Genomic DNA, 114,244 nt, shown 5'->3' with positions numbered 1-114,244 from the left:
GGTACCCAGATGATGAGAAATTTTCACTACAGTGTCACCGTAGGGGGATTTCCAATTGGGGTTCAGGTGGTCTTTTAGGGACCCCTTTACAATCCCGTTGGTCTCTTCTCCTGGAGCCTACGGTCTCCCTCAGTGATTGACTATCATTAAGGGAGACCGTAAGCTCAAGGAGAAGAGACCTACAGGATTGTAAAGGGTCCCTAAAAGACCACCTGGACCCCAATTGGGAATCCCCCTATGGTGACACTGTGACCGTGACACTGTAGTGAAAATCCCATCAATTGAGGGCCCCCTGTAGGTGTAACAAACACCAATTATGCCCACAATATCCATACCCCCACCTATAGATTTGTTTCACAACCCACCCCATCCAAACAATTATCAGTTTGAATCAGAACTTATTTTTTAATCCTACTTTCATTTCTTGACTGTACTTCTATGTACACTTACATTTTTTTCACGATTTATTGAGTAAATTCTACACTTTGTAACATGGCAATTCTTTTTCTCAGTCTTATTCTTCAACTTCTTACACTCAAACCTTATCGATGCACCCATTGATGATTGTGATGGCTGGATCAGTGGATTGGCCCGGCGGGTGTAGGGAAGAATTTGGCATATTGCACCCATTCCCAGTGGTGCATTACAGTGGTGCGGGTAGCGTGCTTCGCGTCATGACATCATGCGGCCAGGCCCGCGGACCTGCTCACACACTCAGGGGCTGCCCCACTGTTTGGTAGAGATGCCCGGTGCAAGTGCTTTACAGATCCCCAGACCTCAGAGACTGCTGCAGGCAGGTTCGGTGAGGGGAGTGGCAGTGGCAGGGAGCAGTGAATTTTTAATTAATTATGGCGCGGTAAGTAACGCCCACCCGGTCCCCACGCACTCAGTTCCTGTTATTACACACCCTAGAAACTGTACCATTGAAAGTATAGAAATGGAGGTGTGGCCACGTCCCTTTCTAATTTTGTACCGATTTCTGACCCTCAGATGTTGGAGGATATGTCATACAGTAGGTGCTAAATCTCAGGAGTGGATGTGGAATTCATCAACACATACAAGTTATCAACTCAGGAGCGTTGTGTTTCAAACAACAACACCACACCTCATTGCCGTCATTGAGTATCAATGCAAACACATTCTAACATTATGGTGGAATCTATAACAAATTACAATCTTAGGTCTTTGGCACAGCATACTGTAAGATGACATTTTTCAGCAATTTTGGAAATAAAGAAACCCCAAGGTTTTCCCGGGCAACACCGGGTGGGTCAGCTAGTATGGAAATATAACAATTGTGATTCATGCTGATCAATTACATTGGATGCAATAAAACCCGGATTGGATTTTATAACAAGTCTGATTCCTTTGTTATAAAGGCGAGTGCCTAACATCCCCGACCCAAAGCGTGGAGGATACTCCTGGACTATAATTGGGGTTGTGTGTCAAAACACATTCCCCTTGTATGGCACCCCAGATCATTGACCTATATGGAGTGTGAGTGCGGTCTTGCTCTGGAACTATATATATATACATATATACACTTAACATCGGCACCCACCTTTCCTAGTTTTGGGGTGCCCTATGGCTTGTGACCACATTGTTTAAACAGACATTGTAGGGGCTCTGCACACACTAAATTAACTGATAATAAATAGTGGAGATTTGGTTCATGAATTGATCAATGCAAAAATATATACATACATACATACATACATACATACATACATACATACACACCACTGTCCCTCTCATTTACTGTCCCTTCATAGATATATTGTACATAGTGCATACTATGTAATGGGCAACACAGTATGTTGCATTAGATGTAATGGTCATCACGGTGTGTCGCATAATGTATAATGGGCATTACAGTGTGTGTGATGTAATGGACATCATGTGAGGAGTAACGTGTAACGTGTAATGGGTATCACAGTGTGTGGCGTAATGTGCAGTGGGCATTACGGTGTTTGGGATAACGTGTAATAGGCATTATGGTGTGTGGCATGTGGTATACTTTGTAATGGTTGTGTGACGTGTAATAGGTATTACGGTGCAAATTGTTTTGATGCATGCCATCGGCGCGCACTGTCCCTGTTGTCCCTATTTGTAAAAATAAATTGTCAAGTCCTGGCATAATGTGTAATGGACATTATAGCAAGTGGTATAATATGTAATGGGTGTGTGACGTGTAATAGGCATTACCTAGTCCCTGTTTAAGGAAAAATTGTTTCATAGCATAATGTGTAATGGGCATCATGGAGTATGGCATAATGTGTAATGGGCATCACAGGGTATGGCGTAACTTGTAATGGGCATCGGGTTGGTTGGCGTAATATGTAATGGGTATCACATGTGTGGCATAACGTGTAATGGGCATTACAATGTGTGACAAAATGTGTAAGTGTCATTACGGTGTACAAAATCAAGAATAGAATTGAAGCAAAGGTTTAAAAAAAAGCCATGATAAGGTGGATCAAGGGGCGGGGCTAGGGTGGGTCAATGGGTGGGCTGGAGGTGTGTCAAGGGGTGGGGCAATGCCCGGGAATCTCACAACTCAAAGGTGGTAACCCTACACCACAGGCTGCCCCCCTGTATTATACGAGGACACCACAGGCTGCTCCCTTTGTATAAAAATAACAATAACAGGACACCACAGGCTGCTTTCCCTATATAATAATAACAGGACACCCCAGGCTGCTCCCATGTATAATAACAGGACACCACAGACTGCTCCCCCTGTACATTAACAGGACACCAAAGGCTGATCCCCCTGTATATTAACAGGACACCACAGGCTGCTCCCCCTGTATATTACCAGGACACCACAGGCTGCTCCCCCTGTATATTACCAGGACACCACAGGCTGTTCCCCCTTTATATTACCAGGACACCACAGGCAGCTCCCCCTGTATATTAACACGACACCACAGGCTGCTCCCCCTGTATATTAACAGGACACCACAGGATGCTCCTCCTGTATATTAACAGGACACCACAGACTGCTTCCCCTGTATATTAACAGGACACCACAGACTGCTCCCCCTGTATATTAACAGGACACCACAGACTGCTCCCCATGTACGGATGCTATTACCTGATCTGCTCCCCTACACTATTACACCGGACCCCGAGGCGGGCTGCAGCACTCATTCGTGAGAAGCAGGTAGAACATACAGGCTGGAAGTAAGGTGGAAGGCACACACCACACAGCATGTGATCGGCATAGGCTACTACTTCCTGCTACCTGGCTCCTACATCGGGCCCACAACCCCGCCCGCACCCTCTGTTGCGCTGCGGCCTCCTGTACTAGATATGTCCTCAGTGCAGGAAGCCGGTGGCCATGTTTTTATAGCCCAGCAGTAAGAGACACAATACAGTAGTCACTGGACCACCAGGTATTTAAGGTGGCCCCGCCTTCGGCACACTAATCGATAAAGTGGCCCGGGAGGCACATGGGACCCTGCGCCCCCGGGCCAGCCCGGCACTGGGCAACATCCCATCTTCAATAAAACTCCCATCTTCCCCTTAGTTGCAGTTAAAAACCCAGCCAAAGTGAACTGAGTACTGTAAAGGGCCATTAAATGAAATTCTCCAATTATGTATATAAATAAAAAATGTTTTATCAGAGCAATTTTAACAACCTGCCATGTCATCGCCCCCCCATCTCCCCAAATTAGCCAGTCCTCAGTCAGAGTTTTTGGCACCACCTGCAAACTATGAAATGTGTGCCCTGCCTCACATTCTTGTGGTCTCACAATAGTACCTCATATTCAAATTACGCCACCCAGTAGCACAATCTTATTCACATTACACTGCACGTAGTGACCCTGATTTATATTACACCATATAGTAGTGCCCTTTATTCAAATTATGACACACAGTAGTGCCAGTGGCAAACGCAGGATTTTCAGAAGGGGGTTTCCAGAGGGGCAGAGCAAAGCACGGAGATGGACACTTAGGTGACCCAGTATATGCCGGGTCAGTTAAAGTACTATAGATAGACCAAATGTATATAAATAATAATAATAATAATATATATATATATATATATATATATATACATACAGGGGCATCAACAGCAGTGTAGACCCCTGGGCAATGTATTGGGGCCTCTACCGATCCTCCAGCGGTAGGGGTGGGGGAAGCTTTGATGTCCCACGGGTGGTAGGGGGTATTATATCAACCGCTCAGCATGTAGGGCCTGGCTCAGTAATTTCCACTAATTACCCCTTTACTGTACAGATGGTGGGAGATGGGGTGGGAGAAGGGGGCACTGGGCTGAATAAAGGGGCTCTGATACATAACTTCCAGGGTGGTAGAGGATGTTTAATACGCAGAGGAGCGGTGTATAGTGGAGTGGGCTTATTATTCATAATTTTCTGGAGGGAGGACAACTTGCTTGACTGCAGATATCTCCAGTTCCCGGAAATAGATTTCTTAGATTTTAATTGAATTAAAAACTAGAGAATCCCACCTACCAAATGGTAATGGAAACTAGGGGATCAGAGTTCAGGAGGCAGAGAAATCTGCCAACGAGAATATAAAACTACATACAGTACCAGGTGTGTGGAGCTGGAGCAGTAAACCAGCTGCTGGAAGGCTGATATCTCTGGTTCTGGGAATAGTAGAGACAAGATAGTAGTGTCCATCAGAGAGGGAGAGTCTCAGCTTTTGGAATGTACCCTCAGAAAAACCCTAAGTCAGACAGAACCTGAAATATCTGACTGGGAATAGCAATTAACAGGGTTGGATGGGGACCACTGCTTTGAAGTCAGATATCTCCGGTTCCCAATGGCCGATTTTTTTAATTCTTGTACCCATGGAAAGAGGGGACCCTCAGCTTTCAGACTATGGCCCTTAGACTTCAGGGGGTGTTTCTGGGTACTCAGAAACCCCCCCCTGTGTGCGCTACTGAGTGCCCCTTATTCAAGTTACCCTACACAGTACTGCTCCTTGTACATGTATGCCACACAGTAGTGTCGCCTGTACATAATTCTCACAGTAGTATTGTTTATTCACATTATGCCTACAACAGTAATACCCCTTACACAAAATTTCCACAGTAAATGCCCTTTATACACTTACCTATCTCTGTCCCTCCAGCAGCATTCTCTCCTCTCTTCACTTCAGTGGCAATGCCAGCATGACGTTGCATATGCGTGCAATAAGCCGCTGGGACAGGCTTTTCTGTGGGAAGTTCTCTGCGAGGATGTGGTGGAGGTAGAACTGAGTTGCCCCTCCTATTTCAGGTGGTGGAACTCAGTTCCACCCCGTCCCCCCCACCACTTTACCCCCTGCACATGTGCCACAGGTCAGCAAGGTCCAGGCCCATAAGCACAGTGTTATCTATCATTATCACTGTCTACTTGGATAGACCTACTGTACTTCAGGGCAACAGCAGATTGATAAATAGCCCTGAATGTGAATTATTTATTTATTTTTCGGAGCACCACTGCCACCAATGGTACATAATAGTGGCCATACACTAGTGTGATTTGGGCCCTTTGGATCTAATTCCGCAGCACCGGGCTGAGAAATTGGATGAAAAGTGTAAAATCGCATGTGTTTTACCTCAGATTCCGATGTGATGCACGATCCCGTGTACATCGGATTACAGCCGGAGATAGCAAGGGCTGGCTTATAGATTTTCAGCATCGTATGCTAAAGGACTGTATACTGTGTATGTGATCCGCCGCCCGGGAAGCTGCTGGGCAGTTCTAGGTAGATTGTATGCCACTTCTTCCCTCAGAGAAGTCACATAAGTGTATGAGGGCCTTAAGTCCTATGATATTCATTTAAGAGTGATCCACTCTGTCACTTTATGACTTGTGTTCCACATACTCAGAATAGTTTAGCGGTAATCTGTGCTATCATCACATTCAGGCAATGTTTGTCATAACACTCAATTTGTCTCTCTGCGAATAAGATGTATAAATTATATAAATCCTTAGAGAGAGATGAAGTGGGGACATTGAACATAGCAACCACTGAGCTTCTAAAATGTTCATTTATACTGTAGATCTGCTAGATCGAATTCAGTGTCATGCTACTCAATGCAACATCCCCCGCGCACCATCCCTCCATTTTTAGTTTAGAGAATCGCCCCCATAGTGTGTTTTATGAATGAAGTGGGCCTGTGTCCAGAGCAATTCCTGACCTTGTGGAGGCTGTGAAGTAGTAAGAGAATTGTCTAGTGGCAAGGAATAGAGCAAGAGGAGAGGGGAGAAATACAGTAGGACAGTGAATGGATCAAGACCAACAAAGCAGAGACAACTGAGTAAGAGAAAACGTAGAGGTGGCTGCAAAGTACAGAAATAAGATAGAGATACAGCTGCAAAGAAAGAGAGACATATAAATACATGATAATTCTCAGCAGTGAAACCAATAGCTGCAGCTCTCCACTAATCTGTTTACTGTACCATGATTAAGGTCCTTGAGGTGTATGCCAATGGTAGCGACTGCAACACTCCAATCTAACAAAACACCCCTTACGTAAGGTACAGCCTGCACCGTGATGGCTTACCGCCCCTTCTAAGGTATGGCGCGGAAACCTCCAGGAAGTGTCCACCGTCCCCCCGCCGATTCGTGACTCGTCTACCGTCCTGGCAAAGGGGGGCAATACCGCACGGTGACCGTCTGACACCTCACCCGACTGCTGGTCGAGAGCGCCTTCTCGCCAATTTATAATTAAAATTATTGAATAAATTGGTTTGACAGCCCGTAGGCTAGGTAGCACAAGATTGAAAAGAAAAAGGGGGAGGGAGGGTGTGGATCCAAACTCCAAGAGGAAGTACTTCCTCTCAACTTGCCCTTATATACCCTCTCCAAGCTGACTCCCACAAGCTACCTGATTGGCCCATACCCATGCCCCTGACTGCCTGAACTTTATTTACAACCTACAAATTCCCAGGCTCTTAAATACACTTGAGCCTATGCAGCCCTCGTTCTATATAAACGCATTGATTTTATTGTGAACTGTTCTTATTGTGATACTCATGTTTATATAGAAGGCTTGTAAGAGCTGGGACTATATCGCCCCCTAATGGGTCATTTTGATAATTCACACACATACACACACACACAAACACACGCACACACACACACACGCACACAAACACACGCACACAAAAAAAATAATAAGAAAACATTTTAATTCCTGGATATTCTCCTTGTCCCCTGGATTTGGCAGCACAGTATACCTGTATTTCTCCCATAGAACAAGTGTTGGTAGAGTGTGTTACATACAAGTATCTATTACACAGTCTGTTTTGTTTAGTCACAGTTGACAGGCATGTCATTGGCAAACTGCGGAATGCAGTACTAGAAGAGCAATCACTTTTGTTTTATCTTATGGTGGGTGGCTGCCATGCAATCACTAGATATTATGTTCTAGTATTAAAATAATTGATTTTGGGTAATTTAAAGGATATGTCTGTTACGTTCCCTTGTAAATAAAATGCAGTGGCCAAGACACACAGAAATATTTTGGTTACCAATATTGGGGAATTGTATTCGGGTTTAAGGGGCCGCCCATTTATCGCATTTATAATGCGATCTGGGCAGAATGTTACTGCCCAGGATCGCATTGTAAAATTAAATCCTAGTACTGGGATTTATCATCCCACAAGCGCAGGGACAGGGCTCCGAAAGGAGCCGTCCCTGCAATGCACTCAGCCAGAAGCCAGGGGGTCTGAGCATGCATGGTTAGCACTGCCCTGGCAGCAGTGCGTGGTGTAGCCCATAGGCTACAATGGGTTATCACCATCTCAGAATGGCGATAGCCCAGGGATGCGAATCTCTGCTGCCCGATGTTGATACATCGGCCAGCTTCGCATCTGCCATAGAAATCTATAGGGGATGCGGCCATCGGCGATACAGTGAGGATCGCAGCAGGGATCGGAGATTCCTGCTGCAATCCCCCTTTGGTACAGTCGTGGGGATACTTAATATTTGCAGCTAACCCCCAAAAATGGGTGTTTTGGGGGATTTAGCCGCAAATATTGTTTGATAGATGCGGACCTACATCTCTCTCTCCCCTTATAGTCTTCATTTGCAAAGTTGCTATTTGCATAATCACAGTAATCAATGTGATAAATTCCTGAGCTTGGTATATACTGCGTGTTCACAGTGGTGTAAGTTCAACCCGCAGGCAAGATAAATGCCCCCCATATAAGTATGTGTGTGTGTGTGTGTGTGTGTGTGAGATACACAAACATTATGTTTAGAATAAAAAGTGTGAGACGTCTATGGTCCTGCTAGGAGGGGGAGTCAGCCACAGAAGCGATATCAACGGCTTTTAATTAACGGATTCAAACTTGCAGGGGAGGAGAGGTGCCCCTTGGGAGCAGGAGCCTGGCGGCAGATGACTCTATTGCCTCTTATGCCCCTTTCAGACCGCACTTTTAAAACGGTAAATTGCCGTTTTTTTACCGTTTTAAAACGGTAATGTGTGCGGTCTGAAAGGTCCAGTCCCACTTAACCGGTTAGAAAATGCCGTTTTTTCTAACCGGTTAAAATGCAGGGTCCTACCCGTTTCTGAACCGGTATTTTAGCGCAAAAATCGGCTCAGAAACGGTATTTAGGACCCAGCCAATGAGCTGGGTCCTAAATTCAGCACAGTGAATACTTAATGAGCGCTCATTAAGTATTCACAGCACTGGAGCCCCCCCCGCGCGTGTCGACACCCCCCGCGCGCGTGTCGACGCCCCCCGCGCCTGTCGACGGCCCCCCCGCGTGTCGACCCCCCCCCGCGCGTGTCGGCGCCCCCCCCCCCCCCCCCCGTGTCGACTTACCCCGTGCCGGTATCTCCGTTGTGGTTCCCGGCACTGCAGCTCAGTATGCTCGGAAAGCACTTATGAAAAAAGTGTCTTTCAGAAAATGGCTGCCCCCCATACGGAAGACAGTTTTTTTAAACAGGGTTTCCTATGGGGCAGCCATTTTCTGGAAGACACTTTTTTCATAAGTGCTTTCCGAGCATACTGAGCTGCAGTCCACAACGGAGGTACCGGCACAGGGTAAGTCGACACGGGGGGGGGGGGGGGGCGCCGACACGTGGGGTGGGGGCGTCGACACGCGCGGGGGCGTCGACATGCACGGGGGGCGTCGACATGCGCGGGGGGCGTCGACATGCTCTCGGTCGACACGCGAGGGGGGGGGGGGGAGCTGCACGGAGGGGAGGGCTGAAGGCTGCACTTGCTTTGACCCTGTATTTGGAAAGTTTCCAAAAACGGGTCTGCCAGTGTCAAAAAATCGGCACTTAAACGGTAATATACCGTTTAAGTGCTGCGGTGTGAAAGGGGTTTTATCTGGCAGACCCGTTTTTGGAAACGTTTCCAAATACAGGGTCAAAGCCAGTTATGCGGTCTGAAAGCAGCATTAGAGTTCTGCCTCTGTATGTTCATGTGGCCAAAACATATTGCCCTTAAAATGTAGCCGTCTTGTTAAGGCCCCCATACATTAGGCCGACTTGTCCTAGGGACAAGTCGGACCCAATTTACCTGCGAGCCGCCCGGCAGCTCCCCGGGAGGCTCACATACAATTTGGCGCTTGATGTGCCATTTTTACATGGGATAAATCGCATGCGATTTATCCCATGTAAAAAAAAAACAGGGAGCTGCAGGGCGGTGAGCAGTAGTGGGGGCGGGCAGCGGCAGTAGTGGGGACGGGCAGCGGTGGTGGGGGCGGCCAGCGGCGGTAGTGGGGGCGGGCAGCGGCGGCGGGCGGCGTTTGCGGTGAGCGCAGTGTACTTACACATAGCAGCAGCGGCGGGGACGGGACGCGAAGTGGCGGCTATTATATTTTTAAAATACTTGTCAAATGACCGGCCGCTCTCTGATTGGCTGAGAGCTCTCCGGCCAATCAGAGAGCGGCCGGTCATTTGACAAGTATTTTAAAAATATAATAGCCGCCACTGCGCGTCCCGTCCCCGCCGCTGCTGCTATATGTAAGTACACTGCGCTCACCGCACACGCCGCCCGTCCCCACCGCCGCTGCTGCCGCTGGCCGCCCCCACCACCGCTGCCGCTGGCCGCCCCCACTACTCCCCCGGTGTCTGTATGCATATGCCTGTCAGGTGGCAGGCATATGCATACAGGGAGGTCGGACGTGATCGTATGTACAGACCGTCCGACCTCCCTGATCCGGTCCGATGCGCACGGGACCGCGCATCGGATCGGATCAAATGTCACATACCTACGATTTTGGGCCGATTTCATCCGATTATCGGCACAAAGTGCCAAAATCGGATGAAATCGTCCCAAAATCGCATAGTGTATGGGGGCCTTTAGTCGTTCTCTCCTATCAGCACTATCCCGGTCACCAATGCATTTGCATTGCAGAGCTTGATTAATCCCCCACAGCTCTGCTGTGATATTCTTATTGCAATGATGTCGGTATATAATATATATTGAGGCAGAGTACAACGTTTCTTGGTTTAATTTTTTTTTCTAAATTCCAGCATTTGTGTTATACGCAGCCTGTAATACAAACCATCTGGGTGCATCGTGATGCAATCCGCCTGTTATTACCACATAGCTAATACATACCAGGGATTTCTGGTTTTATTTATTTGCGCCAACTCTTCCTACGGATGAAAGCTTTAGGAGCATAGAACACACACGGTAAGTACAACACTTACAGTCTATGCTTAGTGAGAAGCCCTTTCCCTGCTATGCCTCAGGAACTGTTTATAAGGTGTTTGTTTTTGATTTTAGATTTTTCTTTGCGGATATGTAGAATAATACCCAGTACATAACTCTCCTCTTATACAGAGTAACAGAAAACGTTACATGGTGCTTGGTAAGATAACAGCTTGAAGCCCTATACTGGGGGCAGTGACTGTGGGGCAGATGTATGAAGCAGTGATAAGGAAGGAGAAGTGAGCCAGAGGAGAAGTTACCCATGGCAACCAATCAGTACTGAAGTAACATCTATAATTTGCTAAATATAGAATTATACAGAGCAGCTGATTGGTTGCCATGGGCCAATTCTCCTCTGGCTCACTTCTCCCTTATCACTGCTTCATACATCTACCCCATGTCAATTGCACTGGCCAAATGTTGGGCTCAGCTCTGGATTCTGTAATGTTGTTCTAGCTTCAGCGATGACACAGCATCCAGCATATTAGAAGGGAACGATACTCATAGCAGCCAGTAACTTTACAACGGTGATCACTGGAGCTTCAATGGTTTACAGGTGTGTTTGTTTTTTAAACACACTTTTTTATTAAGAAAGGTTCGAAAATTGATTAGTAATTACTAATTAGCAAAAACATACAAGTATCCTAAGTGCCTTTTAATTCACCATGTCAGTTTAGTAGTATAAGAGGTGAATAGTGCTTTCCTTCAGTGCTATAGGAAAATGTATATTTATGTAAAGTTGGAGCCCAATAAGGACCCCCCCCCCCTTTCCCAATGTGACAAAGGAAAGCCTTGCTCATGCCTACTACAGGCTGTATGCAGGTCTGAATGAGGCCCATAAAGCGGAGAACTTGCCCAAAGAAATCAGTTAGCTTCTGAAGTGTTATTTATCTTACACAGTCTTTGAAATAATAGAAGCTGATTGGTTGCATTGAGCAACTACCCCACTTTAGATCTTTCTAAGGCATGACACATCTCCCCACAAATAAAGATCTGATCTTTAGGGACCGTTACATGGAGATACTGGTCATCCACATTGTAGCATCTATAAAAGCCAGGCAAGACAGCAGCGGATGCAGGTAAGATCTTGAGACTGGGGTAGAGACCTTTTTTCTCTCCCGTGCCCCTTGATTAGGCTTTTCATTTATGAAAAGCCTTTGAAATATCCACAATACTACAGTGGAAGAGAGCAGTATGCATGTATACTTATGCTTGTCTTTATGTTAAGGAATAGCGGAAGAGTAGTGTGCGGTCAGGAATCGTGTCCCTCTGTGTCTGGCCGCTCTGTCTCTGGGGTTCCCACTAAGCCTATCTGATTAATGCTGCTGCTTCCTCCACCTGTGTCAGCACGGATCAGATGATCGCTGATGTCTGAGGGCAGTGCGAATAGCTCCCAGTGGATTGCAGGTCAGGCAAAAACTAGAGAAGGCGCTGATAATGCTACAGATGGAGCGGAAAATGACGCAATGGGGTTTATCTCCATGGTAACGGGAGACTTTTTCCATCATCGGGAGACTTCTTCTTCCACCTTTACCGATATTACTTTCAAGTACCCCCAACCGGTCTGCAGAGTACCCCCAGGGGTACAAGTACCCCAGGTTGGGAACCACTGCACTAGACCAACTTTCATCCAACTAGTTGGTTGGATGGAAGAAAAATCTGGTACTGTATAGGAGAAAATGTAATTTGTCATTTTAGTAATTTTCTCACAAAATCTGGAAACGGACAAAATCGTTGAATCTGATTTAAACATTTGACAGAATGTTTTGTCCATTTTTTTCTAGGTTTGTGACCAAATTGTTGATCGTCATTTGGTCCTGTAGAGTACCAGATTATCAGTCCAACCAGCCAACTAGTTGGATGGTTGGATGGTTGAATGAAAGTTGGTCTAGTATATGGCCAGCATTAGTTAGAGACAGGCCTAAGGTCAGGGCAAACAGGTTAGGATTGATTTCAGATTACAAGCCAAAGCATACAAGGCTCGAAATTTTTTTAGACGTGCGATTTTTGGTCAAAAACTTCAGAATTTGCACGCTTTCCAAAAATCGCACATTTAATACGGTGCGAATTACAGTAAAAATCACACTTCTTGCAAATTACGGTAAGAATCACACTTCAGATCATTGAGATCTGTGCATCGTTCTGTCTTAAACAATGTGTACAAGTACATCTGCACAGGGCTCATTGGTTCCAAAACAATTGGGGGTCAAAAAGCGTAGGGGTCCCCCGTATTCCGGAAACCAGCCCCAGACCTGTCCTGGTTCCAAAAATACGGGGGTCAAAAAACTGGGGATCCCCACGTATTTTGGAACCAACACTGGGCTCCAACAGCCTGCGATGTCATGTCACAGCCAGGGGACACTTTTTACGTAAAGGCTGTACCACGCGCACCAAGGCTGTACCACGCGTCCCTAGGCGGGGGACTCTGGACTGATACGTGTAAAATAAAATTTAAAAAAAACAGCCAGCTCCCCTTGCACTGACTGCGGGATGAGACGACTCCCCTCACACTGACTGCGAGGTGAGGTGGCTTCCTCCACACTCATGAAAGCTATAGAAGCACTCAGCACTGATTGGCTGTAGGCGTCTCCATGGAGATGCTTTCAGACAATCAGGGTAAGCCACTCAGCCCTGACTGGCTGAAAGCGTCTCCATGGAGACACATAGAGCCAATCAGGGCTGAGTGCTTCTATAGCGCTATGACAGTGTCCCCCAGCTGTGGCTTGACACCGCAGGCTGTTGGGAGCCCCAGTGCTGGTTCCAAAATACGGGGGACCCACAGTTTTTTTTGTCCCCCGTATTTTGGATCCAGGACCGGTCCAAGAGTCCGGGGCTGGTTTCAGAAATACTGGGACCCCTATGCTTTTTGTCCCCTGCGATTTTTCAATGTTTTTTTAAATGTGCAATTTTTTTCCATATGCAATTTAGTGCGATTTTAAAACATGACTAAAAATCGCACCCTATTACATCTCGTCCAAGGTATCCAATAGCAGGGGGAGATTTAACAAAGTCTGGAGATAGATAAAATTGAGAGATTTAAAGTACCAACCAATCAATTCCTGTCATTTTGAAACACAGCCTGTAAACTGCCAGAAGCGGATTGGATTGTACTTTATCACTTTACAAGCTTTGATAAATCTCCTCTGAAGTTGGTAATAGGAAGTCAAAACAGCAATCAGGCAGCTAGAACAATAACGGTAAGGAACAAGCCAGGACATTAAAGAGAAGTTAATAATGCACAACTAATAAGCAAACAAAACTCGAGGACCAGTTGCTTAAGCAGTGGACTGTGCTCTGATCTGCCCTTTCCAGCACCTGCTAGCAGCGGACATGGCCTTAATGCTCAATCACACATCCAAGGATGGAGGAGACATTAGGGCCCTTATTCTGATCGGTGCGGTGTTTTCCGCTTGCGGTCGTACCGCCGATGTTTGTCGTCTGCGCATGTGCAGAGGTCACTCTGCGCATGTGCAAGCGGTTTCGCCGTACGTTTTTTTTAGACGCCGCACAGGGGGCGGAGAGGGGCGTGAAGGGCTACTTAGCCTCATTACCCTATGCATACGCCCCGCGTTTCATGGGCGTTCCCATGCAAACGCTGGGCGTATGCATGGTAATGAAGCCGTGACGCATGTGTAGGGGGCTGGCATCTGACATCGCCGGATGTCAGCTGCCCGCCCCCATACATGATTTCATACGGACAAGTGTCCGTGTGGTCTAGGGTGGCGGGAGCTGGTGGAGCGTGCGGCCCTGCATTCGATGGTCGGCGACCATCGAATGCAGGGGCTGTTCCCAAGATGGAGGAGGCGTATCCCCGTCCACTTTCATGCGGACCGCCACATATCCGCGTACGGACGGAGGTGGCGATCTGTATGGAAGGCGGGGATTCGCCTGCACGGTCCTGGCCGCATATTCTGATCTGGCCGCACAGATCAGAATAAGGGCCTAGGTCCGAAGGAGAATTTGTGCATCTATACAGAAGCTGACATGGGGAGAAAGGTTGGCCCTGAAAATGACAGAGATGTTAGTTAGAGTTAATCCTATCCTTAAGTTTACCTGGTTTACTGTATATGTCAAAACCAATTAAAATTCAGACAAAACAGTAATAAAACAGACATACAGGGTGACATTTAATAGGATGCGATTTTTCTGCACTTTCCGAAATCACACATTATCGCACTTTTGAAAATCACATTTTTTTGCAGTGAATTCACATATTTGATAAAATGCAAATTCAGAGCAAAAACGTGCGATAAAGTGCTATTTTTAGTCATTAAAATGTGCGAATTTGAGGACATGTGCGATTTTGTGTAATTCACCTGTAAAAAAAATGTTAAAATAAAACACACACAGAGAACAGTAAAAGTTTATTAAACACACCTTAATTTTACACCTATACTTACAGCACCAGGCTCCAGCTCTCTCCTCTCCCCTGCAGCAGCTCACCCTGCGCTGACTGCAGGGTGAGCCGGCTGCCTCCGATGTATTGACAGCGGAGGATCACGCTGTCACTGCTTTAGAAGCACTCATGCCTGATTGGCTGTAGGTGCCTCCATGGACACGCCTACAGCCAAACAGGGCTGAGTACTTTTGTAGCACTCTGACAGCGTGATCCTCCGCTGTCAGTACATTGGAGGCAGCTTGCGTTGACTGCGGGGTGAGCTGCTGCAGGGGACAGGAGAGAGACAGCACTGGAGTCTGGTGTTGTAAGTATACTGGTGTAAAATTAAGGTGTGTTTAACCCCTTCCCGACATTTGACGTATATATACGTCATGGCCGGGATGTACTTCCCGACACATGACGTATATATACGTCATGACTTTAAACTGTCCCCGCGTCTATAGACGCGGTGACAGTTTAAACATGTCTGCTGTCCCTTACAGCAGACATGTCCCTGCATGCCCAGGGGGGGTGGCGATGCCTCCCCCCGTCGGCGATCGCTGTGATTGGCTGTTTAATGTGAACAGCCAGTCGCAGCGTTTTCCTGTGTTACCGGCGAATCAGACGCTCGGTAACACAGGTGTCAATCACCGCCGGGTGTGAGGGGGCATGAGGGGGTCACCGGTGATGACCACACCTCACCCCACCTCACCCCACCTGCCCCCAAGGCTGTGATTGGTCCGTCGGACCGACGGACCAATCACAGCCAAGGCGCGTCATTTAAACTAACGGTGACTGCGCTGCAGACGCCATTCCGGTCTGGAATTGCGTGCAGAGCGGTCACCGGCCACTCTGTCGTGCTATACATACCTGAACCTTGCCTGATACTTACCTGATCACCGCTGATAGCGTGCTGCCAGCAGCTGGATGCTTCCTGGATCTTGTGACTTCCTGTGTCCTGCTGCTGCAGTGTCATAGAGTCACAGATCGTGAGAGATAGTGACAGATAGTGACAGAGAGTGATAGAGAGTGCTATATTTTGTGTCTGCTGCACCCCTTTTGTGCTGATCAGCAACTTTTTTTTTTTTTTTATATATATATATATATACCTGTCAGTTGCACCAAAGGTTGTGCTGCCTGTGCAACTGACTGCTGCCCCCCCTTTTGTGCTGATCAGTTTAAATTAATTAACTGATCAGCAACTTTTTGGGGGTCCAGGTTTTTTTTTTTATATATACCCTGTCAGGTTGCACCCACAGTTGTCTGCCTGCTGCCCCTCACTGCTAATCAGTGTCGCATCACTGATCTGCAGTTTTTGTTTTTTTTGGGGATTGCAGTGGGGTTTTGTTTTTACACCCACGTTGCTTTTGTGGGTGCTTTTGTGGGTGTCCTGTGGCCGCTGATCAGTGACGTACATCACTGAACAGCATTTTTGGCACAGGGTTGATATCATTTTTTTTCTGCAGTTTTTTTAAATTGTTTTTTTTTTTTGGAGAGTGCTGTGGTTTATTACACCCACGTTGCTTTTGTGGGTGTCCTGTGGCCGCTGATCAGTGACGTACATCACTGAACAGCATTTTTGGCACAGGGTTGATATAATTTTTTTTCTGCAGTTTTTTTTATTTTTTATTTTTTTTGGAGAGTGCTGTGGTTTATTACACCCACGTTGCTTTTGTGGGTGTCCTGTGGCCGCTGATCAGTGACGTACATCACTGAACAGCATTTTTGGCACAGGGTTGATATAATTTTTTTTCTGCAGTTTTTTTAAATTGTTTTTTTTTGGGAGAGTGCTGTGGTATTTTTTTTTTTTAAATTGTTTTTACACCCACGTTGCTTTTGTGGGTGACCTGTTGCCTTTGAGCGCTGTTCAGTGACGGACGTTACTGACCAACATCTGTGCTCAATTTTTGGCGCAGGACCTTTTTTTTTTTTTTTTTTAAACCCCTTCATTTTTTATTTTTTTTTATTGGGATCAAATTCCTGTATAAAGTATTTTTTTTCTGCACTACATACACACTACACACTACATACCCCCCGTGTTGAAATAAAGTTTGTACCCCCCCTACACTATACACGTGTTGAAACATTACACTTACAGAAACACAAAAATAAAAATGGCATCCCAAATGTCATCCCAATTGTCATCCCAGTTATCCAGAAGAATGTATTCATTCTTCTGGATAACTGGGATGACAATTGGGATGACATTTGGGATGCCATTTTTATTTTTGTGTTTCTGTAAGTGTAATGTTTCAACACGTGTATAGTGTAGGGGGGGTACAAACTTTATTTCAACACGGGGGGTATGTAGTGTGTAGTGTGTATGTAGTGCAGAAAAAAAATACTTTATACAGGAATTTGATCCCAATAAAAAAAAAAAAAAAATGAAGGGGTTTAAAAAAAAAAAAAAAAAAAGGTCCTGCGCCAAAAATTGAGCACAGATGTTGGTCAGTAACGTCCGTCACTATGCCATGCTTGCCTCTGACTCTGACACAGCCAGTGATGCAAGCGGGGAATTTGAAGGATTCGTCTTAAGCTCCTCTTCCTCCTCTAGTGATGAGGGAACCCCTCAAAGACGCCCCCGTAGAGCAGCTGAGACCCCCCCCCCCCCCAAATGATTGATCCCGTATGGACCCCACCACCAGACAATTTTGAGCCCCAGGTTCCTGAGTTTTTGGCCATCCCAGGAATCCAATTTGATTCAACAGGTCTCAGAGAAATTGACTTTTTCAAATTATTTTTCTCTGATGATTTTATAAATTTAATGGTGGACCAAAGTAATTTATATGCCCAGCAGTTTATTGCTCAAAACCCCACGTCATCCTTTGCTAGGTGGACCCCTGTAGATGCAGTAGAGATGATGACGTTTTGGGGTCTGGTGTTACATATGGGCATAGTAAAAAAGCCAGAAATTAGGCAATATTGGAGTACAGATGTTCTGTACAGCACCCCATTTTACCGTATGGCCATGACTCAGACTCGTTTTGAGACAATCCTTAAATTTTTACATTACACCGATAATGCACAGTGCCCACCCAGAGATGATCCCACCTTTGACCGGCTATTCAAAGTCAGGCCGGTCATTGATCATTTCAGTGCCAAATTTGCAGAGATGTACATCCCTGAAAAATTTATTTGTATCGACGAGTCCCTTATACATTTTAAAGGAAGGGTTAAATTCCGACAGTACCTTCCCAGTAAGAGGGCAAGGTATGGCATAAAAATGTATAAACTGTGTGAAAGCACCTCAGGGTACACCCACAGGTTTAGGGTATATGAAGGGAAGGATTCAAGAATTGAACCGCCAGAATGCCCCCCTCCCTCGTAGGTGTTAGTGGAAAAATTGTCTGGGATTTAGTGCACCCCTTCCTGGATAAAGGTTATCACCTCTATGTGGATAACTTTTACACTAGCATCCCCCTGTTTAAGGCCCTTGGTTCATGAGGTACAGCAGCTTGCGGTACTGTGCGCAAGAACCAAAGAGGCCTCCCAAAAACGCACGTTGCCCAATTACTGAGAAGGGGTGAAAACAGGGGAATATGCACCGAAAATATGTTGTTGGTCAAATATAAGGACAAGAGGGATGTCCTTACACTGACAACAATTCATGGAGACAGTACCACCTCCATCCCTGTACGAGGTACCAGTACCCACACCTCAAAACCTAATTGTATCCTAGATTACAATAAGTACATGGGCGGAGTGGATCTTTCAGATCAGGTACTGAAGCCGTACAGTCCCCTGCGGAAAACAAAAATCTGGTACAAGAAGCTGGCCGTGTATATCATCCAGATGGCACTGTATAACGCTTACGTGCTATTCCGTTCTACCAGCCAGAGGGGGACATTTATGCACTTTCAAGAGGAAGTCATAAAGGGCCTAATATTTGGGAACCAGCAGGCAGAGGGCCCCAGTACTTCTAGTACTGGCCCCCGTATTGTACCAGGGCAGCATTTTCCTAACGAAATCCCCTCCACTGCAAGAAAGGGCAGGACACAAAAAAGGTGCAAAGTTTGCTATAAAAAGGGAATAAGAAAGGATACTATTTTCCACTGTGAAACTTGCCCCGACAAACCCGGCCTATGTATAAAGGAGTGTTTTAAAATATACCACACATCTATGGATTATTAGGTTCATCATTTCACCGTGCTTCGGGGGTCTTGCTAATGCCACATACTGTAGCAACCACCATTCATTCCACCAGAATCTGAGCTGCAAAATCCAAAAATCACTCCTTCCCTTCTGAGTCCTGCCATGCACCCAACTGGTATTTTTTGGTCACATATGAGGCATTGCCATACTCGGGAGAAATTGGGGCACAGATTTTGGGGTGCTTTGTCTCCTTCATTCCTTGTGAAAATGAAAAATTTTGAGCCAGAACTGCATTTTTGTGTAAAAAATTTAATTTTTCATTTGCACAGCCCAGTTGTATCAAAATTGGTGAAACCCCTGGGGGTTTGAAATGTACACTATACCCCTAGATGAATTCCCTGAGGGGTGTAGTTTGCAAAATGGGGTCACTTGTGGGGGGGTTCCACTGTATTGGTGCTTCGGGGGTCTTGCTAATGCGACATAGCACCCACCAACATTCCACCAGAATCTGTGCTGCAAAATCCAAATATCACTCCTTCCCTTCTGAGTCCTGACATTTTTTGGTCACACATGAGGCATTGTCGTACTCGGGAGAAATTGGGGCACAGATTTTGGGGTGCTTTGTCTCCTTCATTCCTTGTGAAAATGAAAAATTTTGAGCCAGAACTGCATTTTTGTGTAAAAAATTTAATTTTTCATTTGCACAGCCCAGTTGTATCAAAATTGGTGAAACCCTTGGGGGTTTGAAATGTACACTATACCCCTAGATGAATTCCCTGAGGGGTGTAGTTTGCAAAATGGGGTCACTTGTGGGGGGGTTCCACTGTATTGGTGCTTCGGGGGTCTTGCTAATGCGACATACAGGGATGCCAATCCCGGGGCATTTTTTCAATCCCGGATTTCGGGATTGAAAAATGCTCAATCCCGGGATTCTCGGGATCCCGGGATTGGCATCCCTAAAAGAAAAACATGCCCTGTCCACCCGTTTAATCGACAGGGGGGGGGGGTGGACATGGGCGGGCATCGACAAGGGGTGGGCGAGCGGGCGGGCATCGACAAGGGGTGGGCGAGCGGGCGGGCATCGACATGGGGTGGGCGAGCGGGCGGGCATCGACATGGGGTGGGCGAGCGGGCGGGCATCGACATGGGCGGGCATCGACATGGGCGGACGGGCGGGCATCGACATGGGCGGGCATCGACATGGGCGGGCGGGCGGACAGAGCAGCGCTGCAGCCCCGCAGATTACAGTACCTTACATAGGCGGGCTGGAGAACATAGCGCTGCGGACGGTGAGGGGAGGAGGTCAGTGCGGCCGGAAGCAGTCACCTGTGATAGGCTGCTGTGGCCTGCGCAGCGTGACAGTCAGAGGTCACGCTGCGCAGGCCGCACGCCGGGGTCGGGAACAGCCGGGCAGCTTCTGAGCGGGTGCTCAGAAGCTGCTCGGCATTAGACTGCGCGTGCGTAGTCTAATCCCGAAATCCCGGGATTGGATACTCCAATCCCGGGATTGAAATCCCGGACATTTTGGGGCCAAATCCCGGGATCCCGCCGATCCCGATCCCGGGATTGGCCACACTAGCGACATAGCACCCACCAACATTCCACCAGAATCTGAGCTGCAAAATCCAAAAATCACTCCTTCCCTTCTGAGTCCTGCCATGCACCCAAATGGTATTTTTTGGTCACATGTGAGGCATTGCCGTACTCGGGAGAAATTGGGGCACAGATTTTGGGGTGCTTTGTCTCCTTCATTCCTTGTGAAAATGAAAAATTTGGAGCCAGAACTGCATTTTTGTGTAAAAAATGTAATTTTTCATTTGCACAGCCCAGTTGTATCAAAATTGGTGAAACCCCTGGGGGTTTGAAATGTACACTATACCCCTAGATGAATTCCCTGAGGGGTGTAGTTTGCAAAATGGGGTCACTTGTGGGGGGGTTCCACTGTATTGGTGCTTCGGGGGTCTTGCTAATGCGACATAGCACCCACCAACATTCCACCAGAATCTGAGCTGCAAAATCCAAAAATCACTCCTTCCCTTCTGAGTCCTGCCATGCACCCAAATGGTATTTTTTGGTCACATGTGAGGCATTGCCGTACTCGGGAGAAATTGGGGCACAGATTTTAGGGTGCTTTGTCTCCTTCATTCCTTGTGAATATGACAAATTTGGAGCCAGAACTGCATTTTTGTGTAAAAAATGTAATTTTTCATTTGCACAGCCCAGTTGTATCAAAATTGGTGAAACCCCTGGGGGTTTGAAATGTACACTATACCCCTAGATGAATTCCCTGAGGGGTGTAGTTTGCAAAATGGGGTCACTTGTGGGGGGGGTTCCACTGTATTGGTGCTTCGGGGGTCTTGCTAATGCGACATAGCACCCACCAACATTCCACCAGAATCTGAGCTGCAAAATCCAAAAATCACTCCTTCCCTTCTGAGTCCTGCCATGCACCCAAATGGTATTTTTTGGTCACATGTGAGGCATTGCCGTACTCGGGAGAAATTGGGGCACAGATTTTGGGGTGCTTTGTCTCCTTCATTCCTTGTGAAAATGACAAATTTGGAGCCAGAACTGCATTTTTGTGTAAAAAAATTAATTTTTCATTTTCACTGCCCAGTTGTACCACAATTGGTGAAACCCCTGGGGGTTTGAAATGTACACTATACCCCTAGATGAATTCCCTGAGGGGTGTAGTTTGCAAAATGGGGTCACTTGTGGGGGGGGTTCCTAACTTTTAGCATCTTATGGTGCCTAGAAACCTACATGGTGCCTAAAAAATAATCTCATAAAAAGGAGGCTCCAAAATCAAGTAGGTGCTCCTTCTATTATGAAGCCTGTGGTTTGGTCAACGTGCACACTAGGGCCACATATAGGATATTTATGAAAACAAAAGAATTGGGGGAATCAATTTTTAGTCACATTTCTCTAGTAAAATCTACTGTGTTCCTTAGAAAAATGTATTAAAATTGCAAATCTGCAAAAAAAAATGAAATTTTGAAATTTCACCTACACTTTGTTTTAATTCCTGTGAAACACCTAAAGGGTTAACAAACTTCCAAAATGCTGTTTTGAATACTGTGAGGGGTGCAGTTTTTGAAATGGCATCATTTATGGGGGTGTCTCACATACAAGTCCCTCAAAGTCACATCAGAACTGAACTGGTCCCTAAAAAAATCAGTGTTTGAAATTTTTTTGAAAATTTGAGAATTTGCTATTCATATTTTAAGCCTCCTAGGGGGAAATTTACCAATATGAAAAACCTAGTTTTTCGTATTGGTAGTTTCCCTACGACTGCATACGACTGTTTAAGTCGTATGCAAAGTCGTGTTCCGGAGGATCAGTTACAAAGCAGTCATATACGACTGCTTTGTAACCCTCCGATGGTGTAATGATTCGTATTAGCGGCCGTATATACGGCCGCTAATACGAATTATTTCTAGCAGTCTGCACGGATCAGTCAGATCCGTGCAGGCTGCAAGGTGTAAAAAAAAATAGAAAAAATAAATAAATAAAAAAAAAACCGGCGTGGGGTCCCCCCCACAGCCGAAACCAGCACCAGGCTGAAGGAGCCGGGGCCGGTAATTAAAAATCAGGGAACCCGACAAATAGGGGTTCCCCGATTTTTAACAACCAGCCCCAGGCTCCAGGTCCGGGGCTGGTTCCCAAAATACGGGGGACAAAATGAGTAGGGGTCCCCCGTATTTTAAGAACCAGCCCCAGGCACAACCAGCCGGCAGGGTAATGTCACAGCCGGGGGACACTTATAATATAAGGTCCCGCGGCCAAAACATTCTCCCTACCGACCAGTCAGCCTGGCCAGGGGCCCTGGGGGAGTGGGGACCCCCCCAATGAAGGGGTCCCCCCCCTCCAGGACTTACCTGACCAGGCTGAAGCCTGGTGCTGTCCTCGATGCCCCTGGGCGGTGGGCATCGAGCTGATAAATGTAGTAAAAAAAAGATGAACCTATTGTTTTTTACTGTGGCACTACAAGTGCCAGCAAGCCTCCCCAGCAAGCTGGGACTTGGAGAACCACAAGTCCCAGCCTGCTGGGCATTAAAGAGCCCGCTGGCACTTGCAGTTCTACAGTTAAAAAAATAGTGCACAAAACACACTGACACACTTTTAAAATAAAACTTTATTACACACAAAGCCCACACATACTAATACTTACCTATCTTCTTCCCATAGGTCGCCCTGGTCCTGTGTCGGCGTCTTCCTCCATGTCGACGTCGCTGTCGGCGATGGTGTCCCCGTCCGGATCCGACGAAATCCATTTGGGAAGCTGTGGAAGGAAACCATACTCACCTGTCCCAGCGCGACGTAGTCCAGGTAAGGGTCTTTGCTAAAAAATAAACCGAACACCCCGAAACCAAACCGGACTGACGGAGACGCACGTGTGTTTACATCGTGCGGCTCCGGCTCCTGATTGGCCGCTAGGCCGCAAGGCGGCCAATAGCGGCATTCGGGAGGCGGAGCCGCACGATGTAAACAAACACACGTGCGTCTCCGTCAGTCCGGTTTGGTTTCGGGGTGTTCGGTTTATTTTTTTGCAAAGACCCTTACCTGGACTACGTCGTGCTGGGACAGGTGAGTATGGTTTCCTTCCACAGCTTCCCAAATGGATTTCGTCGGATCCGGACGGGGACACCATCGCCGACAGCGACGTCGACATGGAGGAAGATGCCGACACAGGACCAGGGCGACCTATGGGAAGAAGATAGGTAAGTATTAGTATGTGTGGGCTTTGTGTGTAATAAAGTTTTATTTTAAAAGTGTGTCAGTGTGTTTTGTGCACTATTTTTTTAACTGTAGAACTGCAAGTGCCAGCGGGCCCTTTAATGCCCAGCAGGCTGGGACTTGTGGTTCTCCAAGTCCCAGCTTGCTGGGGAGGCTTGCTGGCACTTGTAGTGCCACAGTAAAAAACAATAGGTTCATCTTTTTTTTACTACATTTATCAGCTCGATGCCCACCGCCCAGGGGCATCGAGGACAGCACCAGGCTTCAGCCTGGTCAGGTAAGTCCTGGAGGGGGGGGACCCCTTCATTGGGGGGGTCCCCACTCCCCCAGGGCCCCTGGCCAGGCTGACTGGTCGGTAGGGAGAATGTTTTGGCCGCGGGACCTTATATTATAAGTGTCCCCCGGCTGTGACATTACCCTGCCGGCTGGTTGTGCCTGGGGCTGGTTCTTAAAATACGGGGGACCCCTACTCATTTTGTCCCCCGTATTTTGGGAACCAGCCCCGGACCTGGAGCCTGGGGCTGGTTGTTAAAAATCGGGGAACCCCTATTTGTCGGGTTCCCTGATTTTTAATTACCGGCCCCGGCTCCTTCAGCCTGGTGCTGGTTTCGGCTGTGGGGGGGACCCCACGCCGTTTTTTTTTTAAATTTATTTATTTTTCTATTTTTTTTACACTGTAGCCTGCACGGATCTGACTGATCCGTGCAGGCTAAAACGCAAATAGAACAGGAAAATGGTGTTCTATTTTCCTGTCGTATTTGCGTGGGTGTTTCACACCACTAAGCAGCCGTATTGTCAGTACGGCTGCTTAGTAAATCAGAAACCACCATTCTTTTGAATGGTGATTTCTGTCGTATCCTATCGATGGTGTAGGGCATTCGTATTTGTAACTACAAATACGAATGTTCCATCTTTAGGACTACGAATTGTTGTATTTTTGGGATTGTAAATCCCGAAAATACAAATTCGTAAAAAAAAAGGTGTATTTCTCCCTACGAATACACCTTTTTTCTACGAATCCATTTTGGTAAATGTCCCCCCTAGTGTCCAAAAAAATTAAAAGGATGTTGAAATAATGATGGAAACATAAAGTAGACATATGGTCTATGTTAGTTATTAACTATTTTGAGTGGTATGATTATTTGTCTCACAAGCAGAAAAATTTAACATTTTGAAAATTGCTAAATTTTCCATTTTTTTACGACATTTTGGTATTTTTCACAAAAAAACACAGACTGTATCGACCCAAATTTACCACTAACTTGAAGTACAATGTGTCACGAGAAAACAATCTCAAAATCACTGGGATAAGTAAAAGCAAAAAAAAGTTATCCCCACTTAAGTGATACATGTCAGATTTGAAAAAAAGGGCTCTGTCAGGAAGGCAAAAACATGCTGCGTCAGGAAGGGGTTAATAAACTTTTACTTTTCTCTGTGTTTTTTTTTAACATTCTTTTTACAGGTAGACTACAAGTCCGAGGGGGCCCATTACTGCCCTGCATGCTGGGACTTGTGGTTCACCAAGTCCCAGCATGCGGGGGGGGGGGGGGGCTGCTGGGACTTTTGGATCACCTGTAAAAAAGCAATGTTTTGGGGGGTGATTTAACCATATCAGGCCGGCGTCCACAGCCCACAGACGCCGGTGACATCACCGGGCTTCAGCCCTGGATGGGTAAAGCCTGGGGGGGCACCTCTTTATTGGGGGGTCCCCACTCCCCCAGGTACCCTGTCTAGGGCTGACCAGCAACAGTGAACATGATACGGCCGGGTGACCTTATGTAAAAAGTGTCCCCCGGCTGTTGGAGTCCGGTGCTGGTTCCAAATTACGAGGGACCCCTAGTTTTATTTGTCCCCTGTATTTTTGGAACCAGGACCAGTCCAAGAGTCCGGGGCATGTTTCAGCAATACGGTGGACCCCTAATGCTTTTTGTCCCCCGTATTTTTTGGAACCAGGTCCGGCTCAATGAGCCTGGGGCTGGTTATGCTCCAGAGGGGGGGAACCCCATGCCAATTTTTGTTTTAATTTAACTTTTACACATATTTCAACATAGAACCATGCAGAGATCTCAATGGTCTGTGCATCGTTCTGTCAAATTCGCCTGTCAGAACCTGGTCTATTTTTTTTTTGCGATTTTTAGTAACGTTTTCGCATCTCAATAAATATGCGATTTGTATACTTTATAATGGGAAAACATCTGGATGCGAGTTCCGGCATTAATAAATATCGCCACTTCAGAATGTGCGAATTCACGGGAAAATGAATGGTTTTTGCCGCATTTTGCATATCATTAACTATGCGATTTCGGAAAAAGGGGGACAATTGCCTTTTTTTGTGAAAATACCGCCAAAATTCTTTTTTTTGCATCCTATTAAATGTCACCCACAGTATTCACATTTTACTCTGACATGTGATTATTTACTATTGTCTCCTTTAAGGTCATCATGGAAATTGCTACAATGCTTTGGCTGATTGTTCCTATGTTTCTCGCACACCCTGCTCTGTCTGCGCCAAGAGCAAATGTGAGTCATGGATTTACCCAATGCTTTGTGAGATGCCAAGGCTAATATTATATCTCTGTATGCATAATGATGACTAGGAGACTGTGGGCCTGATTCAGGGTGAGTAGTCGTAGAGCGAGGATTCGCTAAACAAACTCCTCCCAGGATTAGCCTGTAGGGGAGCCGCCCAGCACAGGTCAAGTCCGCCCCGCTGGCAGGGTCCTGCCCTGCGATGTGCCATCAATACTTTGAGGGCACAAAGCTAAAGTGCATCATGGTCTACCCACAGCCTAACCCTTTGTCCCCCCACTAGTTCCTAAACGTAACCCTCTCTCTACCCCGGCATAATACTAACTGTCCCTGCATATTTACATTCGGGATGCCACCAGTTGGGATTCCGGCACCCGTATCCTTATCAATGTCCGGCGCCAGTCTTCTGCCTACAGTTGAGATGCCGCCGTCGTTATTCAGACAGCATTGACCCCATCTGCTGGGATGTTAATTGCATCCCATTCGTTACTTATCAGTCACATTAAATAATTGTATGCTTTCATTTGTTTCTTGGTGAAGGACATAGAGATCTGTCAGCAGGACAATGCTAAACTTCTTCACAGGATCCAAATCCTGGAGAACTTACTCGAGTTGGGGAAGCTGCAACTGAGAGACCTCCGAGGGAACAAGTATCACTCTGTCAAGAGTAAGGTCTTTAAAAGCAATTTGGCGAAAAGTCGAGTGGCAGATGTACAAATCCCTCCAACTAGTGGGAATCTCATGGTTTATGATGAAGGTGGGTAAAACAATGATGATGATTAATGTATGCATGTAGTTTTATTAATTCTATGGGGGAGATTTATCAAAGCCTGGAGAGAGAGATAGAGTGACAACCACAAAGCTCCTGTCAATGTTCAAACACTCTGGTCTATGAGGTCGATTCAGACCCAATAACACGGATGTGTTTTCGCAGCAGGGGCAAGTATCGAATGATAAGCAGTAGGCATACGTGAGCCGTTCATGCAACGATTGACACCCTGTGTGCGTTTGGGGATGGTAACGCAGTGTTCCCCAGCCGTTGGGAGGAAGGGCCAATGACAAAATCTGCGGCCTCCTTCTCCCCACGGCCATCACAGTGCTGAGTAAGTCAAGATTTACACTGGGATGAGAGGGGAAAACCACTCAATGTTGATTGGAAGCCGTGCACATTGGCGGGGCATTAGAAGCCGTGCCCATGGGCGGGGGGAATGCAGCGGCAGCAGGTGGCATTTACCTGATCGCTGGGCTCCAAAATCTTGCAGCCTAGCGATCAGGTCTGAATCGGGCCCTGGGTACTGCTAAGCCTCAAAAAGAGATAAAATAAACCAAGTGAAACTACCAACCAGTGCCTAAATGCCATTTTTCAAACACAGCCTGTAGCATGGGAGTTAGGAGATGATTGTACTTTATCTCCTTCCACTGCTCTCTAAGCCTTGTCTGAGAATGCCCACAGTCTGTGTTATAATCTGATTGATTATTTTGCTCGATCTCCAAGAGTATTTTTAGAATGGGTGGAGAATGCGTGGTGCCCACACTACACACCCTGCACCCATTTTTTTTTCATTTCTTTCCCCCTGGGACTCTCTGAGGAAGCTGCTGATTTGTGTGGAGGCGGACAAACGTGTAAGTGTCTTTTTTTGTTACCAAACACCCCATTGCATCCGGCGGCGACCAGCACATGGGCTAATTACATCAAGGCTATAGAGTGTGAATAGAATCAAGAACATTGAATACTGCCCTAAGAGTGAATTGGTGCAGAGAGTAGTGCCCAGCAGTGACAGGAAGAGTGCGGAGGCCTCAGGCTGGTACAGTGAGTAGTGCCCAGCAGTGACAGGAAGAGTGCGGAGGCCTCAGGCTGCTACAGAGAGTAGTGCCCAGCAGTGACAGGAAGAGTGCAGAGACCTCAGGCTGGTACAGAGAGTAGTGCCCAGCAGTGACAGGAAGAGTGCGGAGGCCTCAGGCTGCTACAGAGAGTAGTGCCCAGCAGTGACAGGAAGAGTGCGGAGGCCTCAGGCTGGTACAGAGAGTAGTGCCCAGCAGTGTCAGGAAGAGTGCGGAGGCCTCAGGCTGCTACAGAGAGTAGTGCCCAGCAGTGACAGGAAGAGTGCAGAAACCTCAGGCTGGTACAGAGAGTAGTGCCCAGCAGTGACAGGAAGAGTGCGGAGGCCTCAGGCTGCTACAGAGAGTAGTGCCCAGCAGTGACAGGAAGAGTGCGGAGGCATCAGGCTGGTACAGAGAGTAGTGCCCAGCAGTGACAGGAAGAGTGCGGAGGCCTCAGGTTGGTACAGAGAGTAGTGCCCAGCAGTGACCGGAAGAGTGCAGAGACCTCATGCTGGTACAGAGAGTAGTGCCCAGCAGTGACAGGAAAAGTGCGGCGGCCTCAGGTTGGTACAGAGAGCAGTGTCCAGCAGTGACAGGGAAAGTGCAGAGGCCTCAGGCTGGTACAGAGAGTAGTGCCCAGCAATGACAGGAAGAGTGCGGAGGCATCAGGCTGGTACAGAGAGTAGTGCCCAGCAGTGACAGGAAGAGTGCGGAGGCCTCAGGTTGGTACAGAGAGCCATGTCCAGCAGTGACAGGAAGAGTGTAGAGGCCTCAGGCTGGTACAGAGAGTAGTGCCCAGCAGTGACAGGAAGAGTGCGGAGGCCTCAGGCTGGTACAGAGAGCAGTGCCCAGCAGTGACAGGGAAAAGTGCGGAGGCCTCAGGTTGGTACAGGGAGTAGTGCCCAGCAGTGACAGGAAGAGTGCAGAGACCTCAGGCTGGTACAGAGAGTAGTGCCCAGCAGTGACAGGAAGAGTGCAGAGACCTCAGGCTGGTACAGAGAGTAGTGCCCAGCAGTGACAGGAAGAGTGCGGAGGCCTCAGGTTGGTACAGAGAGTAGTGCCCAGCAGTGACAGGAAGAGTGCAGAGACCTCATGCTGGTACAGAGAGTAGTGCCCAGCAGTGACAGGAAGAGTGCGGAGGCCTCAGGTTGGTACAGAGAGTAGTGCCCAGCAGTGACAGGAAGAGTGCGGAGGCCTCAGGTTGGTACAGAGAGTAGTGCCCAGCAGTGACAGGAAGAGTGCAGAGACCTCATGCTGGAACAGAGAGTAGTGCCCAGCAGTGACAGGAAAAGTGCGGAGGCCTCAGGTTGGTACAGAGAGCAGTGTCCAGCAGTGACAGGAAGAGTGCAGAGGCCTCAGGCTGGTACAGAGAGTAGTGCCCAGCAATGACAGGAAGAGTGCGGAGGCATCAGGCTGGTACAGAGAGTAGTGCCCAGCAGTGACAGGAAGAGTGCGGAGGCCTCAGGTTGGTACAGAGAGCCGTGTCCAGCAGTGACAGGAAGAGTGCAGAGGCCTCAGGCTGGTACAGAGAGTAGTGCCCAGCAGTGACAGACCTCAGGCTGGTACAGAGAGCAGTGCCCAGCAGTGACAGGAAGAGTGCGGAGGCCTCAGGCTGGTACAGAGAGTAGTGCCCAGCAGTGACAGGAAGAGTGCGGAGGCCTCAGGTTGGTACAGAGAGCAGTGCCCAGCAGTGACAGGAAGAGTGCGGAGGCCTCAGGCTTGTACAGTATAGTAGTGCCCAGCAGTGACAGAGGCCTGTTTCAAAGACAATAAATAATATCCTCCTCCAGTATCATCTTCAGCCCTCTATGAATATTATGTTATACAGGTTCGGAGAGATATTCTATTGCATTACATGAAGTGTTATTAACATTTCCCCCAGATTGCGCAGCCGTGTTTGAAAGGAAAACAAAGGAGAGCGGCTACTATCGCATACAGCCACGGCCTCAGATCGAGCCATTCACAGTGTACTGTGACATGTCAGATGGAGGAGGCTGGACGGTAATTCAGCGTCGCAGCAATGGCAAAGTCAGTTTCAACAGGTAAAATAAAAAGTTCTCTTATTCTATTACAAGAGTTGATGTTAAAAAGTGTGGCGAGCGCACACGTCAAGTAATCCGTGCCCCTTCGCTGCGCTCGCCACACTTTATAAGATCAACTCCACGCCGACATGGATAGTGGGGGTGTGAACAGGTCGGGAGGACACGTACCGTGTTCATTCGCCACACTTCGGGCAGACATGGATAGTGGGGGTGTTTCAGGAACACATTCACACCTGTCATGTCAGGCAGATTAAAATGGTCAATGGTTCCCACACAATGTAATAAGCACTGACCGACTACACTAACTGTCTACGCTGACTGCGGGAACATGACGCCGATACTGACAGGGACGCTGTCTACGCTGGCCGTGGGAACACAATGTGCTGATTCCAGCAAGAACACTACACTAACTATGTAACGGGCGCCGTAATACTACACAAGTACCATATGTAATAATACACAAGTACCATCTCTTATATATTTAGCCAGATCTGTCACTCAACCCCTGTGGAGAACGTTCCTGTGTAGAACAGTTTCACTTTCATGTGTCTGACGTTCCACCCCCTTGACATCACCTCCCCCCGCCCAGCCAGGGCTACAGTACACGCCCACCATCCACCATTACTCCTGCACATCCCTACCCTCTGCCAGGACTAGGGTGACCAACTCATCCCTTTAATCCGGGACACATGTTAATTACACAGGTTCTGTGGCTGGCTTTCACCTGGTTTTAAACTGCCACACCTCAAGACTCCATTTCACCTGGTTTTAAACTGCCACAGAACCTGTGTAATTAATATGTGTCCCGGATTAAAGGGATGAGTTGGTCACCCTAGCCAGGACCCCCGCGACCCCCCTCCCGCGATTCGCGGGACCCCCCGCGACCCCCCTCCCGCGATTCGCGGGACCCCCCGCGACCCCCCCTCCCGCGATTCGCGGGACCCCCCGCGACCCCCCCTCCCGCGATTCGCGGGACCCCCGCAACCACCCCCCCCACCCGTGATTCGCGGGCCCCCCGCGACCCCCCCCCCCGCGATTCGCGGGACCCCCGCGCCCCCCCCTCCCGCGATTCGCGGGACCCCCGCGACCCCCCCTCCCGCGATTCGCGGGACCCCGCTTTCCCCCCTCCCGCGAGTCGCGGGGGTCCCGCAACCCCCCCTCCGGGTGATTTGCGGTATCCCCGCGACCCCCCCGCGATTCGTGGGACCCCCGCGACCACCCCCTCCCGCGAATCGCGGGACCCCAGCGACCCCTCCCTCCCGCGAGCCCCCTCACGCGATTCGCAGGACCCCTGCATCCTCCCCTCTCGCGATTCGCGGGACCCCCGCAACCCCCCCTTCCGGCATTAAAAGGCCCCCCCGCGACCCCCCCTCCCGCGATTCACGGCACCCCCCCACTGCGATTTGCGACCCCCCCTCCCGCAATTCGCCCCGCCCCCTCCCGCGATTCACGGAACCCCCCGTAGCGCCCCCCTCCCGCAATTTGCGGGCCCCCTCGGCACCTTTTGCGACCGCTCCGTAATTCACACATTCGGGGACCCCCCCTCCTGCGATTCATGCCCCCCTCATGCAATTCACAGCACCCCCCACACCCCCCTTCCTGCGATTCGCAGCCCCCCACGACCCCCCCTCCCGTATTCATGCCCCCTCCTGCGATACACGGACCCCCGCACCACCCCCCTGCGCCCATCCTCCCTTGATTCACTCCCCCCTCATGCAATTCACGGCAACCCCCCACACCCCCCCTCCTGCGATTCGCAGCCCCCCCATGACCCCCCTCCTAAGATTCATGACCCCTCCCGTGATTCATGGACCCCCTCACCACCCCCCCTTGACTCACGGCACCCCATGCGCCCCTCCCGTAATTCACGGACCTCCGCAACCCCCCTCCCGCAATTCACTAACCCCGACAACCCCCCTCCCGCAATTTGCGGACCCCCCTTCCCACGATTCAAGCCCCCGCGCGCCCCCGCCCACGATTTGCGGACCCCCACCCCCTCCCGCTAATCGCGGATCCCCCGCACACCACCCCCCCTCCCGCAATTTGCAGACCCCCCTGACCCCCTTCCGGCAATTCCACCCCCCAGCGGACCACCGCAACCCCGCACCCGCATTTCACGTACCCCCCGTGACAATGGGGGATCCTGTACCACCACAAGCAGGTACCGCCCCTAGGTGGGAAATCCGGCCCTGGCTGCCACACTGCAGGTTTCCCCACTGCCCTCTGCACCAGCGCCACAACTTTTATCAATGTCTTGCCCACATACCACTATTATACAGCCTCCTGCTCTCATGCACGCTCACTCCCTCCCAGTGGGAGGAGACGCTCACCCACTGTCGGGAGCTGCACACTGTCCCCCACCCTCCTCCAGTACTAGGGATGCCCATCGACCATCAATGATTTCAAATAATCGATGGTTTATGGCCGATGTTGAATACTTTTGCCATCAATGTGGGACGACAAGATGGTTTCCCTACAACGATGGCAAAGGAGAACCGATCAAGTTTCAAATTTTTTTAGGCCACCAAGTTCTGATTGACCCACGGCCTATTCAGTCAGATATAATGGATGACCATCGATAGCTACAACAATCGATGGTTATCCAAGTAATATGTTACTACTATCGATGGCAGGGTGCAAAATCGCCATCAATGCCAACCATCGATGGGGTCTGCACCAATGCCTATCCCTACTCCGCAACAGCCAAAAAACTTTAATACCCCTCATGCCCACACACCTCTATCACTGCCCTGCCTCCTGTTCTCCTGCCCCGTAACTTCCGCCAGTGGAGACCCGCTCACCCTGTGTTGCCCACATTCCCCTATCATGCTTTACCGCCCAGCCTCCTGCTCTCATGCACCCTAACTCCCACCCAGTCGGAGGAGACACTGACTCCTGTACTTCTGTGCTGCCACGCTGGACCCTCACCCACTGGCAGAAGCTGCACAGTGTCCACCACCCTCTTTAGTCCCCCGTATGCCCACACACCCCTATCACTACCCAGCTTCCTGCTCTCCTGAACCGTAACTTCCACCACTGGGTAATCGCTGACGCTGTGTTGCCCACATACCCCTATTATGCCTCATATCCCAGCCTCCTGCTCTCATGCACCCTAACTCCCACCCAGTCGGAGGAGACACTGACTCAGGGCCACCGTCCTGTACTTCTGTGCTGCCACGCTGGACCCTCACCCACTGGCAGAAGCTGCACAGTGTCCACCACCCTCTTTAGTCCCCCGTATGCCCACACACCCCTATCACTACCCAGCTTCCTGCTCTCCTGAACCGTAACTTCCACCACTGGGGAGTCGCTGACGCTGTTTTGCCCACATGCCCCTATCATGCCTCATAGCCCAGCCTCCTGCTCTCATGCACCCTAACTCCCACCCAGTAGGAGGAGACACTGACTCAGGACCACCGTCCGGTACTCCTGTGCTGCCACGCTGGACCCTTACCCACTGCCAGAAGCTGCAATACAGGGCATCTTTCATACAATTCTAACCATATTTCTCACAATACAAATGTTCACAAATTAAGGGGCGTAGCCCCTTACGCCGGTGTGAAGAGCGCCCGTAGGGCGCGATGAACCACCTAGTATGTAATAATACACAAGTACCATATGTAATAATACACAAGTACCATATGTAATAATACACAAGTACCATATGTAATAATACACAAGTACCATATGTAATAATGCACAAGTACCATATGTAATAATGGGGCAGATGTATTAATCTGTCCCTAACGTTTTTAAAATAACTAGTCCTGCTTCTTCTGCATAATGTGGAGAAGCGGGCACCCGTAGCGGCCACATGTATTATTTTCCCCCCTGCCGATAAGGAGAGCTGTTATGTCCAGCGTTAACGGCTCTTCTTATCTACATCCCTGTGCATGCGCAAACCCCAGCTGGCTGTAATGAGCATGTGCGAGATCTCGAGCGCACGCTGGAGCCACCGGCAGGGCTAGCGTTGTCCCTGCAGTAGTGATAGGACAACGCTATCCCTGAGCTGGCGTTGCGGCCAGGGCGATTTAACACCTGGGCGGATGTTAATACATCGCCACGACCGCTAAATACTGGGGGGGGGGGGTGGTGTTTAAATAGTGGGGGGGGATTACAGGGGACAGCCCCGGCACATTAGGTGAACTGATAATACATCTGCCTACAATGCACGCTGGTTAATACATCTGCCCCAATGAAACCTAAATCGACTGATGCCAACACTGCAGCTAGGTGCTCATACTACAGAAATTATAGCGAAAAGCACATTAACATTTTATTTAAAGATAAAATAACTATTTAACTAGAAAGTACTTTCATACAGTACATATAAGTAACAAAGACAGTGATGCCTCACACTTAAATAACCATAGTTCATATTATTCATCAGTAACCCCTAAGTGTATGTACGCAAGACATACAGATGACTGGCCGTTGGGATGCTGACAGGGGTCAGGTAAGTATACTCGCCTTCCCTCTGCCCCCCCTAACCATAACCACCCCACCCTGACCCTAACCCCCGTACCCTGCAGCTACAGCCTAACAGATACCTCGATGCAGCCCAACCCCCCTGCAGCCTAACCTTAAGTCCCCTACTAGTGCCTAAAGCTAACCCCCCTTCCCTGGCCTGACCCCATCCTGTCCGGGCATACAGTACTTATTTCAGGGTCCTGGTAGTCGTCAATATAGCGAACCCCTGAATGCATCCCACATGTACAACACGTAGTATTCACCAATGAATGTCACTAAAGGGGTTCTTGGGAAAAACCTACAGTACCATGACTTATGCCAGTACTATGGGGCAGATGTATTAAAGCCTTAACAAGAGATAAATCCAAGTGTGATAAGGAGAGATAAGCGTCCAGCCAATCACCTGCTAACTGCCATGTTACAGGCTGTGTTCGAAAAAAGTCAGTAAGGAGCTGATTGGCTGGACGTTTATCTCTCCTTATCACCCTTGCATTTATCTCTTGTTAAGGCTTAATACATCTGCACCTGTAACTGGTTTCTGTCCTGGTCTATGGCTGTGATTTAGAGCCTGATTCAGCTTTGTTAGCAAAGCAAAAAAAGAGCACACATATGGGCAAAACCATGTTGCATGTGGAGCTGATGTAATATTTAACGGGTGGGTAATATTATGTTTCTGTGCAGGTTAAATACTGGCTGCTTTATTTTTACACTGCAATTTAGATTTCGCTTTGAACACCCCCCACCGAAATCTAAATCTCTCTGCACATGTTACATCTGCCCCAGCTGCAGTGCACATGGATTTGACCAGTTGTGTGCTTTTTTTTGCTTGCCTACCACACCTGAATCAGGCCCTTAGTTCTTAATTGAAATAATTATCTCCACCTGTGGATCTTTTCAAATGTGTCAATGAGTCATAAATGCACCTGTGCACTTGTCGGGTGACCTGGAAAACATTAACCGTGTGAGGTTCTGAGGACCGAGTTTGAGAACCCCTGGAATGGACGTATTGTCGAAGGACACTTTGTAATCAACGGATGGACCACAGGCCTGTCCTATCTCTAACGTCAATCTCCCCATTGCTACTTAGGAACTGGCAAGAGTATAAAGAAGGTTTTGGCCTCTTCAAACACAGGAATGATGAACAGTGGTTAGGGAATGATCACATTTACCACTTGTTGGACAAAAGTAAGTATATGGTTAATATCTTCGTTCTAGTTCTCACACAGCATGGGCTGATGACCATTGGGCTGATTAGGACTCCCTTTGTGACTCTGCAGGGGAAATGGCATTACAGATAGATCTCATGGACTGGCATGGGAAAAGGAGATATGCAATCTATGATACTTTCAGGATTACAAATGAAGAGGTAAGACATGGCGGTATATTCAGCCCAACCTACAGAATAACATTATACCAAATCTATACATGCACGGAAATGTTACCATTGCTTAAACCAGTCAGTGTTCACTTATGTTTTATACAATGGGAAAATGACAAATGGTATAAAACAAGGTTGGATTCATTGAATATAAAGGGATAATAGGTCTACAGCAGAAGTTATCTCAGTATGGGAAAGGCAATCTGCAACATTTGTATATGGTAGAGTTCACCTACACCAGGCATGTCCAAACCGTGGCCCTCCAGCTGTTGTGAAACTACACATCCCAGCATACCTTGTCAAAGTTTAAGCATTTCCTAATAGAAAAACTGTGGCAAGGCATGATGGGATTTTCACAACAGCTGGACACACTATAATGAGTCTGACGCTGTAGTTAAGTATTCTGTGTAAATAATTATTTCCAAGACAGACAGGCTATCCAGCAAAAATATTAGCACTTGTTAAAAACTTTTACATACACCATATATACATATACTAGTAAGCCCACCATAGCTGTGCACCATTCTGCAGGAGACTCCGTGAAATAGCAGCAATCTCCCTCTCTCCCTCATTAGTCTAGCAATCTCCCTCATTTCACCTAGATTTCACCTAGGTTTAAATGACGCAATCACGTAATTTGACCCACGGACACCCCCGCCGAGGGGCGGTCCACTGGAGATGCAGGACAATGTGGGAGGGTTGCCGTCCTTTTCGGGGGGCCGGGAGGGGTACCCGATTTCTGGGACCCTCCCGGCCATTCCGGGGGGGTAGGCAACCCTGCTGGGTACTTGTGTATTTGCAGGGCGCCCAATTTACATACGTACGGCACCGTAGTAAAATCACATCGCATGCAATTTTGCGGTGCTATGCAATGCGATTTTCCTTAGTTAATTTTTAGTGCACCCCTGCCCGCGGATCGCATCGCATGCCATTTGCGGTGTGATGCGATGCGATTTTTCATTGTATAAGCACCCATGTGATGATGTGATTGTACTTCTTTTTAAAAGCACCATGCACACCCCCACTATCCACGCACCCCGAAGTGTGGCGAGCATCGCATAGCACCGCAAAATTGCATGCGATGCGATTTCACTACGCAAAATAACCCACTAAGCAAATAACTTAGTGGGTGCCCTGCAAATACAAGTACCCCCTGCTGTACTGTATATTCATCATTTTTGGAAGGCATTTGCAATCGCAAAGTTTGTAGCGGGTGCCAGACGTCTCACCGACAGTCGGGATTCCGACAGTCATTACTCCGACGTCGGAATCCTGACTGCTCCCTCGTGGGGGTCCACGACCCCCATAGAGGGAGAATAAAATAGGTGGCGAGCACGCAAGGGGCTTCATTGCGCTCCCCCCGCTGTGCAGTCGGGATTCCGATGTCACGCTAATGACTGTCTGTCGGTGTGTGTATACCACACCCGTTTGTAGCTTCCAGTTGATCCTGCTGCTCAACCGTTTTCCCTTCTGTGGCCATTTTAAAATGAATGAAAATGGTCAGCATTATGGGGGTATTCAATCCAGGATCACGGCTGTCGATCCCTCCTGACAGCCGTGATCCCGGCCCGTTTGCGGTCTGATCGGGTGGGATTCCATGTACTACCTGCCAATTGACGCAAAGGGGGCGTGGCTGTGAGAATGGCTGTGTATTTTCGATCTGCGGCCGGGATCGCGACTATCCATGGCTGTTAATGCAGAATAGGTGCGACAGCTTCTAAAGTCGGCCCTGTTCTGCTGTGATCCCACATCAATGCTGTCGCTAAAGACAGCATTGAATAGGGAGCTGTCACTATTTCCCCCAGTCGGGAATAGGCACATTGCATAGCCCCTATAGCTGGAACATTAAATGATTGTTCTAATGATATTAAACACGGATATTGTAAAAAAATTTAATGATATCCATATTAATCCAGTGGGTACATTGTACAAATGTACAATATGGCAGTATTTTGCTATTATTTTACTAAGTCCTAGTGGGGTATTCAATGTTGTCCTGATTTTTCGGCTAGCCCAAAAATCCGGACATGCCTATTCAATGCGGCCATTTGTGGACGGCTTCTATGCTGATGCAGGTACGACTTTGTTTAACGTAGAATCTGCATACGTGGAAAATAGACAAAATGGCTGTGTTTTTAACTAAAACACGTGGATCAGCGAGTAATTTGCTAAACCATGCATCTTCCGACCATGACAAAAAAAATTCCGACAGTCGGAAATTTAGCACTGATTGAATACCCCCTAAAATTTAATTGATACATATCTTTTGATTAACACTTTATATGGGTAGTTTCAAAATGACAATGCTGTGTACATGTACTTTTATATGCCTCTACTACATATAGTATACACAAAGCTATTTGTAACCTACATCCTTTTCTACAGGACAAATACAAGCTGTGGGTAGGATATTACTCAGGTAATGCTGGTGATGCTCTGGCTGGTGGCAGCAACTTTGCGGACCAGTGGTCGGCATCACTGAAGGGAATGCCGTTCAGTACCCCGGATATGGACAATGACCGGTTCACTACGGGCAACTGTGCAAAAGAAAATAAATGTGGCTGGTGGTTTAACAGGTATGTATACTGAAGAAGAATAACAATGTATTCAATTTTTTTTTATAGGTATTATTATTGTAAGAAATATTCCTATATAAGGTTTATGTTTCTGAATGCATTTGCCATTGTTACAGTACTGCCCCTGTAAATACTTAGAGGGATCAAAGGAATTATTGTACCCCTCATGCCAGTCATTTCATTAGATGAATCTGGGATTTAAAACCTCCAATAGGCTACTTCTCACATAAAACTTCTCTGGAACATTACTACTAATGCTTATATACTTATATACTGTTTATACTGGCGAATTACAGAGAGGGAAGAGGAAGCCATTTATCTCTCAATAAAAGTAAATATATTTTTTTGAAGTTTAAAAATGTGCACAATATATTTGTATTATTTCATGGTTCTCTGCTTTTATTACCATTGTGATCTCTTAATAGTAAAGATACAGCTAACCGTATAGTATGCAAGTAAAACTGTCACAATTACAATTTTATTTATATTGCAGGTGTCATACCGGCAACTTAAATGGGGTTTATTATAAAAATGGCAACTACACAGGTGAATATGACAACGGTGTTATATGGTCCACTTGGCATGGGTTATGGTACTCTCTAAAATTTACCACCATGAAGATCAGACACCCATCGTTCCTCACTGCTGGCAGCGGGGATGGCGTGAATGGGTAATGGCTTGGGACTGTTATCACAGCAACACAATTGAGTTCATTCATTCAACTGAAAGGATCAAAGCAGGCATGTTCAAATCACCTGTTAGTATATTTTATATGCCCCTGGAACATCAAATAAAGGACTCTACAGCAACATCGTCCATGTTAAGTTACCAGAGACACTGACAAAACAACTTGCTTTTTTTAATGACCTTAATAGAAATTTAACAACTTAAGAAACGTTATAATCTCTCACCACATTTTTCATATATTGTTTGTTATTCATATTTTGTTACCTGCTGTTACGCATGAGATATGGGGGGTGTATCTAGCTTTGGAGAGTGATAAAAAAAAAAAAAAGAAAGTACTAGCCAATTAACTCCTACAGTAACTGCTAACATTTTTTGGAATTAAAACACCTTTCAGAAAACACTTACATATTTGTATTTTTTGGACAATTTTCAAAACTTTTGATTTAGGTTTCGTGAAGAAAGAACTGTATTTGAGTAGAACATTGCCAAAATGGCCGAAGTAGTGAGTATTCTGGATTAGAATTTACCCTGGAGAATTCTTACTTGTGATGCCAAAAAAGGGCCAGAGATTAGTCATTGGGGGCATTTCCTGGGGTGAATGTAAGCATGACTGGTTATTTCCAGACACAAGCAGTGCACAAAGCTGAAATATATTGTACAACAACTACTGTTCTTAGTCCGTCACAAGCACTGCGATCAACATATAAATTATTTAAAAATACCTAAATCACAGTCATGCTTGATTGTTTAGATGACTAATCTTTCTATGCTTAGAGTACTTGTTTCATCTTCTTCATTAGAAGCAAAATATCCGGGTAAGTCAATCATCTGCTGCTCAGCTTCAGTGAGTCCAAATGTGGTATTATCATAAAAAGAATATTCATTGGCCCAGGGAAAACTCTGGCATTTTTCTCTTCGGTAATGAGCAGGACTGTGAGGGCTGCTCCTCTTGTAGTTATCTTTTGGTAAAGGTGAGCCATCTTGGACCTTGTTCCAAGTTCTGTCATCTGGGGAAGGACCTTTGCGTACTCTGATCTGCTCAAGTCTCTCTGGTTTTGCTGACTTACCCGCAATATATCGGCTACAGATTAAATCAGGTTTACTCTCCTCTGGTTGAAGATATAGATTTTTTGATGGATGTCTAGTTGCACTGAGTGGGAAAGAGACCCCTCTACTGAGATGTTCAGGGCTTCTTTCTAGCCGAATTGGTTTATGCTTCAACCTATCTACTGTGGCATACTCCCACATTTTGGTCCTTGGGTTGTATACCGTTGTGTGTCTAGGAGAGGGAGATGTCAGACTTCTTTCTCTGTAGGGTCTAGTGTGCTTTGTTTCATGAAAACTAGATGTTCTCCGGAAGTTGTTGCTTTTGTGATAGTTTTTATCATATCTTGCTTTGACGTCTGTATTCTTAAGATGGGATACTTTAGGCAATGTTTGACTTGGACTAAATCCTTGCATTGGTGGACAGACACATTTTGAGTTTGGCCTTTCACCTATATTTCGGTTTTGGCTATTCTTTGGCTCTAGAAATGGAGACTGTATCCGAAACTTGTTTGTTGAAGCTTCCTCTGAGTTTTCTGATACCTGGGGTGGAGATGGGGAGACATCAAGTGCAGTGTCTGTCATAGGGTTCTGGGAGACGTGATAGACCTTTGTGGCCTCAGTGAGGCCCTTTTGTTTCATCTCTTTTAGCTGTTGTTGGGCAAGCCGATAACTGAAAATCGGTGGTATCATCTTTTGATTGTTGGCCTGTGAGCAGTCGTTTTCTGTGACGTCTTGCTCTTCAGTAACATGTTCACTCTGCCTGTATTTTAAAGGTATATGGACAACCTCTTCCAAGCTTTCCTGATGACCATCCCCTACATCGGAGAAGCTTTCCCTCATTTGAAAGATTTTTTCCTCATCTGAGTTCTTACGACAGTTGGCTGAATGAGCTGAGCTGTGTCTGGCTGTTGGGCTGCACTTGCCGGTTTTGGTGAATTTCCTCCAGACGGTGACTACAATAGTAATGAAGATGATGACGAGGCACAGCGAAATTCCAGTGATCGTAACTGTATTGCTTGTTTTAGAATCATCCTTAGTATTCGTGGCAGATTTGCTTGAAGGCTTTACAGCTAGAACAAAAAATATAAAAAGAGTAAATTGAAATAGAATTATTATTATCATTTATTTATATGGTGCCACAAAGGTTCCGCAGCGCCTAACAATACACAAATGAGCAAAAACAGATAATGAACTACAGTACAAGACAATTTACGACAAGTACATGGTAAATATAGACAGGTGCATCAGGGGACAGGACACTGAAGCAATCATCAGGGTGGCAGAGGTTTATATATTTTAAGAAAGGCACATGAGGAGAGAGGTCCCTGCTCCTGAGAGCTTACATTCTCAGGAGCAGGGCCCTTAGACAGACAGGGGTGACACAGAAGGGGAAGAAGTGAGCATAAACAGAAGGTTAGGATGAGAGATAGTCAGGTGTTATGCAGGTGGGTGGGCAGAGGTCAGCTTAGTCTTTGATATTTTAAGTCTAAAAAAGCGCTGGGTCATCTAAGAGTAGACAGCAGAGAGACAGTTGAAGATACGAGTAAGGATAGAGGGAGAGAGATCAGGGAAGGAGCGGTAGATTTCAGTGTTATCAGCATAGATGTGATAGTGGAAGTCGAGTGAGCAAATGAGCTCACCCAGAGAGGACATATAGAGATAGAGAAGAAGAGGACCAAGAATAAAATCTTGGGGGACATCTATATCACTATATATAATATATACATAGTAGATTGGATATCATACACAATTTATTTTTAAGAAGTAAAAATTTACATAAAAAAACCTGCCAAACCCAGTAAGATGAGGGCAGTTCAGACCTTGATAAGTATTGCTGGATTGTCTCTTATTAAAGAAGAGAAAGCACAGTCAGATTGTCAGTCTGACTGTGCTAAACTACTTACTCATTTCCCTGGGAGCTGACAACTATTTGGGCTGCCCCTTGAAATTTTGACTCACATAAAGATATAAAACACACATGGTTAATTCTGGACGTAAGCCTGCCGGGTGTATGACTAACAATATATTTATACCTAAAGCCGTTACCTCAGCTGTAGTACACGCGCCATAATATCAGTGGGTGAAGTGGAACCCAGAGGGATCTGTAAATAACACTCATATAAGTCCGCGATTATATTTAGCAGCTTTATCTGTCTAATTCATATTTTCCCTAGTGTGGGGTAATATATACACATTGAGAAATTAGCCTTCAGTTGCATTTAAACATCAGTGGTACACTGGTAACAACTTAATACACCCACCTAAAACTGATACCCTTTAAATCCAGCACTTGCAGCAAATTGTTGCAATTTTTCCCTCTGCAGTAAAATAGGATACCTAATGTTCTTACAAGTTGCAAATAACTCGCAGGCTATTTAGCCATCACTAAGGGGAGTATGTTTGAACACAACAATTCATACACCACAGTTAAAGCAATTTCACAATAAATAAAAAATAGTCATTGTGGCTATACAAATTAAAAAAGTTTATTACAATGCGCCACCTGCTCGCCACCTTCTTTTAAACACTCAATTGTCTTTGTTGCGTCCTCTTATCACTTTGCGTTAAATGTGTTTTTTTATATTTTGCAGTCATTTTAACAATTACTTAATAAAAGTTAAATTTTAAACAATTAGGTGCACCACATCAAGGACATACTTTTCTCTCCTTTTCTCTGTACCTACTCTTTGTCCAGTGGTCGCACACCTTCATAAAATATAGACAAATAGTATTTGTCATATTCAAATAGAGGGTCCTGTTCGTCTCAAATTCCTTGTCCTGTGCGATTGGCACACCACTTTTTTGTTTTGTCTTATCTCTGTGGGTTAAGATAGGGAAAGTCCCCCTCTCACCATCGGGTGCGCTCCTAACGAGCCTCCAATTATGGAGTGTAAACATTATATTGGTCTCACATTTTCTATATATATATATATATATATATATATATATATATATATATATATATTTTTTATAATTTAAATTGGTTTTATTTATTTGCATTTTTATTTATCTTTCCAATTTTGATCTACTTGATTGTTGATCTATTCTATTCTTGTACCGTTTCATGGGAGTGCCAAGAAACAGCTGAGCCTGCCAAAAAATATGCTGGGAGTTTAAGGGAAAATGCAGGTGTGCCAAAGCCTGTTAGGGGAGGGTGTGTGACGTAGCAGCCCGAATGTGCCTATATTCATTGCAGTGTCCGAGTAAGTCCTGGGCTACGCGGCTACTGCGATGACTAGTGTCAAGTGTAAAATGATTAGATGCATGAATGGATGTGCAGCTGTACAGCGAGCGCATTCATTTTCAATGTGGGATTGTACTGTAGCAGAGGCTAAACTGATCGCTGCTTTGCGAAATGGTGGCTGTGCGATCAGGTCTGAATTATGCCCTATGGTCTCAGGTCTTGAGGAGAAGAAGCTAAGAGACAAATATTGGGACTTTAGGAACATGAATTAACCCCTTGGGTGGTATGCCCGGAAATTTTCCAGGCTCAGCTGTGCTCCCGCAGCGGGCTGTCCCGGAAAAACTCCAGGCATACCACTAATGTGTAATAGGTGCGCGCCAGTGGTGTCCAGGTGTGCACCACTGGCGCACCACCTCTAAAGCCCGCCCCCCCCCCCCCATTACCTTTGCTCCGGCGATCGTACGCTGGAGCTCCCCTGACCCTCTCTTCCCCAGCCGCCATGCAGTTTCCTGCAGTGACACAGGCTCATGGATGTTTGGGGTGGCTCAGGGGGGACTCAGGAGAGTTCAGGCACCCGAGTCCTCCCGAGCCACCGCGAAACATCCCCGAGCCTGCCGCCTGTGTGGTCAGTGATGACTGACATGCGGCAGGGAAGCACCGGCAGCAGGGAAGCTCCGGCGTACTAACGCTGGAGCAGAGGTGGGGGGGGGGGGGGGGGTTGGCTCCTGTGATCTGTGGTGGGTTTTGCTGGGGCAGGACAAACCTTCCCTGGTAGAGGTGTAGCTATTTGAGTAGGTTGATCTAGTTTAATTGCTGTCACTTCTCTACCACCTCTATTAATAAGCGTTATGATTATTTGTAGATAACTCCTATTTAGTTTTATATTCCATGCAAAATGCAAAAATGTGCAACACTGAAAAGGAAACTTTTCCTGGGAAATTTTTCCCACCGATCCCAGGATTGGCCACCCTACTCACAGGCAGGGGCACAATACTGAAATGCTTGGCTGCATAGTACAATCTGGATGGAGAGTAGAAAAACCATGGTCATTGTGGGGGCTAGAGGACTGGGCCTAGCTGCATTCCCTTGTGGTTCTTATTGGTGCGCACACCACTGCAAAAATGGCATCCTTTAGAGGCCCAGGTACTTTTTCCCATATCCTGCCCCCCTGGTCAATTCATGCAGTGGGGGATTGCTTCCAATGGTCCATGCTGGCCACTCTATGGACATTGGCAGGTGGGGAGAATTGACTTGGGTGATACACCCGACAAACCGTAATGCAGGTGTCCTAAGGATAACTCAGGAAGGACAGAAATCTACTGTCTATCTACACCATCCGTACTATGGGCAGCACGGACGGTGCAATGGTTAGCATTACTGCCTCACAGCACTGAGGTCATGGGTTCGATGGCTCTAACTGTGCGGAGTTTGTATGTTCTCCCTGTGCTTGCGTGTGTTTTCTCCGGGTGCTCCGGTTTCCTCCCACAATCCAAAAATATACTGGTAGTTATTTGGCTCCTAACAAAATTAACCCTAGAATGACTGTGTGTGCGTGTACATGTGGTAGGGAATATAGATTGTAAGCTCCACTGGGGCAGGGACTGATGTGAATGTTCAAATATTCTCTGTAAAGCGCTGCGGAATATGTGTGCGCTATATAAGAAACTGTTAATAAATAAATAAATAATCCTGTGGCGCAGAAGGGTAAAGTAAGGACCGTGGATTAGCTTTTATATAATAAATCTATAGTTAAAGTGAGACATTTAGTTAGTAAAGGTGGCAGTACAGTAGTGCTGTTCTCAGTACAATATTTACAACAACATAGCGCCACCTGCTGGAGAAGAGCTTATAGCTGGGGATCAGGGGAACAGAATGGTATGAGCCTAGGGGCTCGATTAACAGGCTGTGAATATGATAAGAGACAAGCTGACAATTTGGTAAGACGCACTGTAGTGTGTAATGTAAAGAATGTTCTTACATAACACTGACGCTTTATGCTGGCTGCTAATTATCTGAATGCTACACATAATCTCACTCTATAGAGGAACACTTTTTTATAATGAATGGGATTATCTGTAATTGGTACAAACCATTCAAATATATATATATTTTTTTTACAACAAATGAAGCCACTATTTTACATTAATATTTTAAAAGATGAAAGAACATGCGTGAAGTATCCGGGTTCTTTACGCTTAAGGAAATAATCCCACCATGCTCTGCGTAACTCCGGCAGCAAAGTCCTATGTGTGATGAGAAGCTTCTCCAGCATCACAAACGGATTCAGTACGAAATCCCGGCGGTCGAAATACCGACGTCAGAATCCCGACCGCTGAAATACCAGCAAGGGGGGGCCGTGGATTGCCCCCGAGGGAGAAATTGCCGGCATTGCGGCGGTCAGGATTCCGGCGTCGGTATTTAGACCGGCAGGATTCCGACCCCCGGGATTCTGACTCCATCCGCCACAAACACAGAGTGGCTGACAGCTGGGCGGACAGGCACTGGGTGAATTACTGTAGGTGATAAACTTCCAGTTTAATTAGCTAATAGGTTAAGTGTAAATCCTAATGGGCTAAAGGACCCCCGACAACACACGGGGAGGAGCAGGGTTCCAACATGGCAGCCCAAATGTACCCTCGCCACGCTTTGGCTGGTTAATAAAGGCAATAGATGGTGACCTGGATAGTGACAGTGCTAAGCCAACAACCTTTCTCTCCCCCTTGTGTCCATTTGTTATGTGACTGGTCGGCAGAGGTCCTTTAGCCCAGTGGTTCTCAAAAGTGGTCCCCAAGGCACACCAACAGTCCAGGTTTATGGCTATCATAGGTGACTTAATTTGTACCTCAGTCAGCTTGATTGTACCATCTGTGCATATCCAGGGATAACCATAAACCTGGACTGTTGGTGTGCCTTGAGGACCGCGGTTGAGGGCTACTGCTTTAGCCACTTTTCATCCAGCAACTGCCTTAGCTAATACTGTTCAGTGAATTGTACATTCATTATTTCTTTTCAATTTGATATAGGGTATGGGTTGTTAGGTCAACAGTGTCTAGGTCGACAGTCAAACGGTCAACATATCAAATAAGTTGACATGCATTAGGTCCACTTTGTTAAAAGGTGGACACAAGCAAAAGGTTGACATGAGTTTCTAACATTTTTTGTGCATGTGTCGGTTAACGTGGACAACGTATAGGTGTAACATGTCCCCTCGCATGGCTCTGGGTTGTTGTTTTTTTAATTAATGAATCATGCATGTCAACCTTAGTGCTTGTGTCAACCAAATGCATGTCAAACTTTTCAGGTGTCGACCAATAGTGATCAACCTAGACACTGTTCACCTAATGATCACATCCCTTTAGATATTGGTGATCTTTAACATCTCCCCATTATTAAACATCCCCACTTTATCAGGGACGTGCGGTGAGGTAAATGGCTGAGGAGTCCCTGGCAAGTACCAGAGCCAGATTTGCACACGATATATGAGCCATGGGGTACATGACGGCATTATACACATATACAGCAGTATATACTGTTGGAGATTCGCTGCGTTTTGATAAGAGATTTGCAGAAAAGGTAGCCAGGTGAGGCACTGCCTCACCTGCCATAGACTTGTTACTCCACAGTTTTGACTATAAAAATTATTAGAATATTAAAAATAAGATTTTTTTTAAATATATATTCTTTGCATTTTTGACATACTTTATAAACTCCAAACTCCAGTGTATACATTAGTATGACAGGAAAGACTGTGCCTCAACTGCCTCACCCCACTGCACTTTATCTGCATTTGCTGGATTTCCCAAATCAAACAGAACAATCCATTATCTGGTAGGATTTGTTTTTTTGTTGTTGTTTTTTTAAATGTGATCTTCACCCATCCACCAGCTTACATGAGTAATTTTTACATAACACCTCCCAGCATCAAACAACAACGGAAAGCAAGCAGCTCTAAACTGCCAAATGGAAGACCAATAAGATAAAAAAATCTAATTTTTATTATTTAAATACATAAAACATCTATGTTTGGTTCTTAACCTATGGGTCTAGGACCTGTGATCGGCCATGGATAGCTTTAAACCAACTTCCTACCTTACTTGTATCATGAAGTGGTTCCATCCTTACTGTTCAATGCCATTTTCCCAGTGATCTAAGATGATGTTGGCCACTAGAGAACAAAGACTCTGGGACAGTGCCAGAGTCTTTGCCTCCAGTATGCGGCCCCATCTTCCCGAAGATATCACCTGGAAGATGGCTACAGCTATACTCTGGAGGAGGAGCCCGGGTAATCTTCTAGCATGCCAAGCAATATTGTGTCTCCTACTACCTTGAAACCTGAAAACCCATCACTCATATGCCTTTGTTATATGAACCATATACTGGTCTCAGAAATATACAATGAGCAGAATGGAGATGACCTACTTGAGCAGTCCTCCAGGGAGCAGGATGATGTCTCCTTACTACTGTCACTGCAGAGAGGGCTTACAGGTGATGCAGATAGGCATGTTCTGTATCGTTCTCTATGGCCATCACCACACGTGGCACTGCAAGGACTCCATGGCTGCCACAGGCTCCACATCTCTAACAAAAATAATTTACACCGTTTTCATAACAGTTCACATAAAAGTCACTGCAGTTACAATTTACATCCTTCAGGTTTTTTTTTTAATTATGGTTCCATTTAGAGAATAAAATAGGTACTTATGTAGTATCTGGGCGTCCGATTTAGAAATCGGATCGCATCGCATGCGACCAAATCGAATGCGATGGTCATGATTTTTCCATAGGATTCAATGTTAAAATGGTCTGAGTCCATTTTAACATAGAATTCAATGGGAAAATGGAGTCCTTTTCCTTTCCCCACTATCCAAGTGGGCATGGAGTTGGATATAAACCTGTGGCGAGCGTAGGGTAAGGCATACAATCACAAAATCGGCAGCCCAGATACTACATAAGTACCATAAAATAAAGGGCCAAATGTAATAGGGTGAGAGTTTCAGAAAGTGAGAGATTTTGGGAGAGTTTTCCCCTTTTTTTAAAGCAGCAATCAATTACATGGCAAAACCAGGTTGATTTTGCCATGTAATTGATTGCTGCTTTAAAAAACATGGGAAAACTCTCCCAAAATCTCACACTTTCTGAAACGCTCACCCATCTACTACATTTGGCCCAAAGTGTAGTAGATGAGGGGATGTCATTTTTACTTTCCTTTAAATGTAAATGGAGTGTTTTAATGCCTGGGTACAAATATGGCTTTGATGAATATGGATCGCTTCTGTCTCATCTACTTCTGTGTAGGGTGATTTACCATTTTGTGCAATTAATGCAATAATAAATAATAAATCAATCAATATGGAATAAGCGAGACTTATTCAGGAGAATAGACTTCTGGGAAATTCAGTTCAGAATGTGGCCTTACTCTGTTTGGGCCTTATTCTAGTTCATTCTTTCTGTCAAAATCCTTCTTAGATGGACAAAACCATGTGCACCGCAGGGGGGCAGATGTAAAATGTGCAGAGAGAATTAGATTTGGGTGAGTCATTTTGTTTCTGTGCAGGGTAAATACTGACTGCTTTATTTTTACACTGAAATATAGATCTCACTTTGAAGTAAAACCCCACCCAAATCTAATTCTCTCTGCACAAGTTACATCTGCCCCACCTGCAGTGCACATGGTTTTGTCCATCTAAGAATGATTTGGTCAGAAAGAATGAACTAGAATAAGGCCCTTTGTTTCTGTCATGCCCTTATTACAGCTCATCAGTGTAGGAGAGGAGGTTGTGAACTGTTACAGAGACAGCTGTGGTAAAGCAATGGGGGCTATTCAGAACTGTTTGGTCAGGTCCAAATTTGCACATGTGCAATCCCCCGGAGCGAAAGCCTTTGGCGAGTTTCACACTCGCCGGGCGTCCGCCTCAGGGAAGGCGGGCAGGAGGCAGATGCAGGGCATCGCCCAGCATTTCATGGTCCTTCTCACAAAAACAGTGGGCACGCCGATAGAAATGCTGGGTGTTCTCCTGCGAATGCAGGTGCGTCGATGCCTGGTTGGGGCAGACGGCTGACTTCACATGTCAGCGCCCGCCCCAAATTCACCCCTTTCTGGCCAGAATTTTAAAAAAGTCAGTCTAGACTGACTTTAATTAGCAAAGGGAAAACCATTGAATGATTTCCGCATGAGAGCAGATGTGTATGCGAATGCATCCCCTCGCATGCTAGTGAGTGGATTTGGGTGGCGGGGGCACTGCGGGCATTCAGCGTTTACCTGCTCGCTAGGCAGCGAGTATAAGTAGCCTAGCGAGCAGGACTGAATGAGGCCCTATGAAAAGAGTCAAGGTCAGATGCACTAAGCTTCAAAAGTGATAAAATGGAGAGTGATAAATAGCCAGCCAATCAGCTCCTACCTGCCATGTCACAGACTGTGTTTGAAAAATGTCAGACAGGAGCTGATTGGCTGGCTGTTTATCACTCTCCATTTTATCTGCCCCGGGAGTTTACCTCTATTTTTATTACAGCAGTGTACATTCCCCCAGATTCTACAGCAAATGTGGCTATGGAGGGTTTGTATAAATCCATCAATAAACATATGTCTGCCAATCCAGAGGCGGCGTTCATAGCTGCTGGTGATTTTAATCATACAAATTTAAAATCTGTTCTGCCAAAGTATTATCAGCATGTCTCTTGTAAAACAAGAGGTGACAGAACCCTGGATCATGTATACACTAATATCCGTGATGCATATAAAGTGGCCGCCCTCCCCCATTTGGGGCAATCGGACCATGTTTCTTTATTTCTCTCCCCGAAGTATATTACATTACGGCAAAAGACGGAACCTACCGTTAAGAACATCAAAGTTTGGCCTGCGGGAGCTGATGCATTATTGCAGGAGAAGTTTGGACTTACTAACTGGGGTTCATTTAGACCACACGAATCTTGGGGGTCTGATGTAATTACTAATTTAAACCTGTATGCTTCCTCTGTGCTTGATTATATTAGCGTTACCACTGATAGTGTTACTACCTGGAAAAAGATCACGGTATACCCGAACGACAAGCCGTTAATGAATAGGGAGGTTTGGCTTCTGTTACGGGCACGGAATGTTGCCTTTAGGAGAGAGGATGCTGAAGCTTATGGCATAGCTAGAGCAAACTTGAAGAAAGGCATCATCCAGGCTAAACGTTGTTATAAATTAAAGCTGGAGGATAACCTGGAAAAAGCTGATACCCGCCGTCTATGGCAGGGCATCCGGGGTATTAGTAATTACAAAGCTGACAAAGCTAGTTCATCCCTTCATCTAGATGTCTCCTCACTAAATGAGTTGAACCAATTCTACGCCCGGTTCGATAGAGACAATAGTGAAAGGGTAACTAGAATGCCTCCTTCTGGTCAATCTCTTGTGTTAACATCAGCAGAGGTTCTCGCTGGTCTCGGTCAAATCAATGCGAACAAATCGGCGGGACCTGATGGCATACCGGGACGAGTGCTGAGAGCTTGTGCTGAACAGCTGACGGGGTCTTTACAGACATTTTTAATATGTACTTGTCCGCGTCAGCTGTTCCTGCTTGCTTTAAAAGTACTGCTATCATCCCGGTGCCAAAAAATTCCAGGCCGATGAGTTTGAATGATTACCGTCCAGTGGCTCTTACACCGATAGTCATGAAGTGCTTTGAGCGGTTGGTGTTAGTTCATCTAAAGGCTGGTCTCCCCCCGTCTTTAGATCCATTTCAGTTTGCATAGCGCAGCAATAGAAGTATTGATGACGCAGTTTCTCTGTTAATTCATACTGTGCTTTCACATCTGGAGAACAACAATACCTACGCCCGACTGTTGTTTGTCGACTTCAGTTCGGCGTTTAATACGGTATTACCAACTAGACTAGTTTAAAAACTGGTGGATCTGGGGATTAACGGTCCATTATGTAACTGGATAGGGGATTTCCTAAGCGATAGGCCCCAAGTAGTTAGGATAGGTACAGTGAGCTCTGAATCGATTAGTCTGAACACTGGAGTGCCGCAAGGCTGTGTATTTAGCCCGTTTCTCTAGTCTATCTTCACATCTGACTGCATGTCGGTCTACAATTCTAACACCATCATTAAATTTGCAGACGATACGACATTGATTGGGCTAATTAATAATAATAATGAAATAGCATATAGGAATGAGATTCAGCATCTGGTGGACTGGTGCGGAGTAAATAATCTCTTCCTCAATGCTAGCAAGACTAAAGAGATTGTGGTGGATTTTCGCAAGAAAAAATCTACCCCAATCATGCCAATACAAATTAATGGAGCATGGGTGGAACGTGTTTCCAGTTTCAAATTCTTAGGAACTCAGATCTCTGAGGACCTAACCTGGTCAACTAATATTAAATGCTTGGTGAAAAAGGCTCATCAACGCCTTTTTTTCCTTAGATTGTTGAAAAAACATCAACTGTCACATCGTATATTGTTAAATTTCTACCGATGTGCAGTTGAGAGCATATTGACCAGCTGCATTTCTGTTTGGTATGGAAATTGTACCACTGCAGAAAATAAACGTATACAGAGGGTGATTAAAACGGCCCAACGTATAATGAGCACTACACTCCCATCTGCTGAGGAGATTCAGAGTAAACGTTGCTTACGTAGAGCACACAACATTTTAAAAGACATAACTCATCCAGCAAATGGATTATTTGTACTACTACCGTCAGGTAGGCGGTTTAGGTGCCTTCGGAATAGGACGTCTAGGATGAAGAATAGCTTTTTCCCCAAGGGCTATTGTTAAATTATATAGGGAATGTAGCTTGGGTGGGGGGTTAATGGGTTTTTAGTATTCATTGTATAAATTGTAAATTGTATGGACTTTTGGTTTTTATGATATGGATGTATACGGATAGATGCTAAATTGAATTTTGTTGTCCTAAATTAGGATAATGACAATAAAGTTGTATCTAATCTAATCTATCTAATCACTTTTGAAGCTTAGTGCATCTGGCCCACAGGGAGTGTGTTTTGGTGTCCTTGCAGTTTATATACACACCTATCTCTCTCCGGATCTCCACACACTGCTTGGCTCTCGGAACTGAATAACTAGTGCTGCCACTCGAAGCCAATAAGAACTCGAAACAGTACTTGTTCTTCCCAATCTCAAATAAGCTGCAATTAAACCGAGAGTTCTTCTCTCCTTTTTGTATAATATTTTCTGCTAACATTGTGACACTTTCACCTGGGCTTCTGGGTGACTCTTTGTAGACTATCATTTTCCCCTCAATGTAATTACATGGAGGGGCTGTAATATGAACGGCCATTGAGGCATCACACTTTTTCTCTGTGACTGTAACCAGCTTATATTTAAAGGTCTTTACAAGGTCCACAGGTCCCGTGCAAGCAATCACTGACTCAGACAGCATGGGCTTCAGAAACACGGTGATAAAGGCTTCAGGTCGCACAGATGCACATTCAAACTCTACCCACTGGGATGCGGACAAGGAGACTTCCTTGTATGTTTTATACAGCATATATCTATCAGTGCTTGGTTCCTCCACATCTTGAAAGCTGTGAGTGTGTTCCACCTCCAGTGAGAACCTGGGTTCCGGATCGGGAAAGCCAGAGCACAGCTGCTCGGTGGTGAAGACCCCAACCTGGAAGGATCTCAGCATATCTTTTGACGTCCTGTTCAGATCAAGGTGGAACATTGGCCAGGTGACGTTTAACTTGCTGCTTCTAATGTGGACCACACTCTCATTTACAGTCTCAATTTGCATTTGAAATTGGTAGACCCCAGCTGAGAGAAAGTGGAAACATTCAAATTCTAGGTCCCCTTGGTTTGCAGGAAGCTCTTTACTTGTAATAGTTTGGTTTCTTTTAACGTCCAGTAGAATTACAGACACATTTGTTGATATACTGGCATTGCCCAGGGTGTAATAATCCACATACACAGGGGCTTTGCTTAAGGCTGTATGATGAGATTTCCTCAGGTGGAGATAGCTGGACTCACTAAACACTGTGGGGGGAAAAATTAGAGATATTATGTTTGGAAAAAAACCCTACATCACAGATGGGACAGTGGTGATACTAGCAAGCTGGCCACCGGTGATCTAGGGTCAGATCTACAGCTTGCCAGTACCACCATTGTCCGGCCTGTGGTGTGCTAGGTTCAGATGTACAGCTTACCAGTATCACCACTGTCCCATCTGTGATGTGCTAGGGTCGGATATACGTCTTGACAGTACCTCCACCGTCTGGCTGGTGACGATCTAGGGCAGGCATGTCCAACGTTGTCCCTCCAGATGTTTTGAAACTACACATCCCAGCATGCTTTGCAATAGTTTTAGCATTCTCAAAAAAAAACTGTGGCAAAGCATGCTGGGATGTGTAGTTTCACAACATCTGGAGAGCCAACGTTGGATATGCCTGATCTAGGGCCTAGACCAGTGGTTCCCAACCCTGGTCCTCAAGTACCCCCAACAGTACACGTTTTCCAGGTCACACGGCAGGTGCACTCATTATTCAGGCACATTTGAAAACATCACAGGTGGAGCTAATTATCTCACCTGTGATTCTGTGTGGAGACCTGCAAAACGTGCACTGTTGGGGGTACTTGAAGACCAGGGTTGGGAACCACTGGCCTAGACAGTTGTGGTACTGTCAAGACGTATATCTGATGCAAGCATATCAGAAGTGGGACAGTGATTGTACTGGCAAGCTGTACATCTGAACCTAGCACATCACAGGAGGAAGAGTGGTGATACTGGCAAGCTGTACATAGGACCCTAGATCATTACTGGCCAGACAGTGGTGGTACTGACAAGAAGTTTATCTGAACCAAGCATATCATAAATAGGACAGTGGTTTTGCTGGCAATACATACATTTGACTCTAAGCACATCACAGGTGGGACAGTGGTGGTACTGGTAAGCTGTACATCTGACCCTAGCACATCACCGGCCGGTCAGCGGTGGTACTGGTAAGCTGTACATCTGACCCCAGCACATCACCGGCCGGTTAGTGGTGGTACTGGCAAGCTGTATATCTGACCCTAGCACATCACCGGCCGGTCAGTGGTGGTACTGGCAAGCTGTACATCTGACCCTAGCACATCACCGGCCGGTTAGTGGTGGTACTGGCAAGCTGTATATCTGACCCTAGCACATCACCGGCCGGTCAGCGGTGGTACTGGAAAGCTGTATATCTGACCCTAGCACATCACCGGCCGGTCAGCGGTGGTACTGGCAAGCTGTATATCTGACCCTAGCACATCACCGGCCGGTCAGCGGTGGTACTGGAAAGCTGTACATCTGATAATAGCACATCACAGGCCGGACAGTGGTGGTATTGGTCCACATCACACCATAAAGCAATAAGAACTATCCTACAGCACCATTACACATGGAGTCCTCCTGCTGTCTGCATAAAATACTATCATTCTAGACTGGGTTGCATAATAAACAGTGTGACATACACTGGAATATACATAATGCACAGTTGATATCTATAGCAAATATACACGGTAGGATGGTATAGATCCTTGACGGCTAACCTTGACACTCCAGATGTTGTTGAACTACACATCCCAGCATGCCTTTAATCAGTTTTATCATTGCCAAATAGTAAAATTGTTTCAGGGCATGCTGGGATGTGTAGTTCAACAACAGCTGGAGTGTCAAGGCTAGCCATCACTGGTATAGATAAATGATAAAGTGGGAAAATCAGGGAGCACACCGATACCTTATTACGTGTATCATACAGTAATCCGTACGTTCCAATGTCAGCTCTCTTACTACATACTGCAGCATCCTGGACTAGAAGAAACCAATGCAAGTGTAGATTTGTACCAACAGACACATTGGTGAGGTTGCTGGCATTACTACGTCGTTCACAGCAAGTTGCCCCCTTCGCAGCTCAGAAATACTCACTGCCAGGTATCCAAACACTTGACAAGTGTCACAATGTCAATATTGTGAGAGTCCACCTCCTGTCCATATCGACATTCAGAATGTCAAAAAAAATTGTGCCAGCACCCTTACAAACAGTTCATAATTTGTGTAAACAATCCATTTTGCTCTTTTCTATGGCTTCAATTAGGGGGCAGATTTATTAAGCTCGGTGAAGTGATAAACTGTCTGTTTTTTATCACTGGCCAATCAGCTCCTAACTGTGAAGTTACAGGCTTGGTTTGAAAAATGACAGGTAGGAGCTGAGGGATGCGGTCAATTTGCCGGCGGTCGGGATCCCGGCGTTCAGAATCCCGACCCTGGAATCCCGACCGCCGAAATCAAGAAACTTTCTCCCTCCGTGGGTGTCCACGACACCCATAGAGGGAGAATAAAATAGCGTGCCGAGCGTAGCGAGGCACTGGGCCCGCAAGGGGGGGCGATCCACGTCCCCCCCATGTCGGGATTTCGGCGGTCGGGATTCCAGTGTCGGGATTCCGACCGCCGGGATTACGTATCGGATCCGGAGCTGATTGTCCGGTGATAAAAAACAGACTCTTTATCACTTCATCGAGCTTAATAAATCTGCCCCAGAGTCTGTTACAGCTCTATAGTGCCCATCTCCCAACAGCCAGATTACCATTGCGTAAGTCAAGGGTACAAGGGCCATTACCTTGTTTAAAGGGTTATTGCTTTAAGGATAAATGGTTGTAGCATGGGTGAGTCAGGTGTGACTTAATCTGTCAGCAGGGAATCTTGCAAATTATGTTAGTATTGTGTGACTGCATGACATTACAGACTCTATAGTACCATTTCAAAGTCATACATAGAGAGAACTCGGTGGGTATGACACAGGTACGGTATGTGTAAATGCTCTAAGACAGTGGTTCCCAAACTGTGTGCAGTGGCTCCCTGGGGCGCATCAGGAAACTGGCAGGGGTGTCACAGGTGGGTGCTCCGGGACCAATTCAAATTATTTATATATTCTGATACTTTAAGGTGCCGTGATTCAAGAGAGATTGGGAACACCTGCTGTAAGGCATTGGTTCCCAACCCTGGTCCTCAAGTGCCCCCCCACAGTTTACATCTTCCAAGTCACCCGGCAGGTGCACAGGTGCACAGGTGCACTCATTACACACCGACACATTTAAGAAGATCCACAGGTGGAGCATATTATTTCACTTGTGATTCCGTATGGAGACCTGGGAAAACATGCACTGTTGGGGGTCCTTGAGGACCAGGGTTGGGAACCACTGGTAAGACAGTATAGGATGTTTTTGAAACAATTTACCTTAACAGCTTAGCACTTACCACAATCCCAGAGAACAAGCAGCGATACGTAGGTGTAGCCGCTCAGTGGTCGGCTCATTCTGCTGACAGCCGTGTGCGTCACCCCAGGATCAGTCGAACATCTTGCCCCCAGCAGGGCTTTCGCTCTCACAGGCTGGTTACCTGGGCATATACAAATGTAAATATGAATAAGATATTCCTCCAGTCATGCATCATTTCTAGGCAGGACAGATTTTCCACACACTGTAGAAACATTTTAGGAGGCATCTCGAGATTTACATGAGAGACTGCAAAACAAAAAAAAATGGCTGCGGCACAACTTCTGTGTAAAGAGACACATATCTATAGTTTAATTTGGGAGAGTGATCTACATTCTAGTGTCCGTGTGTTCTTGGTATCTAAATAAGCGCTTTCCAAATGCATACTTCAAGGCACCCAAACAGTTCAGGGTTTATGGATATCCCTGATTGAGCACAAATGGAATATTCAAACTGCCTGAGGTACTGATTAGGGGCCAGATGCACTAAGCTTCAAAAGTGATAAAATGGAGAGTGGTAAACAGCCAGCCAATCCTGACTGACATTTTTCAAACACAGCCTGTGACATGGCAGGTAGGAGCTGATTGGCTGGCTGTTTATCACTCTCCATTTTATCACTTTTGAAGCTTAGTGCATCTGGCCAACAGAATTAGGGATAGCGCCCCCCCCCCCCCCACCAAACACACACATATGAGCATCAAATACACCCCTTGGAACCCTAACTCCCCACCTAGTTGCAGCCTAGCTGTGACTATTAACAGTCTATCTTTTACAAGTTACTGTAGTTCTTTTCTGTCATCAAATGTAGAATTGTTTATCATTCTGACCTCTTAACAAAGGAAGTGGCAGTCTGGTAGTGTACTACCGCATACCTAGAACACAGGCAGGAAGGAAAATCTAAAAAAACAGCACAAAATATTTTGTTCATTAACAGGGTCTAATCTAAGGGGGGGGTACACACCAGAACGATTAGGGCTCAATTCCTTCAATCTGGATCCAATTCCGACCGATTGGATGCAGATTGTATGTAGATTGGGCATGTTTACATCCAATTCAGATTCCAATCCAATGCGCGTCCCCACTGTCGTTTGGTCGTTTTACAGATCCTACCTGCTGCAGATAGGATCTGTAAAAGATCCATTCAACTGGATACAGACTCAGATCGGATTGGGATCAGATTGGATGCAGATCGTTAGCAGATTGTTAGCAGATCGTGTGCTCCAACAGATCGTGCGACCATCACACAATCTGCTAACAAATCTACTAACAATCAGGATCGTTCTGGTGTGTACGGGGCCTTAGTATAATACCGTAACAGTAAATCAAGTAAATCAGTAAATGTAGATTTCTGGGAGCTTAGACCATTCCATAGTGTGTCAGTTTTATTTAATTTGTTTAATAAATGAACAGTAGCATAATTCTTCCTTAATATTAATGCATTCAAAGAATATTAAATTCCAGAAGCTGCAACAATATCTGGATTATTTTCAAAGATGAAGGTAGAATTCTCTCCTCAGAGGAAACCCATATAAATACCAGGAGAATTTACTACTCCATACGGCTAGCATCCTACATACATGAAACCAAACTGTAGGCACCAGAACTAAGCCAACAGTGCCATCCACTTTGCTACCGTACCAACTAATAACAAGTATGTATCCTGGGGACAGACTTGTGTTTATAAGGAATCAGGGAAGAGGACAATACACAGAAGACACCCTAAAAATCACATGCCACATCAAATATATAACAGCTCTGTTGTGGGAATGCACAAATTCACTGTCATACTTCATGTACCCTGTAGCTGTACTTGTGACTATAAAATAATAATACAAAAAATAATAATGAATACACAAAGCAATTACTGCTATATCTTACATTTACATGTTGTCACAGATTGTAGATCATTGGTTCGACCCCAGGTGGTCAATAGGTCGAAATGTAAAAGGTAAACACTCTAACAGGTACAAAATGTTCACATAGTCAAAAGTCTGATAAAAATTTAATTTTCGATGTTAAACCATGTTTGCGGTCCATGTGGATGAAAATAGGGAAAAAGTAAAATACCGGTTTTGACCATGTGTGTGATGACCACTGTCATGTGATCCATTTGTACCAATCAACCTTAAGCACCCTTTTACAAGCGTCGAAGTAATACATATTGTCCATCTGGAACTCTTGTCACATGTACAGGTATGACCATTAACCCTATGACTTCGGTCAAGGTACTATAAGCACCAGTTAAAGTCCACAAACAATAAAAAAAACTGAAAAAGTGCAGCAATATAGCAAGCGTAATATATTACAAAGTCTTGCAGATTTTGCAAAAATAAAAAAAAGTGATTCCAAAAATCAGCGGTGTAGGAACACGTTCCTCTAGTATGTACAAAAAATGGATTTACATTTAAATAATCCAAAACAGTACGGCCAATAAAATCACATTTAGGTGGAATACTTTCATTGAAGCAGGACAACTAACCAGCAGTTCGCTACTGACGGTCTAGTAGACTTAACACAGATAAAACAATTGGGCACATTTTGATATTAAAGACTATTAGTAAATTATTATTTTTGCTATCTTAAAGGGAAGAAAATCTACAGATCACCTTCTGACTGGATTTGAGATTTTACTGATTGGAAATCAGTATTGCAAAGTACAACTACTAGCAGTGACGGACGAGCAAGTTTTTACTCGTCAAACCTGTATGAAGAGCAAGAAATGAATCTTACCTCCACACGATCAGCCAATGAGAAGGTCTTGCTGCATCGCACGCTCTCTGCAGTCTGTTCGTACAGCAGGGTGCAGGCAGCCTTTACTCTTCATAGTCACCTGCCATACTACTGCAATGTCCAAGGTGCACGTCAGATCTATAGGCATCTCCCTGGCACTAGACTGACTGCGGCTCTGCTTGTGTAGATAGAAAGATTTGGTTTGCCAGTCTCCCCAGTCACGCTGCAGCTAATACAATCCCCTCCCTGAAGGAAGGGTGGAGAGGGAAAAGGATGGACAACTCCCCTCTCGGCTTCTTTCACAAACTAAGGCAAAAGGGAAACAGAGACAGATATTTCAGCAGATCCATACATTGTGCGCTGGGGTATAGTCCCAGCAACACTGCAATCCCATCAGGAAACTTAGGAAGGAAACACATGGAAACAACAGCTTGGAACTTTTGTAAATCAATGTTTGCATTAGGTATGAATAGTCCTACATGCATTGAAGAAAGTGGCTTCCACACACACATATTATATAAAATAACATATAGAATCCCTAGGGAGCGCCAACAGTTCTGAAGAGATGGACATTCAGTAACAGTTCTGGTGGTCACCAAGTAAAGTGTTCCGGTACTGGCTGGATATTTCAATTTGTGTAGTACACCCACTGTTCTTATAAACTGTACTCCATCTTAGTTGGGCCAGAGGATGGTCGGATGGAAAGATGTCTTCTTCTTGCACCAGAGACACCTGACCAATCAGCTTCTTTGAGGAGACCATTTATCATGGTTTGCATATTCAAGGCGATCTCGGCGGGATCTTACTACCTGTGACATGTATTGCAAAATGCGTTTCCATTGGCAGGATGTAGGATTGTGACTGCGCAGGGATAGGGCGATGTGCTCTGACAGCATGCATGGTCACTTCATGGTAAGGAAGTAGAACGTGGCAGACAGATCTTTACCTCATCTCCCCTATGGCACAGATCCGTACCTAGGTCCAAATGACAGGCAGACCCGTACCTAGGCCTCCTGTGGCAGGCATACGCGTATCTAGGCCACCTGTGGCAGGCATACCCGTACCTAGGCCACCTGTGGCAGGCAGACCCGTATCTAGGCCACCTGTGGCAGGCATAACCGTAACTAGGCCACCTGTGGCAGGCATACCCGTATCTAGGACACCTGTGGCAGGCATACCCGTATCTAGGACACCTGTGGCAGGCACACCCATACCTAGGCCCCTCGTTGTAGCCAGACCTGTAACTAAGTGCTCCAGTGGCCGGGAGACTCCTTACCGCAACCCAAGTGAATGAAAACAATCCACATGTTGATCATTCCAAAGCACAATAGAATCACTTAACACCTCTGTTACACATATTCTCAATATAGGGCCTGATTCAGCATGGATTGCAAAAGTAAAATCTTTCTCTAATGGACAAAACCATGTGCACTGCAGGTGGGGCAGATGTAGCGTGCAGAGAGAGTTAAGGCCCCCATACACTATGCGATTTTCGGCCGATTTCGGCCCTTTGGACCGATAAATCGGGTGAATTCGGCCCAAAATCGCATGTGTTTGACATCTGATCTGATGCGTGGTCCCGCGCGCATCGGATCACGGCGTCGGACCTACAGAACATAAGATATATCGGAATCTAAGCCATTATGGGTGCTTTTTTAGCACCCACAATGTTCAGATCCGATATATCTTTATATACAGCCCCCGTCTTACTAGCAGCGCCCCCCCCCCCCCCCCGAATTTACGGCTCCCGGCGGAGGTAGTGCAGAGACCGTCGGCGCGGCGGGAGAATAGGAAGAAATCCTATTCAAAAGACCGGGCGGCCGCTGATTGGCTGAGCTCTCAGCCAATCAGCGGCAGCCCAGTCTTTTGAATAAGATTTCTTTCTATTCTCCCGCCGCGCCGACAGTCTCTGCTCTGCAAGCCTGCGGTCCCCGCCTGCACTACCTCCGCAGGGAGCCGTCAATGCGGGGGGTGCTGCTTGTAAGACAGGGGGACGCTGCGGGGGACACAGAGTTGGCAGTAACAGAGCCGGGCAGGAAAAGCTGACAGCGCTGGGAAAAAAAACTCCATACAATGAATGGGCAGCCTGTGCTTGGCTGAGTGCTCTCTCAGCCAGTCAGCAATTGGCTGAGAGAGCGCTCAGCCAATCACAGGCTGCCCATTCATTGTACAGGCTTTTTTTCCAGCACTGACAGCTCCCGCCTCCCCCTGCCCGGCTCGGTCACTGTCCCCCACAGCGTCCCCTGCACGCTGCCTTAGCAGCGCCCCCCACCAGCAGCCCTGTTCTGCAGCCCCCCCCCCCTGCCTCCCCGGGTTTACATGTGATAAATCGAGTGCCAAACTTATCAAGCTCCCCCGGGGAGCTGCCGGGGAAGCTCAGGGGGAAGTCGGGGGCGACTTGTCCTCAGGACAAGTCGCCCTAGTGTATGGGGGCCTTTAGACTTGGGTGGGTTGTGTTCAAACTGAAATCTAAATTGCAGTGTAAAAAGTAAGCAGACAGTATTTATCCTGCACAGAAACAAAATAACTCACCCAAATCTAACTCTCTGCACAAGTTACATCTGCCCCACCTGCAATGCACATGATTTTGCCTAATTTTACTTTCGTGAACCATGCTGAATCAGGCCCATAATCCATCATTCAATAAAAATAACGATTTGATAGTTTTAAGACACATGCTGCGATTCATCTTCCATTGAATATATATCTGGTTTAACCAGACTCCAACTAGTTGGAGACTCTTGACAAGAGTACACGTCAATCTGTCCTTAAGAATCAATATGTTCTAGTGTTTTATTGATTTTGTAACGATTAAGCAATAGTGGCTTAATAGGTGCTTATGTATATTGATGAGAACAGATCAGTACTTAAGAATAAATATTTATTAGTGTTGTATTGATGTTGTAATGGTTAAGCACTAGCAGCTTAATAAGAAGACAAATTCTAAAAGGTCCAAGGGGTTTCTGTACAACTCCATGAATTAAATGCTGCATTGAGGACCTTCTTCTGGTTTTATCGCACGGGCGCTTTCGTTCACACGGGGCTGATGTTTCATGTTTGCCCATGCTCATTTCTGTGCATATGCTGGGTGCTTGTGGCCACGGCAAACAAACTGTTCGCTGGGTACGCGCACCCATCCTTGCGAGCGGAGGGCGGGGGGGCTTTCCATTAGCATATGGGAACAACCAGCATTTCTTGGGCGTTCTCTTGCTAATGGGCAGACGATGCGGGTGTGGGGGGCTGCCAGCTGACATCACCGGATGTCAGCTGCCAGCCCTGTTCACTCAAAATGTGCACGCAGATCGAAGGTTGCTCTGAGCAAACATATATACGTGCACATTCCACATCCTTCGATGATCAGCGACCACTGAATGATGTGGGTGTTCCACCGCAGGCTGCGAATGGATGTTTATGTAAAACGTTCATTCCCATGCCGTGCATACATACATGCCTAGCGAATGTTGGGCCAGTGTACCACCATTCGCAAGGCGGGTTCTGGTTGTTATCCGCCCACCCCAAGCAGGCATTGCCACAGCTGCGTCCTCAGGAGAACGCCCATAAAATGCTGAGCTTACCCCTGTTGCCGTCTTCGGACCCCCCCTTCCTATAGCAAACGGCTCGATGAGTGTGGAACTTGCCAAAGATGTTCGCTCCCAGGGTTTACGTATGCGCAAACCCTGAACATCGGGGACGAATTCAGACCCAAATGATCGGGCCTGAATCGGCCCCACAGTTCCAGACAACACAGAAATAACAAGGTCTATACAGTCTTTTACAATGCGTGCTAATTATCCTGAATTAGCAGACATTCTTGTTTTTCGACCAGGGGACCAGACCTCCAGGCGTGGCCCTTTTGTTGCACCAGACAACGTCAACATTTTTTGGGGAAAAATATGCAAGAATTCCTCAAGTCAATCAATTCAGATTCGCAATACCAGATTCCTCAACCCCTCCATTGTACACCAGTATCATTGACACATTATCAGCTCTGCAAAGTCAATTCATTCACCAGGAAAAGGGGACTAATATATATAATAAAGACTAGATCACTTTTTTTTTATTGACATCATTAATAAAAATACATTTTACATATCAAATATGTGTAATTCAACCAATCAAATGGTGATAAGTTTGTTCCCACATGACTGTAAATGTATCACATGATCATGGTTGTAACACAATGTACAATATACAATTATAGTATATGTTTGTTTTTTGAATGAAAAGATGATTATATCAGTGAAGTACAAGGCTGTGGCATAGTAGCATAACTCCGGTTGATGGGCAGCTGCTGAATAAAATCTTGATCACATAAGTGTCAGGTGAATGGGATCCTAACTTACAGTGTGTGTCTACTACAGAGCTGTACAGTACAAGTGACTGCCATTTTTCTGGAGACAAAAAAATGCACGGACACCTTTATACACAGCAGAGAAACTGTGGCTTCAGATTTGGACACACTTGATGGTACAAGTAGTAGATATATCAGGACAGAGTCCCCTTACAAGTGTACACCCATGACGGCTGCTTTTTCAATTTAATATATGAAAATGTACCATCAACATTCTTAAGCCTTTATGCGTGCACTGACCAAATACACAGGGGCTCATTTACTATCATGTTACTAAGAACAATCATATGCTTTAACCCAAACATGTCAAGTTCAAGCCCTTCCTGGGGCCACATTAGTCATCAGTGCCAACGTAATGCCATATTTCTGACTGGGGTTCCTTTAACTTCACCACAAATACAGATGCTAAGGGAGTTCTATTGAAGATGGGATGTTGCTATAGTCAACCAATCAGATTCTATCTATTATCTTCTAGAAGGCGCTAAATAAATAAGTAGATTCTGATAGGTTGTTATGGGAAACATTCCATTTAAAATAGAACTCCCATCTTATTAAATTAACTCCTAAAGGTTTGCACGCATCTAACAGACCAATTTACACAGCGCAGTAGATGCAAACAAATGTACTTTTTAAGGGGGCTACAACTTCAAGCAATCAGAACATCTCCACAGCAAGCACGGCACCTCCAACATCAAAAGGGACACATTGCAAGTAGTAAAAGCACCAATTAGAGTGTGTGCAGCTTCAGTGGGGATTGTCTGTGTGTTACTGTCAATGCCCAGTGCAATGGCAGCGCAACTTCATGCTGCACACCGTTGCCACGGCCGGGCATCAGACTGACTGTTCTCCTGTGTCAGCTCAGCCAGCAGGCAGCTTCAGCCTAATGTCAGTGTGCCGAGTGGGTGCCGGCGCCCGCCACAGACCCCGCTGGCGCTTGCTCCCCAAGCCGCCGCGGGGTCTGCCTCACAGTAGCTAAGCCACTGATTAGATATATGTGTAAGAGCTGGGCATAAAGGTAAGATAAAACCACTGCATGCTAGGATGTGTGTCACAGTGCTCCCTGCTTACTAATCCTTATGACTAGCATCTAATGCAGGTCACAGGGAACATGTTCACAAAGTGCCTGGGCAGCACCCTTGGAAGTGCGGGCAGCTCACCCTAACTCCCAGGGCTCTGGATGTCTGTTAGGATGATGTGCCCATGGACGCCCAAGGAAAGCACAAACTACCTTGTGCTGATCATGGGGCTTGGAAGTGCTACGGGTGCAGAGTCAGCACACAGCTGTATAAACAACATTCACTATATTACCAGAGCTGCACCCAGCTCTCCCGATACGGTGCTCAGACGAACCATGATAAAGTGCTCAGGCAGACACACTGGGAAAAGTGCTGGTCCAGAAGCAATGGGAGGTGGCATAATGGTAAAACTGGTAACACTACAGAATTTGCTGTATGTCTGACCAGGCTGCTGTAATCTAGACTGAAGAACCTAGTATAATTCAGGCTTTAGAATCATTAATCCCAGTGCATAAACCCATCTTACATAACACAAGCAGAAGTGTAATCAGCGGGCTAGAGCAGGTGCCAGAAATTGTGCACACTTACCACTGTCAGTTTATGGTGGTGCAATCCACGTGGACAGGAAAGACATGCAAGTGCCACAACCAGTGCTCCTGTCAATGGGCTCCTTCCATCATGTCTGGTTTAGTGCATGTTGTGAACAGGTACTAGTGAAAGTGCACATCTCAACTAGCTGAATGATCACCTGTTCTACCTGTCTTTCAGCCACGCTCAGCAGTGAGAATAGAGGGATAGCTAAGCAGGGTACATGGCTCTCCCTGACTGATCTACCTACGGCTTATCACACATTGTAGGTGTGAACAAAATAAATTGTGAGCGATGTTCTCCCTGATGTCCACATATCAGTCATATACTGGTGACACAGGAAAGATAGCCCAGCTTGGATCATTATGCTGTATGTAGTCTGACAAAGTGATTGGGGTCAATCCTATTAACCCGAACGATGTGGATGATTTGCGAGTTGCGAATCATCACAACACCGGGTGCACTTTATAGCAGGCTGAATTCGCTGAAAAGTGCTCGCATCTCCATAGGGGTGCAAGCTTTTTTCAGCTAATTCGGTCCTGCGAAGGGTGTTAGTTAGGCTAAATTCAGGGGCTGTTTTCAGCGTTAAAACAGCACCCGAACGGCAACTCGCACCCTTTGGGGTTAATGGGATCGACCCCACTGTATGATAAAGGATAAACTGGTCAAATCACTTGCAGCAATGATCATTATGCAGGCAGATACAGTATTTATACAAATCAGTAATAACACAGGTGTAATTATAGATGTCCGTTACAGTGAGTGCCCTTTCCTTAGGTATACCGTTCTAAAACTCTCCTTCATCCCACAGTTATTAAAGTGCAAGAAAGCCAACATTAAAGATCCAAATCTATTCAAAGAAAGTATAGTACCAGATTATATAATATGTCTGGAACAACCTAAATAGTTCAGGTCTGTTGAGCACGTTGCCTGCCTCACCCCGTTACTGACAATTAGTTTCTTAAACGGTACAATACGGGACAGAACTTGTCTCTTTTAGAAATCTAGGACAGTAGAGGAAGTTAAATAACAGACTTACAGTTTACTAGCCAACAAAATCATCAGTTGTAGACTCTCTTAAACTGACATAGCCAGCAATGTTACTGCATTTTTACATTTTATTAACTGACACAAAGTTTTGTTATTTGACCTGTTTGCCCTATATCTGTAACCTTTCAGACATTGAGCAAGAGCTGCATTATGTGTACATTGCTGCTTATGATAGGTGATGAAATATTACATTAAATCTTAGTTTAGCAGTATAATTCAGGTAACAGATTTCGCACACTTAGTGCATCTGGCCAGTTTTTGGTGTCCTTTAAATGACATCATTAGTTGCAACTGTGCAGAGTATAATCCGTAGTAGATCATGTTCACCAGTTCACCATTGCTTACTGCATACAGGTCTCTGAAATGTTTTCTAATTCTGTGTCAAGAACAGGTTTGGATAAAAGCGCAAACCTTCAACCGAGTCATCTCTGCATAGGTGCCCCATGTTTTCTGCTAGTAGTAGCCTGCCAAAGAGAACGACACTGTTAGTAGGACGCACAAGAGGAAGGCAGGAGAACAATCAATAGACCATATGGAAATACCTCTCTTTGGCCAGCAGGACAGACATTCCGACAATCTTTGCGAACTCTTCCGAAGTCAGCGAGCCCTTTTCGGATACCTGGTAAAAACAATGCATCTCTTAATCTTTAATGACGGGCAGTGTTTGTGTAATGTTTGGTTAGTAATACTTCTACACGGTAAACTAATGGAAAGAGAAAATCCAGACCAGTGATCTAATATTGCCGTACCGTTTCTAACGCGGAAGCGACCATTTCCTCTTCATTGTGAGACTGGTGTTCAATCACCATGACGCCGCTATCGAATATACGAAGCCTGTAAAATATTAAGCTAAATGAGATCCAAGAAGTTGTTTAACCCATTTACTGGTTTCTCCATTTAAAATGTCAATATCATCAAAGCCAAGACCAGGGGTGAAATGTAATAGGGTGAGAGACTCAGAAAGTGAGAGATGTGGTGAGAAATCTCCAGGGTTTTTTTAAAGCAGCAATCATTTACCAAACCAGTTTGCTTTTGCAGTGTAAATGATTGCCGCTTTAAAAAAACCCTGGAGATTTCTTACCAAATCTCTCACTTTCTGAGTCTCTCACCCCAGGTGTGTTTTGCATTTGACATTTTTGCAGTTTCAAAATTTTGGGACCCACCCCAACAGAGATTTATCAGCAAACGACCGACACCACTTTGTAAAATCAATGTTTTATTTAAGGTGGTTTCACAGCACATTCCTTGGGTCTAATTAATGTCTATCTGATGATAACGACATGGGATGTTTGCTAAATACTTTGCTTTCTCTGTAATTACACAGTCAGTAAAGGATATTGTATTGGATCTTAAGTATTATTTTATTTGGCAAGATTTCAGCTTTGAATTCCTTTTGGAATATAAGGTACCCAAGGTGTGGTATGACTTGTCAATGATCATTTCAACATTTACCATGTGCACACGGGTTTGATCAATTGTTAAGTCTGTGATGGTCTTGTGGCCTCCTGGCTGTATTGTTACCATTTCTTCTGAGCCAGGCCTCCGAGAGACCACCTTTTTTGCATTTCCCCACTACCCCTAACCTCACCCCAGTGCCATATTACTAACCTCCCCCACCCACAGCCTAAAGGTGGCCATACACATGCAGATTTATCTTCAGATCTGTCTGGTTGGAACAAAAACATGGTTATGGATGAGAGCAAATGACAGTTGACCATTTGCTTGAAAATGCTGGAAAACTGACAAACTGTCACTCATCCATAACCATGTTTTTGTTCCAACCAGCCAGATCTGAAGATAAATCTTACTAGTGTATGGGCACCTAAACCCTAACCTCATCCCAACAGTGCCTCACCCTAACAGTCAGCATCCCCAGATTGTTGATATCATAAAAGTCGACATGGAAGTTGTCGACCATATGCCCATTATGAGGATGTCGACATGGTGCTGACGATTGTTTGACAGTGTCAACATTGTTATGTCAACTAATGATGACATGGATACAGCCAAGCATGTGATCAGATAACAGGACACATAGCATGTGGCCTATGTGACCTTTATTGATGGAGTCATTTCACATGTCCGCTCAGGTGGCCAAGTTCCAGACTATTACAGCCTTCAGACACAACTGCAATCACATTGTTTCTTATTGTTTGGTACAGGTCAAGTGCTCCTAAGAGGGAAACCAGACAGGAAGTGTAACTCAGGCCATTGATCTACAATACAAGCAGGAGTCTGACCAACATGTATCTCTGAGCAGGGAAGTCTGAGGCAGAGAAACTGCAAGTACTGGAAAGACAATGGAATTCGCAGCAGGTTTCTTACCGCAGTGGTAGCTTCAGGGATTCCAACATTTTGCAGGCGTTTACCAAATCCTCTGGAGAAAGTAACTGTAAGATACGAGAGGTGTTACTACACTCTTGGCTTCCTAGTGCATAAAACCGCTGAAATCTGATTGTACGGATTTGGGTAAACTACAATAGGTGAGAGCAGGATCTTATTTGTTAAATGAGTTTTAGGATAACAATGCTTCTTTCAACAGCGAATTCAGCTTACCTCCATTCCCCTGGCCCGGTTTACTAAACAGTATACTTCTGTAAGAGACATTATACCTCCTCGTTCCTGGGAAAAAGAACCAAGAAACAGATTATGAAAGAAACTTTATAGCTTAAACTCCAAACGAATCGGTAGTTAATGATGTTAAGTCACAGGTTCTCAAAGTCGGTCCTCAGGACCCCACACAGTGCATGTTTTCCAGGTCTCCCCACAGAATCAAGTGAAATAATTTGCTCCACCTGTGGCTCTTTTAAAATGTGTCAGTCAGTAATGAATGTACCTGTCGGGTGACCAGGAAAACGTGCACTGTGTGGTGTTCTGAGGAGCGAGTTTGAGAACCACTGTGTTAAGTTAATATTTCCAAAACCGCTGGCAGTAACCATATGCGGCACATTTCCCGGCAGTACAGCACATTATAGTGATATAATAAGGAAGATTAGAAACAAACACAAAGCAAGGATACTCTCCCCTCACCTCTAATGGGGTCTGTAACATGGTGGCTAGCTGCTTGGCCAGCTGCATGTGATAGTGTGTTCCCGATCCGTGTGTTTCCCGGGTGACAGGATTGGCGATTCCCATGCTCAGCAGGTAGGATTTAAACTTGATAGTCTACAAAGATCAAATGGAAATGTCATGTAGGATTCAGAATACTGTAAATGCATAGACAATAGTATATACTGTACTGTACGGCTTTCTTTTAGTTTTGATTGGCGTCTAATGACCGGGAGTACGGTAGTAGAATGAGAATGCTTACAGTCTATGCCCGGTCACATCCATGTGGGGAGGTCACTCAGAGAGGCAACAATGGGACAATAGCCTAGGTACAGATCTGAGAGCTCATACAAGTTTGCCAGTGAGCAAGTGGCAGTCCGATTGGAGAATGCCTCTAGGCAGAGGTTCCAAAATACGGCACTCAAAGCACCCCAATGCTCTAGGTTTTAAGTATATGCATGCTTGGTCAGAGGTTGCTTAATTAATACCTCAGTTAATTTGATTTAATCATCTGTGCTGAGCCATGGATATCATTAAAATCTGAACCATTGGAGTGTCTTGAGGACCATGGGTAACCTCTGGTCTAATGAAGCCAATAGCCTCAGTGCCTATTACAGCACAACTTTCCAAACACACAATCCTTCCTGAGAAGCAGGGTGCTATGGGGCTGCCCTCAGCTTCTCTGACTGAAGACGTACCAAGTTACAGGACAACAAGGTTGGAGGAGATATACACAGGTCTTAGAAGAATCCTGATGCCGTTTGGGAACATTAAGAAGCTTTTCCAGGAAAACAATGACTAAAAGCGACAATTATTTGAATTGAACACAAAAGGAAAATGAATGTTCTTTTTGGAAATGATTATTAAGCTTTAAAGGGAAATTTAATTTAGTTTTATAAAGGCACCCACTACTTTTAAAGCGACCAATAATCCCATTTGGGTGCCCAAACTGGACACTTTCCACACACTACACCACTTTGGGAGACAACAAGCAGGAATGTCGACACCGGTACCACTTGCACGCGAATGGCAGAACAATTAAATAGCTGCCAATGGGTGTGCTCTAATAGGAGGTGCCAAAACAACAACTGAAATCATCCCCAGCTACCTCTTTCACATGGCAATGCCGATTCGGACTCGGGATCGTCCCACCTGGCTCCGGCGCTTTCACAATAAACCCGGATCACCCACCACCCTTCTTATAACCAAGGTTGATTTGCCGGGTTGCTTGGCGCGGGTTATAAGATTTGGTGCATTCACACTGCACCTCAGCCCGGGTTGACATGTCAGCAACCCGGGTCCGTGGTGCAGTGTGAAAGGGGTATAATTGTGTAGACAACATGAGTCCACGTGAGCGAACTTCAATTGAATATTGAAGTACAAAAATCCTTTACTTTGTTCCTGAAATTAAAATTTCAGAACAAAATTGAAAAGACAATTTGCCTCTGACGAAAAATGAGACTTTCAGTGCATACGCAACATTTGTAGGATAATTAAGACATCAAACGCTATGCACGCTGAAAAATCAGATTATAAATTCAACCATCTACAATTTTATAGGATACGTGTACATGGATTCTTGACAAAATCAGTAAAAAAAATTGTATTGCATAACCATTGGTTTAAGCATAAGGTACAGATCTACATATTCATACCAATAGAGCCGAACTGTATAATAGTATTAAGGGAGGGGTGAAACAGCTGCTGAAAACTATGTAGCACATAATGTATCCGTTTACAGAAAATACATTAACAAGACAATTAAACAACCATGGGCTTAGCTTCAGGTAAAAGAAAGTGAATTTAGGCTTTTACCTCAGTGACTTAAAAATAAATTCAAAGTGATCTCAGCAGAGTGTAATAATATGTACAGTCTATACATGATATACAGTACGGATAGAAGAGGCGCAGGTGTTGTTATCCCAGACAGCATTTGTTTTTCCTGGAGACGGCACCCATAATGCAATTGTGATGTTATTTTTCCCAATTTACCTTGGCAGCCTGCTCTCACACACACACACACGTTCATACCTCATCTTCTGTGATGCCTCCTTGTTTGTCTTTGATTTTGTTAGCGATCGATTTGGACAGTTCCACCATTTCCTTGGCCTGTAAAAATAGTGTCTGTCACTCGTCTGCTGAGAGGAAATGGCTGCACTGAACACAGACTCACATTAATGTCTCATCGTACCTTTTCCATGAGCTTGCTGAGATCCTCAAAGGCCTAGAAAACGTAATGAGGAAGCAACAGGTTGTTAGTGTAAGGACCGGTTTTGGGCAATATTGTACTGTACCTGCACCAGGCAGATGTCTATATGTAATTTCCATATTTACTGTAATGGTATTAATCTAGGCAGATTGGAGCTCAGTGGTTATTACTTTATATAGGCCAGTCTTTGATAAATCCCCCATTATACCCCATACACACAGTGTGATTCAGGGTCACTTTCGACTCGATTTTGACTATACAGTCAAACTAAATTTTAATGTTTTTTAGCCGTAATCGATGCTGATGCGCCCTCCCGTTCAGACTACAGTATATTGAATAGAAAAATAGACTGTACAGGCAACACTATACCTTACAGATCTGTACTATGTTGTCAAAATTGCATGGATACACTGTGCTGTGCAATTCGATACCAATCCAATCGGTATTGAATAGGAAAGACATTACACAGTATGTGTGGGGCTTGTGTCTCACACAAACACCCTGTATCATGTGTTCCATATCTCCTTACAGAACAAGAGAAATAATTAGATCCACCTGTACGATTAAGTCAGGAGTCCACCTGTGCACCTGCTGGGTACCTGGTGTACATCCCTTTGAGAGTCATAATGCACAGCAAATACAGAAATGTTAAAAAATTATATGATGAGCCCAAATGTAATAGGAGGTGTAAGATTAAAATGTGCTGCTTAGGGGCCAGATTCTGGTTCACTTGCAAAAGCAAATTCTCGCTTTAATGGACAAAACCATGTGCACTGACAATAGGGGGCAGATGTAACATGTGCAGAGAGAGGTAGATTTCGGTGGGGTTTGGACTTCAAACAGATATCTATATTGCAGTGTAAAAAATAAAACCGCCAGTATTTATCCAGCACAGAATCAAAATAACTCACCCAAATCTAACTCTCTCCGCACGTTACTTTAGCCCCACCTGCAGTGCACATAGTTTTGTCCATTAGAGAGAGAGGTACTTATGTATTATCTGGGCTGCCGATTTTTTGATTGTATGCCTTAACTTAAGGCATACAATCAGATGCGATGCGATGCGATATCGCATTGCATCGCATACGACCATATCGCATGCGATGCGATGACCCGATTTTTCCATAGGATTCAATGTTAAAATGGACTGAGTCCATTTTAACATGGAATTCAATGGGAAAAAGGGGTCCTTTTCGTACCCCTACTATCCGAGTGGGCATGGAGTTGGATATAAACCTGTGGCGAGCGTAGCGAGCCACCGAGCCCGAAGCGTGGCGAGCCCCGCGAGGGGACGGTATTCTGTGTCCGCTCGCCACGCTTCGGGCTCGCCACAGGTTTATATCCAACTCCATGCCCACTTGGATAGTAGGGGTATGAAAAGGACCCCTTTTTCCCATTGAATTCCATGTTAAAATGGACTCAGTCCATTTTAACATTGAATCCTATGGAAAAAATCGGGTCCATTGCATCGCATGCGATATGGTCAGATGCGATATGGTCGGATGCGATGGACCCGATTTCAAAATTGGCAGCCCAGTTAGTACATAAGTACCGAGAGAGAATTTGCTTTTGTGAGTGAACCAGAATCAGGCCCTAGATTTGTACTGAGTACGGGTTATGTAGCATCTATGGTGTGTCGCCCCCTAGCTGTGTTCATCATACTCACATTACTGCATAAAATGTTGATATCCACTGAATGTGCCATTACCGCTCTGTGACTGCAGCACAAGGAGACGCATGCGTACTTGTGATTAAATACACCAAGGGGCTTATTACATAAAACAATACAATAGACCATGTGCTATAATCCACAATAACTAGACCCAATCTTTTAATAGTTTTCTTACAGTACACTAAACCAGCCATGTCCAAACTGTGGCCCTCCAGCTGTTGTGGAACTACACATCCCAGCATGCCTTGCCACAGTTTTAGCATTTCCTAATAGCAAAACTGTGGCAAGGCATTATGGGACTTGTAGTTTCACAACAGCTGGAGGGCCATAGTTTGGACATGCCTGCACTAAACCAATAGCAGCTCATTTCTGATTGGCTGCTAAAATATACAGCACATCACTAGTCTATATATGTCAATATAATAACTAAATTATTCCCTAAGATTTTATTGCAAAAGGGATTTGTTAACAGATCAGTGGCTTCCTAAGCCTAATTAATAACATGTTACAACTCATCGCTCACAGAGAGAGAGGAGTGAGGACAAAAGGGAATAGACCCACACCTAACAGGAACTTCCTCACATAAACACTGTACTGCAGCCCTGCAGCCTTATCGCTGCCAGCAGCCCATGCAGGAAGCTGCCGGAGCCCTGTACATCTAGCCATTAATTACAGCTTCGAGAACTTAGATCAACTGCATCAGGACGTCCCCCTATTTATCCATATAACAAAGTCCTCTGAGGTTTTTATATCAATCAATCCGTTAAAAAGAAACACTGGGCTTTGATTTAGGATACGGAAACCAGCAGAAAAACATGTTGAATATGAACTGCACTCAGAATAAGCAGATTATTCTGAAACATTTTCTCAGGTGCCTGTAAGAAGGGAAATACTGGTGGAAAAAGAAGCAATACAGGTGATACTAGTAGCTTCTTTATCATTCACCACTCTGGCACTGAAGCTTACAATCTACAAATGACTTGCAGTCTTCTAGGTAACAGCAGAGTAAGGACTTACATAGTAACATAGTAATTAAGGCTAAAAAAAGACATTAGTCCATCGAGTTCAACCTATCTAACGTGTAACTACTGACTTGACTAAGTCATATCTATAGGATTCCCTTAGTGGCCAGAAATGCATCCAGTTTTGATTTAAATTCATTAACCGTAGTTTCTGTAATCACCCCCCACCGACAATGAGTTCCAGAATGTTACTGCTCTTAATTCAGTATGGAATTTCTTTTCCTCGAGCCTCAGTACTTAAGCTGGCTATATATCAGGAAGACCTGCATACGATTGCCTTATCTCCCTCAACCAAACTCTCATTCTCTCTCTTAAATGTTATTATTCCTCCATCTGCTCTGTTAATAAACAAAGTCAGATTAAGTAATCCTCAATCCATTAGACAGTTTGGGTCTGGGACGGATATTAGACAGCACTTACATCGACAGCCATTACATCGACACCATTAGTTCGACAGCTCAATAGGTCGACATGGTTTTAGGTCGACATACCATTAGGTCGACATGTCATTAGGTCGACAGCTCATTAGGTTGACATGTTTTTAGGTCGACACTACCATTAGGTCGACAGTGTCTATGTCGACAGTCAAAAGGTCGACATGGGTTTTTTCACTGTTTTTTTGGCCGAAATGTCGACACAGTCGACATGGACACAGTTTGAAGTGTACCGCTTCGCTCGCTATGCTTCGGGCACGGTGCCTCGCTGCGCTCGGCACACTATTTTATTCTCCCACCACACCCTAGTGGATAGTAGGGCATGAAATACCGCCTGTCGGCACATATCTGCTCAAAAAACAGTGAAAAAAATTATGTCGACCTTTTGACTGTCGACATAGACCCTGTCGACCTAATGGTAGTGTCGACCTAAAAACATGTCGACCTAATGAGCTGTCAACCTAATGAGCTGTCGACCTAATGAGCTGTCGACCTAATGAGCTGTCGACCTAATGAGCTGTCGACCTATTGAATTGTCGACCTATTGAGCTGTCGACCTATTGAGCTGTCGAACTAATGGTGTCGATGTAATGGCTGTCGATGTAAGTGCTGTCTAACAATAGTCCGGATACCGACAGTTTAAAGGGGCACACACATGGCTAATTTCCCCCCATTTCTAAGCGATCGGACTAGATTTAAGGGCGGAAACATGCCGTTTTCTGGGTGTATTGGTGGGTCTCTGACATCGCTGCTGACCACCTCCAGCCTGTTTCAGTGGCAGATTAGTGGAAGCCTCAGACTTACTTAGAATTTGCACAGATCCATTTGAGAATGAGTGCACAGTCTTTCCTGCTAAAATAACAGTGTTTTGCCTATCAGCATAGGCATAACACTGCTCCGCACGGATCGCTCGGCACACATTGCGGGTGAGCAGTGATGTGTGTTGAGCGATCTGTGCTTACGGGGGGTATTGAATCCCCCGCCGCTATTTCCGACAGGGGAAACAGCGACGGGTGCCTATTCAATGCTGTCATAACCGACAGCATGGAACAGGCAACTCGGCAGAACGGACCCAACTTTATAACCAGTTGGGCCCATTCAGGTGAGAACGGTCATGGATTGTCGAGCTCCCGGCCATATCTCGACGATCCAAGGCCGTATCTCACACCCATGCCCCCTTTTTCGGCTTTGGACTGCCGAGATGCAGTCGAGCAGGCCGAGAACAGGACCGGGTATGGAATAACGCCCTAAGGATGTCGCTCAGCACCGGCTTCCCCATCACCACGTGTGTATGGGGCTTTACTCTTTACTACTAATTGCACAGCAATTGTTTAGCAAAATTCCATGCACCTTGTATTTGTTTCTTGTTCTGTGAGGTAATTACAAATAAGAAACACAACCATACAAGCTTTGTCAGGCATTAGCAGCACACTCTGTATTGTTATTGCTGCAACAGCTGTCAGCACTAGATTTCATGGAGAAACAAGAAAATGACCGGAGATGATAGTAATAGAGAAGATGGGCTTTAGGGAAATAATGAGAAAGGATAACCAAATGTACGCAGAGAGCATCATGCAAGGATCCGTCAGAATCTCAGTTATCAAAAAACCTGCCCCTAAGTGTTATAAAAATGCCCCATGTTAGGAGTCTCTTGCACGCAACCTTACTGTATATACTGTACCTCTCCACACCAGTAGCATGCTTGTCCGTGTCTATGTGATGTTACTGGAGAGCAGCGGTGCGTAGGTTTGGTTTATAGCACCCTGCTGCTTAGCATATTTCTGCACTAATGGTGTTATATGTTACTAATAAAACTTCTCAAATAAGAGAAACATGAGAAACCGATCAATAGCTGCAGGGTAGGAAAGTTATTGGCAATATATAAATAGCCTGACTGAAAATATTCCTATAGTCCATGGGGTATTAACAAAAAAAAGCAGTAAAGTGAGACATTATTGCGGACATACCAGACATTGCATTGGGTCTGTCACACAGAATACTTGAATATTTGAAGATGGGATCAACAATTCTCCCAGGTGAGTTCTCACAGTGGGCCAGATTCTCTAAGCTTCAAAAGTGATAAAATGGAGAGTGATAAGCATCCCGCCAATCAGCTCCTACCTGCCATGTAACAGACTGTTTTTGAAAAATGTCAGCCAGGTGCTGATTGGCTGGCTGTTTATCACTCTCCATTTTATCACTTTTGAAGCTTAGAGAATCTGGCCCAGTGTCAGTTACATCATAGAACACTTTACTGTCTGCAGCAGGTGACCTACAGGAGGATGTATGTGCTGAAGAATATAGGGTACGTAGCAACAGGGAACATATTGGGGAAGGGGGGTGTTAAAGAAAATCCACCATGTTTACATAAAAAAGAGCATTCTTTCCATATGTCTTATTGTGCATTATAGGAGAACTGTATGTGCTGCATGTAGATGCAGTAACTGCTCCATTCTCACCTATGGGGCCTCGGCAGAGGAGAGGAATAGAGGCAACCACCTGTACAGGGAGATCCGAGCCATTGTGTGGCCATTCCTTAGCAGGGTATGGGTCATTGGGTCGACAGTAATAAGGCCAACAGTCAATAGGTCGACCATTGAAGGTTGACATGGGTTAGGTGGACACATGAAATAAGTTGATAGGGGAGGAAGGTCAACACATTGGGTCAACAATGGAAAGGTAAACATGAGGTTTTTTACAAGAATGTCGATATGGACCCCGTCAAAGTGTCCCGCAGCGCTCACTATGCTTTGGGCACGGCGCCTCGCTGCACTCGCTGGACTATTTTCTTCTCCCACCAGTGGATGGTAGGGCATGAAATACCGTCTGTCCGCTCAAAAAAAAGATCTCATGTCTACCTTGACTGTAGACATTCCCATTGTCAACCTAATGCTTGAGTTGACTTTCCAACCCTGTCGACCGTTGGCCACAGTGCAGTGAAATCCGGTTGGGCAGCGACTCGCACAGACTATGAACAGTAACATTTCCACCAACCTCGGAAATGTTTTTGTCAGTCTCCTTTCTTTTCTCTTCCAGCTTCCGCTCGATGCCGACAATCCCAACAGCTTTTATTCTGCCAGCCTTTGTAGAGGAAAAAGGAAAGAGGAAGGAAACACAAATACGTTCTCAATGAGCCATTCCATTTTCTACAAGAGATCATTATACCTTGCAGGATGTACATGTGTATTCCTCAGCTACTAAGGCATTGTATTGTATTGTATTGTATGTACATACGTACTAAATGTAAAACGTATTCACACAGAATCACTACATATACCTTAAAATAATCTATATGATAAAGACCTATCGACCGCATTCAGACAGAAGCAGCTGGGTGAATTCTGCCATATATACACTGCCTGCTCAGATTTAGGCAAAGTTGATTGGACAGAGATTCCACAAATTTGATTGGACGGCGTTTCACAGTACATATGGCAGCACGGGCGGTGTAATGGTTAGCATTACTGCCTCACAGCGTTGAGGTCATGGGTTTGATTCTCACCATGGCTCTATCTGTGCAGAGTTTGTATATTCTCCCCGTACTTGTGAGGGTTTCCTCCGGGTACTCCGGTTTCCTCCCACAATCCAAAAATATACTGGTAGGTTAATTGGCTTCCAACAAAAATTAACCCTAGAATGTCTGTGTGTGCGCGTGTACATGTGGTAGGAAATATAGATTGTAAGCTCCACTGGGGCAGGGACTGATGTGAATGTTCAACTATACTCTGTGAAGCGCTGCGGAATATGTATGCGCTATATACAGTAAGAAATGGTTAATAAATAAATAATATGGACATTGATCCAAAACATACTGAGAAAGCAACACAGGAGTTTTTTTGTTTGTTTTTTAAGGCATAGAATTGGAATATTCGGCAATGGCCGAGCCAGTCCCCTGCTCTTATCCCAAACCAATGTGGATTTCACTTACTGAAGGCAAAACTGAAGGCAGAAAGACCCACAAACAATAATGGCAGACAGCTGCAGTAAAGGCCTGGCAAAGTATAACACAGTGGGAACCCAGCATTTGGTGATGTCAATGGGTTCCAGACATCAGGCAATCAATGTCTACAAAGGATTCTCAAAAGGATTAAAAAAATGAACATGTTATTTATGATTATGTTATAGTGTTCCTTCTAGGAACCAAATGGGGCAGGGCGCTGCTGCACAGGGGCAGGATAAGAGGGGCGGACCGGGTCCGCCGACATCACTAAATTGGCGTGGCCGGGCTGCGGCATCACTAAAGGGGGCGGGCCCGGCCGCGACGAAGTCCCTGAGCTGCCGGGGAAGCGCCAGGCATCACCATCTATGGCGGCACTGGGCTTCCCCGGGGCACACCGGCGGGTCAGGCAGTAGGCTCTTTTAGCGGAGCGCTGCTAGAGGGGCAGGGCACATTTTGCCCTTTAAAAATCAGACAGGGCGCAGCGCCCCGCTAAAACAGCCTAGCGGGATCACTAATGTTAGTATGTCTATTTACATTTGAGCCTCTGAAAACAAATGGCTACAATTCCTAAATATTTCATACATTTTTGTTCAACTCCTTGAATTAAAGCTGAAAGTCTGCACTGCATCTTCAGTGTTTCCTTTCAGATGAATTGCGGTGGGATACAGAGACAACAGTAGGAGAATTGTGTCAGTGTCCAAATATATAAGGACCTAACTGTAGCAGTATTATGTGCCTACAGGTCTCATTCATATACTGTAGTAAGCACTGAAATACAACTTCCTGTGTTCTGCTTAGCTCCAATGTGATGTCATACTATTATTATAAAAGTTACTCGGCTCACGTACAGCTTGATAAAGGCTCCAGCAGGAGCAGAAACGCATCACTGGTCTCTACACCAATGGGATCGCCCATACCTATTGGAGTGAAGTTATCATTATGCAGTATGTTGACCTAGTGGTGTCTACATATGATCCATACCCCTATTAACTTGCTGGACTCTACAACATGGCATTTATGCTGTCATTTAACTCCTGTTATTTTAGATGTATTGTACATGAAATATCTTCACATGAAGCCAGTAATGCACTGGAAAATACTGAATTTAATCCTGAGTGGCAAGAATCTTACAAGTTAATTAAAGGAGGCATCAGTCTATGCCCAGAGAGCTTCATTACATGCTTAATAAGGGAGCCATGGAACATAAAGGGCTATTAATGTGTTGTTGGTGATTTGGGAATTCCATCCCTCACTGGGATTTCTCTATGGACTCTGGTGTGAAGTGACACGGTTGGCATTACTGATTTACAATATTGTGGGATCTGTTTACTAAGCCTTGGATAGAGATACAAGTGGATGGCGCTAAAGTACCAACCAACCAGATCCCAGGGGTAGATTTATAAAGCCTGGTGAAGTGATAAAGTGGCTGGTGATAATGCAGCAGCCAATCAGCTCCTAATTGTCATTTTTCAAACCCAGTATGTAACTTGACATTTTGGAGCGAATTGGCTGGTGCGGTATCACCGCCAATTTTATCACTTCACCAGGCTTAATAAATTTGCCTCTGAGAGGTAGATGTATGAAGCAGTGATAAGGGAGAAGTCAGCCAGGTTTAGAAGTGGCCCAGGACAACCAATCAGCTGCTCTGTATAATGTTATATTATGCTAATTATAGATGTTACTTCAGTGCTGATTGGTTGCCATGGGCCACTCCTCCTCTGGCTCACTTCTCCCTTATCACTGCTTCGTACATGTACCACTCAGTGACATGGCAGTTATATACCGATTGGCTGGTACTTTACCTCCATATACTTTATCTCCTTCCAAGGCTTAGTAAATAGACCCACCTGTATCTGATTATTTACATGATAAAGTATATTTTTTATTATTTTTATCATCATCCGTTATGTCTGAGGACATAAAAGAATGGTTCCTAAGTGTGACAACAGGAGAGAGCACTACATACTTTTCCATCAGATAAGCTTTACAATTATTGGACGGATTTGCCAATAATGGGGCGAGAGTCCTGTATTACTGTGTAGTGTGTAGGCATGAACATTTAGAAACGCTCGGCTTCATTGAGCTAATTGGTCATCCTTCACAGAAAATATATGCCAAAAGGTCCCAATATCATGCAGTGTGCGGCAATTTTCAAAGTGTGTGTGTAACAGAAAATAAAATAAAAAAATTGAATAAATATATAAATAATTTGTGAGTCCAACCATAAAAAACCCCACATGCATAGTGTATACCTAGCTGTAAGCTAAGCAGTGACTGCCATCTGCTGGTGAATGGGGATATCAGTTGTAAACTTCTAAAACAATCAGACCAATGAAGTGGAATATGTCATCTTGTTAACAGTGAATCATTTAATATAACACAGCAGCTGCTGTATTGTGCAGCGTCAGGCAGTCGGTTTATCCATGAAGAAGAAAAGCAGCCAAGTACAGTATTCAAGCTTGTAAGGACAAAGGACGCACATTAGATGGAAGGAACAGGTTTGGCGTACAGACTCCATAGCTCTGAGTTTAAGTAAATCAATAGTATGTCATGATGTAGGGGTACATTTACTAAGATGGGAGTTCTATTGAAGATGGGATGTTGCCCATAGCAACCAATCAGATTCTACTTCTTATTTAGTTAGCACCTTCTAATAGAGAACAGATATACCCTTATTGGTTGCTATGGGCAACTCCCATCTTAGTAATATTACCCCTTAGTCTTTAGTATCTATGAAAGCTGTAACCAGGATCTGTCCCTTCAGACTCAAGCATTCGAGTCCTTACCCACAGAGCGCTCCTACAGGGGAAGGGGTAATATTACTTCTCCCGTGTTCAGTGATTTGACTTAAGATTAGGTTAGGCCAGAGGTGGGCAACAGATATATATATATATCTATATCTACACACACACACACACACACACGTAACACTGTGTGTGTATATATATATATATATATATATATATATACACATACACACACACATCTATAATGTATAGATGTGTTTATGTATGAATATATATATATATAAAATATATGTGTGTCTAACACTGTATGTATATATATATATATCCTTCATTCATTAACATATGTATGTATGTATATATTTATATATGTGTGTGTGTATGTATATATATATATATATATAGATACAAAGAACAGAGTGCGCCAATATCTTAACTTTCTACCACCTATGTACAAACAATGTACAATAAAAGTACAATAAATGTGCAAAAAAATAATGACACTTGTCACAATTTTCAGTGATTTAATACATAATAAAAAAAAGATAAAAAATTTCTGTTTGAAGTTTGATTCATTTTCACACGGTACATTGAAACACCCAACGCGTTTCGTCACACTGACTTCATCAGGGGTGACTATCAATGAATAGTGCGATTTTAACACATGGATCAACTTCCACTTGGTAAAAAGGACCTCAGACGTGTCCTACTAAAGTGTGCAATTATGCCGCATCAATTTTTCATAAAAGACTGTAAAATCAAGTTTTACCAACAGGGAGAAGGATAGAGGGGTCACTTGCTTCCCAAGCTGGGCCTCAAGCCTATTGTATAGGAGCTCACAGTCTATCATAACTGTAGCAAGATAGCACTCCTCTCATCCGAACAGCTTGTCTGGTTCCTTTCCTAGGGTTCCCACAGCGGGGGGCCCACATATATAGCACAGACAGGACAGCACTTAGAGAAGAAACAACTCACAGACGGTGTATTGCCAACGTTTCAAAGCTTCACTTTCAGCTTCGTCTTCAGGACATTAAAATACAATATGGATGACGCCAGACCTCCGTGCCGTTCCCGTGCTTCCAGCCGTCGACGTCCAGGTGCACTGGTTAGTGGTATGTATTTATTCACGCACTTGCATATTGTATTTTAATGTCTGAGCTGAAAGAAAAGCTTTGAAACGTTGGCAATACACCATCTGTAAGTTGTTTCTTCTCTGAGTGCGGTCCAGTCTGTGATATATATATATATATATTTGTGTAATCCGGCACTCCACAGCAAATATCTTGTATATATCTTGTATATACAAGATATTTTGTGTGCGGCCCTCGAATATTTACTGGAAGTGTTAAGCGGCCCCCCAGCCAAAATAGTTGCCCACCCCTGGGTTAGGCCCTGGACTAGGCCAGACAAGGGGTCACCTTCTGTCCCCTTGAAATATAATGCGATATAAAGCAATTTCTAGATCACAGATTTCTGCAAAACTATTACATGAATGATCCAGTCACTGTAAGCTCTGTCCCGTAACGGGCAGGTGGGAAACAGTCGCTAAGTCAACACTATGAAGGTCGACATAAAGTACGTCAACTACTAAAAGGTCCAATACCTCAATACATGAAATAGGACAACATGGCTAAGGTCGACAGGGTAGGAATGTCGACACAAGCATTAGGACAACAATGGGAAGGTCGACAGTCAAAAGTTTGACATGAGTTTTTCACGTTTTTTTCCCCGACTTGTGCCAATAGGCGGTATTTCATACCCTACCATCCGCTAGGGCGTGGGGAGAGAATATAATAGTGTGCTCAGAGCATGGAGAGTGCAGAGAGCCACGCGAGGGGACGGGGAACACTGATCCGGTGTCCGTGTCGACTTACGTCAAAATTCGTGACAAAAAACTCATGCCAACCTTTTGACTGTCGACCTTCCCATTATCGAATTAGTGCTAGTGATGACCTTCGACCTTTGCCCAGTCTACCTATTTCTTGTGATAACCTAAGCCCTGTCTTTAGTGGTTGACCTTGTGACCCATTCCTACTACCTGTGGTTTAGCCCTTTATGTTTAGTGTAAGCTTCCACTGTGCACATGCACAGTACCTTCCTGTGTTACAGCATAAGCTTCCACTGTGCACATGTACAGTACCTTCCTGTGTTACAGTATAAGCTTCCACTGTGCACATGTACAGTACCTTCCTGTGTTACAGCATAAGCTTCCACTGTGCACATGTACAGTACCTTCCTGTGTTACAGTATAAGCTTCCACTGTGCACATGTACAGTACCTTCCTGTGTTACAGTATAAGCTTCCCCTGTGCACATGTACAGTACCTTTCTGTGTTACAGTATAAGCTTCCACTGTGCACATGTACAGTACCTTCCTGTGTTACAGTATAAGCTTCCACTGTGCACAAGTACAGTACCTTCCTGTGTTACAGTATAAGCTTCCACTGTGCACATGTACAGTACCTTCCTGTGTTACAGTATAAGCTTCCCCTGTACACATGTACAGTACCTTCCTGTGTTACAGTATAAGCTTCCCCTGTGCACATGTACAGTACCTTCCTGTGTTACAGCACAAGCTTCCCCTGTGCACATGTACAGTACCTTCCTGTGTTACAGTATAAGCTTCCCCTGTGCACATGCACAGTACCTTCCTGTGTTACAGTATAAGCTTCCACTGTGCACATGCACAGTACCTTCCTGTGTTACAGTATAAGCTTCCACTGTGCACATGCACAGTACCTTCCTGTGTTACAGTATAAGCTTCCACTGTGCACATGCACAGTACCTTCCTGTGTTACAGTATAAGCTTCCCCTGTGCAAATGTACAGTACCTTCCTGTGTTACAGTATAAGCTTCCACTGTGCACATGCGCAGTACCTTCCTGTGTTACAGTATAAGCTTCCCCTGTGCACATGTACAGTACCTTCCTGTGTTACAGTATAAGCTTCCCCTGTGCACATGTACAGTACCTTCCTGTGTTACAGTATAAGCTTCCACTGTGCACATGTACAGTACCTTCCTGTGTTACAGTATAAGCTTCCACTGTGCACATGTACAGTACCTTCCTGTGTTACAGTATAAGCTTCCACTGTGCACATGTACAGTACCTTCCTGTGTTACAGTATAAGCTTCCACTGTGCACATGTACAGTACCTTTCTGTGTTACAGTATAAGCTTCCACTGTGCACATGCACAGTACCTACCTGTGTTACAGTATAAGCTTCCACTGTGCACATGCACAGTACCTTCCTGTGTTACAGTATAAGCTTCCACTGTGCACATGTACAGTACATTTCTGTGTTACAGTAAAAGCTTCCACTGTGCACATGTACAGTACCTTTCTGTGTTACAGTATAAGCTTCCACTGTGCACATGTACAGTACCTTCCTGTGTTACAGTATAAGCTTCCACTGTGCACATGCACAGTACCTTCCTGTGTTACAGTATAAGCTTCCACTGTGCACATGCACAGTACCTTCCTGTGTTACAGTATAAGCTTCCACTGTGCACATGTACAGTACCTTTCTGTGTTACAGTATAAGCTTCCACTGTGCACATGTACAGTACCTTCCTGTGTTACAGTATAAGCTTCCACTGTGCACATGTACAGTACCTTCCTGTGTTGTAGTATAAGCTTCCACTATGCACATGTACAGTACCGTTATGTGTTACAGTATACTTCATTTATGTGCTTTGTATATAACATGCTTAATGCTAAAATGCAATCAACATAAGATTATGTCAAGCACATACTTTAGGAACACAAGAGCTGGGTATGCCAGCTGCTTTTGAACTACACATCATAGCATGCCCTGTCACTGTTTGAGCATAAGGTGTATGATCATCAAACGGTGGCATGGAATGCTGGCATGTGTAGTCCACCAGCAGCTGGAGGGGATGTTTGTTGCCCACCCCAGCTTTAAACTGTCCATCACTGCACAATGCTGTGATATAATGTGTCATGTGTTACCTGTGGACCTTTGCTCATCTGTATGGCAGGTGATGCTCGCTCCCACCTCCTCTGGGTCAGCTCCTCTGCTAGGCGTCGGTTGAACTGCACACAAGCCCAGGAGAAGCACAGGTCAGTAGTGTCCACTATCCATGACAGTACTCAGGGGTAGATTTATTAACCTCGGTGAAGTGATAAAGTGTCTGATTTTTATCACCGGCCAATCAGCTCCTAACTGTGAAGTTACAGGCTTGGTTTGAAAAATCACAGGTAGGAGCTGATTGGCCGGTGATAAAGACCAGACACTTTATCACATCACCGTGCTTAATAAATCTACCCCTGTGTCTATCAATCTAAAAGTAATCATTACTAATAACTTTTACTTTCATGTTCCGTTACCAGAAAAATATATTAATATAAATATTCCTAGGCTTCAATGATCTTTATTAGCAAGATAGTTTCATAACAAAGGAATAGGAATTTACCAGCAAACGGGGAGCAAGTATGGATGGCAGTAACAGGCTAGGGACATGTAATACGACATAAAACTTCAATAAAAATGATATATATAAAAAATAAAAAGAAGAACACTCTAGATCAGAGTTTCCCAACCCTGATCCCCAGAGGTCGCTAAGGGGCACATTCAATTGTGGGTGAATTATCTTAAAAAAACGGTACTTATGTAATATCTGGGCGCCCGATTTTTTCATCGCTTCGCATGCAATATAGTGGCATACAATTCATGCGATGCAATTTTTCATTGTAAAGACCCGATTTTTAATTGTATAGTCACCCATGGGTGATTTCATACCCCCACTATCCAACTACGCATGGAGTTGATTTTATATAGTGTGGCGAGCGCAGCAAGCCACCGAGCCCGAAGCGTGGCGAGCGCAGCGAGCCCCGCGTGGGGACGCAGAATACATGTAAAGTAATCCGCTGCGCTCGCTACGCTTTTTTTTTTCTTGCACCGCGGGTGTTTCAGCTTTGAAAACCTTGCAGTGGAGGATAGCGCAGGTATCGGGAGTGTGCATATTCATTGTAATACAAAATTGGGTGGGACGTCCACAAGGTTTTTTGTGTCCAAAACCTTGCTCCTAATTGGATACCCCCAGCAGTCCAGGTTTTAGTGCTTGAGCACAGATGGCTAAATCAAAATAACTGCTCAAGTATGGCTATCCTTAAAATCTGAACAGTTAGTATGCCTTAAGGACCGTGGTTGGGAATCCCTGGTGTAGAGGAAAAAATGTATCAAACCTATTAAAGAGGACAAGTGGAAGTATTGCACATAACATCCAATCAGATTCCAGTTCATTTTAATAGAACGTACTCAATAAATTAGAGCTAAAATTGAATTGGTTGCTATGGGCAACACCTCCACATTTCCTTTTTGAGCAGGTTTACTAAATCTCACCCCAAATGATCTAAAAATTATTTTCTATTGCATAATAAAGCTGACACTATTTTAAGGAAATTAAAGTGTTACTAAATAATATTTGCAGCCGTCAATCAGCCCAGTGAACAGTTACCTCAATCTGTCCATGCTCCCGAAAGGAAAGCTTGACGTAGGAGTAGCGGCTGGTTTGGTACGGTCCAGGTTCCTTGTTTGGAGTAGGAGGGTGGAGGTGCACAACAATTTTGGCACTGCCGGTAAAAACAGATGAGATACTAATAGTACATAAGTAAGCTTTTCACGTGCACTGGAAGACGTGTTTTACATCTGTCTGTTTGGGCTAATCTTGAGAACCGCGGGACAGATTTTAAGGCAGTTTCTTTTATAGAGCATTTGTCAAAGAAGGTTTATGAAATATTAATCTATGATAAGAGGGCAATGACTATTTTAGTAAGAGTGACAATATCAGTAAGAGATAAGCGGTATTACTCTACACTGCACACACTGGCCAAGATCGGTACTGCAGGGTTGATCAGCATCAACTTCCCTGTCTCTCGATATATGTGCAGCTTCTGCCTGACCAGGAATATTAATTTCTTCTTTCCCCTAGCCACTATGCATTGTCTATCTCCTTGTTCTACAGAGCACAACTCTTTAAAAGACTAGCCACTCAGCTGCTGCTAATCACCGGGCCATACACACTGGGCGGCTTTGAGCTGAAAGCTGCTCAAAACACCAAGTTTGAGCAGCTTTCAGCTCAAAATCTCCCAGTGTGTATGGGCCTTAAGTCACATACACGTATCTAGTTGCCAAATGTAAATAAAAATGTGCCAGTAATTTCTGTACATTTTGGGTATGTGACAAGAGGTGCATATCCTGATGGAAACATGTCTAGCTGCAGTAGAACGATGTGTGAGCCAGGAGACAATAAACTCATGCCTTTCATCTTCTCAAAGTCAACAGCATCAAACATGTCCCAAAGTATCATCCACCCCCTACTGTGTCAACATTGTTACAGCTTGGTGACCTGGAATGTACAGCAACAGGAAATCCATAAATGTTTCTCTTTTTACAACACAAATATCTTGACTGCATTTGCTAAAGCTATGAGACTGATGTCCATACACTGTTCTATACATATCACACATTAGATTCCAGTAGAAGTCTCTGTTTAAGCCTTTTAATGCCAACGTTGCTGTGAACAATCCTCAAAATATCGCTAAGAATGTCAGCGTCGCTCGCAGCGACTGTTCTTATAGTATAAATAAATACAAATACAGGCAAGTAAATTAATGGAAGTTAATAAAGTAAAGTAAGTAAAAAAAGAACAGTCGCTGTGAGCGGCGCTGCCATTTTTAACAGATATTTTGAGGGTCTCTCACACCAACGTTGGCACTCAAAGGGTTTAAGAAGAAAGTTTGCGTTGCAATTTTCACACCCATTTTTACAAATTCCCTTGGCACTCAAAGGGTTAATAAGGAAAATATTAAGAAGTGTTCTATAGTTGACACAAGTCAACCATTGAGTGCGTTTTTCTTTCTCAAAAGAAGATTACTCATCTAAGCCACTGATGGGGCCCAGCGAGCATGGAAAGCAGGGAGTCAGCGACGGGGCCCAGCGAGCATGGAAGGCAGGGAGCCACCAAGGGGCCTTGCAAGCATGGAAGGCAAGCAGCCACAGACAGGGGCCCAGTGAGCATGGAAGGCAGGGAGCCACTGACGGGGCCCTGCAAGCATGGAAGGCAAGCAGCCACAGATGGGGGCCCAGTGAGCATGGAAGTCAAGGAGCCACAGATGGGGGCCCAGTGAGAATAGAAGGCAGGGAGCCACCGATGGGGGCCCAGTGAGCATGGAAGGCAGGGAGCCACCGATGGGGGCCCAGTGAGCATGGAAGGCAGGGAGCCACTGATGAGGCCTTGCAAGCATGGAAAGCAGGGAGTAATTGAAAAGGGTCTGAGGTTGCTGCCAAAAGTGTCTGCCCCTATAAAGTGCAGAACAGCCAGGACAAATTTTATGTCAGGAGAAGGCATTTGATATAGTAAATAAAAATAAAATATACTTTTGTACCCATATGAATCGGTGCGAGCAATGCCATGCCCCAGTAACACAAATCCTGGCCTTTCTCAGATTGTAAAACCAAAATTACACTCACCTTTTCCCAATGCCACCTGCTTGTTCTTCTGAGAAAACAATCTGGGAAAGAGGAATTGCAATACAGAAATCCTGCAAAAACAGGTAAAGAGAAAACACATGGTAAAAGACAATTAAAGGCACATTATCGTAAAATGAATAGGGGGCATCATGGGAACTCCCAGCATTTTATGGCATAAAACCACTGAGCGTGCCCCTGGGAATGCAGGCGGGCTGAAGCCTGCTCGGTGCAGGCGGCTGATGACAGCGCCTGCCCCCTTTTCGACGATCTCTGACAGTAATAAAATACATTTCTGACTGACTTTTATTACCAAAGGGGAGAGAAATCATTTGATGATCGGCAACCATCGAATGAACTCTGCATGCTAGGGAGAGGATGCAGGTGGCGCTGGTAGCGGGTTAGGGGGTATTCGGCGGGGTGGTGCTGGCCTGTTCACTAAGCTGCGAGTTCCTTTAAAAAAAAGTAGGTATTAATGAGAATACACAATCCTAGTGTACAGTACTTACATGATTTTTCTGGTCCCTCCATATAAGTCTATGAGTTGTCAGGAGTAAAGTACCAGTATCAAATTTGCTCTAGGGAGAAATATAAAATAATGAATAGAGTTCATAGTGGAAAACACCTCATGTTTTTTATTTCTGCAGGGTGAGGCAAAAAAATCCTCCCGGATTTTAAAGGTTAACAGATAAGCATGGTTATTTATCATTTCATTACATCATCTAACAGGGCATGGAATACAGTTCATTTTCAATTGGTTTGGAACGTAATATCGTCCAGATGGCAGCCGTTATTCATGACACACTTTGTAGTTGATTTCTGTAGTTTCACATCCCTCACCGAGTCATTTCCGGCGTTATCGATACAATTTCTTGCTGAAGCGCACTTTCATTTGTCTGGCTACGTTAGCGAACAGAATGTTTGTATCTAGGAGGAAAACAATCCTCATCAGTTTCATGAAACCGGTCTACACAGCCAAGGGGCCTATAAACATCCACCAAGAACCATTAATGAATGCAGGGCTTCTATACACCAATAAATGACAATACCATAATCAATACCAGCTGAAAATAAAATGTATTCTATGCACTTTTAGATTATGTACTAAAATTCTGACTAGCCAGGGTCACCTAGTTTATAAGCGGCTTTACCAAGACCCTTATTTTTAACCTTTAAAATCTGGGAGTTTTGCCTCACTCTGTATGTGCACTTGGTACATAATCATATTTCTGATTTGTTCATCTACAATTAGGGCAAAAAACCCACACGGCCAGGAAGCCATGCTGCACACATCAGTTTAGAATGGAGGGGATGGCCACAGCCCGGCAGCCGTCCCTTCCAGTGGTGGAATCCGGCTGCAACCGGACGGCCGGGCCGTGGCCGCCCCGTGTGAATGGACACAATAGTGTCCATTCACAACTACTGTGCTTAGGGAATGCTAACAGTATATGAACGAGATGGACTTAGCCTTGAAAAGTGATAAATTGGAGTGATAACCCCCAAACAATCAGCTCCAGTCATTATTCAAACACAGCCTGATATTACCAGCAGATGAGCGATGGGGTGGACAGCTTTTCCATAGTGTCCTTAGTGTATTGAATGGATAAGATCTTGGTTGCAGGACAGAAAACAGAGAGTTGTAGTAAACGGAGTACAGTCAAAGGAGGGAAAGGTTACAAGTGGAGTACCCCAGGGATCTGTACTTGGACCAGTGCTTTTTAATATCTTTATTGGTGATATTGCAAATGGAATTGAGGGTAAAATGTGCCTTTTTGCAGATGACACAAAGGTATGCAACAGGGTAGACACACCAGGAGGGGTAAAACAAATGATTGATGATCTAGGCAGATTAGAGAAATGGTCAAGAGAATGGCAACTACAGTTTAATGCCAAAAAATGCAAAATCATGCACTTGGGTCTCAGAAATCCAAAGACTCAATATAGTATAAATGGCACTATAATGGAAACTACTGAGGAAGAGAGGGATCTAGGTGTCACTATTTCAGGGGACTTAAAAGCAGGTAGGCAATGTAACAAAGCAATGAAGAAGGCAAGTCAGATGCTTGGTTGCATAGGGAGAGGTATCAGCAGTAGAAAGAAAGAGGTATGTATAGGTCATTGAATAGGTCATTGGTACGACCTCACCTAGAGTATTGTGTTCAGTTCTGGAGGCCATATCTCCAGAAGGATATAAATACATTAGAGACTGTACAAAGAAGGGCAACTAAAATGGTGCATGGCCTACATCACAAAACGTACCAGGAAAGACTAAAAGATCTTAATATGTATACTTTAGAGCAGAGAAGGGAAAGGGGGGACATGATAGAAACTTTCAAATATATCAAGGGTTTTAACAAGGTACAAGTGGGAGACATTCTTCACAGGAAGAGGAGCAACAGAACACGAGGACATGCACTGAAACTAGAGGGAGGAAGATTCAGGGGAAATGTGAGGAATATTTTTTTCACAGAAAGAGTAGTAGATAAGTGGAATAGCCTCCCAACAGAGGTGGTTAGTAGTACAATTTAAACATGCTTGGGATAAGCATATTGATATCCTTACAAAAAAATAAGGATCAAATATGGTTTGAGGTAACATGTTTAAAAAAAGGGGCAGACTAGATGGGCCAAGTGGTTCTTGTCTGCCGTCAAATTCTATGTTTCTATGTCCTGCTATGGAAAGTCATCCACTCCTTCAAAAATCGCTTGGATGAGTGAAATAGGGGACTATGTAAAAACCGGACCCGGACAAGACTCCGGACCACCGGACAGGACATCAAAATCTGCAGTCCGGAGCTTGTAGAGTCTGGTCCGGGGGGTGTCCTGTTCGGGGGGGTCCCTGTGATAGCTATCACCAGGGACATGGGGGAGGGGAGATTACAGCCTCCCTGTGTGGTCCGGACCGTCCGGTTTTTGCTACATGCCCGGACCATACAGGTAGACTTTATTCTACCCGTCCTCCTCTACCTGGTGACAGGTGTGACAGGCAGCCCCCCCCCGGACAGGACACCCCCCGGACCGGACGCTACAAGCTCCAAACTGCAGAGTTTGATGTCTGGTCCGGCAGTTTTGTCCTGGTCCGGGTTTTACCCATACCCGTATCATAGCTCACATTTTCAGCCAAGCGATTTTCTCCATCATCGCTGTGCATACATGCTGGGCAAAATCGTCCATTGTGTATGCACAGGTAGTCATTGTTTTGCTTATTGGTTTATGTACTCTGTCTGATCCCTTGTGTTGCAATATAAATAAAGAATAATAATAATAATAATCATAATAATAATGTAATTATATTGGAAATATTTGGCCATGTGAAAAACTGAATAAGTAAAATAGGTTCTTGTATGAATGTATTAGCACAGTGACTCCCGTATTGGAGGAGTATATAGAAATGATACAAAGCTGTGGTACTGCAGCTCATCATCACCACTGTACACAGCATAGAGAAGTGTCATGGGGCAGAACAAATGTGTATGCAGCACAATCACGCAGCCATGTCTCCCAACCTTCTCCTCCCCGTCTGACAGGCGCACCCCCCGCTGCTGGATGACCAGGGTCTCATCAATGTCCAGCAGCCCGGTACTCCAGGAGAACCGGTCCATCCTCAGCTACTGACACCAGGAAGTAAAATGCAGCAACACAACACTGAGTGACAGGAAGCAGGAACTGCCCGCGCAGCCGCAGTACTCACAACATGGGACCAATAGGAGAGCATGCCAAGCCTCGTGCATTCCCTGTAGACCACGCCCCTGGGTAGGCGGGCGTTCGGCCCTGACGTGAACATCAGTTCAAACTAATTCGCAGAAAAATAACAACAACAACCCTTCGCAGACCTGTTTAGCCAGTAATAGCGCAACCCATTCAGTGCGCGCTGTGATTGGTGCAGACACGCAATCGTTGTCCAATCCGGTATATGGGTGTTGAGAAGGGGGCGGGTCTACAGTGGAGGGATTTTCAAAATTAGAAGGGACGGGAGCGAGGTCAGAGTGCGTGCAACTGCATCCATCCAGCAGCAGCAGCAGCAGCAGCAGCAGCAGCGACGACTATGGCGGGTGTAACGGTGCAACCGCTGCCGGCCAGCCGGAGACAGCAGACCAGCCACCGCGGTAAGAGCTGTGCCGGTGCCTTGTCCCTATCTCCCTTCCTTCCTACCTCGCTCGTAGTTGTTACTCCGTGTGAGTCCTGGGACCTGCGGTTGCCCGATCTGTGCCATACCGGCCAGTGCTGGGGCTGCTAAGGACTGCAGCTCGCCTGTGTTGGCCGTGCTCTGTTCTCAGACACCCAGGGCATTGCATGTTTTCCATATCTCCTTGATGGTTTTTAAAGGATCCCTAGGTGATTTGGTAAGCTGTCATGCTAGGGGTGTGAGTGCAGCCAGTCCTGTCATTGGCTTCTGGTCCTGGCTTGACTTAGTTGGTTGGAAGAATATGATAACGTCAGGGAGAAAATGACAATTAATTTGAGAGCAAATTGTTATTTATTTAGTAACAGTTTCCTATATAGCGCAGCATATTCCATTGTGCTTTACAATAGGAGACCGTGATACAACTGGGTAATTACATTCAAAGGTATGAGGGCCCTGCTCGCAAGCTTACAATCTATAGGGAAATAGGCATTGGTACTCAAGGATAGATCTCCATTATTGCATTAATTCCACCAGAATGCAAAGGTTCCTGGTGTGCTGTACGATACGGTGACCCAGCAGTTTGGCCAAGGGTCAGGACTCGAGGATGGAAAATGTGAAAAAGCGATTGGATATGTGTGGCCTGTACAGTGGGGATGTGATTGGATAGGAACAGTATATGAAGGTTCATTGGCTGGTTCTGGAATTTAATAAGCTTGCCTGAAGAGATGAGTTTTCAGGGAACGCTTGTAGGTTTGGAGACTGGAGGAGAGTCTTATTGTGCATGGGAGGGCATTCCACAGAGTGGGTGCAGCCCAAAGAAAGTCCTACAATCAGAATGGGAGCAAGTAATGTCCTGTCAGCTGCCTCCACCCGCTCCACCACCAACGGCTTGCTTCTAAGGAGTTTCAGTGTCAGGAGGCCAATCCCGGGTTGAAAAAGTGGACCGGGTTGGCCTCCCCAGCTAGCACCTATTTCCTTGACACCTAGCCGAATCTGTATTTGTGGCAACAGATGCAAAATTTGAGAATTAGTGGCTGTTTTTTTGCTGAAAGACATGCATTTGCAGATCCACGTCTTTGCAAACTTTTGGAATGTTTCTGAAAGTCGGGAGGGGGGGGGAGAAACATTGAATAGAATGCAAATTCGATCTATTTTATAGGTGTGTACACGCGGGCTCCCACGGCAGAGGTTCCCTTTCATCAGCGCCCATCTCTGGTCGCTGATGAAAAGGAGACACTGATCCATATATTGCTGAGCCATATATTGCTGAGCAATATATCTCCCCCGTGTGTACACAGCTTATGCGAAAACAGCAGATGTTTCTGAAGTTCGGAATTATCTGCCAGGAATGGTTGCATACATCGATTCACATTACTTAACTGTCTATTTAATTCATACAATGGCAAGAAAGAAGATTCCCATTTGGTTTTTAAAGGGAAAGGACACCCAGTCAAAATCTCCTTCATCCCGGCACTGTGATTTTTCTGAATTTCTCCTGTCATACTGTATGCTGGGTACACACTAGACCAGTGATTTTCAAACTTTTTTTTTTAACTCGTGGCACACTAAACAAGATTTTAAAATTGCCAAAGCACACCATCAGTTTTTTTAATCAAATATCTACATAGATTTAATATATAAGACCGAAAGACCCAACCGCGCCTCACAAAGAGAAGGCAGCACCTCTGAGGGGTCCCCTGTTAGGCAGGACCCAAAGGTTTAGAGATAGAGAAAATGGGGTATCAGAGTGCGCCAATTCATTTGCATATACAACAGTATTGTTGAACAAACAGTATAGTAATCGGAATTATAAAAAAAAATTTTTTAATCAGGAATCTTCCAAGAGATGATACAGGCCCAACGCGTTTCATCAACAGCTTGACTTCATCAGGGGCATTGGAAGCAGAGCAGTACAAAGTAATTTCACACTATAGAATTTTCATTGTTTAATTAAAAAACAAACAGCAGAAGTTCATGCGAAAGACAAAACTGGAAATGGTTTACGCACTAGGGATCAGCAACATTGATAGAGCATCGCAATCCAATGGTATCCAAAGTTAAATCACAATTTCAGGGGGAGGGTAAATATCCCCAATATACAGTAATAGCAGAGCAGACCGGAAGTGAACTCCTGGGATCCAAAATGCTGGATCCCAGGAGTTCACTTCCGGTCTGCTCTGCTATTACTGTATATTGGGGATATTTACCCTCCCCCTGAAATTGTGATTTAACTTTGGATACCATTGGATTGCGATGCTCTATCAATGTTGCTGATCCCTAGTGCGTAAACCATTTCCAGTTTTGTCTTTCGCATGAACTTCTGCTTTTTGTTTTTTAATTAAACAATGAAAATTCTATAGTGTGAAATTACTTTGTACTGCTCTGCTTCCAATGCCCCTGATGAAGTCAAGCTGTTGATGAAACGCGTTGGGCCTGTATCATCTCTTGGAAGATTCCTGATTAAAAAATTTTTTTTATAATTCCGATTACTATACTGTTTGTTCAACAATACTGTTGTATTCGCAAATGAATTGGCGCACTCTGATACCCCATTTTCTCTAGATTTAATATATGTTGATATTTTGTTTGGGTGTGGTATAGGGTTCCGACAGTCAGGATCCCAACAGTCATTAGCCCGATGTCGGGATCCTGACTGCCCGGACTCAGACAGGATGGTGAGCGCAACAAAGCCCCTTGCGGGCTCGCTGCACTCGCCACGCTGTGGGCTTGGTGGCTCGCTATGCTTGCCATCTTTTCTATTCTCCCTCTATGGGGGTCGTAGACCCCCATGAGGGAAAATAGCGGGTGGCCGTTGGGAACCTGTCTGTCTGCGTTTTGACAGTTGGGATCTAGACTGTTGGGACTGTGTCCGGCACCCATTTTGTTTTTTATTTCTATTTTTCTCCAGCAGTGCCAGGTAGACATGATATGACCCCCCCCCCCCCCCCAGCAATGCCAGGTAGACATGATATGCCCCCAGAGTGCAGTGGGCTGCAGGCGGATTAAAGCTACTGAACTACTCAGTGCGCGCTCTGCTGCGTCTGACGTCAGGCGCCGCACATCATGCCCAGAGCAGTTTAGCCCTGGCTGCAGGTCTGACAGGTTGCACCCCAATTATGGTAAATCTAGGAACCAGCTCCAGCAGACTATTGATGCTTGCTAATCACGGATAACCAGCCCTACTAACTGAAGTTCCTGTTACCCTATTAGAGCAAAGGAGAAAAAAGATGGAGGAATATTTATCCAACAAAATGTCTAATAAGAAACCCAGTGTTCCTGCCAAGCAGAATGTAATCAGGTTAGTAGCTGTATGTTTAGAACCCACACACTGTAAGTAAATACCTTCTCCTTAAAGCCAGTAACCTTTTAAATACTGTAAGTGTTTTTATTACATTTTTAGCTGTAGCCAATCTTTAATACATTTAAATGTAACCTTTTTTTCAGTTGCTACAATGTTAATCTGTATTATTTGCCCAAATTGCTACATTATTATCTGCCGTTATTAACTCTTGAGCAAGAGAAGCTGTACTTTGCAGCTTTGCTCAATTCACTTTCCTGCAGTTAATGATACCGTTTGCGGTCTGAAAGCTCCGCATCCAACCTGGCTTATTGCCGGGTCGGTGACGTCACACGCAGCGGAACGTCACCGGGGGCTTGGGAGGAGGCAGCACTTGGAGCTGTCAGTGCTGCCTCCTCCATACTCTGAACAGGACGCGGGTCGACCGAGGCACCCGTTCACACTGCAATTGACACTGGTCAGAGCCGTGTTTAACTCTGGTAATGACCAGGGTTGAACTCCCGTGTTGCTTGACCCGAGGTGGCCCTTTCAGACCGCACCTGGACCCGGGTTGGGCCTGCAATAACCGGGTCTAGAGTGCGGTCTGAAAGCTGAAAACATATTGCAGGGGCTGTGTTATCCACACATTACCATAATGTCTTTGAATGTGCCATAACATGATCCCACTGCTGCCTCCAATATGTTTCCAGTGCTGTTCCCTACCAATTCTCATTGATCACTGTGGGATTTATGTAGTAAGATGGGTGTTCTATTGAATATGGGACATTGCTAAGGGTCCTCACATGCAGGGCCCTTATCACTCACACTTATTTTTATACTTCACTTATACCCTCATCTCATTCCCACTGCCAGCAACGGCACCAACCCTTTGCATTTCACCATCCTGCTGCTCATTTTGTTATTATGGGCCTGGTTTAGTGGCAGTGGCACAAAGTATGCAATGAATAGATCTTTGGTACATTGCGCATACACAAGACCTGTACTGTTCAAGTGTCCTATGTGTCCTCCATTAGTAAACCTGTGGCAGTCTGACAATACATAAGTTTGCTATGACTAAGCGTTTAATTTTATATTGTTTCTCTCAAAGGTCCCCTTTAATGGAGAGGTCTAACACCATTCTTCTAAAGCCATCTGGGCAGATAAATCCCACGGAACGTAAACCGGTAAGCTTTCTCTTTGAGAAGGAGGGTTTAAGTACTGGTGTATGATGCATTTGTGTCCAATGGAAGAGCGGTATAAGTATCCCAGGGCAACAGGCACAACTGACTGTTTTGCAAGATGGCAGATTCAGGCAAATAAAACTTCTAATTAAAAAGATTATGATTAAATTATGCCTTCACAGGCAATCCTAAATCGCACCACATGGAGGATGTAAATGGTTATGAGTAGAGACAGGATTATATGCATTTGCATATTTGCATATGCATTTGCATATTTTGCCCATTCTCACTGGTTATTGCATATTTTACCTGAAATCTAGTGATAGTGCATATTTTAGGCCCCGCCTTCTTCCCACCCGCGAAGTCACAGCAGTCACAGCACTGCTTTGCCCTGCTGCTGCTGGCCAGGTAGTGGTAGATTGTGCAGGCTGGGGCAATACGTGCGCAGTGTGGGGAACCTTGGATGTACGCTATGTATGACACTGCTCTAGGCTGCCAATCCATGTTGATAAGTCAGTCAGGGCGGATGCCATTACGAAGCTCCTTAACCTTTGCCTGCCCCTGGCCTGGGACCTTACACCAAGAGACAGACTTCTCCAGCAGAGGAGGCGGGTGGAAGGGTTGTGACATCACGCGGCGCAGAGGAAATGCTGTGTCACAGTGAGTAGGCGGCGCAGGCAGGAAGCCTTCTACTGCGCCGCCCTCATATGCTATGCTGACATTTGATCCATCGGCTCTGGAGATGAGGGTCTGTGTAGTTGATGTAAGAAGAGCTTTGGACGCTGCAGTATGCTGTAGCAGCCAGTAAGAAAAAAATCCTGTGTACAGCACTAGACATCTGCAGATGCTGTGGGCCTATTTTTGAGGTTTATGTGCAACTAATTGTATGCTGATTTTTAAATAAATAAGTTCAAAATTACTTTTTTTATCATTTAATGTAGCATATTTTAACACTTTTCATGCATATTTTAAGTATTTTTCATGCATATTTGCATGCATTTTTCAAGCTTTTTATGTTGCATATAATCCTGTCTCTAGTTATGAGACACAAACTTTTTTCATTGTGATACAACTTTAAAATGGATACTTCCAACTTGGGACATCCGTTCACACATTGGAGCCAGAGGTCCAATAGCAGTCCACACATATGACCTTGAACTATCAATGACTTCCCACCAGTGATTAGAAACCAGCACCTATTGCGGATAGAGCAGTAAATAGACAACTTTCCCTACTAATGGTTCCCACACACGGTGTGATTCTCTGATGCGGTTTGAACTTTTAAGTTCAAAGCATGTAGTTCACATTGCACCGTGTTTGTTTTGGCTTGTGATGCAGTACATGCTCCTGCATAATTCATATCGCAAGCCAGTAAAGTATGTGCAAGCAGTACATTATATACTAGATTGCATCTAGTTCAAATCGCACTCTATTGTAGCATAGATCATGTGATTTGAACTAGATGCGATCTAGTACAAAACGCACCTAGCATATATTGTGCCTTAACTTGATGTGTGGTCTTAATGTCTAAAATGATTAACTTTTTTTTTTTTTTTTTTTTTTTTTCTTTAACCCTTGGTGCCATTTTAAGGTAAAATCCTTTAACAAGGAAAATACTCGCGCAGGTGCAAACAAAGATGCTAAAAACGTGACTTTAAGCCAGTCTTTCTTAAAAACAAAAACTCTTACTGAGAAGCAGGTGAAAGATGACAAATTAAAACTGGAATCTGTCAAAGAGAAACCAAATCAGTCAGCTAAGCTGGTTCTTGGCGCTTATCGTGGGAAAATTGTTCAGTCGAAGATCCATTCTTTTAGGAACAACTCTGCCAGTACAGAAGGCAAAAGCCATATTGTGGAAAGTAAAAGTACCATGCATAAAAGTGTGGAAAACCGACCCAAAACCTCTACGGTTACTCAGAAGCCGCTTATAAAACCACCTCCTGGCAGGGATGTCAAACAGAAGAGGCCCCTGGTTCCAGCAGTCTCTCTACAAACGAGGACTTCCACCAGCGTGGTCACCAAGAACAAGTCAGAGCCGGTGACTCTGCGGAAACCAGTACAAGTATCCACCCAGAAGAAGCCAAGCGGTGGAAATCTGCAGCAGAAGCCACAGCCTGTTAAAACTGTGCCAAGAAGCGAACCAGAAAAACTGAGAAATAAAAACACCACAACTGGTGCTGTAAACGTGCCTGGTCATCGGAAGGCCATGCCTGCCCCACGTCCATCCACTAGCAGATTCTCTATGGTGGCTGAGACGGCAGAACAACGAAAGTAGGTTTCAAATGTTTTTGGTTTAATTATTTCTTTATGGCATAGACTATTCATATGAATACAGTGTATATACTAATCCAGGGGCAGCGAATGGTCAAGAAATAAGTTGTGTTAGGAGGCATGTTATTAAACACTAATACTAACCTGTCCACCTCACCAATAACGAAGTGTATTAAGATGTAACATATAGGGTTATCATCTATGCATAGTAATTTTGGCAGGGTATAGAGAACCAATGTTACTGGGTACTTGTATTGTCAGAAGTAGACTTACTATACATCAGGTTAAGATGCAATTGATAGGAGGTTTTAACTGATGGATTTCAAAGGAGGATTATGATGAGGGAGATTAATTAAAGCTACAAGCAGTCACTTATCATTCCAGAGTTCCCATGCTTTATTTCTGAAGTTGTATATCTGTTCTTCCACCTGGTTAAATGATCTTGTTTTATTTGCGTACTGCATCATAACCGGCGCAGCTGTATTTTTGGGGGGTTCTGCATGACCGGAGCAGCTGCTGTTGGGTTTAGTTATATTAATGTAGACTAGTGGTTCTCTAAATATGTCCTCAGGATACTAATCTTTCATGTACTCAAAGTGTCTACACAGAATCACTAGTTAAAATATCTTCACCAGTAGGTGTTGGGTGAGTAATGAATACACCTGTGCACCTGCTAGGTGACCTGAAAATGTGACTTGATTGAGGTCCTGTGGACTCTTCAAGGCGCATATGCAAGAGTAGCATTGTCTCTGTACATAGATAGATGTAACATGTGCAGAGAGAATTATAGTTATTTTGTTTCTGTGCAGGGTAAATACTGGCTGCTTTATTTTTACACTGCAATATAGATCTCACTTTGAAGAAAAACCCCACCCAAATCTAATTCTCTCTGCACAAGTAACATCTGCCCTACCTGCAGTGCACATGGTTTTGTCCATCGAAGAAGGATTTTGTCAGAGTGAACTAGAATAAGGCCCCATGTCCCACCCCCTTCTCTTCAGCCAACTTTGTAGGAAAGTGTTGTCCATTATACAAATTATTCCTCTGGCAAACAGTATACTGTAAAACCTTACCATGGAAAATCTGTCATCTCTCTATCTCTCATTCACCCTCAACAAAATGCTGAGTATATCAAACAAATTTTCGAAATAAATGCATTAGTCACCTTGCGAAACACTTGTGGCGCCTTTATAGATATAATAATAATATTTCCCAACTCTACGTCCACCCCTCTCTTATCTTAGTGCCACCTGATCCTGAAGGGAGAGAAGGTTAGGGTAGGTTATTGTGGGTCAGGGGAAGGGAAATCTTGTCCTCTATTGGTATGCCAGCGTTTGTATTTTAACCGTCCAACAGTCATCCCTCTATATTTCAGGTATAGCTATCGCACCCGGGTACACTTATTTTGTTTAGATAGTTGAGGGAATACAGTATGTTACAGCAGTAACTTGACACGTCGATCTGTTTACACAAAAGGTATACAACACACATGCCTTTAGTGTCATAGATCATCATGCCTCTGCTAGTGTTGTAGTGATTTTTGTGACCTCATTCTTTATATTCTACCCTCAGGGCTCGCCTGGCAGAATGGAGAGCATCCAAGGGAAAGGTAATGAAGCGGCCCTCATTAGCTGTGCTCGTACCTCGTCCATGCCAAGTGCAGAAAACAGTGCCTGAGGTTAAAACTGAGCCTGAAGCACCAAAAGAAGTAACCCGCCAGCTGTACTGGGCAACCATGGCTGAAGAGGATGAGCAGGAGATGTTCACTATGAGAGTCCACCAGATATTTGGAGACTGTCAGAAGCTAATTGATGAGGTATATCTCCTATAATGGGCTGCTCTGAGCTGACTATGTCCTGTAATCCATGTCCACATTTCTCCTGATCTCCTCTTAAATGCCTGTTTTGTGGTAACATGCACATTATAAAAGTCTGACATCACTGTGGAAACGGGTAAATCCCCTTACTGCCGAGAGGAGTATCGTGGGGGGATGTACACAAACACCACCTTGTGTCTTCTCCTATTGGTGGTATTGAATAAAAAACCTCCCTAAGACACTTGGCCATCAGTAATGTTGCTGTATGCATCAGATGACAGTAAAATGTTGCCATTTTAACAGCATTTATAGAAGGAAAAGTAAGAAACTATGGCCTTTCTAGCCTTCCATCGTACTAGTATAAGATTCTAGGCTAACAAATAGTCTCCTGTACTCCACATGGCTCTTCTGTAGATTGTGTAAATCTATGAAATATCCCTGTTACAAGACTTTTATAATGTACATAGGGTAAATGCATGACAATGCTGCAAGATATGGTTCAAATATTTTATACAGTCTATTGTTCTTTTTACAGGGTTGTCCAAAGGATGAAGTCCTCTTAATACTTGAAAAGCAGGTCCAAAATGTCCCAGAAGCGAGGAAGCTTTCCAGGTATTGGGAGTGTCTTGCACACCTGGAGCAGCGTGAAGGGCATCTGTATAAAGTGATCGCAATATGTGAGGAAGCTGTGGCTGCAGGCGCACAGGTGATCATCGCCAGTACACACTGTTATTGGGGGGGTAGTTTAAATGGTGGTTGGGCCGTGATGTCGGCACATCAAGATAAACTGTTAGATAATTGAATTGCCCCTGGAATAAGTTTTCCTATTTTTTGTTGCATGGTATTTGCATTTATCTAAACCCACTTTATTGCCCATAACTGGCTTTGGTTGTCGGAACCATAATTAATGTTAGTTTCCTCAAGCTGTTCTTATTAGATACACAGAGCTGAAAAGATGTGGGGGTTAAATTGATTTCTAAGCGTATTTGTGAGGTGTTGACTGGTAATGGTTTAGTTAATGGTAAACCACTTGTAATACTTTTCCCTTTTTATGTTTGAAGTGTGCACATTTTATGTTTTTACTCACTTTTATTCTCCCCCCTATTCTGTGATCTCTATAGCCATTAGAAGAGCTGAGAACCATTCTCGCAGATGCCTTGGACAAGTTGAAAGCAGACACTGGTATGTGGGTTTTTGGTTTTATGGCTTTCATTGGCTTTGCTCAAGATCAGCAGTTCCCAACCCTTTTTTTTTTTTTTTTTTTTCTCCCGTACCCATTGATTCTGGTTTTTCATTTGAGTACTCCCTCCTCTCAATTTGAAATCTCCACAGTACTAACGAGTGGAGTGGAAATGAGGAGTAGTGTGCAGCCAATCTGTTTCCTCTGTCAGGCTGTGTACTGTCTCCAAGGTTCCCTTTAATACTTGTAGGATTAATGTCGCTGCTTCCTCCACCCATGTCAGCGCAGGCGACATGAATGCTAATGTCTGAGGGCAGCGCGGGTAGCTAGTGGTGGATTGCTGGGCATGCAAAAGCACAAGGAGGTGACATTGCAGACCAAACCGGAAGTGATACGACCTGATTCATCTCCTTGGAACAGGGAGACTTCTTCCTTTTTCTTCTGCCATTAACAATGTTATTTTCAAGTACCCCTGGTTGGTAATCACTTCCCTAAGTAAATGATTTTGAATGCACAGTGGGGTGTAGACAGACAACTGGAGCAAAATGGTACTGCGCAAAAACAATGAAATGGGCTGCTGGTTACAAAGTCCGATCTCCAGGAACCGCCTTCCCAGATGACGGTCGATACAGAACAATGGAGGTGAGTACCACGAGGGTACAGATGGGATCAGACTTCACTACCAGCGCTCTCTAAACTGTATCTACCACACCTCCCTTAGGATGAAGTGGCGATCCTCTTCTCCGAATTAGAATGTACCAGAGAATGGTGATCAAAGGATCCTGTATCACACTTCCAATCCTCACCAGTCCAGTCCCATAGACGATGTATCACATAGGAGGAAGGGAGAAGTATATAGTGCAATACCACTTATTTTATTTAAGCATATAAAACATACAAATCAATGATATAAAACAAAATCCAGGAGTAAAGGAGAAGCAGTGGAGTTTTTACCAGAGATGGTGGAGAACCTGGCAAAAAGTTCTCTTATTAGGCATGAGCAGGTGACAGATGTAAACCCGGGTGGTCACTGCGTCAGTCCAGGCAAGAGGTGACTCCTTCTCCAAAACAACCAGTCCAGAAAGTGCAGCTGCTCCGACGCGTTTCGGACACCAATGTGTCCTTTTTCAAGGAGTATAGCTGCATCCATGATTCCACCCTTTTTGTAGTGGAGACAGTTCCCAAATGGCCAATCAGCGGAAGCTGCCATTCCTCCTTGTGCAGACTTCCGGTAACGGCCGGCGACTTCCGGTCGCGGCCACGTGTATGTACACACGCGCCCCACTTCCGGAATCGGACAGTAACTTCCGGTTTCCAGTTCGGCGTCAATATGCCCCACTTCCGGTCGCGGCTACGTGTGTATCCACGTATGCCCTACTTCCGGAATCGGGCAGCGACTTCCGCTATTCAGTATGACACGGGTATGCCCCACTTCCGGAAACGAGTGTGTCAGACCATATCGACCAATTAGAAGATTCCACGTATATCATCAGGAGTTTGTTTACATCTCCATGGTAACTCTGACAACGGGTTATGTGTGATGCTTCCATACTATATATGGTTCATTTCACTTCGAGAATCAGGCGGGTCAGTCCATTTATGTTCACAATAGGATCGTGGCCCTTATGTATATCACTACAACGGTGGAAATGATATAAATTAGAATAAAATAAACACACAATGTATATAAAGTCCTTTTCAACATGTGGACACAGTAAATATATATAAAATCAGTTAAAAATTAGATAAAAGCAGGGTAAATATATAATAAGGGGATACAAATTAAGATCACATATTATAAAAACCATTTGACTTCAAAATCTGCGTTCAGACCTTTGGGTTTGAGAGTGTCAAATTTGTATATTTGTCTCATCTCCTCTCTAGCAAGACATGTCCCTATGTTTTTGTTTCTGGGGCCAGTCTGGGCAATTTTTATACCAAAAAATCTCAGGATACCGGTGGTGGAGGATTTGTGTACGATTTTAAAATGCTGGGAGAGGGAATGAGTTTCTAGCCCTTTTTTAATATTGTTGAGGTGTTCACTAAGTCTGATTTTAAAAGGGCGGGAAGTGCGTCCAGTATAAAATTTGTGGCAAGAACACTCAATTCCATACACTATGTTCCTAGTGTTACACGTAATGAAATCATTTAAAGTGCATTTGATTCCGTTGATGGTTATATCAGAGATTTTACTGGTGCCATTGCTATTGACCTCTCTACATGCTTTGCACATACCACACCTGTGGAAGCCCTTGGTAAGTATTCTCCCTGGACGTTTCACTGTAGGGAGGGAACTACTGACCACTTTGTTTTTTATACTTGGAGCACGTCTATAAATAAAACTGGGACGAGGAGGTAGATGTTCGCCCAAAATGGGGTCATGTTTTAAAATGTCCCAATTTTTTCTAAAAGAGTTCAATGGTTTTATATTGAGCGTTATAGCCAGTGATGAAGGACATTTTGAAGTCTTTTTTCTGAACATCTTCATGGGCCTTGGTCCCTAATAATTCGTCCCTCTCTACTGACCCAACCTCCGAGACTATTGAGTTGATTTTGGAGGGGTTATACCCACTTAAAATGAATTTTCCTGCCATTGCATCGGCCTGTTCTTTAAACGTTTCCTTTTTTGTACAGTTTCGTCTCAGACGCTTGAGTTGCCCCCCCGGGATGGCATCAAGCCAGTTTTGGTGGTGACAACTGGACTTGTGGATGTAGGAATGGGTATCTGTGGGTTTTGAGAATGTTTTGGTATCCCATTTGTCTTCCCCTTTCTCAATAGTTATGTCGAGAAAGTCCACCGATGTCTGGCTTTTGTTAAAAGTCAGTTCAATATTGCACTCGTTATTGTTTAAAAACGTACAAAAGTTATTAAGATCCTCCTCAGTGCCCCTCCAGAAAAATAAAATGTCGTCAATATAACGCACCCATGACACCAGGTTCGCCCCGAGCCCCGACCAACACCAAACGTGGGCCTGCTCCCACTTACCCATGAAGATGTTGGCATAGCTGGGGGCGAACCTGGTGCCCATGGCGGTCCCCACCTTTTGGATGTAAAAGCTTGATTCAAAAGTAAAATAGTTGTTCTGAAGAATAAAATCCACCCCTTCAGTTAAAAATTCTTGCAAGTCAGTTTCCAAAGTGCTGTTTCTGAGATAATCTTTCACTGACTGTATACCAATGCGATGATCGATGATGGTATACAGGGATTTTACATCCGCTGTAACGATCCACATCTCTTCTTCATATGGAATTGTAGTTAGGATGTTTAGAAGATCTTTAGTGTCTTTCAGATGGGATCGATTAGTTAAAACAAGGGGCTGGAGATAAAAGTCAATGAATTCCGATAAGTTCGACGTGATAGAATTTGTCCCAGAGACAATTGGTCTCCCCGGGGGGTGTGTGAGACTTTTATGAATCTTGGGGAGAAGGTATATTACCGGAATGGTGGGTTCTTCATTCAATAAAAACTTGACCTCGGTTTCCTTTAAAGTACCTTTTTCCTTATATTTGGTGAGTAAAGCAGAGAGGTCTTTGTATATCCTCTCTGTGGGGTCCGTGCGGATTTTTTGATAGGTATTTGTATCCCCTATTTGGTTCAGAACTTCTTTTATGTACCATTCTCTTTCTAAAATGACGATTCCCCCCCCCTTATCCGCTGGTTTAATAACGATCTCATTATTGTCCTTCAGCGCCTTCAATGCATTCCGTTCCTTCAAAGTTAGATTATATTTGCCCCCTCGGACATTAATTTTCCTGATATCCTCCTGGACCAGTTGGGAGAAGGTTTCAATATAATTACCCTTAATATGAGCAGGATAAAAAATCGATTTGGGTTTAAATCTATCGATAACCACATCAGTAAGATTCTCCTCTGGTCCTTTTTGTAAGAAAAACTTCTTTATACAAAGTTTGCGGACAAATTTATGAATATCCACAAAGGTATCAAATTTGTTTATGTTGGAGGTGGGGGCATATTTCAGTCCCTTGTTGAGAACAGATAATTCACAGGGGGTTAGGACATATGAACTTAAATTAAAGATTTTAATTGGTCCTGTTTCCAGGCTATCTCCCACATTTTTAGATTTTGTCGTTCTGATGCGTGCCTTTTTCTTGGTTTTTTTGGGCTTTCTATTTCGTTTATGAATACCCGCCCTTTTTCCCCTTTTTGTAGGTCCTTTGGAATTATCTATCGGTTTGTTCTTGTTTGATCTATGGTTTCCCCTAAAAAATGCACCCTGTTGAGGTCCCTTCTTAGGGGAAGATATTTATTATGTGTGGGTAGAGGACTCTCACGGTTGTTACTAGAGTGATCTCTCTCTTCATGAATCCTACGATTGGTTGATCGGGGTAATTCATGCTGGTATCTCTCTCTCTCTTCCGAAATTCTCTCATTTCTGTGGTCATTCTCTCGGTGAGGTCTTCTATCCACTCTTTCCTCTCTTCTATATTTTCTTTGTCTCTCCGTTGTTACAGTTCTCCAATTAACATTATTAGTTCTATGGTCTTGGGGTCTGTCGTCCCTCCATTGATTCGGCCTATATCGGGACTCTCTTTGGGGGCTTTTGTGCCGTCTGGGTGTGATTTCTCTCCGATGGTATCTATCCTTTTTAAAAAAAGGTTTTCTAGGGTTTTTTGGGGTATTACGGAGGGGAGGGGGGGATTTTTCTTCTTCTCCTGTTCCTCTGGACTCTCTCATGTCTCGTAGAAATTTTCTCACTTTTCTATCGATGAGGGTGTTCTCTATTTTGCGTACATTCCCTAAAGTTCTTATTTCTGCATCCTTAAATTCCTGATTATTAGTAAAGGGTTGTACAAGGTCTTTGGACTTGGTTATTTCTAACTCCAATCTTTTTAATTCATTTTTTCGCTCAGAGATAATTAATTCCATCAATCTGAAAGAACATTCCTCAATGATTTTATCCCATTTGTCCCTAAATTCGTCACTTGCACTCTCAAAAGACGCCGTTTTATTTATTCTTAGGCCTTTTGGGATAATATGGTAGGAGAGGTACCTCTCCAAGGTCACTGTCTCCCACCATATTTTGGTTTCTTTTATGAGGGTCTGTTCTAGATTTCTCATGACAGTATCTAGGCTGACATCTAAAATGTCAATTCTTTCTTCATCTTTGAATATATTTTCTAAGAGGGTATTCCTACGGTCTCTGTATGAGAACATGTTATGCAGCAAAAACACAAAAGCCCCAGTTGAAAACGGGAAGCAGAACAATTCACAGTGGGGTGTAGACAGACAACTGGAGCAAAATGGTACTGCGCAAAAACAATGAAATGGGCTGCTGGTTACAAAGTCCGATCTCCAGGAACCGCCTTCCCAGATGACGGTCGATACAGAACAATGGAGGTGAGTACCACGAGGGTACAGATGGGATCAGACTTCACTACCAGCGCTCTCTAAACTGTATCTACCACACCTCCCTTAGGATGAAGTGGCGATCCTCTTCTCCGAATTAGAATGTACCAGAGAATGGTGATCAAAGGATCCTGTATCACACTTCCAATCCTCACCAGTCCAGTCCCATAGACGATGTATCACATAGGAGGAAGGGAGAAGTATATAGTGCAATACCACTTATTTGAAGAGAAGAGGATCGCCACTTCATCCTAAGGGAGGTGTGGTAGATACAGTTTAGAGAGCGCTGGTAGTGAAGTCTGATCCCAAATGATTTTGAATGACTACTTCATGTATGCTACATAATCAGCCGTTCCTTATGCTGCAACTGACTTGAATTACAGGGTGCAGTCCAGTCATGGCCTGGTTAAGAAAACCCAGACGCCTTACTATACATTTACACTGGTGGCCTAATGTAGAGCAGTCATTTGAGAAACTGACCATGTTTTTGACCACATGGCCACAAACATTAAGCATAATTGTTTGGTTATGTATTATCTCAATGTGACATCAGAGAGAGGAGCAATAAAGGAAAAAACAGACGCTTGACACTCCGAGCTTGCAACGTGCAGGCTCCTCCTGCCCACAATAATGGGACTTATGGAGCAGTGCCAAGACAATAACGGTTACTACTAGGAGCAGTGCCAAGACACAAGAACATTTCCCCTACACTCCGCTGTCCTTGTAGTTGTGGTATTTCTGAAGTCAACGGCGTCGTACTACCTAAAACCCCTCAAATTGTAACTTCAGTGGTTCATTTTTATAATGACTTTTATAACTTGACAACTTTTAGCTGGCGCAGGCTTTAGAAAGAACCACCTTTTGCAGGTCTCCTTATTGAGGTACTCCTAATATCTTCCACTCTTTGCAGAAGAGAAAATTAAACAGGAAAGCGAGAAACCAGACCCTCCAGTCGAGGAGAGTGAAGTTACAATCAAGACTGAGTCCATAGAAAATGCTCAGACTGGGAAGCGGAGGGGCAGGAGAAGGGCCGTGAGACTTGACGTAAAGAGCCCACCCCCAACAGACAGGGCATCGGAATCGCAGCAAACGCCAGAAAATGCAGAGGCTGCATCATCCGTCATAAAATTTAACATTCGATCAACCCCACATCTGGAGAAGTAAGAAAATATATATTCTTATTTGGATTGTTTTATTACAGCCTAGTAATGAGCCTTTATGGTGACCTCTGAAGTTACTGGGCCAGTCACTCTAGTTAAGAGAAGCTAACAGAGGTGTACGCCAGGCACAAACTTGTATCAATAGAGAAATTCCAAAGTGAGCGCAGACAAGGGTAAGCACTACATACATGTTATTATAAAGTACCATCTATGTAATTCATGTGTATTATACATGGCGTCTTCTGGTAAAAGCGAATTGCTTACAACATACAGATTTTTATCTTTGTGACTTAAGAGCCAGTGTCTAATGTCACTACAACTCTGATGACCTAATGTTGCTGGGGCCACAGTAGTTGTGAGGTTATAGGATTATACGTAAAGAATCACTTGATGTAAAATATAAGTTTTCATATATAAATTAGATATTCGTTGGATTCCTTATATGTGCGAAATGTACGCACCTTTTTCTGGGCTCAGGGAATGCTGGAGAAAGCATTCTATAGTATAATTTTATAAATAGGTTTAATTCGATGGACTTTTTCAACCTAACAAACTATGGGCCAGATTCTGTAAGCTTCAAAAGTGATAAAATAGAGAGTGATAAACAGCCAGCCAATCAGCTCCTGTCTGACATTTTTCAAACAGTCTGTGGCATGACCGGTAGGAGCTGGTTGGCTGGCTATTTATCACTCTCCAATTTAGCACTTTTGAAGCTTGGAGAATCTGGCCCTTTGTTTGCACTAGAGGTACATGTGCAGCTGGGTCTACGCTGTTCAGTTAGTCACCCATTTCCCAGTCACATTGCCATTTTGTTTTTGTTTATAGAAGCAAAATCTAATCAAAATAGAACGCTTTTAGCAGCATCGATCCCAATGTGCATTTAGTGGAAATCGAAGAGAAATAGTCTTGCCAGACAAGACTATATAAATCGAATTTAATTCCACGTCAAGCCATGGGAACACACCAGACGACATTGTAAACAATATGCACGATAACGACATTCTAACGCCCAGTGTGTACGCACTATATGGTTGACTATGTCACGGACCCTCCTTAAAAAAACACTGGTGTGCCCAGGTGTTTGTTTTTTTTCACAGCAAGTTACCACCGCAAACGCCGTCTTCCTTTCAATCAGGCTCCAGCCACATAGCAACTGAAAATGCCCATGGGGTGCAAATGCAATTTCCCTTCAGGCATCCAAAATGTGTACAGTACGCATGTGCAGTCATTCGGTAATTGCATCCCCTCCTTACAAGGGACTTTTTCCAGGCAGGTCCCTGCTGACACATAGTTTACTACATCAAACGGAGGATCATTTATCACCCTCCACCCCCAGCTCCCTCTTCTAAAGTGATAGAAGATTGCAGGGCAATATTTCATTTGCTTTTTATCATGCTGACTAATTATGGTCGGGTTTAGCATCGCAGTGAGTCAAAATCCGTCCAAACTAACGGGTGCAATGCAAACAGGCCAGCTTGAGTGCTTAAATGGGTCAATTTTTTCCGAAATGCAGCCTATCACACTTTAATAGAGTAACAATTTAGTAACTCTATTGGGTGCCATCTACTGTATGACCTTTGGATTCCCCCCTAGTGATCACTCTAGGTGCAGGGTGCTAATCAATGAAAAGGGCATCGTTTTTACTTTTGAAGTTCAAAATTGTACCCATGATGAATCTCTATAGCTAATGTTCCCTGCACCTATGGAGAGATGTGCTAAACCATCAGCCAAATCTGTAACGTGACCGTTTGGAGCTGTGGTTTATCACTTTTCAAGCTTGGTTAATCTGGCTCCTAGAGTGAACACTTTACTCTCCACTCCTGACTGGTTATAGTACAATTAGGGACCACTCCCAATAACCAAAGTGCAGTGCCGCCAGGCATGTCCAAACTGTGGCCCTCCAGCTGTTGTGAAACTACATATCCCAGCATGCCTTGCCATAGTTTTAGCATTTTCGAATAAGAAAACTGTGGCAAGGCATAATGGGACTTGTAGTTTCACAACAGCTGAAGGGCCATGGTTAGGTCATGCCTGCTCCTGGCCCTTCTGTATATGACCTCTACTCAATGGGCCCAGTCTGACCAATAAGGATCTTTGTACTGGGGGGTAGTAATGCTTAGTGCTTGGCTCTGGGGAAAATTGCTAACCTCAGACAGCATAACACAGATTTAATTCTGTGGTAAAACATAGAATTATTTTTTCTTCGCTTGGAATTTTAGGTTCTTTTAAGGTACTAGATATTTCTTTTGAAAGCCTCCTGTTAATCGGTTCCTTTGTCTGCTGTATTTAGAATGAAGAAGCTACATATGAATGAAGGAGAATCCAGCATCAAGAGTTACAAGTTCCTAACCCCTGTGAGGCGCTCTTGCCGCCTGGAGAACAAATCCCACACGTTACCAGACATGCTGAAAGACCACGATCCCTGTGTTGCTGGTATTTCCCAGCTTGAAGACCTAGAGGACCCAACAGAGGCCTGTCCAAACGCATATATCTTCCGCAAAAACAATGCACTTAAAGAAATTACAGCAAAAAGTGCAACAAAAAATAAGCTGTGTACACACAAGTTGGACTGACTAACATGGACCTTTTTATGCCTCAGTTGGTTCAAATTACTCTTGGATATGTGCACAACACTCTAACAACTGTCATGTCTGCTATACTCTATATTCTATCTATAATCTCTTATTCACAGTAAAGGCAAACATTTTGTGGCCTGAACCAATATTCAGTCTATCAATTGTAGTGTTGGTCCACAAAATGGCAGCCTGCACGATTTGTGTAAGTGACTGATAATACTTAACCATTTATTTAAATGTATTACCCTATAGTATACGTTTTAAATCTCAAGCTGAAGTATTCATGTTTATAATGTGTGCAGACACTTCCTATGTTGAAACATTCATTTTAAGTGTACAGTGTGTCATTGCTTCACTTTGCCCTTTGTTCCTAACTTAGGTCACTGGCCTTTGTGAATTGACAAGTTGGGTATGGTTCTGGCATACACAAATATGGCCGCCTCCACAGTATTCTGTCATTGGGCACGTTTCAGCATATGTTGGTCAGGGTACTAATGTACACAAGCACTTAAACAATATTTTGAAGACCATTTGTAACATTGTGGGGGGCTTTTTGTTTTGTTTTATCCTTTATTACAAGATCACTCTACATTTTAAAATGCTGATTTGTTGTTTTAAGGATTTGATTTGAGAAGATCCAATAGAAAAAATATTTCCAGTTGGGGTACAAAATATTTATACAGATGGCAGCTGACCTACTTGCTTAATCAACTGTAAAAATATACCAAATGTTCTGTAAGGAACTGGACTAAATTGACAACTACTTTCTTAATTCTACCTTGGCCAAATGTTGTAAACTTGGTGCATTATGAATGAGGCAGTATCCTGGGTGTAATGTTAATGGGAGAATAAGAACACCTTTTGGTTAGGCATAAGACGGCCACTAGCATCCCTCTGCATAAATATTGTACAGCTGGTGATGGAACTATGCTATATATAAACAGGCTAAATAATTCTAGTGAATGTATCAAACTGTGTGTGTGTGTGTGTGTGTGTGTGTGTGTGTGTGTGTGTGTATGTATAATATAAGCAGCTTTGTATTTTTATTTCTATTTATCTTGTTTTTACTCTTTCTTGTCCTATTTGAGTATACTAAACAATGGTTGCAGCTACATTAAACAACTTGTCCTCCAAAAAATTCAAATGTGCCTAAAATGACATAAATAAATAAACAACTGGAACCTACATTGATATGTCTTCATCATTTTTCCGTTCTTTTAGAAGGATAATTCCATATGCATGTTGTTAATTATAAATGATTTATTCATAAATTTTATATTTAATATGTAACATTATTAAAAAAAATTAACTTATATAATCAATAATGCACTTCTACATAATAAAGAGTTGATGGTGTCCAAATATTTGCTCAATTAGACCTCTAATAGAATGTCAAATTACCTTGTGTAATATGATGTGGTTCTCACCCTTTATTGATTTATCAGCTGTAGAATCCGACTGCAGAATAATTGTTCCTGATGAATTGGTGACAACACCTTAAGGGGGCACCTTTTCTATATGTAGTAGCCGGAATACGTTGAAGATAAACCAGCTGATTTGAAATAGGTCTACTCGCTGCTCCAGCGGATCACCATAAGAATCAGCCACCACCTGATGACGGGCCACCTGTGGAGGATACCGGTGTACACGAGTCAACAACACCCATTGGGTAGTGTCAATTAGCAGCAATGGAGACCAGGGCTTGAGTGTGGCTCTAGCTGTCTGCCGCAAGTTGCGGCCATCGCCTAATGACGGACTGCCTGCATGTGGTCCAAAGACAGCGAGCCTTCAACCTCCGTTTGTGCTGGCTGATATTATAGCAGCAATATGCATTTTAAAGGTATTTGCCATGGGTGAGAAACAACGTGTGAAATTCAATAGGATGAGAGCTTCAGAGAGTGACAGATTTGGTGAGAAATCTCCAGTTTTTTTTTTTTTTTTAAAGCGGTAATCATTTACACTGCTAAATCAGTTTGATTTTGCAGTGTAAATGATTGCCGCTTTAAAAAAAACCTGGAGATTTCTCACCAAATCTCTCACTTTCTGAAACTCTCATCCCATTAAATCTCACCCAACAGGTCCAGGAAAGAATGCACTTGGACAATGGTGCAGATTTAAAGAAGTGCTGAGAACTCTGTTTCCTTAACTAGTTTTCCGGCTATCTGGGTGCAGCAGTTTCA

At 44.7% G+C, this 114,244-nt stretch overlaps 4 protein-coding genes across 7 annotated transcripts; 2 read left to right on the top strand and 2 right to left on the bottom strand.

Annotated features, from left to right (window-relative positions):
- Positions 1 to 10,469: 10,469 nt before the first annotated feature.
- Positions 10,470 to 41,490, top strand: LOC146057906 (fibrinogen-like protein 1). Of its 2 annotated transcripts, none has more exons than XM_083169724.1 (8): positions 10,470 to 10,622; positions 26,284 to 26,367; positions 26,917 to 27,133; positions 30,080 to 30,239; positions 35,797 to 35,894; positions 35,987 to 36,075; positions 38,473 to 38,663; positions 39,157 to 41,490. In XM_083169724.1, the coding sequence occupies exons 2-8, from the start codon at positions 26,290 to 26,292 to the stop codon at positions 39,335 to 39,337; spliced, it is 1,014 nt and encodes a 337-aa protein (XP_083025850.1). In that variant the 5' UTR covers positions 10,470 to 10,622; positions 26,284 to 26,289; the 3' UTR covers positions 39,338 to 41,490. The 2 variants fall into 2 exon arrangements, with proteins under 2 accessions (XP_083025850.1, XP_083025849.1); XM_083169723.1 differs by lacking the exon at positions 10,470 to 10,622 and adding an exon at positions 14,591 to 14,636.
- On the bottom strand, positions 38,935 to 60,863 carry THSD1 (thrombospondin type 1 domain containing 1). Of its 2 annotated transcripts, XM_083169722.1 has the most exons (6): positions 59,548 to 60,863; positions 57,645 to 57,714; positions 56,801 to 56,941; positions 52,597 to 53,559; positions 48,001 to 48,159; positions 38,935 to 41,467 (listed from the first exon to the last, which is right to left on the bottom strand). In XM_083169722.1, the coding sequence occupies exons 3-6, from the start codon at positions 56,856 to 56,858 to the stop codon at positions 40,098 to 40,100; spliced, it is 2,550 nt and encodes an 849-aa protein (XP_083025848.1). In that variant the 5' UTR covers positions 56,859 to 56,941; positions 57,645 to 57,714; positions 59,548 to 60,863; the 3' UTR covers positions 38,935 to 40,097. The 2 variants fall into 2 exon arrangements, with proteins under 2 accessions (XP_083025848.1, XP_083025847.1); XM_083169721.1 differs by lacking the exon at positions 57,645 to 57,714.
- Positions 60,864 to 63,575: 2,712 nt separating this feature from the next.
- Positions 63,576 to 92,839, bottom strand: VPS36 (vacuolar protein sorting 36 homolog). Of its 2 annotated transcripts, none has more exons than XM_083169720.1 (14): positions 92,801 to 92,839; positions 89,620 to 89,688; positions 89,114 to 89,184; positions 87,099 to 87,213; positions 85,591 to 85,674; positions 77,932 to 78,018; positions 71,792 to 71,824; positions 71,632 to 71,709; positions 69,583 to 69,717; positions 69,109 to 69,174; positions 68,878 to 68,942; positions 67,302 to 67,386; positions 67,095 to 67,171; positions 63,576 to 67,016 (listed from the first exon to the last, which is right to left on the bottom strand). In XM_083169720.1, the coding sequence occupies exons 1-14, from the start codon at positions 92,822 to 92,824 to the stop codon at positions 66,923 to 66,925; spliced, it is 1,083 nt and encodes a 360-aa protein (XP_083025846.1). In that variant the 5' UTR covers positions 92,825 to 92,839; the 3' UTR covers positions 63,576 to 66,922. The 2 variants fall into 2 exon arrangements, with proteins under 2 accessions (XP_083025846.1, XP_083025845.1); XM_083169719.1 differs by lacking the exon at positions 92,801 to 92,839 and adding an exon at positions 92,616 to 92,794.
- An 80-nt stretch (positions 92,840 to 92,919) lies between these two features.
- CKAP2 (cytoskeleton associated protein 2) lies at positions 92,920 to 113,251 on the top strand. Its single transcript, XM_083169717.1, has 9 exons — positions 92,920 to 93,215; positions 96,446 to 96,533; positions 97,621 to 97,696; positions 99,285 to 99,964; positions 101,537 to 101,780; positions 102,316 to 102,486; positions 102,902 to 102,962; positions 109,239 to 109,488; positions 111,779 to 113,251. The coding sequence occupies exons 1-9, from the start codon at positions 93,155 to 93,157 to the stop codon at positions 112,059 to 112,061; spliced, it is 1,914 nt and encodes a 637-aa protein (XP_083025843.1). The 5' UTR covers positions 92,920 to 93,154; the 3' UTR covers positions 112,062 to 113,251.
- The last annotated feature ends 993 nt before the right edge of the window (positions 113,252 to 114,244 follow it).

This window comes from Crinia signifera, chromosome 2 (assembly GCF_055691185.1).
Source record: "Crinia signifera chromosome 2, ASM5569118v1, whole genome shotgun sequence".
Taxonomy (NCBI): domain Eukaryota; kingdom Metazoa; phylum Chordata; class Amphibia; order Anura; family Myobatrachidae; genus Crinia; species Crinia signifera.
This window is presented reverse-complemented; position numbering and strand designations above follow the sequence as displayed.

Bases quoted from the DNA above. Each gene is read 5' to 3' on its own strand.
- VPS36 (XM_083169719.1), bottom strand. From the start codon at position 92,711: ATGGACCGGTTCTCCTGGAGTACCGGGCTGCTGGACATTGATGAGACC. The intron at 87,214-89,113 runs GTGAGTGTAATT...TTTTACCGGCAG, and splicing joins GCAGGTGGCATTGGGAAAAG to TGCCAAAATTGTTGTGCACC. The intron at 78,019-85,590 runs GTAACACATGAC...TCCTCTACAAAG, and splicing joins AGATGAGCAAAGGTCCACAG to GCTGGCAGAATAAAAGCTGT.
- LOC146057906 (XM_083169723.1), top strand. The intron at 30,240-35,796 runs GTAAAATAAAAA...ATTGCTACTTAG, and splicing joins GGCAAAGTCAGTTTCAACAG to GAACTGGCAAGAGTATAAAG. The intron at 38,664-39,156 runs GTATGTATACTG...TTTATATTGCAG, and splicing joins TGTGGCTGGTGGTTTAACAG to GTGTCATACCGGCAACTTAA.
- CKAP2 (XM_083169717.1), top strand. From the start codon at position 93,155: ATGGCGGGTGTAACGGTGCAACCGCTGCCGGCCAGCCGGAGACAGCAG. The intron at 101,781-102,315 runs GTATATCTCCTA...TTCTTTTTACAG, and splicing joins GTCAGAAGCTAATTGATGAG to GGTTGTCCAAAGGATGAAGT. The intron at 102,487-102,901 runs GTGATCATCGCC...TGATCTCTATAG, and splicing joins CTGTGGCTGCAGGCGCACAG to CCATTAGAAGAGCTGAGAAC.
- THSD1 (XM_083169722.1), bottom strand. From the start codon at position 56,858: ATGAGCCGACCACTGAGCGGCTACACCTACGTATCGCTGCTTGTTCTC. The intron at 48,160-52,596 runs GTGTGTATATAA...TATTTTTGTTAG, and splicing joins GGAGATCCGGAGAGAGATAG to AGATGTGGAGCCTGTGGCAG. The intron at 41,468-48,000 runs GTAGGTCATCTC...TTTTTGTTCTAG, and splicing joins CTCCCTGGAGGACTGCTCAA to CTGTAAAGCCTTCAAGCAAA.